Source organism: Emydura macquarii, unplaced genomic scaffold, assembly GCF_026122565.2.
Source record: "Emydura macquarii macquarii isolate MOO-44397 ecotype Brisbane River unplaced genomic scaffold, CSIRO-AGI_Emac_v2 contig_1876, whole genome shotgun sequence".
In the NCBI taxonomy this organism is placed as follows: Eukaryota; Metazoa; Chordata; order Testudines; family Chelidae; genus Emydura; species Emydura macquarii.
Genome location: NW_027132013.1, coordinates 23,056,875 through 23,178,770, shown reverse-complemented (window position 1 = coordinate 23,178,770; position 121,896 = coordinate 23,056,875). Strand labels below are relative to the sequence as shown.

Sequence of the window (121,896 nt, the reverse complement as noted above, 5' to 3'; positions counted from 1 at the left end):
TGGGTCTCACGGGAGGCAGAGTGCAATGAAACATGAAGCAAACACGCAGGGTTGAGGTGGTGCAGCATGACACTCTGGTCAGACTGAGGGAAGTGCGGAATGAAGGCTGCAGGGAGACGGAAGAAACACCGACAGGGTAGAGACAGTTTGCAGGAGGCTGCAGTTGTGAAGGGAATGGGGGACCGGTGATCTGCGGGAAACTACTGTGCACCAAAGGAAGGCTAATGAAGGAAGCAGCGAGGTGTGTGACGGGCGAGAGGGAAGGGAGGAGACAGAAGCAGGGCTAGCGGCTCAGTCCTTGCAGACCTGCATGCCAAGTGAAAGGAGGCAGAGGTGATGGGCGCTAAAATGTGGTGCAGCTGAGTGAAAACCTTCCTACCGCAGACAAATCAGGGCCACGGCTGTGGGGAGAAGAAGGAAGCGAACAAACCCTGATTATTGCAGGGGGCGCGGGTTCGCGATCCCAAAGTCATGCACGGGATCTTTCGTGGCGATTGGTTTTTTTAATCCCGCGGGCTCCAAACAGCACATCCCGGCCCGTGCACCACTGAGCCTCCCGGCCCTCCAGGGCAGGAGGGAAGAAATCCCACCGAGGGAGCCCGGTCCGAAGGCTGGTGCTGCCGTGTGCACAGACCCAGGCGGGGCGGAATGGTCTCGGGTCACGCTGGGCTGATGGCTCGGTGCACGGAGAGACGCTCGCCCTAGCAGGACACGGGGCTGTCTAGGCACGGGGCAGATTCCCGCGCGCTCTGCTCCAGGCAAACCCTAGCCGGGATTTGCATTGCCAGGTGTCCCAGCGGTGGTTTGGCTGTTTGAAAGCGGGGAGCCTGCCCCGGAGCGGCACCGCGCCCCGAGCGAGGAGGAACGGGACTGTCCTCTTCGGCTCCCAGACCGGCCCTTGGCGGTCGTGGCCTTTGATCCCTCCAGGAGCGAGTAGCGGCGGCCGCGGATTGCCAGGCAGACATTTCACGCCGCTCCGCTCGGGGGGAGGCACTTTCTCGAAGTGCGGCGTCTGGCTTTGGCGGATCAGGTCACCCCCTGGCAAGTACACGTGAAGGGAAGTGCCAGTGACTCGTGCGCACAAACACACACACACACACACACACACACACACTCGGATTGTGGCGGGTGCGCGTCTGGGGAATGGATAGGGGAACCGTGTAGATTCTGCAGGATCAAGACACCGCTTCGGAGATGGGGAGAAACCTGCCGTCCCAGGTAAAGTCCGATTGTCCTGGGGCGAGAAGGAACTTGGACACCCCGGCGGCCTCCGGTTTTATTTGATGTGAGCGGGGCTGAGCGACCGGAATGGCAAAGGATGTCTTCGGGGGTGGAAACCGAACCAGCTGCTGAACGCACTGCAAATATCCCGGGGGAAAGCACGACGGCGCCTGCAGATGTTCGAGAGGAGGTGAGCGATCCAGGGCATCGCCGTGCCGGTGTGTGTGTGTGTGTAGCTGGTGTGCCTGTGTGCAGGGTGTGGCTAGAGACGCGTGTGTGTGTGTAACAGACAGCTGTGCGGACGGAGATGCATATGCACCGCATGCAAAGACAAGAGAAAAGTGATCGGTAATTGGTCTTGTTTCCTGAACTCGGCGGGAACGAGGGGCTGTATGCGGGACTTGCCCACTTGCAGAGAAGAAGGGTTGGGCCTCTCGCTCGGTTCCGTGGAGAGAGCCTCGCTTCTCCTGTAAGGAAGTCACAAGAAGGGCTCTGCGGTTGTCTGGCTGACATCACGGTTTCTTTCCTTCCTAACCATTGGCTGCTGCAGATTTACAGACTGTCCCGAACGAAATCAGTCTCCCCATAGAATCATGAAACTGTCTACAGACTTTTCAGTGCCTCTTGCTGTGATCTCCCTGAAACGTGTGTATACCCCGCAGAACCAGCACCGGCTAACTTTAATGCCTACAGACCCTAATCACTGACATTTGCATTTGTAATTGGCCTCTACACAATTACAGTAAATGGCACCTTAGGCAAGTACCAAAAATATGAGTGTTCTAAAAAATTCCTAAAGAACAGACAATCTAAAAAGCCATACTCATACTGCACTCTCACACTATTGTGGTTATAACATTACAGTGATGAACACAATTTACTGGATATGCGGAATGCAAACCAGAAAGTTTCGGTTGGAAACATTTAAGCTTTGTGTTTAAATATCCAACAGTGTAATATATAGAACCAAATCCTGAAGTCCTTACTATGTCAAAACTCAGTAGGAATTTTGCTAAAGTAAGGACTTCAGAATTTGGCCTATAAAAACATACCTTTCCCCACACATTTTTCAACTTCCCAACAATAATCCAATTGGCTGAGGCCCTCAAGTGACTTAAAATAGCTTTGCACTACTGCCCTACAGGATGATCACCTCTAATCAACGTATTTTGTCTGAATGTTGACATAAAAAGTATTGACCCATAACCCATTGGCTGAGATAGAATCACATGAGTCAATGATTGTAAATATAAGTGCCAGAGCATCATCCTCTATTGTAACACATTCAGGACAAAGAGATATTTAAGCTTTTTCCACACTTAGTGCAGCATTTGGTGTGTTGTATACTTCATTTGCTCTTCTGCTGTTTCATAGGCTTGTCATCCCCATTGTGAGACATAAATCAAAGAGAGAAATGAAGCTTTAAAGTAGTATGCAATTAACAAATTTAAATGCTAAGAGGGAAACACTGAAGTCCCCCCTCTCCAAATGAAATTCTTAAAGTGAATGTGAGGGGCATAAACTATCAGCTAAGGAACATTTCCACTTTTATTCAGCATAGCTCCTGCAGGGGCTCTGTCACTGATTCAAAGTGCCACATGATCCTGTATGTTTATACAGAGCAGCCTCAACAAACCCTACATTAAGTTCAGGTATATTAGGAGTAAATCAACAACAAAAACCCAACATTTAAAAAAAAGACTATACCATATAAAACCGACTTTTCAGTTTAGCTTGAAAAAGTTGCTACAAGTGGACAATAATGTCACCAGTCAGTGACTTCAAGTATTTTATCCCCATAGTCAGTCACTTTTTAACTTGTGAGGCAGGGTTCACTACTGTAAACTGCAACTAGTATCATTCTACAATTGCTGATATCACTAGAACTCCCCAATGTAATTACAGCCTTATAAGAGATCTATAGCTGGGTAGAGCTGGAAAGGACTTCTTGATTTAGCCAATCAGTCGAGCCCCCTGAATCACAGAGGGTTTTCACTGTATTCATCCAACCACAAAAATGTCTAGCCTTTTACTGGACATTTCTGAAAATGAGAGTACCTGATTTACACACTTGTATCATGCTTAAATGATCCCCACTCTTACATTTTTCCTCTGGTCCAATACAAACACTTCTGTGTTTAATTTTATACTAAATTCTTGTCTCATTATTTTAGTCTTATGTAATGAGTCCTTTTCTCTCCCTTCTGCAGCACCAAGCACACACAGTTTCTGTGTAATGTTATTAGGTCCCCCACAATCCCTTAAGTGTCAGGTTTTACATGGGTGCTTATCTATTATTCACACCACTTGTGTGTTCCAGTTTCATTATAAATCATGGAAGAAAATCTCAACAGTGACTAGAAAAGCTTTTAAGTGAAAAGACAAAACAAAACTGGTAAGTTCCCAAGCTAGTAATAAATGTTTGAAACAGTTGAGTCTAAACAAATACATTTTAAAACAGACCACCTGAAGATCAATTTGTTTTTCAGTTATCTACTGTGGCCATGATCCTGCATCATTAAAGTAAATGGATTTTCACCATTAACTTCAATGAGTATAGGAGCAAATCTTAGGACTTAAGACCAATGTTCTGTGGTTTGCCTGCATGATATTGACAATTAAAGCAAGACCTGGAGCTGCCACTCTGCATTGTTTTACAGGTTAGTAACATCATCAGCTGTTGCAAAAGAAACACAGACACCTGGACAAAGGTTTTGGTAGGAACAGGAAGGAGACATGATTTTTCAGGTATTTCAGAAGATGTTTCCATATCTACAAGGATTCTCCAGACATATTTACTTTCTTTCTTGACTGCCTTTCCTGCTGTAGCCCACCCTCCTCCGTTGTTACGTTTTAACTGCTGGCTGGCCAGGTTTCCCATATTGGTAATTATTGTGAGATCCAGACCCACACCTGGTGCAAATCAATGTATTTCCATTTATTTCAACGTAGCTGTGACATTTACGCTTATAAAAGTATAACTTTTATAAGTATGACTTATATAAGTATGACTTATATAAAAGTATAATAATTTTAAAAGCTTAATGGAAAGTTTTATTTTAGCCAATTAAATGTCATTAATTAAAAAATCATTTATAAGCTTCCATAGCTAAATAATCACCATGGAGTCAGCAACCAGGATACCATCAGATTACTGGCATTTTGAACTATTTGTCTCACCCATGCCTGTAGATTTAAATGGTGCTTGTCCATCGCTGCTTTTAACTTATCCTTTGCATTAAAAAAACTTTAATTGAGTGTGATACATTGTAATCGGTTGAGCTCTCCAAATGAAAGAGAAAAATACAAGAAGTCATGGGGCAGACATTACTGACATCTACAGACAAGACTGTGTGACAAAATCATAGACATTACAGATAAAAGAGACCTCTTAAGTTATCTCATCCATCTCTCATTGCCAGTGTGGGAACATGGAGAACTTATATCATCAAAGAGTGCCATTTATGGTCATGACAGCACCATGTAGCATTGCAACTTTTAAAAATACTGCTTATTTGTGAGCTTCTGACTCTTTCTAGAGCAGCCAGCATGATGAGTGACCCTTTTCTCTCTGACACACAAAAGGCCATACAACACAATGCATTGTCCACTTTGGGGTTTATTTTAATCACAGCCTCCTGATTTTTCACTAGACCCCTCTTTCTGACATAAATCTAGGCATCTCAAGCTCACTTATATTATTCATTTGCACACCGTCCCTCTTGTATCTTAGCCCCTTGTTTATCACTGTTTGCATGAAGTTCTGAATTCCTAATTTATGCCATTTGCTAAATTTTAGCTTGAATCCCCTAAATTTTCAGTCACATACGGTGCCAATGTTAACAATCCCATTTCACAGCTTTGGAAACACTAAGAATTGAGTCAACTCCCTTTCCCTTTCTTCGTAACTTAGATTTAGACCTAGCATCTTCATGATCTAAATTGTACGCTTTTTACTGACTGAATCATACTCATAGGAAGGTGACAAGTGCCCCAGGAAATTCATGGAGTTTTGATCAAATCTTCCCTTTCAGAGAAAGGTTTATGGGTCCTGTAGAGTAAACAGGGAGTGTAGCCTCCCAATGCTGCAGATCCCCAGAATCTGCAGGCGTGGAGATGGGAATCCCCTTAGTCCCGTAGAGGGACATTTCCTCCATTCTCCCCTCCTGTACTTCTTCTGAAGGCACTGTGCGGGCAATATCTAAGTTCTCTTCCTTCTCTGTTCAGTAGAAACAATGCTGAGGGCAGGAACTAGGAAGGGAGGGAAGGGGGAAGACAAGTCCTGCTCCCAATCAGCTTTTCAAGCAGATATTCTGGGGGTCAGTAGGTGACAATCTTGCAGAGAGCAGCTGGTGTTTTTCTCATCTCTGCCCCACCAAAATTCCATAGAGCACCAGCCCCTCGGAGTTCTGGCTGAGGAACTTATAGGGGTTCCCGATCAGGGGCAGGGGCGACGATGCCAGGGAAACACCATTCCATCCTTGGCCCCTTCTGTACCCTCTGGGCAAGATCCACCAAAGTTACATCCAGCAGGGGCCTAACCAGAGTTTTATACAGCAACAGCATCACCCTTTATTTCATATTTTGTCTGCTAATGCACTCTACTATCTGGTTTCATTTAATATAAACACAGCTAATATGCAGTAGGCTGATATTTCCAAAGACCAGCCACTTCTCCAATTCTTTTACCTGATTGCTTTGCCTGAAGACTGTCCCATTTTAACACATAATCCTTAGACTGGTGCCTTGATCATACACTAATTTTACAGTTTCTTACATTAAACTATATTTGCCACCAGCTGGCCCAATCACCTTGGTCGTCCAAACGATTTTGAATCAGGATAGAAGAGGAAAGATCCTTTCCTCTCTCCCCCTATTTCCCAAGCAAACATAGTCCAAAATCTAAACTTGCTTTATTCATACTGATACTCTCACTGTAAATGCAGTTCAGAGTGCCAATCATAGCAGCAGCACAGGAAAATGGAACACCCCTCTTTACAGATCTGTGTAGTTCAAGGGCATATTTGCGCTGCCTATTTTAATTGTAGTCCATGCTTTGTCATTGTGTCTTTTCACATCCTCACTCAGAGTTTCTGTTCTTTTCTTTTCTTATGTCCTGTATTTTTGCCCTGCTTCATTTTCTAATCATGTGTCTAAGGCTATGTCTACACTGCCGAGGGAAGCAGACTTACTTTAGGTCAACTCTCAGCAGCCTATTTTTTAGAAGTCACAGCAACGTGTATACACTACGCTGTTTGGGCAGGTCTCCTGCGTTTACACTGAGCACTCTTAATTCAAATTGCAAAGCAGTGCAATGTGGGTAGCTATCCCATAGTGCAACTAGCTGTGGTAGCTGTTGGGACGGTGTCATCATCCCACGATGCAACGCTGTTTCCCTCTCTCTTCCTTCCTCTTCTCCCCCCACACAAACAGGAAAAGTATTTTCACGCCGTTTTTTACTCCCCGCGCTCGCCATTGCTGCAGAGACATGGAGCCAGCTCAACTCTGCACTATTATTGTGAGTGTCACAAATACATCGCGGCTTATCATGGAGTATTTTCGAAGGAGAGCAAGAAGCCGAAGCACAGACAACACCGATGCCACCAAGGCTGCCCTGCTACAAGCCATCTAGCAGCACAATTCCCAATTGCTGCAGGCTGTAATGAGTCACCTGCAGTCCGTGGAGCCCTGGTTCTGGTGCAGGGCAACAAGCACAAATTGGTGGAACCGCATCATTATGCAGCTGTGGGATGATGACCAGTGGATGCAAAACTTTTGTATGCGAAAGGCAACTTTCCTGGAACTGTGCTCGGAGCTGACACTGTCCCTGAAGCATGTGAATACTCGCTTGAGACAAGCTCTGACGGTGGAGAAGAGAGTCGCCATCGCTCTCTGGAAGCTGGCAACCCCCGACTGTTACCGCTTAGTTGGGAATCAGTTCGGAGTCAGTAAATCTACAGTGGGCATCGCAGTGATTCATGTATGCAGGGCCATCAATAGACTTCTGCTATGAAGTCTAGTGACTTTGGGAAATGTGCAAGACATAGTGGAGGGGTTTGCCACGATGGGGTTCCCAAACTGCAGGGGGGCCATTGATGGGACGCACATCCCTATCTTAGCGCCTGCCCGCCTAGCAACTGAGTACATAAACCGCAAGGGGTATTTTTCCATGGTCCTGCAAGGGCTTGTGGATCACCGGGGTTGTTTCACCGACATCTATGTGGGGTGATCTGGGAAGGTGTATGACGCTCACGTATTTTGTAATTTGGGGCTGTTCTCTAATATGCAAGTGGACACTTTTTTCCCAGACCAAAATATTCAAATTGGGGGTCTGGAAATACCCATAGTGATCCTGGGGGATCCTGCTTACCCCCTGCTTCCTTGGCTAATGAAACCGTACATCCGTCACCTTGACAGCGACAAGGAGTGTTTTAATAAGAGGTTAAGCAGTTGCAGAATGGTTGTAGAATGTGCCTTTGGGCGTTTAAAGGGCAGATGGAGGAGTCTCCTCACTCGGGTGGACATGAGTGAGAAGTACCTCCCTTCTGTGATATCCGCTTGCTGTGTTCTTCATAATGTCTGTGAAGCGAAGGGTGAGAGGTTTCCCCACGGTTGGGCTGTGGAGGAAGAAAGACTGGCTGCCAATTATGAGCAGCCAGATGCCAGCAGTACACTGAGAGCTAACCGCGGAGCGTTTCGCATTAGGGAAGCTTTGAAAACCGGGTTCTGCAATGAGATGCAGGACTGATTTCTGTTCCTGTATGTTGTTTGCCTTTGGTGAACTCCCCCCTCCCCCTCCATCGATATCTGTATCCACCAAATCCCTCCAGAACAAGATATGATTTAATAAAGAAAAGTGTAGAAGTGATGCTTTACTTTATTTCTGAACATCCAAGTCATGGGGGAAGGGGGAGAGTGTTCATTCACTGTCTCAAGGGGTAGTGTGGTAGCTTGCTGGACAGCTGTCGGTGTGGCCGTCGCTGCTTTCTCCGGTGGAGGCGAGCACATACTGCAGCCTGGACAGTCTCCTCCAAGACCTCTTGGGGGCGGGAGAGGGGGAGGGCAGCAAAGCCCTCAGTTGAGGAGCATTATGGAGGGGCTGCAGCGGGACTCTGTCCTGCCTCTGCTCCTCCTGAAGCTCCACAAGATGCTGGAGCATGTCTGCCTGGTCCCGCATGATTCGCAGCATCTCCTGCATAGCACTGTGATCATGCTCCATCATTTCTCTGCGACTCTCCCTGTCCATGTCCATATTCTGGGACAAGGTCAGCTGCCACGCTCTTTGCTCTGTCTCTGCGGCAGCTGAGGCGTTCATGAGCTTCCCAAACATGTAATCTCTGGGGGGGGGGGGGTTCCTCTTTCTAATCTGTGATAGTCTTTCTGCAGAATTTCTTGAGGGTCCATCCAATGCCGAGGTGTCTACAGAATGAAAGAAAAATAACAAGGTAGCCACTGTTAGCATAGTGAAGAAAATGATACAGCTGTAACAATGTAGACAATAATCCTCTGATACAATACAGAAAATGAACCCCATGATACAATGTAGACAATGATCCCATGCTATAATATAGACAATAATCGCCATGCAGTGCACCGGGCAAACACAGAGCCTCGTTCCATTCCTGACGTCCCAGAAGGGTCTGCTCACTGTGCCCTTACAGAGGGGATCTGAGGACAGCGTGGTGGGTGGGGAGGAAGCCCTGCTGGTATTTTAAGCCCTTACAGAGAGGAACTGCAGAGAGTGTGTGTCTGGGGGGAAGTCTATGCTTAAAACACAGATTTGCTGGACACAGCAAGGTACCAGCAGTGTTCCGCCATGATGCAGGCTCCCTTGATTGCAGCAAAATATCCTACCATGGAGGGAGGAACAAGGCAGCCTCCCCTGAAAAGTTTTGCGAAGGATAACAGATTACATACATGAATGTTTCTGTGAGATATCAACTGATGATAAACGTAGCATTTCTCATCACATAAACATCTTAGGTAGGTCCTTAAATACGTTTGGTCAGATCCTCAGCTGGTGTAAATGGAGTAGCTACATTGATTTCACTGGATCTATGCCAGTTTAAACCAGCTGAAGATCAGGCTCACAATTTTAAATGGAATGGGACTGAATCAAATTGACTGTAACCACTGTGTGACAATGGATAGGAATAACTGCTATTTACTGAACACTCAGAGGAGCAGTGGATTCTCTGACTGGGCCACATCCAATAATGCAGTATCAACACAACCCTTGTGGAAAGCCTGGTTTTCCCAATCATGGGTGATCTTGGAATAATATCGCTGATCCTGAAGGGGAAATGGACCCACAATAAAAAAAAAAAAAAGTGAAAACCATATCATGCCCTGCTAACCCCTCTTCCCTCACCACTTCCCAAGGAGAGGGCACTCCATGCCTGAACACCTCTGCTTCATCAGGGGCCCCTTACTGTGGCTAACGTCTCTCTGGCAGAGAACAGTTGAACCGGTCTCCCTCTGGTGCTCAAGCCAGCAGAAGTTTTTGCTAGCAAGTGATGTAAGGTACATCTTTTCCTGGGAGCAGAGTGTGCTGCCTCTGCTGCGACCCCAGTCTTTGCTTATCTCAGTGCCAGGGACCAAGGTTGGGTCCCCTGAATAGGAGCATATTGATCATTTCCTTATTTGAATCCTTCCAGCCAGTACAATTTGAGAATCAGTATCTGGGCATGATATGGCTCTTCTTGACGTCTTCTTCTGCCTCTTTGCAAAAGACAGTAGCTAAGTTTTTTCTTCTCATCAGGTGCTAGGGAGTGGAGATGTTGCAAAAAATGGAGGCAAAAAATCTGAAGTAACATGTAGTGAGTAGCAGGAGTCTTTAGGTGAGTTACAGTACATTGTAGCACAGTAACACTGACAAATATTAGATGACAAGCAATAACCATTGAAAGGTTCATTGAGTCATTATGGCAACACTGTTGTTATGCCGTAGTTAAAGTTGTGTTCACTTAAAGAAGAAATTCAAGCACTTTGATTTTGTAGAAAAAGCCAGTGCATCTGCCCCAAATTTTCTGTACATAACCTCTGAGGAAAACATGAAATTTCTGAGGAGTTTCAAGAAAATTGGTTAATTAGTTTCAAAGTTCTAATAAATAAAAAATTGGTCCACAAAAGAGTTTGCTTTCTGAGTCTCGTGATTTTTCAGGCCCCTCTAGCTTAAAAACTACAACCTGTAAAAAGTAAATTAAAAAAATTGTACATAGAGTTCAGTAAGGTCTCTGGGCTATGTAATATTTTATTAATTAAAAAAGAAAAAATGGGATTCTGTATGAAAACTGTTGGTTTACATGGCCGTGAGCCCACAGTTTATGATGACCAGCACCTTCTACAAAGCAGCAGCTTTTGGTTCATCTTGGACCAGGAGATCTGTCGCAGTGGTCATTCAATTCTGGAGTAGAGCCCTCAACTCATCTGGGCACTGTGTGAAAGTAGCCATTGCTCAGTTAACTTGAAAAGCTCTGGGAAATTAATTCACAAACACACTTGACTTGTGTGTCAGTGAAAGTGGCTATGTACATAACATACCTAACGTAAAACCACATAAGCAAGGAAATGAAAAGTGAAGGCATCTAACAGTACACACCTTCTCCTCCTCCTCCTCCCAGAGACACAATACCTTACCACCGGAACAATCACCAGACACCATAGAAAACACACATCACAACCTTAACTCCACCCCAGTAGGAATCCCAGAATCCCAGCACTCTCTTCCCCAAATATGAGAGAGTGTGAGATGTTCCAGAAACGTGCAGAACATAGCTAGGGGTGAAGGCTGGGAGATAGCTTGTTGTAGGTTTGGAGAAGGGGGTGCTGGCAGGCTGGCATCCCTACGTGGGGCAGAATTAAGGTTGTGACGTGTTGTCTGTGGCGTATGGCAGTGATTTTGGTGGTGGGTGTGTGGCTGGGAGGAGGAGTAGAGGTGTCTTATTTCTTTGCTTTTGTGGTTTTGGATTAGATATGTTATGTACAGAACAACCTAACACACACAAAGTTGTGGTTCTTTGTACTAATATAATACCCACTGGCTCATTACAGGACACTGTGTTAATACCCAGTTCAACATCCAGCCCTCAGAGGGCTCCAAGAGGAGGTGACATCTGATCTTGAAAAGAAGGGAGCAGAGGCTGTATGGAAACTAGAGCAGTGGGCTGGACGCAGCAGCCTGGGAGCTGGCGGTGGATAGAAGGGGAGCCTGGGAACCGGGACGAGCTGAGAGCTGGGATGAGCCTTGGAAGAGCTGAGAACCAAGATGGGAAGCAGCTAGTTGCTGGCAAGGGGACTAGTGATAGCTGCAGCTGGTGGCCAGCCAGGAGAGGTCTGCAGATTGGGGCAGTTATGTGGAGAGGCCTGAATGAGACCATAGGTGCTGGTCCAGGAGACTGGACTCTGGCTGGAGGATGTGCAGGCCAGTGTGTGTTTGCCTCCAGTGCTTCATTTGTAATGAAAGAGGTGCCGGGGCTCAAGCAATTTTTTTCATTCATAACTGATGCAGCAAGCCCATAGGTGCTGGGGCTTTGAACTGCCAAATCTAGAGGTGCTGGGGCTCAGCCCTGGCAAGCCCTGGCACAAATTAAGCGCTGCTTGTCTCCAGGAAAGGGGAAGGCTGGAGTGAGGAGCCCCAGTTTGGTACTGCTGCACAGGACTGCACCAAGGGGCTGGGTTAGGGCCGTGGAATACCATCTCTTTTGTGTTGTAACTTAAAGCAGTGGTGCCTAGGACAGGGGTGGCCAACCAGTCAGAGACTAAGAGCCAAAAAATAGCTATAGATACCGCAAAGAGCCACATTTACCATTTATGTGTGTGTGTATATATATACAGTACAGTATAAACACACACATACATACTGGACGCACATACATTGAAACAATAATTTACAATAAGAAAAACAATCAAAATGTTTGTTTATTACCTTGTATGTTGCAATTTTTGACTCAGTGGGACTTTTAGCAATCCTTGCTTTCAACTTTCCTTGCTCCAGAAGCATCCTGGCACCCAAAGCATTGAATGCGAGTATTCTGGGGGCAGCCCCGGGGTACTACTACTATTACCACACGCCCCACAGACCCTGCCCAGGAGCTGCACAAACAAACAGAGGCCAGGCCCCAGGCAGCCCCCCATACAAAGGGTGGAAGACACGAACATAGAAACGTGGCTACTACACAAGGATGTATCAGCTTCGCCTGTCCCACACCCTTAGTGCCTCCAGCCATCGCTTGACCCCCTGGGCAGGGAGAGCCAGGACAGTACACAACCCTCCTACTCCTCCTACCTAGGTCAGACGCACCCCATCAGGCTGGGGGTGGGGGGACGCTCTCCCCTGGAATCCCCTTTGCAAAACACAGCTGGGATGGGGGAGGGGAGTGGGAATTTCCCGTTTCCCCAGCGGTGGCCTCACAGATGAAAGTTAAAGTCCCTGTGGGGGGGGAGGGGGGGAGGGGAGACGGACTGATCGCACCATGGAGTGCCAGGTTCCCCTGCCCCAGTGGTGCCCGGGGAGGGGCTGTTCAGTCGCTGCCTGCGCCAGTCCTGCCTGCGCTCACCCGGTCACGTAGGCCAGGATGGCCAGCTGCACCGCCCGGTTCACCAGCCCCACTTTGCGGCTCCAGATCAGCACGATGCATGGGGTGTCGTACTCGAAGAGGAAGCTGCGCGGGGCCCTGGAGGCCATGGCAGCGACTGGGGCTGCAGCAGCAGTGCGGCGGCGGCTGGGCTCAGCTGGGCACAGCGCTGAGCTGGGCAGCTGCCACCCGTGCCACCAGGGATGGGAACTCCCTCTATCTTCCGCATAAGAGCCGCATTTTATGAGCAAAGAGCCACATGCGGCTTGAGAGCCGCGGGTTGGCCACCCCTGGCCTAGGATATCTACATCCTATTCCAGCAGCCCTTGTACAGAAATCCTCTGTTACCAAAGTCACTAGCGTTCTCAAGGGCTAGAGCTGGGAAAACCTAACACTTGGAGCGCCTACAGCACTTGCCCATGACCATGGGGAACCTGCCACTACCCCAGTAAACTGGTGGAAGCAGTGGGATCCCACTGATAGCCCCCAGAAAAGGAGAAGAAGTCCTTCCAATTGGCAAGAGGTTGAATGGCTGGCCAGAAGTGCAAGTACCAAGTGCAGGAAGCAAACTTCCGGAGGACTGCTCTTTGGATGGAAATGAGACAGCTGGGCAAAAGTAGATGTGTCCTAGGAGGGGGGAGAATTACAATCTACCTCCATGCTCAAGGCGCACAATCGAATGGCTCCTACTACCCTACTGAGATGTTCATCACCAAAGAAGGATGGTTTATAACAGTCTTCTGGCCCCACCACAAGGGCCTGTGGCTTTGGGAGCGTGGGTTGGAATCTCACAGCTACCCCAGGTTTGTGACTGTTCCCAAGCTACCTGGCCTCTTCATAGCCAGTTCCCAGGCTGCTGCTTTGCATTTTCAGGTTGCCTTTAATATGCTGATTTTAAATCACTTCACAAACATTAATTCTCACGATGTCCCTTTGAGGCAGATGGTGTGTCAGGGGTAAAGTCAGTCACAGCAAGATTAACTGAGGACACAATAAGTCTGGCAACAAAATCCAAGACTCCTGGCTCCCAGCCCACTGGATACACTGGATAAAGGAGTGTGCCTCCCCTGACATCTTCTAAGTGCTATGCTGTCAGAATTTTTTTTTTTTCGGAACTTGTGTGTGTGACCTTCTTTTGGGAGGCAATATTTATCTTCAATTCTCTTTTCTCCCAGTGAAGCGTTGACTGCTGAGATCCTAGCTGGTATTAACAGGGGCACTGTTACAATTACCACATTGCCAGAGTTCTTGCTACATTTGACAAGGTGTGGATGTAAGGAAACATGCTCCTTAAACCCCACTTGTCTGTGGCAGCATTGCTAATGCTCTAACAATGGCCAGACATTACTGTGAGGATCACACACTGCTAGCACTCTGAGGAAGCTACCACAGCTGGCACCTGGGACCCTGGGAGATTCTTCAGTGATAGAAGTTCCCTTACAGTAGTGTTAGCTGCCACTGACAGATTATTACTGTGAGGAAGGTGATACATGGATTAACAAGGCAGGTGCATGTGGAGTCTAACCAGAGAGGCATCACATATGATAGAAATTGAAAAATGTCTAGTGAAAAAGAATAAAGGAGGAAATAACTGAAGAAGTGCAAATTAAAACTACGTGAAAACAAAACAATTATTCTTATAGGACCAAAGCTCACTGAAATCAATGGACACACTAACACTGACTTCTGTGGGGTTTGGATCTATCCCATATAATACTTCTTCTGAGGATTTCACAGAACTTTATATTCACTAATTAAGTCTCAAAGGATCCCAATGAGGTAGAAAGAGATTATTATTATTATTTATTATTTATTCTACCTGCTTACAAGTGTATAGGTAAATTGAGGCAAGAAAGGTCAAATGACTGGTCTAAAAATAGTGAATTGATGGGAAGATAACGCACAGAGCCTTACAGTTCTATTTTCCACACCCATGTGAAAACCACTAGCAGATTTCACTTCCTATGAAAGCTATAGTGACAATCTTGAACAGATATCTATGACACTGACATGTGAAGAGACCATACATCCTGGTTTTACTGGGACAGTCCTCATTTTTCACATAATGTCCTGGTGCCTCAGGAATTTCTTTCAGGACATCTCACATTTCCTGTTTTTTTTTTTTTTTTTTTTCATTTAATCAGTCAAACCTTTTTTTAATGCAAAATGTTTGTTCAAGACACATTGCTATACTGAGGCCTGGTCTACACTGACCTGGCGATTCGGCGGCAGTCAATGGGAGTTACACAAGCTATTCAGAGTAGCTTGCGTAACTCCCATCGACTGCTGTACTTCCCTTCTGCGCGGCATCTTCACTGCACTGCGCCACTTGAGGGGGTGGTTTTACTGCGTCGACTTCTGGATCGATTGAGCGGGTCTTCACTGACGGCTCAGTCAATCCAGATAGGTCAATCTGACGGCAGCGACTTTGCCGCCGTCAATGTAGATGTACCCTAAGTAAAGCTTGCTCTGTGTTTATCAGAGATAACAATCGGCCAAGTGGAATGAGAGTTCAGTCTGATGAGCAGAATTTGGGGTGAAAAGTTAAATGAGTGTAGTCACTATCAGAGCTACTCTTTTACTCAAGGTAGATGTTAACACTTCTTCAGCATTGCATGATGAACTCATTCAGAACGTAGAATTACTGGAATTAATTGCTGAGTCAGAACCCAGCAGCAGCCATATCAACACGTGTTTTAAAAGTTGGTACTTTTGTGTGCGTTAATGTTTTGTGGCCATGTCACAAGTTGCCACAAAAGTGGGCCTTTTATAAAATTTTGAAAATCATGGTCACCTTATTGATAGAGAGCCTCTGCTGATAGAGACATCTAATTTTTTGGCCCTCATTAAAGTAGAATCTGAAGGCCTCATACTCATGAATGGATTTTGGGCCAAATTCTTCTCTTCATGCCATTGGTGTTAAAGTAGGTGGCATTCCCATCCTGCTCTTAATATACAGGTATTACATACAGTGGCTAAAATCCTGATTTACTTCTCACCTGGGGTTTCCTTTATTTCTAACTTGAAGAACAAATAGACATTTCGCAAGAGCTTGCCCATGAACATGACTGTTTCAGGATTGGAGGCTCTTCTGTCCCTGCCTCTGGTTCTCTCTTCTTCAAAGGGAGGCTCAAATATTTTTATCAACTAGGCTGAAGCCAATAGGACCCATCTTGGATGGTGGCCAGTGTGAGTCAGTAGAACAGCTTTGTGTGTTTATGCGAGGTCCCAGTGCCTGCCAGTCAGCAGAAGAGCTCTGCCTCTCTCTGCAGGGTACTATAACCGGACATCCTGCTAGAGGCCATTACTGAGGAGAGAATTTGCCCCCCTCAGTTTTGCATGGCCTTTTCTTTCTAAATAATCAGCCTGATAATTTGATTTAATGAGAGGAAAACAGAAGCTGCACAGAGCTAAAAACAAAACCCAAAAGAGATTCAGGTTCACAAGAAGCAGGTGGGAGTGATAAAGATTAAATCTTCTGCAGAAATAATGTTTGTGACACTACAAAGGCACAGAATGTGTGAAGATTTTTTTTTAGACCAAAAGAAAGAACATTTCTGATCAGCATTTGACACCACCGCTTTTAAAAGGAGAGATACTGAACAAAGATTTTGCTTTGATTGGAGTTCCATCCCAGAAGAGCAAACAGAGCATTTGTAACATATACCTGATAACAAACAGGTGCTGTGAGGAAATCCTCCCTGATGCTAAATGACTCTTTCCATTAAAATCTCCTCTTATATTTTCCTCTCTATACATTTTGGCAGCCATGCTTTCAGCACTTCCCGTTGGCTGACGCCCATGACATATTAGTCCACATCATGAAATTTAGATGTGGTCAGCTTTCTAATTCAGGGATGTTGGGAGCTGGAATTTTGGTTAGGTCCTTCTCTACTTCTATGTATGTCAAATTAGACTTAATGTTGGGGTTCAGCTGGAACTAGATTGTAAAAGGAGCATGTACACTGATATAAAATGGTGTACAGTCCGTTAACTTTCTCCTCTAGTCCCACACCTCCATGGCATTAGACCATGGTTCTGCCAACACCAAAATGGTCAGAAGGAAAGTGGGTTATAATGCAACTCTCACTGGAAGCTTTACAGGGAGTTTTATGTCTCTGTTTTCCAAAGCCCACTTCAAGCAAGTTGAGAATATTTCCCTACGTGTGGGATACTTTGGAATTCTGCAGCACCCAGGTGCATGTATGGTGCCGCTGTGCTGGATAATATCATTTTATTAACACACTGGACATCTGATTGGTAGCTTTGCATATTGTTTCTTTTCTTAGGTGAAGCATTTCCACAACCCTCTCTAGATCAAGATGAAAAGATTCTCAGAATCATAGCAAAAATCCATCACCAGCCAGGCATGGCACCATCCTGCTGTAGAGTGTAATGTTTGGTAATCTAGTGTTCTCTCCTCATTTCACAGCCCTCATTCTCTGGGCCACATTCATCCCAGGTGGACATCCACTAAAGTCAGTGAAATTACATCTGGGATTACTTTAGCCCATCATATATTTCTTTATGTGCTTGTTCCCTGTCTAGTTCTGTTTCTTTTTCTCTGATTTCCTTCATCCACTTTCTCAATCTTTTACTTATTTGCCCCTTATATGGTGTTTTAAAAAAGCCTCACCCATGTAAGCAGTAATATTGAATCATTGCTCACATGAGTAGTCCTCAGACTTGCTGAGCTGAGCTATTGAGTCATAAAGTCATAAAGTCACTGTAGAGCGATGTCCTGATTTTACATTCGGATCGCACTGGGATGTGGCCACAGTATCAATCCACACTAGTGGAATGCTGTGATGCAAACATCACAGTGGAATGCAGAAGCATCACAGCACGGCTGTTGTCAGGCTCTGTGACTCCATTTGCCACAATCTCTCCCCCCATCATTCAAGTTTGCTAAGATGGGATTTGGAGGAAAGAGTCTCCTTTTTCTCTTTCTTTCAAAGCTCTTAGCCAGCAAATGCCACAGGAGCCACGTGTGGTCCCCGAAAGGGCCACGAGCAGCATTATAGCTACACATTGAGGATCCCTGGGCTACATCATGCTTCAGCGGTGTAATCTTCATTGCCATCCTCCAGTTAATTCTTACCTGGGCCCCATCTCTGTGCTGTATTCCATTCTCTTCCTGTCTGGGTTAGTTGCTCTCTCTCTCAACTGTCTGTCTTCACTATTTCCCTGCCTTTGTTCTATTTACATTCTGCCCACGTCTGAGTTATCCTTTCTCCCTCCCTCTTTTGCTCACTTCCCTCGCCCTCTTTTCTTCTCTGTTTCCATGTCGTTTTTGCTATTTCCATTTGGGCCACATCTGGATTTCCCTCTGTTTTTTCTCACTCTTTCATTTTAGACATGATAGCATTTTGCTTCAGCAAAATTACAGCTCTTGAGGTGAGCCATGAAGGGCAAGCATGGTTTTTAAAGGGACAGAGGTCTGTTTTGGAAATGCTTTTGCAATGGCTTTTGTTCATTAAGTGTGAATTTTAATGCTTTTGAAAGAGGGGAACCAACAGATCTGGCTAGGAGTCTGGTACAGCACAGTCAGCACTGGGCCTCAAACTATCTACAAAAGAAATTTATGGATAATTGTATTTATCTGCAACATATTTTCTGCAAATAGAATGACTGCAAGAGTTTTCAACATTTAAGATGTGGAAAATTTGAATGGGTAGTAAGTAACAAGACATTTTTTAACTAGAAAGAGACAAAGAAATAAACATAGGTCAAAATTTCATATTAGGGTAACATTTTTAATGACCTATAACTCAAAAACAGTTTCTCAGTTTCCTTTGAATTTTGCAGGAAATGCCCCCTCAGCCTTCAGAATAAGTATGGTAATTTCAGGTCAAATTTATTTTGCCATTCAGAGTTACAGCTGGACTAAATATAGGCTTTGTAATGGAACCTTAGCTATCCTTTCTCTATAATCTGCACTTAGATAGCTAGGAAAAGATAGACAGAGGGATTGCTTCAATTACTTCTGGAGTAGAACACTACTACTGTTTAACAGCATACAGCAACATTAAATAATAGTTTAGAACAGAAAGTAAATAATAAGTTATTCAATTAAAGCTATAAGGAGGACTTGTGTAAGACTGTCACTATGCCGAATTGAATGTTGTCACTACACCAGAGCATTGGTGCTGAAACTGCCATGGGCTCTTTAAGGACTTCATGGGGCCCATGGTCTTAATTTTACAATTCAGACATTTAGTTTTATGAAGGCATCTGCCTTGTTTAAGTTTATGGCTAAATTACTAATTAAATTAGTGGGGTTCTGCAAGGATTGGTGCTAGGCCCAACAGTATTCAACATGTTCAGCAATGTTGTGGAAGTAAATGTACAATCACTGCTGATAAAAGTTGTGGATGTCACAAGGACTGGCAGAGTGGTAAACAATAATGAGGACAGGGCAGTCATGGAGAGTGATCTGGTTTGCTTGGTTAGCTGGCCCCATTCACATAAAACTTGTTTCAATACAGCCAAATGTAATGGAACAAGGAGTGCAGGCCATACCTACAGGATGCGGGGGGGACACTGTATCCTGGAAAGTGGTGATTCTGAAAAGGTCTGGTGTCCCCATTTTAAGAGCGATATTGAAGAATTGGAGAGGAGGCAGAGGAGACCCACAAGAATGATTCAAGGACTGGAGAAAATGCCTTACAGAGAGAGACTTAAAGAGCTCAATCTGTGTAGTTTATCAAAAAGAAGATAGAAAGGGCATTTGATTACAGTGTAGAAGTACTTTCACAGGGAGAAAATACCAGGAACTAAAGGGCTCTTTAATCTAGAGCAGTGTTTCTCAATTGGGGTTCCGCAGGAACACTGTTAGGATTCCGCGAGCAGCTGTTCTCCACCGCCGAGAGCAGCTGTTCTCCATGCCGCCGATCAGCTGTTCTCTGCACCACCGAAAAAGGGAAGATGTACCGGATTTTTCGGCGGAGGGTATCGAGTGTAAGTGTCATTTAATTGCTTATTTTGACATTTTATTTGGCCTCATATGTAAAAATACTGTTAAGAGTTTGGGGGGTTCCACAATTATTTATTGAGTTCAAAAGGGTTCCGTGGCCAAATTTAATTGAGAAACACTGATCTAGAGGAGAACTGTGTAACAAGAATGAATGGCTGGAAGATGAAACCAGACACATTCCAGTTAGAAATTCTGCACAATTTTTAACAGTGAGGGTGATTATCTGTTGGAATAAATTACCAAGAAGAGGTGGATTCCCCATTCCTTGATGTCTTTGAATCAAGACTGGCTACCTTTTTGAAAGTTATGTTCTAGTCAAACACAAGTTATTGGGCTCAGTTCAGGAGTAACTGGGTGAAATTAATGGTCTGTGATATATAGGAAATCAGACTACATGACCTAATGATATCTTCTGGCCTTAAACTCTATGAATCTGCTTCTAGTTTTAATGGAGGCTGACGCTCCCTGGTCCATCCCTACAAAGCCAGGAATGTCTATAAATATTTTAGATTCCTAAGAATATCCTTAAATATCCAAGAAGAACTGAGAATATCCTTGATTGTTATTTACATGATAAAAATCATAGACGTGTAGGACTGGAAGGGACCTCGAGAGGTCTTCTAGTCCAGTCCCCTGCACACAAGGCAGGACTAAGTATTATCTAAACCACCCCAGACAGGTTTTTGTTTTACCTTTTCTTTAAAATCTCCAATGACAGAGATTCAACAACGTTCCTAGGCAATTTATTCCAGTGCTTATCTACCCTGACAGGAAGTTTTTCCTAATGTCCAACCTAAACCGCCCTTGCTGCAATTTAAGCCCATTGCTTCTTTTCCTATCCTCAGAGCTTAAAGAGAACAATTTTTATCCCTCCTTCTTGTAACAACCTTTTATGTACTTGAACACAGTTATCATGTTCCCCCACTTATCCCCATGATTAGCTGAGACCAGTCATGTGGTCATTTTGGTCAACATTTTCAATCTGCTAATTTTGGATGACCAACTTGACACACAGTGGACCTTATTTTCAGAGGTTCTGCATGCTTCTACCTCTAAAGTGAAGTTAATGAGAGCTGTGGATGCTCAGCATCGCTGAAAATCAGACCTGAAGTGTTTCAAGCTGGGCACCCAAAAAATGAGGCTCTCAAAATCAGTGAAAACTTTTGAAAATATTGTCCTACATTTCTACTTCTTTCCTCAGAGGTCAATGATTCTGACCATTCAGCTAGTGTATGAAAAGGAGGGCATCCTGTCAGGCTATCTCGGAGCTCTGCTAAATCTTTACCTGTCAGGAGACAGTCAGAAAACAGAGTTAGAGAGACACTTCCTGACTGGAACAACTATTTTTCCTGACCCTCCAACATCCAACTCATCTTTGGAATGTATCTTTTAAAGAGAAAACAGCTGTACTTTTGGAATTCCTGGCCATGCTGGAGACATTTCTGCTGAAGACATTCAGACCGAGTGTAACACAGCTTAACGGGCTCCTCACTATTTGCTCAAAGACAGCAGAAGTCAGTAAAAGAATCTAGGAGCCCTGATACCCAGTCCCTTGCTCTAGCCAACAGCATACACTCCATGCCTGATAGGCAAGGGGAAGAATATGCCAGCTTGTATATTCAGACTCCTCTCTTCCTTCACCCCTCATTTGTTATCTAGAAGTAAAAGCCAAAGTCTTATCCCAAGCTTGTTACTACACAAAATATTTTTTAAAAAGGGGGTGAGGTTGGGTGGGGAGGTACCAAGTTACTGTTGCTGAAACAAAAGCACTAACAAGCTGTAGCTACAGGTCAACAAGGAACATAAGAGTGTTAGGTGTGCCTGGTAAACCAAAACCGTTCCATGTCTGCTCTTTATTTTGGGCACCTGCCACCAAGCAATGTCCTAGCCCCTGCAGGAGACAGAGAAGTACCATCCCTTCCCTGCCTGGCCCGGACTAGCAGGTGGAGCCCAGCACAGAGGCCCCCGGCTGGGGTGCCCCCAGCCAAATGTGCTGGAGGTCAGGGGGCCATACCCCCCACTTTTAAACATGGGCATAATTGGGGGGGGGGGGCAGGAGGCAGCGTTGATCAGCTCCCCCGGCCACAAAGTGCAGTCCCTGCCAACGCTGCTCTGCACCTTCCTGAAGCTTGCAGTTTGGGGGGGCAATGCTGCCTCCTGTCGCCCAAACTATGCCCATGTTAAAAAGTGGGGGGCATGGCCCCCAGTCCGCCCCTGGTTCCAGCACTGGTGGCCCCTCCACTTCTGCAAAGATTCCAGTGCCCTTGTCCCTAGCCCTACCCCTCCCCAGCTGCAAGCATAGTGCTTGGGGGTTAAAGGGACCTTGGCATGAGTGGGGGGGACCACAGCACCCTCCAGCCATGGGGCTCTGAGTAGTCACCCACCCATAAGGCTGGCTCTGTCTACCCCCAAAAAGTGAAAACCCCCCATGCCAGGAGACCCTCACGTCTGCACTGCCCGCTGCTCTCTGGCTGCCCAGCTCTGAAGGCAGCACCTCCATCAGCAGCGGCACAGAAGTAAGCGTGGCAATACCACGACCCCCATACAATAGCCTTGAAACCCCTCTCCCCGCCAGTAACCCTCTTTTGGTTTGGGACCCTACCACTTTTAGGGACTTGGCTGGGACCCAGTGGAGTAGGGTGGACCCAGGTCCCCCTATCCCATGCTGCCAACCCCACCCCTGGGATGACAGCCTATCCACCTTAGGCCAGACGGCCTACGACTGTTTGCTGTCTGCCCCGGCCAGAAAGCTGGGCTACAAACTGCTATTGTTCTGACCTGCCCAGAGGGCGTGAACCTGACTCTGTCTGCCCCAACGCGAAAGCTGGATTGAAGACTGCTGATTGCCTTGCCCTGCCCTAAAGGGCCAGAGTCCTAGATTCTTTATTGCCACTTAACACACTAATCCCCTGTCAATTGGCTCTCAGCTGCTAGGTGGCAAAGTGAGGCAGAGTGGCTTTCCTCCAAAGCTGATAGGGAGGAACCACTCAAAGCCACTACAGTTACAACCAGCACCCAGAACATCTGAATGATAACTGCAAAACAGCAGGAGCCATGTAGGTATATGACTGAGTCCAGGTCCAGACACTGAAGGTATGTCCACATTGTAATGTAAGCCCAGGCTCTGACTCAGGTTCAAACCCTAACCCTGCTTCCGTCTGCACACCACATCAAATTCAAAATGGCGACCAGGAAACACAAACAATGAAACAAGCATGTAAGAGTGGGTTTTTACTGGGAATGTGCACATTTCTGCTAGTACATTCCGGTTTGTTAAAATCAGAACCTTATATTACCTTCTCTGTGTACAAACCCAGCAATGTAACAAGACACTTGAAAAGACTGAACTGTATGAGGTGGGGGAAGAGGTTCAAATGTAGTACATTTTCAAATGAAGTCCATTTCTGTTAAAGGTAGTCAATTCATTCCAGGGGTGATGAAATCATTAGTCCCAAATATGACTGGGGGTTTTGAATTCAGTCTAGAAATTTGCCAGTGGGGAAGAAAGGCAGATGGCTGTGGAGTTCTGTGTTTTTGCATGCAGTTCTAACAGTCCTATACTGGAAGCCATGGGGAAGTACTAAACCTAGTGGAAGCTAACACAGCCAGGGCTGGCCCGAGCCATTCTTGCACCCCGGGCAGATATTATAATTGCCTAGGGTGTGCACCCAGGGAATTTCCATTAGGGTGTGCACCCACAGAATTTTAACTTCAACTTTTCAGGGGTGTCAATTTCAATGTGAATTTCCATGTCAATTGTGTATTGCCCTCCAGGAAAAATCTGGCAGCTCCTTCAATTTCCGTGGCAGCTGTTTACAGGGGTGGCAGTTTCACATTTCGATATCCCGCCCGAGGAATTCTCCCTGTGGCTTACCCTCCGCTGAAAAGACGTGCGGCTCCTTCAGTTTCGGCGGCAGTTTTAGGAAGGTGTCAATTTCACACTGCTGTATCTTGCGGCAGCTCTGCCCGCCAGCATCAGTCATTTTGGTACCCCATACAATCAGGCACCCCAGGCTGTTGCCCGGTCAAACCGTAGCTTGGGCCAGAACTGAACACAGCACTCTGTTAATTCCCTCATGAATTCTGATCCAATTCCAGGTGCTGATAGCTACAAACTTTTTCTGTAGCAGGAACTTCAGATAGGTAGTCAGATGTCAGAGAAGGACCTATTTTTCAGGGCTACCTTGGTAGGTCATAGCCCTCTCCACTTGTAGCGGTGGAGTCACTATATGTTTGAATACTTTGGTGGCATACATCCCTGGTTTCCCACCAGCTACGTGGAATAATGTCTCTCTTTGACAATCAGGCACCATGAAAAGTGTTATGTCCTCCAAAACGTGCAATGCCTGAAATGATAGAGAAGATTTATGTATCACGGTGTGGCCATCAACCGCCCCCCAAACTCAGTTGTTTTTTTTTTTTAAAAAGGTGTGGTTTTTAACTTCCCATTTTCTCAGCACTTATTTCACTGAGATTAACCCATCTGTGTCTATTAAGCTTCTGTGGTGTGAAGCAGCCCTCCAACTTCAATATGTACCATTTTCTGTCCTTGAAATTCCACAATGGTTTTTTCTGGGTTTCTGGGTTCCTGCACTGGGCTATTTGAGAAGGTAACCCTCTGTGTCTCGTCCTATTCCAAGAGGAAAGACACACTGAGAGGCCAGCAGAAAGGCTCAGTCTGGCTGTGCAGCTAGAAGACAGGGTCGTGGTGTGGGAGCAGGCACTTGCTTCACAGCTCCTGGAACAGGAAAGGTGGTGAAGGGAGGACAAAAAAGCGCAACGGAGAAAATCATTTGAGCGGCTGCTGTCTCTAATAGCCACAAAAGTGCAGGGTCCACAGCCTGTGTCCCCCTCCATGGTACCATGGCCTACATTTCCAGAACAGCCTGGACAACTCCATAGCTGGGTGGCCAATGCAATCGGGCCCTGTGAGTGGTTGGACAGGGCAGATGTGCCCCCTGCAGTCCTGAATGCTAAAACCCTCCCCCATGAACATCTCCAACCCCCTGCCACAATGCCACGTGCATGGCAGAAGTAGAAGGAAGGGAAAGGAGAACAGGGGTCAGGGGAACACAATAATGTGTATGTAGGGTGACTTGCACATCATTTCACTGTTTGCACATGTTTATGCACTTTGCTCTTGGTTGCTTTTAAAGCTTTTGGTGTTGCTGGTGTAGTGGTGGGCTAATTGCAGCTGGCCTGCCAGGCAGTGATTTAATATTGTACTTTTCCACAAAATGTGTAAAAATAAAGGTTTTTATTTCATACAGAAGTTTTATTGCCATCGCTGCAACTCCTCATATAATGTGTATTTCAAATAATAAAGGCAAATTTATGAGCAGGGACAACTGGGACAAAACCCATGTCTCAGTACAGCTACATACATCAATCCATACGTCAGCTAGTTACATCAGTCCATACTGGTTTTCCCACTCCACCGCATTACATAAGCAGCTATGTCATTCAAAAGTACAATGAATGGCAATCAACCCTCCGCCCCCACAAGCACATTCACAGAGGTACTATTCTCTCTCTTCAGTTGGCCCATGCAAGTCCCTAACGTGGGAGCACAAAGCATCCCTGATTTCTGTTGCCTGGGTACAACCAGTGCCAGCTGTGGTAATTGCACTTTTTGGCTCAGTGTACAGGTTCAGTGGGCCCACCAGTCATAGGTCCATTCAAGGGCAACTGACTCACCTTTGGCTTCACAACGATTGAGAAGAGCACAGCAAGCCTCAGTAACGCAGACAGTATTGATGACATTGGCATCTAAATGGGTCTGAAATCCTGCTGGTGGTATCTACAATCTGCCAAATGCACATTCAGCCAGCATGCTACACCTGCTAAGAGCGTAATTAAACCTTCTTTTGCCAGGGCATCTGAGATCAGGATACGATTTCATAACCTAGGCAAAAGGGGGTATGCAGCATCCCCCAGAATAACAGTGGAGATGGAACTTCATATATGACAATGTCATGTGATGGGAATAGTGTCCCAGCCTGTCCATAAATATAAACTCAATCACTGAAAAACCCTGGCATCATGAACTTTTCCAGTGCAGCCAATGTGGATGTTCACAAATTTGCCTCTCTGGTCCATGAGGGCTTGCATAACAATATTATAGTAGAACCTTTTTGTGGTGTATGTACTCATGTGTTCCTTGAGGAGGGCAAATTATGGCCACATGGGTCCCATCAATAGCCCTGGTGCATTTTGGAAACCCCATTCTCTTAAAGCCAGCATTTACCTCAGGAATATCTTTTATACCTGCCATCTTGGAGTAAACCACACACGTGCTCAGAAACCTCTACCACCACTTTACACACAGTCGACCTCCCAATACTAAACTGGTTGGCAACAGATCTGTAGCAGCTTAGGGTAGCCATCTTCCAGATGGTTAGAGCAATTTGCTTCTGGACTGACATGGCCAGCCTCACGTCTGACTCTTTACACTGCAAAGTCTGGGCAAGCTGCTCACAAAGCTCCAGAAATGTAATTTTCTTCACGTGAAAGTTCTGGACCCACTGCTGGTCATCCCAGGTCTAAATGGCTATGTGATCCCACCAGTCTATGCTTGTTGCCCTGCTCCAGAAGCACTGGTCTATGGAGGGGCATCGGTGGCTATTCTGAGTGTCATAAGCAGCATCAGCCAGTCCAAGTCTGCCACGTCTGTGTCCTCTTCCTCCTCCTGATCTGTCATTAACTCTGTCAAGTGTCTTCGGTGGGTCAGGAAACGCTACCAAACTGCCCACCAGCATCTCATGGAAGCTCTGCCCGCCTCCTGAAGCAGGAGGAAAGGCCCAAGCAAGAGAAGTTCCTGAAATGGCGACTCCTCCTTGTTGCTGGGAGTGGGAAGACCAAAATGACAGCTCAGCGTAGCAGGATGTGTCAGCAGGTGGCTCAAATTTCCTGTAATGTGCGGCATGGACAGTCAAGTTTTCCCATACTGCACCACGAACAAAGGGCGAGAGCAGTCACATTTCAGGAGGGCTCTAGGAAGTCTGAGATACAGTTGGATGGATTTGTGTCTGCATTCTGCAGTGTGGATGCCAGAGCCCCAGATTTGGGCCCAGATTAAAACATTCTTCACCTAAAATTGGCAATCAGTGTAGATGCTCAAACCCTGGGTTCTGAAATCCAGGGTCTGCTGACTGGAGTCTCACTAACCCAGGGCTTACATTGCAGTGTAGATGTACCCTGAATGGCTGGAATAGTTTAGCATGGTGAAAAGTTCCAGAGGGTTAGCCCTGTTAGTCTGTATACAGCAAAAACAACGAGAGTTGCTACAGGACTCTCGCTGTTTTTTCTCTCTAGCACCTGCCTTTAAACCCTAATCCCATTATCACTCTGGCGTGCATTTCTGCACAACCCAGCCTTTGGGCCCAGCAAAGCACACAGCCCCAGGCTCTCCTGATGTGTGTGAACTATGGTGGGAATGTCATGAAGAATACCAGCTGCCTTTTCTTTATTTTAAAGCAAGTTTCTAGCCCTCTTCTTTGTGAAGAGACAGAAAACGTCTATAAACCAGTCCCCAGGCTTGGACTGAAGCAGCAGTTGGGCTTTCCTTCCTTCCTTTGATGGAACTCCAAATCCACACTTACCAGCACACACGAGCACTTTGTGGATAAAATGAGCCTGATACATGTGAATTCTGGAGGAGATTTTTCAAAGCAGTGCAGGGGATTTAGTCATCAATTGTAATGGAAGATGTGAAGCTACATCCCTTGCGCAGTGGCAGCTTTGAAAATCTCAGCCCTTCTCATTTGTTCCACCACCTCTCCAAATCCTAAGGCTCGGCCTGTACACAATGCAAGGGTGGACTAGGATTATTTAAGGCTGGCTCTGAAACCTGACAGCCTAATACGTTTCCAGTGATCCTGGACATACCAGGCTCACCAAAAAATGGCAGATACTAATGCTGTTTGGCAAACTTCATATTCATTTGGCCCATCCCTACAGGCCTGTCACTGTCTCTGTACCATTGCCCATGTATGCCAGTGGCTGCCCAGCAGCTCAGCAGTAATCCCCAGTCATGCCTCCATCTCTTGCCTTGATGATCTACAACTCTGTTCTCTAGGGCATCCCCACTCTCCAGACTCTAGCAGGTAGAGAATGCTGCTGGTCCCCTTCTCACGGGCACAAAGAAGTGCAACGCTATCACTCCCATTCTCAAACAGCTCCCCTGACTCCTCATTCACTTCAGTATCCAGTTCAAAATGGTCTTTGTGCTCAAAAGCCTCCATGGAACGGCTACAGGAACCTCGTCATTATTTCTCTCCTTTTGTTCACTGTCTTATTCCTTCTTGCTGTCTCTGCACCAGTTCTCATCTCTGCAGCTCCCTTGTATCTTTCTACCTCCTCAGCTGTTCATTTTATCTCAAATCCCAAATATTTCTCCCTCATCTACACACCTTCATTTCTCCCTTCCTTTGATATTATATTAAACGTTGTAATTCCATTATCTAACAGCATACTAACAAAGCATTTTGGCTCAGAGTTTGTATGAAAGATGCCAGATAGAATAAAGAATAAAAATCACAATAATAGTAATAAAGTATCACCCTCTCTCAAAAGCTAATAAAGAAACACAACCACATCCTTCTGCATACAAGTTCATTATATATTAAACAGCAGTCTAGGAGCTTCACATACTGTCATGTCTTGTTTACTATCTGTTGGTGCGAATCCTTTGGCCCACTGCTTTATGTGGTAGATGTTATTTCATTTGTTACTGTGGTTGTTAGAAAACAATCTGGAAAGTCATCATCTACAGATTAAGAACTGGAATTTCTGGTATATGTACCACACAAGTGTATCCAGGTTGGCACTTGAAGAGACTATCAGAAGTGGGGCAGGTGTGTGAATCTACAATTAGGTTAATTTTCCCCTTCAGGACACACCAAAAGAATCCTGTGTGCAACGGAATTTGCAAATCATAAAAATATCAAAGGCCCGACTTGATGGGCAATTGCCTCTTCTCCTGCAGGGGCTGCTGCTGGGGCCAGGTCAGACCCAACTCTGGGAATCTCCCCTGGCTGCAAGGAGTTCTGTGCCTGCTCCCTGTACAGCGACTCCTACTCCTGCAGCTGGGGAGTGATGAGGGCAGAAAGCAGGGCGGGGATGTGGAGCTTCCTGCAGCCAAGGGAGGTTCCCAGAAGTGGACCTGATGAGATAAAATTCATATACCAGAATCTATGAAATTAGAGTCTAGCCCCCTGAGTCTAGCTGTGCAGGGCTCAGAGGAAGCCATAAAGACCTCTGAAAATGACCTAAAATAGCTTTTCTGTGCCTAAAACGGAATTACTTTAAAATCAAACCTGAACCTTGCAAAGTTAGAAGCAAATGCTGCTGTCCCACTGGGAAAAGGGCAAACTCTTCTTTCAAATGGCACAAAGCTCCCATTTCTAGCTCTGCAGGGAATCACTGGACCTTAAACTCATCCCTGGTACAGAACTGAATCTTGCCTGTTGTGGGCCTCAGGGAACCAATATTAGGCGGAAACACCGCATTTGCGGGGAGAAGGAAGACATTTTTCTTTGGTAGGTTGCTTTAAAAACATGGCATCTGTGGGAAGCTGTTAAGAGGTTTGGAATGTTATAGGGAGCCCCTTGGGAGACGGATTAGTTCTGTTTTTGCATCGGAGGTGGAAAAGCAGAGAGATGGTGTGTGTGTCTTGGTGTGTTTCTTCCTTTTTATTGCTGCAACACTCTTACTACAAGGTGGGGGCAAAGGGCATCAGTAGCAAGAGGGAGGCCAATACAGAGATACCGCTCACCAGTACACAACAATACAAGGCTGTTGCTGAGCGTGCTCCCAGCCTGTATACTGGAGCCAGCCCATACTGGAACTCACACTGCTGCTGCTCTTTATAAAGAGACGGCTCAGTTGCTACAGTTTCTGGCTGCTTGGCTTGATTTGTTTTTTATTACAACCCAGCCTAGCATGACATGTGCCGTCATTGCAACATCATCAGGGTGAGGATGGTAATCCCATCCTCTCAGGGAACAAGGGTGGGAGAGAAAGAATGTAAAGTCTTTTATTTTTTAACTGTGTGACCTGTCTTTTCAGCCCCAGAGGCTGGGGGATAATGCTGGATTCTAGCTACTCACATATAAACCATTAACTACATAGCTTAAACCCTTTTTCTGTTTTTAGCCAATATTGTTTTCAGCCTGTTACCATGCCACCTGGAACTGTGATTCTGTCAGAACTGAAAGTAAACGCTTGAATCTAGGCAGTTTCTGGATGGGAGACCTCCAAGAAAATGCTGCAGCACACATGGTGTTGATAATTTGGTAGGTGTCACTTTTACCTCTGAGTCAGCACTGTGCTGCCGGATGCACAGGCCCTGGTTCTGGTTTACATTCCTCCGGCTTCATGCTGCTCTGGCAGTCCTCTGCCGACTCTGGGGCATGGCCAGAATGAGTGGGCGCCAAACCACTAAATGAGCGTGCTCCCAAGTCTTCTCAGCAGCAGAGCACGGATTCAGAAATTCAGCAGTTGCAGAACATAGGGCCAAGACAGAAGCCAAATTGTCTTCTTGTTCATACACTGGGCAACCCTATCGATTTCAGTGGGGATACACAGGATAAATGAAGGCAGAGTCTGGACTATGTGTCCTTACAGGGGCATAATGGAGCATCAGAACTCTGTGTGGGCTATCGGATCTTGGGTCCAGGCACATAGGAGTGAGCAGCTCCTGTGCTCCTCTTTATCTTCACTCCTGAGCAAGCAGGCGAAGGGAGGAGAATGGACAAAGCATTGGCTCTGCCTCCCCCCCAATGCAAGGGGGGAAATAACTACAAGGAAACATTGAGACAACATTGGTCAGCATGATTGACACTGGCCTCAGAACACCAGTAGCCTAACTGTTGTCAGGTCTTTTGTAGGACTCACGGCAAAATAGAGTTTTAAGGACGCTTTTGGAGGAGGATAACGAATTAGATTTGCAGATGGTTACAGGGAGCGCCTCCCAGGCATGAGGGCAACGTGGGACAGCACCCAAAGGTGCTTGTTTAAAATTTAACAAATGGAGGTTGGCATGATAGGAGCCTGATTGACACTGAGTAAGAAATGATAGGTAGGGCAGGGATATGCCGTAAAGGGCCTGAAAGTGAAGTCAAGCAGCTTGTGTCTGATGTAACAGAGACGAGGGAACCCGTGAAGGGATACAAAGAGGGGGGTGACATGGTAAAAGAGACAGGGTAGGAAATGAGCTTTGCATTCTGAATAGATATCAACAGGGCAAGATTGCATTTGTGAAGGCCAGAGAAAAGAAAGTGGCAGTAATTGAGATGCGAGATGATGAGAGACTGGATGAGAGTTTTAGCTGTGTGTGTGGATAGGAACAGCCGTATCTTAGAGATGTTATGCAGAAAGAATCTACAAACTTGGATGTGAGGATCTAGAAAAAAATCTGAATCGAAGATGACACCCAGGCTATGGGCCTGAGTGACAGGCAGAATGGTGGCAGTGTCCACAGTGGCTGTGAAAGGCAGGAGTAAGGTGACCAGATAACAAATATAAAAAATCAAAACGGGGGAAGGGGGTAATAAGCGCCTATATAAGAAAAACCCCTGAATATTGGGACTGTCCCTATAAAATCAGGACATCTGGTCACCGTAGGCAGGTGTGGGGAGAATTGTGGGAGAAAGATTCAGCGCTTTGTTTTAGCCATTTTCAGCTCGAGCTGACAGCTAGACACCCACGAGGGGATGTCAGAGACACGGGCTGCGATTTCGGTTTGGGCAGAAGGAGAGAGGTCTGGAGTAGATTCGCTGTTGGTATAGGCCAGCAACACATTATTCCCATTGTGGAGGAAGGAAAGAAAAGGGAAGGAGTTGTGCCTTGGAGAGAAGTCTCTGAAGCACCATGCCTTCTGGGGCTACTCCTCTGACTGCAGTTTACACACCGCACCTTGCTGAGAGCTGTGCCTACAGGCCCAATCTAGCCCTAAGGTATTGAGGGGCTAAACCCAATACAATCTGGAAAGTAAGAGTCATGTATTATGCAAAATGACGAGTCTGACATAAATTACTCTTTCTCTTGCTTCTCAGCAACGCCCTGTCAAGCAGTCCCTGAGTGCCTCCATGTGCAGAGAATCCCACTGGAAATGCCTCCTCCTTTCTGTCCTTATGTATGGCTGCTTGGGTGCCGTGGCCTGGTGTCAGCTAGCCCGAGTCACCAAGCTCAGCTTTGATAGCTCCTTCAAAGGCAAGTCCGTGATCTACCATGATAGCCCTTGCTCTGATGGCTATGTCTACATCCCCCTAGCCTTCCTCACCACGCTGTACGTGGTCTACCTGGTGGAGTGTTGGCACTGCCATGCCAAAAGCGAACTCCAGTGCAAGGCGGATGTGCACAGTGTCTACGACCGCATCAACCGCATGCAGCAGGCCACACCCTGTATCTGGTGGAAGGCCATCAGCTACCACTTTGTGCGACGCACCCGCCAGGTGACCCGGTACCGCAATGGTGACGCCTATACCACCACGCAGGTCTACCGTGAGCGGGTCAACACGCATGTGGCTGAAGCGGAGTTCGACTATTCTCACTGTGGATTCAAGGACGTCTCCAAGGAGCTGCTGGGCCTGGAATGTTACACAGCCACGAAGCTGAAGTTCACCAAGTGCTTCAGCTTTGCCAACACAGAGTCAGAGAACTCCTACCTGACCCAGAGGGCTCACTTTTTCACAGAGATTGACGGGCTTGATGACTACATGGAGGTCAGGGAAGGCATGCACCTCAAAAACACAGACTTCAAAGAGCTTATGATGGCCTATGGAGACCCAGAGCATCTCCCATGGTATGCGTCCCACTATACTTTCTGGATGGCAGCTGTTTTGATGATCTCCTGGCCACTGCGGGTGCTCATAGAGTATCAGACTGCATACGTGCACTACCACGTGGAGAAGCTCCTTGGCCTAGAGTACACAGTGCCCGGCATTGCAGAGGAGCCCCTGTACAGGTATTGCATGCCCCGGGATAACACTCTGGATAGCACTGCACTGGAATGGCACATCTGTACCAACCGACAGCTGATCCCCAGCTACTCGGAGGCCATGCTTCTGGACTTGACAGACTCCCCCGGGTACAACAGCTACTCCATGTGTGGGTACAGTGAAATAGCTCATGGCTGTGAGCACTGCAACCATGCCTCCAGCACCTCCTCCATCTTCTCCCGCTATGCCTTCCACAGTGGCAGTGGAAACTCACGACTCTCCCTCAACACCAGCCACTTCTCTGTATGCCGGGTTCACGGCTCCCACAGGACAGGCCTCTGGAGAAGCTGCAGCAGCAGCATTGCGGACCGTGGCTGCCAGGATGAGCAGTGTTGCTCTTATTCTAGCCAGCTAGCAATCAATGAAAACCCACCCACCTACCAGGATGCCCACTTTTTCCCAGTGCTAATTGTGCACAGGCCTGAAGGGCACGAGGGGAGGCGCTTCTGCGTCCGGCGCTCCTCCTGTCTGGAGACCGCTCTGTGATCAGGCCTTACGGCTCCTCCCTCCCCAGGACAGCTCCGCTGCACTACTGCTGGGTGACAGAGATGCTATCGGCAGGGAAACCAGAAACTTCAAGATTGTGCCACCACATGGTCATTCCACAGCGCAAACTCTCTGATTCTAATTCCCCTCCCCGCCAATGCCAGAAAATATATCCACTCTGACAAGCAGCTGCTCATTTCCAGCGGCTACTCTTTCTCCCACTTTCCTTTATTTCTCCATCACTTGGTGTCCCCTCTCTTTTTTCTGTTTCCTCCCCTGCTCCGCTGACCAGTCATCCTTTTCCTTTCTTCCCCTGTGTCTGTCTCTCATTCCCATCTCCATCCTTCCCTCACATTTCAGTCATTATACTTGCACCACTAAAGCAATTTCCACCTGAGAAGCTCAAAGCACTTTGCAAACATTGATGTATTTAGCCTCCCAACTCTCTTGTAAGGCAGGAAACTGAGGCCCAAAGAGGTTATGCTATTTGCCCAAGATCACACAGCAAGTCAGTGGCAGAGCCAGAAGCAGAATTCAAATCTGCAGACTTCCAGTCACCTGCTGTGACCAAGCTTAGCTTCCCAAATTTCTCCCTTTCTCTCCTCTTTCTCATTTACGCCCTCCCTCTTTCACTTCCTCCTGTTCTTCTCTTTCCACCCCATCTTCCGTTTTGGCTGTCTCAGTTCTGCTCCCTAAGTTCTTCTCATTCCTTCCCAGGGTCTTAGCGTGCTGGATCTTGCCTAATCAAAACATCTTCCTCGCTTTCCAGGTACGGCCAGCTAGTATTGGTAAAAAATTATATCTACACAGCACAAGTTTAATTGGCCACTTGTATAAACAAAGGGCCTGATACTGAAAGCTGCTGCATGCCAAGAATTTTCACTGAAGGATCAAGCCTCAAAATACTGAAGTTTCCCAGGAAAAGGAAAGAATATGCTTCTTCCCACCTTCCCTCCTACCTATCAAACACTCAGGCTTTGTCTACAAACATTTCCCCCTGTTGCTAACCCCAGTTCCGCTCTTCAGACTTGAGGGCACTAATGTAGACTGTGCTGGTTGGCACCACCATTTTTAGCACTGTGACCCTGATTCCTGGTTACTCCATTCCCGCACCTGGCACAGGAATGGGGTGGCCAAAGGGCAAAGATGGCCTTTTGTCACCTTTGTGCACCCCATATTCTGAGGTTTTTGGGGGATTGCCACAGCCCTCAGTGTAAGTTAGAGCAACCTCAGAGCTACTCTATCTTATACTTTGCTTCCCAGGCCTTCTGTGGGTCATGGGAAACAAAGAATAGCTGTAGCACTGTGTACTAGGCTAAATCCCCTGCCTCATTCTTACCCTCCCACTCCCAGTCCATGGCCCCAACATCAGGGTCTGGAGGCATAGTTGGCACAGGGCCCGTATGCTAGTTCTGTGGTGGCCAGACGGACCTTCATTTCAGGGAATCCTTGGGATGCTGTTTCTACTCCTCATAAGGCCCTTCTATGCTACCAGACCATGGTAAAGGTGCCTTAGTGTAATGCTAGATTGGCCCCCGTGTCATCTAATCCTGCTCAGTGCAGGTCTAAATGACACACTGGTTAAAACACCGGTAGCAGCCAGTGACCCATGTACAGCAGGGAGATCTACCACCAGTGGAGCTGAACTGCTGTTAGCAACAGTAGACAAGGCTCTAGGCTCTGTCAGTGGCACTCCTGCTTTCCCATGTTGGGAGCTAGTTTTTTTTTAAACATTTCCTAGCTCCAAGATCTGAAGGAACCAAAGGCGGCTGGCCATTCTCAGGAACTGTGAAGGGACCATCTCAGAATGCACTCCTGCAGCCAATGAGTGATCGTCTCCCCTTGAACAAGAACTAGAGACGTTGCTGGGTGGATTGCAGACCTCATGATTATCACTGGCTTGCAGTGGATATCAGAATGCAATACAGCATTTTTCATTTTAACACCACAGGGTAAATAAATAAGAAGCATTGTTCACTAAGGGATTGTCAACAAACGCTTACTCCCAAACCAGTGTCATACATATCAACTTGTAATTTGAAATTTGTGCTGTCTGTTTGGTATGTGTAGATCATATCTGGATCTATATGTATATAGTGATTTCTTGTAGCACTGACTGTTGCATCACGTACAAATCATTTTAGTTTAATTATTCTGTTTTGTAATGCTGCATTTATTTCAACACAAGAGATATAGGAATTGCTTTCAAATACAGTATAGTTGACTCGTAAATAATGGTGATTGCCATTAGAAAGGTTGTCTCAGTCTACAGGAATTTATTTATTTATGTAAATGGTTTATGTAAGTGTCTACACTTTGGCAGCAAGGCACGAATTACAAAAGTTAGGAAACATACAAGATGCTGTCAGTCTATTACCTTGACAAAAGTGCATAGAGTTACCTGCCCAGATGCTGAGAGAAGCCGGGTCTGGGTTTGGGGGAAGTTTTAGAGATGGGCTCAAGCCAAAAACTCAATTGTGGCAAACCTCAAACTTGGGAAGAATTCAGACCTAGCTTCACACTATATTGAGCCAACCCAAACCCCAGAGCTGAACAATGCTGCACCCCACCACCACTCAGAACTTGGGGAGATTTTAAATCCAGATCCAGAGTCAGATCTGAGCTCTATAGCTTGAGTGCATCTCTAATTAGTTTTTAGATGAAGTAGTTGAGACAGTTTCATGTGATTCCTTTCTCCTTTACATACACACATATACACTCACACACAGACTTAAACTATGGGCATATGGAAGACTTAAGAACCGGAGGAGGCTGTAACTTCCAGAAATACAGGAACTGGACACATTTCAACATTATTTCCTCCTAGAAGAGGTGATGGAGAGGGAGAAGGAAACATGAAAGGAGCGAGAAAAGGGATGTTAGAGACACACACATTAGGATAAAGAAAGGGGTTCGGATGTGGATAAAGATCGCGCTCAGCCTGCGATCACAACCATGTCAGATAACATGGTTTCAATGCAAGTATCCCCGACACAGTTAAAATGTGGCTACAAGACTGTGAACATAGCTGGAGCCTGTGTTTCTGAACTGTGCTAAAGCCCCAGACATGTCCAACGCTCTAGCACTGCCTGTTTGGGGACCTGGTTAAAAGGATATTTAAGTGCAAGACGGAGACTGACCCGTGTTCCAACTATGTCAGGGGACAGCTGTACTGTAAGTGGGTCCCCAGACATGGTTACTACTGTGCAATGTTATTATATGATGTAAACAAGCCGTAACAAGTCCATTATTATGATGGGCTGGGCAGACCGTGGGAGACAGTTGTTGCCAAACCAGTTAGTTTAATCTTTTCAGTGAAGCGTTCACTAGGTATATGCACTACGTCCATAAGGATGCCCACCAAGTTCCCTCCTTCCCCCCTGGCCCCTTGAACATGCCTTGGGGCATATAATGAGGAAGCTACACCTTAGCTTAGCAGACCCACCACACAGCTGGGATAGCTTCAGTGCTCGCTCATGCTATCTAAGAGGACAAAAAGCCCGCTGCAGCTCTCATTCTGACCTGGGCCTGAACACGCTGGTTCTGAAGCACAGCAAGCCCTAGCCATCTCAGGAAGCATCTGAACAGTCATCCTGGATCCCCTTTACAGCAGAGCAGAGCTACTCCTGCTACTTGAATGTCACTTCACTGCCACTCTTGCCAGCACTTCAATTCATTAATGCAGGATGTCAGGCCTATCTTCTAACAACTAAGGGAACAACTTGTTCCCTTTGAAGCTAAAGTCAAAGAATGGAGAGGACTGGATGTGTCACATCTGAGTGTAAACTACATCAGCTGTTTGCAGACCACCTCATTTAAAACACGGGGAATTTTGTGTACAATTGCAGGGGGAACGTTGCAGCAGCGACAAAGATGGATGCAAGCTAGTAACCTTTGCAGAACTTGATCCCTTTTGACACAGAATAGGGACACTGTGGGATGCTATAGTGAGACCTTTATTTGTACCCATCAGAGTAAGCCTGAAATGGTGATGAAGACAAAGCTGCTTTCTCTTTTGATGGCCAGTTCTTCTTCTGTAGGTTCATTTTTCAGCAACCCTCGTAATTAGAACTGGTTGAAAAACAGGGCAACGAATCTGGTGAACATTTAAAATAAAAAAGGTCTCCTTGCCTTTAGAAATTTGTCAACACTTTGACTAGCTCTATAGTTGGACAGAAAAAAATAAAGGGGGGGGAGGGAATCATGAAAATTTAATCACTAAATTTTTCATTACATTTTTTACATTCAAAAAATTTCTCCACGCTCTACTGGTACTTGATCCTTTGTAGCGCTGAGCTCTTTCTGTCTTTGCCAAAATGCATATAAAGCATCCAAAGGTCAGGTGAAACATAAGACCACAATATCAAAATAGAGGAAGGAAGGAAATGATTAATTATGAGTCATTGTTGTGTGTCCTTTATTAAGCTATGTGTAGTGAACATTGCCATTGGTAGACTAGAGTCAATAGTAGAAGAGCACTAGTACCCAAAACCGTTAACGCTGAAAAGCAAGGGGAGTTTGTCCATGATCTTTTGGGTCTTAAAAGCATTCAAAAATCACAAGTTCTTTTTGATTTCTTCATGGTAATATAGCACTCCTCCGTAAGTTTCCCCACAGCAGTCTGCAGTCCAACTGGCAAAGCAGCCAGGAATTCAATCCAATTTTCACACAGTTCTTTCTTCTTATCATTGCAGCTATAACCCACTTCTGAAAAGATAGGAGGCCAGATCCTCAGCTGGTGTAAATCAGAGTAGTTCTATCGAAGTCAATAGAACTATGCTGAGTTATTCCAGCTGAGAGTCAGGCCAACGGCCCTTAACAAAAAGTCCATATCACACACTCCCATTTGCAGATAAAGCTGCTCCTGTGGGCTCATTTTTAGGAAAGCTGGTAATTAGAGCTGGTTGAGAAACAGGGAAAAAAATCTGGTGAACATTTAAACAATTTTTTTCTGTACTTGATCAAAAACTTTTAAAAATAATAACTATAAAAGAATAAATAATAATTTCAGATTTTCCAGCAGTTCTTAGGTGTATTCTCTAAATGTTTCCTTACCTTTATTTAAACTCACTGCCAAGATGAAGAGACAGGGCTCTGTGTAAGATAGCACATCAAATAAAAATCTTTACATACAATTGTTTATATCTCATAGAAATCTTTTGGGAGTCAGATCTCTTTCTCGGTGTGTCAGGTTTTCTATTATTCTATTGTTCTCTGTCTATCTGTAGTTTGTTTCAATGATCTTGGCCCTGAGCACACTAGTATGTGAAACATTGGCTAATAGTTACAGCATGGCACTGGGAGTCAGGAAATATGGTTTAGTCTTCAGCGATGCCACTGACTCTCTGTCTGACCGTGATCAACTCATTTCACCTATCTGTATATGAACTTCCTATTTATCGGTGCCTCAGTTCCCACATCTCTAAATTGGGAATATTGATACCACACCTGAGGGATATTGTGACATTTATAAACCTCAACAATTGAGATTCTTAGATGAAAGGTGCTGTAGAAATGCAAAGGGTTAGTATCATGACCTTTACTCTTCACAAGCTTTTAAACCCTGAGAATATAGCTACTTTCTATAAGTAATGGCCCACGTAAATGTATGCATCAATATACAGCATGTATAGCTAGATCTGTACATATGGACTTAAGGGAGAGATAGAGATTACCTCCAGTGATTTTACTGGCAATGTTTTATGCTTTTAGCAATCATATACACTGAGCATCATAGCCCAAGAATTGACAAGAGCATCATAGTGCCCGCATAGGATCTGTCATGGATTCCTCGCCCCCAGAGTACCATGGCTTCCTGCTAGCTGTTTGATATAAATGATTTGTCACTTGTCAGTGTCTCCTCCTTACCTCTTCATTTCAGATTGCAGAAACTGAGGAGGGAGAGACAAACACATTTTCATTCCAGTCATGGACCCCCACTTCGCATTGTTCCAATTTAGGGATTCCTAATAGAAATGCAAATGAGTGAGGATAAGTATGAGTGCAGAGAGCAGAACCTGGGACTTGGGAAAGACTGGGGTAAGTTATAGAACCTTGCCATACCTCAGTTTCCTCATCTGTAGAATGGGGACAGTAACACTTCCCTTCCTCACAGGGGACTTAATTCACAAATGTTTGCTGGGGGAGCCCGAGATGGAAGGCACCATATAAGTGCCAGACATTATATTAACTATTATTATTACAAATCTGAAAATTGCATTGTGCTTTAAGGATACGTTGGTGCCTCTCAGCTACAGTTCTCAGGGTGATTACGATGACGTTGTCAGGATATTTGTTATAACCTTTGCACAGTTCTTTCCCCCCTCACAATAATAGCTCCATGGAAACTTGAAGCTAAAATCTGTTCCCTTTTCAAAGGCTACATTGTCCCTTACGTTTCAACAAGCAGAGGGGGCCCAGATCAAGTCTGGGGGACACAGAATATCCCCCAACTCTGCCAAAACTCCTCTGCCCATGCGCTGCAGGGCGTGGGCTTCACATACTAGGATTGCCTTGGCATCATTTCCCCACCATAAGTCTTATGGGGAAATAGCTCTTCAGCATAATGCCTCACCAGTCAGCATTACCTTCAATATCTCACTGCTGCAGGCACTCCTGGAGGGGAGAGTTGAAGGCTTTGATATGAGGAGATGTGGGTCCTGAAAGCAGTGCAGAAGCACAAGTGCAAAGTGTGGATGACCCAGGTCTCTTTAGTGTTTGGGAGATATTCTGGGTTTGGGTCTGAACAGCCAAGTTGTTGTGCTTGTATCAGACCAATGCTTTGCTCCCTCCCTCCCCTACAGTGCAAATCAGAGGAAACTCTGCAGAAGGAAACTCAGGCCAAAATTTTCAGACAAAGTCACCTAGAAAAATTAGCCTCCTAAATCCATATTTAGACACCAAAATAAATGGCCTAATTTTCATATGCACTAACCAAGCAGCTAGCGACGCCCACTGATTTCATTAAGAGTTATGAGTGCTCAGCACCTCTGAAACTCAGGCCACTTATCTGAGCAGAAATATGGGTTTAGGACCCTAATGAGCACTCCAAATTTGATTTTTCCCCCCTCACTTTTCTGCTCTTAAATGGATTTTCCCTGTATAATGGACAAGCGAACCCAATGGTTTTCCTCCACCCCACAAGCATGCCCCCTTATTTGTTGTGAGATTGCTCACCAGAGAGCTGGCCTGCTGGCATTTATTTAAAATAATAAATAGCACCAAAGCCTTTCTTTGGGGGAGTAAACGCCTATAAAGACCCACCTAGACCTAGCAAATAAGCTCTTGACCGGGAAGGTAGGTCACATTTTAACAGCTTCAACCTCAACTATCCCTTCCCATCAGAACATTCCTGGGGGGGGGGAGCCACGGACCCCGCAGATCTGTTATTTTCCACTTTATTGAAAGTTCAGCAAGCTGGGATAATAAATAGATTCTATAAATATTCATGAGGAGTGATGTCATGGGGAGGTGTGTGTGCGGGGCGGGGGGGGGGGGGGTGCTGCACACCAGTTATGTGACTGCCTGACAGCGCCATTTCCTGGAGGAAGAGCAGGAATAAGAAGAGCCGAAGGAATCGGCAGGAGCAGCAGGGGGTGCCCAGAGCCAGAGCAGCAGCCGTGCGTGGCTGCGTTGACTCCCTGCAGCCCGAGGCCAGCAGAGGGAGACCGCCCTGCCTCTGCTGTAGAGTTGGTGGTTCCCGGCTCGGGGAGGATCGGGACGGTCGCGGAGGGAGGCAAAAGCGATCAGCATTTGGGGGTGGGGGGGCGCTCCCTGAAACTTCCCCTGCCTGCACGCTCAGCCCCGAGCTGGCGCCGGACAGCCGGGCCGGCTCCCGCGAAGCGAGCCTAGGGGCTGCAGCAGCGGCGTGAGAAGTTTGCCGAGCTGCCCCTCCTGGGAGCTGCCCGGGAGCGGGCGTCGCTTTGGGGCTTTCCCTCCCTCCTGCTCCTCCGCTCGGAGCTGGCCGCCGCCGCCAGCGTGGAGCGGAGGGGGATGCTGCTGCCGCCGATGAAGATGCGGGAGAGATGGAGATGAAGCAGAGCATGGGGATCCCGGGGCGCCTGTTGCTGCTGGGACTATGGGCTCTGGCACTCCGGGACGTGGCTGCGGAAGCAGGTAAGGCTGCCCGGGATGCAGGCTCCCTGCCGGGGGGGAAGGACGCAGAATTGCAGCAGCGACCCAGGCGGGCTCTGTGGGGCGGGGGCTGATCGCCGGAGGGGTAACGTGAAAACGCGCCCGAGCTTGCTCCAGCAGGTCTCGGCCGTTGCCTTATTCATGACCCTTACGCCCGGCCCAGCCCGCGGCTCTCGACTTTGGCCCTGATCATCAGTTTCATGCTGATTCGGATTCCGGGAGCGCTGGGCTCGTCCCTCCCGTGCGGACACCGCACTTACTCCACTTCCTGTGCCCGGGCTGCCCGCGGGGGCGGAGGCTCCCTTTCAAGACCCCTACACAACACTTTATGGGGTCCTTCCAGTCGTGAGTGTGTGTTGCTGGGATCGTCACCGGCTTCCTCATGAGCTGGAGCTGAGACACCTTACACTGAGTCTGTTTTTATTGGGGGCGGTGGCTGTTAGTTTGTTGGAGGGCTGTGGCTGCCTTGAGCCCTCTTAGAGCTGCATGAATTGTCTGCAGCAAACTCATTATTTGAAAAACTAGCCTCTTTTTAATTGTGGCCTAATTGCCTGTAAACAGGGTTTGATTCTGAGGAAGTTGGTTGCTATTTTCAACTGCATGACAGTTTTTGGGAATAATTTTTAGCATATGGGTTCTCGAAATGGTTGTGATGCATGTTTGCCCTTTGCACTACCATGATTCTGTCCCCTGAATGGATGACTTGGGCCAATATTTTAAATAATGAGGACTTTAAGCCCTCAATCCATATTAGGGCACCTAAATAAGTGGCCTAATTTTCAAAAGTGGTGCTCAACATCTCCGACAATCAGACGATTTATGGATCAGGCCAACTGTGCCTCAGTGTGGGTTGAGGAACTGCATGGTAGGCACCTGCATTTGAAAATGTTGGCCTCAAGTTTTTGATCTCCCAAACACAGACAGTTTCCTTTGTAGAGAATGTTGACTTCAATGGGTCCTGCTGATGACTCAGTCCTTTTGAAATTCAAGTTGCTTATTTATGTGCATATACACGGGGAGGGTGTAGGTACATTTAATCTTGCCTCAGTGTGGGGGGATGGACAAGATCACCTCTTGAGGTCACTTCCAGCCCAACATTTGTATGGATTTAGGAGAACTAATTTTAGGCACCCATGTTTGAAAATCTTGCCCATAAGTTTTAAAAACATAAAGACACCCCCTTTTCTGTTTGTGAATTATCCACCAACGTTTGACTGTTGTGTGAATAATAAAAAGAGCTTTTCAAAATGGTGAGGAGAGCACTGCTAATGCAAATGCTCTTGGCAATACTGATTCAATACTAGTATTTATGAACCTTATGCTTGCTGTGAATGCTCTTGTGAATGAGACCTGGATGATTGCAAAGAAATAGAGTCCCAAATGCTAGTCAAGTGAGTCAGTGGAAGTGTTTGCAAATGTATTGTTCTTGTATTTGCGGAGCTCAAGGTGCTATATAGGAAGGCCAGGTCATAATCCATTCCTACATGGCTTTGTTTGTTTTCTTTCAGCCTACATTTTCCAAGTTTCACCTACAAGTAGACATAGAAGGATGTGATTTTATAGCCTAAAATCCTTCCACATACACGTTTCCTATGGACTTCATTAGGAATTTATGCCTCAGTCCTGCATTTGGATCCACATGGGTGGAGCACCATTGGTTTCAATGGTTTGCCTTTGTTTTGATTGCTAGGTTGGGGCCCTCAGTTATCAAAGGAATGGAAGGTTTTTGCCTTAGTAGGTAAATGTCTGCAGTTATCTGTTTCTCCCTCCACTCTAAAAACAACTTCAAAAAACTTCTGTCATTAGTAATCAAAAGGTACAGAGATGATAAATTAAGAAATAAGTTACACTGTGCACAAAGACAACTGGTGCACTCGTTTGTTGTTAGTTCTGTCTGAGAAGCAGTACAAAGGTGATATGATTTCATTTCCTAATCAGTTAAGAATCTTTACTTCTACAGTCATCACGTTTTGAAAAAAAAAAAGTATCTCAGTTTTTATTTCCTGCCCAAGTAAAAATGTAATGAGGTAAAAATTGAGAGTAGGAGGGGGAATACTTGTAAATAAACATTCATCTTGACCTCTGAAATGTACAAAAAATCCACAGTTGATCCTTCTAAGCCAACCTATTCACACCATTCCCTTCTCTTCAGAAAAAGGTGCTGCAACTAAACTGCATCTTATGGATGACAGAAATGTGTATCTGTTAAAAATTCTCATGTTGTTATTTTCCCTTTACCTTGAATTCAGATCTACCTGTGGATTACATAGAAGTGCTATTGAAAATAGCCAAATAGAGTATACATCAGCACTCCTTTCATTTCTTGCATAATCAGTTTGGGTGGGAAGCGAAACTTTTAAAGGCCTTTCAGATATCTTATTGTGTACATTGTGATTAACCCTTTCAGCAAAGCAGACTGTAGCAAGCTAAGTAATTTGCTGTTACAGTAAGGCACCTATTATGAAAGAGCGTCTGGCAATTTGTGTGTGCATTTGGATACCTGGCTACATTAGGTTTATATAAAACAGATAGATGTATTGTGAAATTTTAATGCTCTGTTTCAGTAGTCTACGTGGTGAGAGGGAGGATGCTCTCAGGGATGCAGTGGGACATGTAATTTATGCCACTTTCAAGTTAAGTAATCTGAGGTTAGATCATCTTCGCTCAGTGATTAATTCCTTTGCCAAAACAAAGAGTTGCTGCATCTAAAATTAAATGACTAGTTTCAGTGCTCTTAGCAAATTTGCTAAGTTGACAGCTCCTCATCCTTATTTACAGTTGCTAAAACACAGCTGAAAATAAACAAAATATTTTCCTGATATTACTGTACCATGGAAGTATTTGCCATAGTTATCAGGGGGATGCAGTGTAATAGCAAAGGAGAAGTGAGACATGAGACCATCTCTGTATTCAAATACAGTTCATGCTATGAGAAAGTTTGAGAACGGCAGGACTGCATGCTAAATTAAGGGCAATCTTGGTAATTAAGTGCTGTATGCTGGAATGTCATAGTATGAGAGAGCTGAATGCCTGTGAGCAGAGCTAGGGTCATAATTCTGCTTGGCTGGTCAAGGGCAATATAGTGATGGAGGGGTCCACCTTTCTCAGAAGGATCCAGTAGAGGCCACTGCCAGAGGCAGGATACCAGAATGGACTCAACCATTGGTCTGTTCTAGTCTGCCAGTCTCTGTACAAACGGACAGGAAATGGCTACTTTCCCTGAACAAGATTGGATACCCTTGTCTTCCACCTTTCTGCTTTACCAAAGTCTCCTTTACTCCCCTCATTCTCCATATACATGCCCGTAATGGTTATATGTTTTTACCCAGTTGGCTTCTGTGTTTTTACATGGTGACATATTCCACACATTTACTTCTCCTTGGAGGCGGTGCTCCACATCCACACATACGCAACTGCGCTTTGGGCCCAGTGCTGAGTGCTTTTACAGCAGTGTCGGCCAGAGTAACTCCACTGACTTCAGCTGAGTTAGTCCAGATTTACCCCAGGGCAACAGATCAAAATTAGGCCCTTTTTCTGTGGCCTCGAGGTACATAGTGGCTGGCTGAAGTATTCCCCCACCACACACTATGGAAAAATTGTGTTTTGGACATAAGAATGGCCATACTGGGTCAGACCAATGGTCCATCTAGCCCAGTATCCTCTCTTCTGATAGTTGCCAATGCCAGATGCGTCAGAGGGAATGAACAGAACAGGTAATCCTCAAGTAAACCATTCCATCGGCCATTCCCAGCTTCTGGCAAACAACAATCCCTGCCCATCCTGGCTAAAACAGTTTTTTTTCCTCTAATGGGAATACGTTAAAGTAGGCTTTACTTTCACTGGGTTTATAAATTGCATTGGAGCTTTTGTAATGCAGTGGAACAGTGTACACTGAGTAACCTGCTGTGAGTGAGTCTAAATCCCGGTTCTTTACAAATGCATACAGTGGAACAGTGATGATTTATTAGTAGTATAGGAACATAGCAGAGCAGCTGAAAGTATGGTACTGTTCTGAGGGAACACACACATCAACATTGTCAGAGCGCTGCTGTGAAGAAGCTCACGGCATTTCTATCTAGCTGTGGCTGGGTGCTGCTTTGTGGAAGCTCATTCTGCTGCTATCCAAATTGGCACTGGCTTTGAAGAAGACCTCTATAGATTGTTTCCGCCATTTTCAAGTAATTGGAATTTCAGTATTTTCATCTTATAATCATGAAACAAATATAATAAGGCTCTGGCAAGGCAGTTAGGAGACTGTGCAGTGTGTTCTTGTACTGTATGTTTTTACAGACCACCAACCTCAATTAATTTGCTGTACTCCAACCCCCCTTTTTTGGCGGTGGGGAGGAGGAGTTGTTTTTTTTTTTTAGGTGTAAAATTGACAGGATCTCCAATCAAATTAAAGGTGTCCCAGGGTCAGCCGGTGAAACTAAATTGCAGTCTCGAGGGAGTGGAAGACCCAGAGATGTTGTGGATCAAAGATGGAGCGGTGGTGCAGAGTATAGATCAAGTGTACATTCCAGTAGATGATGAACACTGGATCGGTTTCCTCAGGTACAACAGCTGTGAAGGAGATAGAATATCATGCAAGCTACGGGGCCAAATTCTGCTGTCAGCTACATCAGTACAACTGCATTGACCACAATGCGATGTATACCTTGCTTGAGCACAACTGAGAGCGGAATTTGATCCACTGTGTTTAAGTCACTAAGAAAGGGTTGGCTTATCGCTGGTGGAATCTGACAAGGCTCTTAGATACTGTGGTGATGGATGCTTTGCAAATGCTTGTGATAGGCAGGTGACCAAGAAGTGAAAAGTATTGCTTATCCTCTCAGCAGTTCTTTAAGCCATTCAGTCCTGTAGAAAATGTGCTGAAATTGTAAAGATATATTTAGCCATATTTCTTTCCTCTCCCACAAAAAAACAAAACAAAAAACTTTTCTCCCCTTCTGTGTTGTATGGACATCACTCAGGTGTTCAGACATGGGTACAGGATGGCCCAAAGCATTATTACAGGAGAGCAGAGTCTCAGTTTAAATCTCTAGTTCAAATCCTACCTCAGTCAGTTGTCTTAAAAGTCATTGCCACCTGAAGTCTTTTCAGTGGTTACAGAGATGGGTTTGTGGTGTCAGCCCAGTTGCTAGTAAATAGTTCTTCACCACCACAGTTCATAGCCTGGCTGCTAGTCTCAGCACAGGATTGAATGGACCTGGACACTGAATTATCTCCTCATAATCCTACTGCGGTCCTACTAGCCCAGAGGTAAGGATTGTTGCTAAGCTGGTTAGGGGAAGCTTTCGCTGGTTCTGTCCATGCCGTCTCCATCCTTTGGATAATCAGTAGAGGGGTCTCAGTCCAGCTCCTTTACGAGCACTGGAGAATGAACAAAACAAAACAAAAAAGCAGCAACATGGTAGGCTGCTTTCACCTTGTTTATTCTAATAAACCCTGCAGTGCAGCTGGAAGCTTAAATTCTGACATGTATAAATAAGTTCTCTCTCTTACACTCATTAATTCTCTTCTTCTCCCTCTCTCTGACTAATAGGGTTAGGTGTCCTAATTAAAATTAGACTCCTGGGACCAGATTTCAGACCTGTTTGGAGAGGAGGATTTGTCATGCACACCATCCCTTAGTCATTCCTCCAGAACCTTTCCAGCATTTGTATCAGGCCTGCTCTTGTCGGCGGCCCAAAAAGCTGCCTCTGGAGCCAGCCTTTTATACTACTTCTTCAGCAGGAGGAAGCCTCTTGTGTGTTCTGGGGGAGTAGTACTAGGTTAAGCCCACGCTCCACCTCAGACTCTTTTCTCCATTCATAAAGGGAGCCTGGTGCAAACAGCATGCTCTGAGAGGGGGTGGACTCGGAACCGTCAGACTCAGTCTAGGATCACCCATTTGCAAGTATAGACCTCCACCCCTCCTTGGGATTAGCATGTCTTGGAGTTTAATTCCTGTCACCAAGAGTCCCTGTGATTTCATAGATTCATAGCGGTTAAGGCCAAAAGGGATCAGTCGATCATTTAGTCTGACCTCTTGTGTAACACAGGCCATTATATTTCACTCAGTTACCCCTAATGTTGAGTGAGTGGGGCTAAAGCATTTCAGTCCTCAGGAGACTAAACTGCTGTGTGCCACAGGCAGAGAACAGGAGAGACCAAGATGCCACCAATGCCTGTGCAGTGGCAGGGAAGGGATTAGGTGGGATATGCCCAGATGACCCACAAGTGAACCAGGCCCCATGCTGCAGAGGAAGACAACTCCTCTATCCCCTTCCAAATCCCAGCTAATCTGACCTAGTGGAAAATTCCTTCCCGACTCCAAACCTGACAATCAGTATGACCCTGAGCAAGACCCACCAGCCAGGCGTCTAGACCCAGGATTCTCTGCACCACCTCATCCCCGTCCAGTGTCCCATCTCCAGCTATGGCCAATCTCTGATGCTTCAGAGGAAAACATAAAAAAAAAAAAAACGAAAACAGAATATATCTAGCCAGTTGTGCATCGGGGGGGGGGGGGACTTCTTCCTGATGCCTGAGTGGACCATCTGAATCCTTGAAGCGTGAGACTTGATTATAGGTGGACTTGGGCTGCAGTAAACATTCCTTTGATAGGAAAAATCTGGGTGTAGCAATCCACCCTGCAGCGCTGTATCATATACTATCTCCATCATATACCCTGCCCCCGAGATTAAGGATTTTTTTTTTTTTTGGTCTGCCCACACTCCCTTGTTCTCATGCTCTGAGCTCCAGAGCCCTTTCTCACCCCTCACACTCCTCTAATCACAGTAGCTTCAGAGCACCAGGGCTGACTGGATGCTGGATCTAGATATGGCCATTTTCTTCTTCTGTTTCCTTCCTCCTCCTGAAGTGAAGTGATCATTTCAACCACCCACTGTTTTATGACTTTCTCCTACAGTCACTGTGTTTCAGAACATGCGGCTGGATGGGCAGGACAGCTGGTTTCATCTGAAGGTACAGCTCTGAAAATCAGACTGTAGTGGGAGCATTTTGTGCATTTCAGCAAGCACGCTCCCCTTCCTCTCTTCCATCCTGCACATTCACCTTTACCACCTAGACCAACTGTTGGCATCAATAAAGGGAGCATCGGATCTGCTCGGGGTCCCTGCATGGCAGCAACTGCATGGCTGCAACATCACAATGGTGCATTTTGCATTAGTATAATCAAAGAGCACGCTCACTTCCTCTGAGGTCTTTGGTACCCGAGACCCTGAAGCCCCAATTCTTAAACCAAATTTTACCCTGTAACTGAGGGCAGAATTGCCACCTTGGATTTGAGGTCTAAAACTCTGATACCATTCAGTCCCCAATTCTGCCCTCACTTGCTTGGCTCAACTCTCTTGGAAGCTAATGGGAGCTGCATCTGAGTGAGTGAGAACAGACATAGGCCCTATGGATCAGATCTTCAGTTGATGTAAATCAGTATGGCTCCATTGAAACCACTAGTCGAGGATCTGGCCCTAGAATTTTGTAGTCTGAACAGATCAGTTAGCTGGAAGTGTTCCTGGGATGAGAATAATGCTGAGTAGGGGCAGAGTGAAGGAGTACCAATGCTGACCCATCAGTTGTTTGTATGAGGGTTTGTGCATTCCATCCTGCTCCTAATGAAAGCACGGCGTTGGCGTTCTTGGCAGACGTGTGAATCGGAGCTGCTGGCTAGGGGTGATTTAGTAGTCCAAGCTTCCATTCTTGGAATAGCTAGACTCTCTGCAATCACAAGTCAGAATCCTGTGGGGTAACTAGCCTCTTTATATTTTCAAGATGGGTGAATTCAGTACCATGCTGTTTCCTGTTGGTAGATATTTCAGATGAAGCCTGTCTGCTCTGCGTGGGTATTAAAAAGCCCCCAACATCTTTCACAGAAGTAGGGCTTGACCCAAAGTATCTCTGTTCTCTATCCACTGTTGTGCCGCATGCTTTGTGCCGGTTGGCGACTGCCCGCCTTCCCAGAGGTGGCTACGTATCAGTGGTGTTGTGCGTGTATCTAGTTTGCATAGTGCTTTAGGATTCTGTGGGCTGAAAGTTGTTTTATAAATGTAAAATGTCAAATGATTTTTTCACTTTTTTCAGTTTGAAATCCGTTGAGCGGACTGATTCTGGGAAGTACTGGTGCCAGATTGAGAACAAGGGGAAAAAGGAAGAATCGCAACAAGTGTGGCTCATAGTGGAAGGTAAGGAGTAGTGCTAGCTTCTGTTCAGGGCTCTCTCAGGTTGGCATTACTAGCAGAAGTGGTCAGAGGAGACTGCTCCAGACTGTCCAGGACTTCTCAGCTGGGGGCAGTGGCAGGGACTGTAAGCTACTGCAATGAAGTAATTCAGGAGCAGGAGTTGGAAGTGATAGTGGGGGCAACTGCATTGGAAGATTGTGTGTTCGTTCACAGTTCTCAGTTTTTAATTCTGCAGACCAGGAAGTAAGTGAAGGATCCTCTCCTGGACAAACCCCACTCCAACCGCCTAATCCCTCATTGCGTGGATCTCCAAATGGCTCATGCTGCAGATCACTAGGAAGAGCTTCATGGGCCATTGCTTATCCATAGACCATAGTTTCAGTACCATTCTCTTAGTTCCAGGAGAAGCCCTTTCCTTTAGAATTTCCATAACCAGTATTGCTTCAGATGGCAACTTTTGGGACTATAGCAGAGTTTATTCAAGTTAAGTATATAATCTTTGATGCATGTTGCATAGCAATCTGGCCTGGTAACTATGAAACTTCTACACATTTGTCCAACAGTCACCCAAACCAGAGTGGATCGGTGGCTTCTTATAGCCTGCTGCCGTGCCTTCTTAGGTTATGATCAGATTAGGTCTCAAGCATTAGGGTATTTGGACTGTAGATCTGCAGGAACAACCCGTTTCCACCAGGAAGTTGCATTGTTGATGTAGCAGGTGGTACTTGTCTTTCTGAATCAGTGCCCCAGCACTGTGCTGCTGGAGGTGGTGTGTTTTGGATCCACACACCAGGGTCCTAAATCATGCATAGTCATTAAAGCTTTCACAGCAGTTTTCCCAAGAATAGGGGTATGCACCCTGCTCTCTGTCCTGACTCAGTCCCAGCTTTTTGTCCATGTAACACTTCCGCTGCAGCTTCAACTGGAGAAAAATGTTTATAGTTAAAAATATCCCCAACTGTGTAGTGTTGCTGGTTCACAGCAGCTATCATGCGCTGATTCACAGCGGCTATCATGTTTCACTCCAGAGGTGCTGCATTAGAGTGATGAGTGTGTGATCCCGGTATATGCAGTTTTCAGTGGGCTTTGGTATCCTTCAGGAGAAAACATTACACAAACACAGGTTATTAGAATTATCTAGCCAAGGTGAGCTTGAATGAATTCATGAGCATTTATCTATCTAAAATCTAAGGCCAAAATCTTGTAGGCTGTACTCAGGCAGAAATCTTATTGCCTGTAGTAGGGATTTTGCCTAAATTAGGACTGCAGGATTTGGCCTTTTGAGAAATTCTTTATCCAAGAATTTAGGAAAGCAAAATGACTTTGAAACTGGTTCCAATTTAGAAAGCAGAGTCTGTCTTAAGTAAAATACGACGATACCTGGGGAGGTAACGCACAATATCTGTGGGAAAACGTGACTTCTTTAAAAAGAAAAGCTACGGTTCTCTAGCACTTCATAACTTTGAAATGACTCAGTGACCCCTTCTGTCACTGTTGTAAGTGTCTACACTACAGTGGCGTAGCTCAGTGGTTCCCAACCTTTTTGGTTCGAGGGCCACAGATATCATTTTTACATCCCTGAAGGGTCACCAGTCTCCGCCAGGAGCTCCTCCCCCCCACTGCAGTCAAACGGAAGGAGTACTGCACGCACGCGTCCTGTAGCCCCGTGTGCTCCATCTGGGTCCTTAGGCAGTAGCTCCCTTCTGCAGCCAGGGAGACGGAAGATCAGTGCTCCTCTTACTATGGTTCCAGCAGGGACCTCAGCACCTAGGGACCCAGGGGGAGCACTTTGCCATGCTCCCTGCTACCGCCAGGGGTAGGGGAGCTCTGATCTCCCATCACCTTGGCTGCAGCAAGGAGCCTGCACCAGTCTTTTAGCCCCGCAGAAATGCGGTCCGCCTGGATCCTTAGGCAGCTGCTCCCTTCTGCAGCCAGCAGGAGAGGAGCTGCGGGCTACTCTGAAAGCCCCCCGTGGCCCACTTTTGGCCCCCAGACCACAGGTTGCGAACCGCTGGAGTAGCTGTAGCGCTTGGAGGGTAGACATGCCGTTAGAGTCAAAAGACTTCAATCCAAAATTTTTCAAACTTGAGTGGGTCTAAGTTAGGCATCCAAATCTGTATTGAAGCAGCTAGATAAAAATGAATGGTTTGCTTTTCTGAGGTGCTGAACACCTGCAGCTCCTACTGAAGCCATTTACTTAGGTCAGATTTCAGTGCTTTCATTTAAGCATCTGAGTTCTGACTGTGGCTCTCACTGCTTCCTAGCTGCTGTTAGATGATTATACCGTAGCAGTTTCCAGAGAAGCCTTTTTCCAGCTTTGTCCAGCCAGGAGAGTGTGACCTTTCCTTTTGGACACAGATTTTGCTATCACCATCAGCCTCAAGATTTGACTACTGAAATGTGCTCTCCATTGGGCTGCCCCGTAAATCAACCTGGAAACTGATCCAAAATGTGGCAGCCCTCTTTTTAAAGCAGTGTTTCTCACCAGAAGCACGTGTCACCAGTGCTCCAGGATCTGCGCTTATTGGTACCCGGGCAAAGTTTGAGTTGTTGTTTTGGATCTATAAAGCTGAATGGTTTAGGACCTTTGTATGTGAGCCTTTCTCCTTGCACTTAAATACTGTAGCGATGGACAGCAGTATAAAATCCAAAGGCAGCTGCAGTCAGCTGAGATGCTGGTGTGGGCCTGCTCCAAAGCCCTTTAAAACCAATGGGAATCTTTCCACTGCCTTTAATGGGCATAGGATCAGACTGTGTGAGAGAGAGCTGCCAACAGAGCGGGTCTGCGTGAGGGCCCTCAGCTGTGGAACAGACTCTCCCCATTGGTCTGAGAGAGCCTGACTCTTTTGGCCCATCTGTTCAGCCAGGCTTGCGGAGAGGAGGACAGTAAGGGCTGCTTTTGATTTCATTTCTGGGGCAGATATGACAAGTCCCTGCAGTTTCTTTGGGAGATCTTATTGAGTTAAGTTCAAGTGTCTTTGGAGTCCACTGTATTAAAAGCAAAGGTTATGTATTATTGTGGGCCTGGTTGATCAGAGAAGAGGACTTTATTGAACCAAGTGGCAGCCAAGAATGAACTTTTGGGACAATATCTGTGAAGTGGAATTCCTGGGAGATATCTGGGGGAAGGTGAATGCAAATTCCCCTGCTCCCCGCTGCCTCCGGTTATGCAAAAACTCAGCCCTTTGAAGCTCTACCCTGAGGAGAGGTCAGATTGTCTGCTGATTACATGTTACCAGGATCAAAGGCTCAATCCGTATAGAGGAGGGACTCATAGATTCATGGTTGCTTGTTCTGAGCTAATAGCTGTTATGAACTTGTAGCTACAGAAACATCCTCCCACCTCACCCTCCCCTCTGCCCCTCGCGTGACGGGTTTGAAGGACTGGTCACCTTTCAGAGCCAAGGTTGGAGCTGGGGTTTCTGATCAAGCTTATTGTCCTGTGTGGAGGTTCTTTTATTGTTTTAATGTTTCCCTGGAATGCTTTCACTTTAAGAATAAGTGGGCTTGCTTAGAAAGGGCTGTGTGGTAACTTCACTGCAGAGAATTACAACTGTTTATAGCCTCCAAGAAGGCAAAGCAGGCCTGCCAAGGCAGCTGGACTTGCTGGGGAACTCCGGTAGGCAGGGAGCTGTGCAGCCTGGAAAAGCCCTGGTTGGGAGGAGAGAGATGTGGATCTCTGCCCAGGAGAGATAACAGCTGGGGAAGCAGAAGCTCACATATGAGTGCCCTTGGTGGACCATGGAGGGGGAATTCAGGTGCAGTTGCTGAGACAAAAATTTCATCTTTCGCTAGTTCTTTTCTGGTTTGTGGTTGAATGCAGCTGCTGTTTCAATGTGATTATCGACTGAATTTTTAATCTATGGCAAAGGAACCTAGAGCCTAGGCCAGGAACCTTTTCTATGTGTAAAACATTGTAATGGATGCCTCCAGAAATGTTGGCCATAGGATCTCTGGGTCTCAGTTTCTCCATCTGTAAAATGGGGCTAACATTGTCATTAAAAAGCCACCCCAGAGTGGTTTTTTGAGGTTTGCTCATTTAGGGTGGGTCTGACATTCTGGGGCTCAATCCAGACCAGTGAGGGGCGGTGTCAGCCCTGCTCTGCAACCTGGGGTGCCTCTCAATGCATTGCTGCTCTAGCTACCAATCTGGGCTCCTCACAGACAGCACACAGGTCACACCCTGAGTGAACTGTGTATAGCTGCAGCCCTGGCCCAGCAGCTCTGACCCCAGCAGCCTGTCAACAAACACCAGACACACTCTGGTTTCCAGCAGCCTTGGTTACCACTTGCAGGGTGATGCCAACACACTCTCAGTCCTGGATCTTCCCTCATAAATCTGTGTTCTGCACTGACAACCCTCTCCTGGACAGTCCAGATATATCAGGTCCACTGTCCCTCTAAGGGGATCATCATACAACAGTCTGCTGCCTTAAATGGAGTTCTCTAGTGTTGCGAATTGTTTGGGTTAGTTTTAATTACAGAATAAAACAAATGTAGTTAATTATGAAGAGAGAGATTTTAAGTGAGTACAAGTAATGTGGCATTAAACTCAGAAATGGTTACAATAAAAATAAAAAGCTTTCTAAGCTTCAACTAGACTTGGTTCAAGGTGAAGCTCTTCCCACATGTTTTCAGTGCACTGCTAACCAAACTCTCAGGCCAGGATCTGCTCTCCATGTCCAGGGGCTGTTTCTCTTGCCGTCTTGGTGAAAAGAGAGAGATGGGTAGGGAGAGAGAACTCGGGGTGTTCTTGCACCTTATTTTTATAGCTCAGTTACTCTTTGAAAAACATTTTCCTGAGCATGACCCCTACTTAAAGTTCTTTCCAGCTGAGAGCAAGGAGACATGGAGTCTGGTGGAGTCTTTTCACCTGTATATGCTGAAATGCAGATTTTCTTTGTCTTCTTTCTTCCCCCCTCTTCCTGTCTGAGGAGTCTGTTTTCAGCTTATATGCAAGTTGAGGTAAACACATACCCTTTGCTTAGGACAGGCCTGCTTGACCAGTTCTACAGAATGGGGGAGGAAGGAGGCTTCGTGAGTTTGAACATGTACCTTTAGCATCACGCAGGGGATTTCTTAAATTTACACATAATGTTGCTACACACATTTTGCCATGATATTATTGACCAGTGAGTAATTTAGTTTTCAAATGATACCTCACAAGGCATATATTGGACAAAGATTATTACAGCGGTGCATGGGGTGTGAATACAGGGGTGCGTTCCATCGCGGGGGGGGTGTCCAAAATCACCTCCGGGAGCAGGCGCTCAGGTCCTATTGACTTTCAGTGAGAACTGGAGGCTTTAATGCTCTGAGATGCTTTTGAAAATGTAACCCTTGCTGTTTGTGGAGTGTGCTGAGATCTCCAGGGGGCCACTGCCCTGTAAGCTTTAGATATTTAGTGTGAATGGAAGGAAGTGGGAATGTCCTGGTGGAGGCAGAGGGAAACTCTCCTGCTGCTACACCTTCGTGTTTGCCTTTCTAGGTGTGCCCTACTTTACTGTGGAGCCGGAAGATTTGTCTGTGTCCCCTAACGCCCCCTTCCACATGGCCTGTGCTGCTGTTGGCCCTCCTGAGCCAGTGACAATTGTCTGGTGGATGGGAGACTCCACAGTGGGGCTTCCTGACATCTCCCCCTCCATCCTAAATGTGTCAGGTAAGGCGGTCTCCAAGATCAATGTCACTTGCCGTGCAAGGAGGGGGGAGGGTTGGAAGAGGAGAAGAGAGCTTGCTCGCTGCCACGTGACAAGGCAGACAAGACAGATACCCGTGTAATGTGAGACTTGGCCTTGGCCGCGCTGTGATGCTGAAAGCTGGAGATTAGGACAAACACGTTTCCAGTGTATGGCGCAGGTCACCTAAAGGGGTAATTGTTCCCCAGGAACTCTTCCATGGGAATACCAGGGACAGGCCATGCAGCGGCTGCACGGGAAACCTGCTGCTGGAAGATGACATCTTGGGGGGGCCTCTACTGTGACTGCACCTAATGGGACGTGTTCTTGGTTTAATTAGATTATTCTGTTTTGTAACGTTTGGTTTATGGGTCCAGATGCCTGCAGCCAATGCCCACCCCCCTACAGCCCTGCTGGACATATTGTCATCTTCTTTTCTCCCCCCTCTCCCCCCCAGCCATGCCAGATGCTGCTCTTCCTGCACCCTGTCCTCCCCCCCGAGCCATGTTGGACACTGGCCCGCTCCCGCTTATCCCTGCAACCATGCTGCACAGTCTCCTCTCCCCCAGCCATGCTGGACACTGATCCCGTTAACCTTTGTCACCCCGTTGAATTGTTCGAAAAATGTGGAGTGAATTGATTGCTGCTGAAGGTGGCAGACTGACAGCCCTGGAGACCAGAGCCCTCTGTCTGCCCCAGGACAGATCCAGTGGGAACAGCAGGCCTCCCCAGCAGTAGTCATGAGCTCTGAGCTGGAGGGAAAAACTCTAGAGATGAAAAAGTGATTTGGCTTCTCTGCCCACAAGGGGCGCCCATGGAGAAAAGAACATCTGTCCACTAGGAACTGGACTGCAGCTATCCACTCTTCACACTAAGCACCAGGCAGTCATCCGAAAGCAACACTGGGATCAGTGTCATAGTTGAACGAGTGCCTTATAGATAATAGGTTCTGTGTGCCCCATTCATCCCTGGTGAAATCCATTCCCATCGGTGCAGTTGCACTAGGGATTAATTTGGTTTTGTATGTCTTGGACCAGGCTTTGGGCTCTCCAGTCTGCCATTCATATTAACCCTTCCAGAGTGCCTCATTTATATGTAAATCAAAACAAGGGCTGCAGTTCATGATGATTTTCTCATCCGCACCATCTCTTGAGTTGCTGTTTTTGGGCTGCCCTGAGAAGGAAAAGTAAATTCTCCTTGACGATATAATCTGCCAGTCGAAATGGAAACAGGAGTGACAGACCATCAGGAAGGGAGAAAGGCCAAGGAAACAGTCTTTGCCCACTATCCCGATCTCATGCTGCCTCACAGAACTTTAATCTTAGTGTAAGCGACTTGGTGCCATAGCAGAGGGTTGTCTAGTCCCCAGAATACCAAGGGTGGCCTGATGTGCCCCTTCTCCTCCCAGACGCTCTCAAACCAAGAGGCCACCAGCTTTTCCTGGTTTAGGGCAGCATTGTTCTGATGAGAGTTCAGCTGGAACAAGATGGTTGTGACTGGAGATCCCACGCCTTCTGTCCTTGTGGAGAGAGCCAGTGGTGGTAGCAAGCTGGGGTCTGCTCTCACCCTTGGGACACAGCTTCCCCTGCCAGGCAGAGCCGTGCTCAGCTCTAAAGTACTGAGCAGTCTGTGACTTACTCAATAGCTGTGGAGGGGGGGGGGGTTCAACCAGGAGGAGGCTTAAAAAAATAATCCTCTTGATTTGAAACCCAGCGAGTGGTTACTTAGAAAATTTAACTCTCCCGCGTCCTCTGGGCTTTGCCTGTTGGATCTTGCCTTTGGAATAGAAAACAGGTTTCCCTGTGTGAAGCTGTGTATGCTGACACCAGCTAGTCGAAGTTCCCACGCATATCAGAACTGCAGGTCTGCGGGGGCACAGGGCACGCTTGCTGGGCAGAAGAAAGTATCAAATCGCTAAGGAAAATAATAATAAAGCAGTAACTAAAAAGTGAACGTCTTGAGGCCTAAGTTAACGATCGGCCCCTGACTAAACAGGGAAAGGACTGTTGGATTGGGAAAGCACAGCTGCCAAACAAGGCTGTGATGAGAGCTTGGTTCACAGTCTTCTTCTGGGCAGGGACTGTTTTTCCCTCTATGTTGGGAAATTGTCTACCATGTTTTGGGTACTGATGCTGCGAACCAAATTATAACAATAATAATATTGCCTGCTGTGTTGCCAGCTGGAATGTCTCTTTTGCTGTGGTTTTATGGGATCAGTGGCAGGTATTAAAATGTGTCATTCTCTCCATCATTCATGGTAGTCTCTCCTTTCCTCCTCTGCCTCTCTCCCACCCCTCCTTCTTTTCAGCCCCTGTCAGTTTCAATCCCCATGAAGATGAGTCAAGCACAGCAAGGGCAGGCACTGTGCAAGCTACTCCACACGGCTTAGAGACCGCATCTCCATCCTAACTTGCAAGCACAGCTGCTTCAGCAGTCATTGACCTCCCTTGAACAGAACCCATAAAGCAGAATCAGGCCAAGTGTAGAAAGGGCAAGTGCTGGACACTTCTCCAGGCGGCTTTGCCAATGCCTCTCAATCCTGATTAATCTGCAAGCATAAATCCCAGGCTTCCCCTGAGAAGCTTGCCAATAGTACTGCATTATATTTTGGCTTTGAGATGTGGAGAAATGGTTGTTGGAAACTAGGGACCTAATCCTCCCTTGCCTTGTGTAGTCATTTACCCCAGTACAAAGTGCTGTAAAATGCCTCCTTCCTGATTTAGCAGCATTTTACATGCACTTGGCTCTCATTTTGCACTGGGGCTAACGGCTACCTAAGGCATGGGACAATCAGGTCCTGGAATGACAGAACAAAACCCTGTTTACCCATGGCCCAGCCTGGCTCCCTACCCCAGTTTGAAGCTGATGATTATTTGGATTGCGATAGTGTCCCAGGGTTCTGATGAGGATCAGGGCCCGATTGTTCCAGGCACGGTCCTTGCTCCAAAGAGCTCCGACCAGTGAGTGCCGCAAACAGTAGAAGGGACGTGGGGGCGGGAGGCCAGGGTTAACAATAATGAGATGGCAATGATGATGAGACAGCCTAGCGTTTTGATTTCCTCCTTCCCAATGTCCCTCTCTCCCCTTTGTTGTGCTGACATGGGCTCGCCTACGGTGCCACATTTCTCTCCTTTTTACAATGAGCGATTGACACATTAATTACACTAAAATCCACCTGCTTTTGGCTGGCTCACAGCTTTGCCCCCAGGTGCACGTATAGTGTGAGCTGGATGTCAAATGTCACTGCGATTCTGCTTGCGGTTGAAGCTGGACTCTACAGCAGTTTGTGTTGCTTTCTTTGTCTTGTCTTGGCTGCTATCCAGGTATTAATGAAAGCACGGTTTTCTCCTGCGAAGCACACAACGTAAAGGGACTGTCTTCATCTCGGACAGCCACTGTTCGGATTAAAGGTGAGAGAGCCTCAGCGGAGAAGAATGGAGGGGGGGAGAGGGAGGAGAAGCTGTCACTGAGCTGCCTTAGAAGTGTGTGCTGAGAGGAGCTCTCAGCAGATGGAACAACACACTGTGCTGTGATGGCTGCTCGCTGCTTGGTATGCAAGCCTATATGCCTGCAGTGAAATTGGCAATTGAAAGCAAACCACAACTGGGTCAGGAATGGAAACATGATGTAAGAGAACAGATTTTCCTCGTGAAGGTGAGAGTCAGGGCAGCGGAATTTTTTGCAAGAGATGTGGCCCAACATAATCTAAAGTGTAAATGGGGAAATCTTCTCTTTCTGGAGGTAGATGGATCTCTTTGGAGCTGAAGAGGCCTTTTTCTCTTGTGCCAATGCACTGGCATTTTATTAGATGCTGAAGGGGGGGGAAGGAGATCACCAGTGGCCATTAATATCCACAGATTGACACTGGTTTTATGGATTTCTATGTTCTATGCCCTTTAAAATCTAATTTAAAATAAATGATTTCTAGCCCTTCCGTCAAAATCTGTCATTCTGTGAAGCCCTGAACCCTTGACATGTTTTCTTTTTGGACAGACTGAAACAATAGAGAACCAGGAGTGGCCAGCTTTCCCCTTCATGTTAGGACCCCTCAGCACTTGAGTTTTTGGTAGTGTTTTAACGTGTTAACTGCACGATTGTAAATTCGAGTATAGACATGTCATGACCATTTATTCCAGGCTGCAGCCTAGAGCTGAATGCAGTTAAGAACAAATGTTTGTGTCTATACTAGAATTTACGATTGAAGTAGTTAATGTGTTTAAAATAACCCTTTAAGTCCAATTGTAGACCATACCCTTCGTGGGGTGTTTTCTCCTTTATGTTGACACTTGGGTCTACTGCCCCCCAGCCTAAGAATGCAACACCATATTCTGTTGTGATTTATGACTTACTTAGAAAGCATTTGGTGTTGTCAACCTAAGGGCTTCTCTACATGGGGAAATTAACGGGAATACCTAATGCAGAATAGGTATTCCACAATAACTCTTCTGGAACAGCTCCCCCTGTGGACACTTTTATTCCGGAATAACAGTGTGTGTAGCTTATTCCACGAAGCTGTTGTGCTTTAAATTCGCCTCCTAGCTTCATCCAAAATAACTTTCAGGTCAGAGACAATCCATACATTTTAAAAAATGTACTTTTAAAAAAAAGGTTGACATACATCTTTAACAGTAAATTACCATGTAAATAATTACGCTGGGTCTAGTTTGGCAAATATCCTTAATGGATCTAGAGTTCTCATATATTTCATAATAATACTTTGCCTCAATATAGCACCTCCTAGCCCAGGTTATCAAAATGCTTCACAATCGGACATCAATGAATGAATCCCCACAGCACACCTTTGAGGAAGGCATTGTCCCTAATTCATTGATGGGGAAACTGAGGCACCGAGACGTTAAATGATTCACCAAATGTCACAAAAATCAGGGAGACACCCAGGAAAAGAATCCTGTTTTTGGGGGGGGTTTTTTGACTCCCAGTCCTATACTCTAGCCACAGGTGTTCTATCTGGTATTCTTCACAAATATACCTAAGAAAGTTGCAGTAAAGTGAAGGAAATGGGGAGGCTTTAAAAAAACCCAGCACTTGCAGATCTGATTCTGCTCCCATTGAGACACTGGCAAAACTCCTAATGGCTTCAATGGGAGCAAGAGCAGGCCTGAGGGGGTGCTCATTTAGGTCCCGATCCTGCAAACACACACAATGTGAGTAGTCCCATTAACTTCAATGGGATTACTCATGTGAATAAATGAAAGTGCATGTGTGAGTATAGGAGTGAGGGCCTTCCTGTTTCACAGATGTGGAAGCTGGTGGGGACTCTGGTGTCTGTCCTCAGTTTATTACTCTTCTGAGTCTCAGGGAAAAACATTTTTTATAGGTCGTTTACAAACAAACCATTTCCTCCTATTATTGTCGTTATGTGTTCCCCATAGTGCCCCAATGTGCTAGGTACATTCCAAACAGAAAATTACAGTTATTGTAACATCCACAGGTCCCACGCAAGTTCAAGGACCCATTGTTCATCTAGGCAATCTACAAACACAGTAAAAAGCTATGTCTTTGCTACAGAGTTAAGTTCCATTATCTACCCTCAGGTTATTCCTCTCTGGTAAACTTAGCTCACATGAGAGCAGCTGCACTGCAAAGTAACACTCCAGCTGCTGTGTCCACACTGTTGCTGGGTTCTCTCGGGTATGGACTTCTTGGGACATAGCCCATGGTTTTTAGCACTGCAGTAAACTGAACCATTCTATGAATTCTGGCCCAGTGAATTGTGGAGAACCTACTTGTCCTTTCTGAGCACACAGGGGAATTGTGGAAAGGCCTTGGAGGACTAGCGGCACTTGAGTGGTGCTAGCCTGGATCCACATTACCTCGTGGTCATGGTAGCAGTCGAGGAGTTGCTCTCCTTAGAGTTTCGGTCTATGCTCCCTAACGTAACAACCAACTTGAGTGAAAAGCACCCCCACACTGGAGTTAAGGATGTGTGTGTGTGTGTGGGCAGGACTTGAGTTAGGGGCAACACTTGACTTATAATTTGAGTTAGGTTTGCAGTGATAAGTCTAGGACAGTTCTTTCCCCAAAGAGGTTACAACCTAAATAACCAAGTCAGACAAAGACTGGGAGAAACTAGAATTTGTCACCTTTATTACAGGAAAACCAAACCACAGATGTGAGCAGTTTACTCAAGCTCACACAGGAAGTCTGTAGAAAGGCTGAGAACTGAATGGAGATCTCCTGATTTCCCCATTCAGTGCCTTAACAACCAGAAAGTCCTTTCTTTCCAGGAGCCACAATCTCAGTCCTGGAACCTTTGTAACTAGTTGTAGAATGATGAAGGCTTGTTCATTATTGGAATGAAGCAGACATTCCGCTCCAGTGCATGCCCTCCATGGCCCTCAGTGTAAGAAGCATGGTGAGAGGGCTGGGCTGGGCAGGACTAGATGTGCTGCACTTCAGCTGTGGGATGGCTTCTTGGGGGCTGTTGCAGTCAAGCATAAATGAGAGTAGATTGGAAGCTCCTCCAACTGATGGAAGTGGTAGAGTGGGGCTCTGGCAGAGCAAAGCATGGGGCAGGTGGAAAGGTGATTTTAAATCTCCTCCTCTCACCACTGGGCAGAGCCTGGGAGAAATGGAGACTCTGACCCATAGACTGAGACATGTCCCCTGCCCTAAGGACTTTAAAGCCTTTGAAACAGGACACATGAAATCACCCGTAGTAGAGGGTGATATGGAGATTGTGTGGGAGAACAAGGTAGATGTAGAGTTTAAGGAAGGATCTGAAGGCGGGGGAGGACTCTTGTCAGGCATCAAACTGGTGATTGTTTCAAGCATAAGATGCTGTATGAATGGAGAGACAAAGCCATAAGTGGGAGCAGAGGACCCTGGGAATGGTAAAGGGAGTGGTTTGGGAACCACAAATGGAATTCAAGGGAGATTAGGATTAAATGAGAGGAAAGATAAGTGTAGGGGACTGAAAGTGAGCACAAGGAACTTGCATTAAAAGACTGGAATCCAATGAAGAGACTTGGCAGAGGGGGGAGAGTGACATTGTGGGAACTAGGTAGCAAAGCTCCATTCGGGCCTTATTATGGGGGGGAAGGATAGTCATGTTAAATTACTCCTCTGGGGTTCTTGGTTCTGTTCCCAGTTGCACCACTGATTTGGAGTCTGACTTTGGGTAAATCATTTAACCTTGCCAGGCCTCAGTTTCCCTGTCATAAAATAGAGGTTCTTTGTGGGCTAATAACTATAAGCCTGGGCCTACCAACTCAAGTTCCATTTGAAAATGTTTGAGGAAAATTCTGTAACAAATCCCATGTGTTTGTATATATTTTTGATGACCAAACAGTGACTAAGTGCAGTGTTGAGCAGGAATTAGAATAGCATGAGCTAACCCCACTAGCAGTTCTCAGAGACCTCTCCAAAGGCCTGACTTCAGTAGACTCGAGATCAGAGGCGGTGGGGTGGCTAGGAGTAGAGGGGCTCAGCTTCCCCAAATCTATTTTCTGAGCCATCCTGCACAACTGCCCAGTTGGGCAGACAAAGCCCCAGGGCTGGCAGTGCCAGGGCTAGGAAGAAGGCGGAGCAGGGCATCACGGGGGGAGGGTCCCACTTTCATACTGAATTCCTGGCAGGTGAAGCTAGATTCCTGTCTTGGCAAGGGGCACTGGTTCCTGGCTCCTGAGCGCTGCTTCTCAGGAAGATTTGCTGGGATGAGGTGAGAATACCAGGAGGGGAGATCCTGAAGAGATTGCAGGGGGAGAGAAGAGGAGTCCGAGGGGAAGGGAGAGATCCTGAGGCCCCATGTCTGGTGGGAAGGGGGTGGGGCAGCGCAGGAAGGGCCCCACTTGTGTGCAGATGCATGCCTCAAACGATGCTGTGGTGGGCTCCTCTGGATCTGTGAGCAGTGAGAGTCAATGGGCCAGGGCAGGGAGCTGGGCTAAGCCCCAGGGGAAAGCAGCTGCTGCTGCAGAGTTGAGTGCGGGACAGGCTCAACACCCCTAGAGAACATGTTCAACAGCCGCCTGTGCTCGAGATCAAGCCCCAAATCCCCAGACTGCATCCTCCGTCTATGTCCCTGTGACTCTCTGCTCAGTTCTGTGTGTACTAAAGAGTTTCCTTGTTTTTTTATCGTAGCCATGCCTCTCCCTCCTTTCAATGTGACCGTAACCCGAGTCTCCAGTCACAATGCCAGCGTGACGTGGGTTCCGGGATTTGATGGCCGCTCTCCCCTTCATTCTTGCACGGTTCAGGTATGGTCCTCAGGACTCTCTGCTGGCCTACACACACACACACACTTTTTGTGGGAGCGTTAGGATTTGTAGGCCAACACTTTCAAACTTGGGAGCCTACGTCTGTATTTAGGCATCTAAAAAGGTGGCCTGATTTTTCAGAGGTGCTGAACTCCTGTTGCTCCAGTTGAAGGCCCTGGAAATTTTGGGTGTATAGCACCTCTTAAAGTCAGACCATTTAGGTAGGTGCCTAACTTCAGGCATCCCGGTTTGCAAACTTTGGCCTCATTCTTACTTGGAAGCTGAGCCACACGTTTGGTGACAGCGTGCCAAGTAGAGAGAGACAGCCCATGCCAGTCAAACCAGGCACATTCCCTAAGCTTGTGTATCTGTCAGGTATGAATATTGGGCAGCGTTCAGACAGCCCCCTTTGGCTCCCCTCCCTGGTTCCAGCTTTGATGTGAGATTCAGGGGAATCACTATGTGATGCTGATACACTTTCATTGGAAGGCAGGGATTAGAAGCACAAAGGTAAACTAGGAGCACAAATGCAGCATAGGCTGACCTGCTTTCTCTCCTCTCCCGTTTGGGGAGGGGGCAAGGAAGTAGGAGAGTCCATGCTCTGATGCTGATTTCCTTTCATAAATAAAATAAACCATAATTGTGGAGACATTTCTTTTAACACCCTCAGCAGAAATGATGCCTGGATAGAATCATAGAAGATTAGGGTTGGAAGGGAACTCAGGAGTCATCTAGTCCAACCCCTGCTGAAAGCAGGACCAACCCCAACTAAATCATCCCAGCCAGAGCTTTGTTAAGCCAGGCCTTAAAAACCTCTAAAGATGAAGATTCCACCACCTCCCTAGGTAACCCATTCCAGTGCTTCACCACCTTCCTGGTGAAAAAGCTTTTCCTAATATCCAACCTAGACCTCCCCAACTGCAACTTGAGACCATTGTTCCTTGTTCTGCCATCTGCCACCACTGAGAACAGCCTAGCTCCATCCTTCCTGGAACCCCCCTTCGTGTAATTGAAGGCTGCTATCAAATCCCCCCTCATTCTTCTCTTCTGTAGGCTAAACAAGCTCAGTTCCTTCAGCCTGTCCTCGTTAAGTCATGTGCTCCAGCCCCCTAATAATTTTCGTTGCCCTCCACTGGGCTTTCTCCAATTTGTCCACCTCCTTTCTGTAGTGGGGGGCCCAAAACTGGACACAGTACTCCAAATGTGGCCTCATCAATGCCGAATAGAGGGGAATAATCACTTTCTTCGGTCTGCTGGCAATGCTTCTACTAATGCAGCCCAATATGCTGTTAGCCTTCTTGACAACCAGGGCACACTGCTGCCTCATATCCAGCTTCTTGTCCACTGTAACCCCCAGGTCCTTTTCTGCAGGACTGCTGCCTAGCCCATTGGTCCCCAGTCTATAGCAGTGCATGGGAGTCTTCTGTCCTAAGTGCAGGACTCTGCACTTCTCCTTGTTGAACCTCATCAGGTTTCTTTTGGCCCAATCCTCTAATTTGTCTAGGTCACTCTGTATCCTATTCCTACCCTCCAGGGTATCTTCCACTCCCCCCACAGCTTAGCGTCATGCGTGAACATGCTGAGGGTGCAATTGACCCCATCATCCAGATCATTAATGAAGATGCTGAACAAAACCGACCCCAGGACTGACGCCTGGGGCACTCCACTTGCTACTGACTGCCAACTAGATATCGAGCCATTGATCACTACCTGTTGAGTCCAATGATCTAGCCAGCTTTCTATCCACCTTATAGTCCATTCATCCAACCCAAACTTCTGTAACTTGCAGGCAAGAATACTGTGGGAGACCATATAAAAAACTTCGCTAAAGTCAAGGTATATCACATCCACTGCTTTTCCCACATCCACAGAGCCAGTCATCTCATCATAGAAAGAAATCAGGTTGATCAGGCACAACTTGCCTTTGGTGAATCCATGCTGACTGTTCTTGATTACCTTTTTCTCCTCCAAGTGCTTCAAAATGGATTCTTTGAGGACCTGCTCCATGATTTTTCTAGGGCCTGAGATCTGTAGTTCCCCAGATCCTCCTCCTTCCCTTTTTTAAAGACGAGCACTATGTTTGCCTTTTTCCAGTCATCTGGGACCTCCCTCAATAGCCACGAGTTTTCAGAGATAATGGCCAATGGCTCTGTAATCACGTCAGCCAATTCCTTCAGCACCGTTGGATATAATGCATCCAGCCTCATGGACTTGTACACATCCAGCTTTTGTAAATAGTCCTGAACTTGTTCTGTCACCACTGAGGGCTGCTCACCTCCTCCCCATTCCGTGCTGCCCAGTGCAGTAATCTGGGAGCTGAACTTGTCTTTGAAGACAGAGGCAAAAAAGCATTTTTCCACATCATCTGTCACTAGGTTGCCTCCCCCGTTCAGTAAGGGGCCCACACGTTCCCTGACCACCTTCTTGTTGCTAACATAGCTGTAGAAAACCTTCTTGTTACCCTTCACATCCCTTGCTAGCTGCAACTCTAATTGTGCTTTGGCCTGCCTGATTTCACCCCTGCATGCTTGAGCAATATTTTTATACTCCTCCTCAGTCATCTGTCCAAGCTTCCACTTCTTGTAAACTTCCTTTTTGTGTTTCAGCTCACCAAAGATTTCTCTGTTAAGACAAGCCTGCCATGTTTGCTATTCTTTCTGTACATCAGGATGGTTTGTTCCTGTGCCCTCAATAAGGTTTCTTTAAAATACAGTCAGGTCTCCTGGACTCCTTTCCCTCTCATATTAGCTTCCCAGGGGATCCTGCCCATCAGTTCCCTGAAGGAGTAAAAATCTGTTTTTCTGAAGTCCGGGATCCATGTTCTGCTGTTCTCCTTTCTTCCTTTTGTCAGAATCCTGAACTCAACTATCTCATGGTCACTGCTGCCCAGGTTACCACCCACTTCTACTCCCCCTACCAATTCTTCCCTGTTTGTGAGCAGCAGGTCAAGAGGAGCATGGCTCCTAGTTGGTTCCTCCTTACTAGCCTTCTGTGTCTCTGATAGTATTGCTGCTGCTGCTGTTTGCAGCTCAAAATGAATTTCTTCCTATGTTTTGCAAGGCATTAGCCCTCATTGGCACAGCCTATTATTCCTGGTGTGCATGCTCATCAGCCTCAACTATGCTAATCTTTCTAGGGTCTGAGCTCCTCTTCTCTGCTTTGGGGCGGGAGGAGAGGGGAGAGGTAGAAAGAGAGCAGAATCAAAACAGCTTGGATTTCCTCCAGGCATGGGGCTTTAGCATTTCTTTAGCCTCATGGCCTTTTCTAGCTCCTTTCTATCCCCATGTGTGTATCTCCGATCAGGTAAACTGGACAATAATATTAGCCCAGAGGAGCTGGAGTTCCTGCAGTGTTTTTGGCATTGGAAAGCTCATGTTTCATTTTCCTTCTCTCCCCACCCCACAGCTCTGATTCTGTGAGAGCCGTTGACCCACATTTCCCTGTGAAAATGCATGCCTCTGGCTCCCAGTGAATGAGTGATTTGTCCTCCTGTTTAGGAGGATGTGGAAAGGAAGACGTGTTGGCTCTGGTTTTGGGGCACCTTGGGTGTACTCTGAGTCAGTTCACCACCGGCTCCGGTGGGCTGGGAGCTTCTCCTAGAGAAGGCTAAAATAGTGCCCCTTCTCCTCACTTCGATGCAAGGGGTGTTTCAGCAGGTAGGGGTGGGAAATGAATGCAGCTGCTTTGACTCTCCTCACACAGCTGAACAGAGGCATAACCAGAATTAGAGAATTTAACTGTAAAAGTCTGATTGCTCCCACCCAGCTCGGGATGACATTGTCAGGAACAATGACTTTGCCTATTATAGACCGTGCACAGCCTGAGCTTCTTTTTTATTATTCTTAGCAAAATAAATGAATAGATTAAAATGAGGGGGGCTGTTATATTCAGAGTGGAAATAAAGTTAGCAAAGATGTTTCACCTTTGTCAAGATTCCTGCGTTCTGTCCCCAGCCTTGCTACTGACTCATGGCGTGTGTCTTTGAGTAAAATGCGCTAAGCTGGAGCTCCCCAGTGGATTCCTCCTATTCTCAGGCCATCCGGGAGTGCTAGTGTTGAAGCTGTCTGCTTATAAAAGGGATCCAGTGAGAGCAAAGGTGATCCAGAATTCAGGTTGGGTACAACTTCAATTTTTGAGAAACTAAGGCCTGGAGAAATAACACCAAGATTCTTTTGAGTTCCAGGGGAAAGCATTTTGATTTGGAAAGAAAAACACTTTCCTCTGCAGTGTTTGCAACCCAAACACTGTAGCATTGTGCTAATGCAAGAGATCCTGAAAGTGACATTGATTAGAAACTGACAATGAACAAGGATGAAGCTGACTGTCTCTTTTCATTGTCCTAAGCTTAGAGAAATGCAAAAAGTCAACAAGCAGTGTCCATAGCATCAAGGACATTTAGATTTTAAAAATGTCTTTGCCTTTTAATAATCCATTGTGTTATTTATAATGCAGGTGAGGAAACATTTTTAAATGTGGGGCCAGGTCATCGGCTGGTATAAATCTTTGTACTTGAATTGAAGTCGGAGGGGTAGCCCATGATTTTCAATGTGACAGTGTCCCTTTAAATGTATCATTATACTGCCAATTCAGCATTTGCTGCTACTTGGGCCCGAACCGGTTCAGAAATTAGCCATTTGTGCGAAACAAATGCCCTTTTGTACAGCACGGTCTTGTTGTTCACTCTGCTTATCCTAATATATCTGCTTGCTTTTCTTCTCGAAACAGATTGCTGAGTCACATGAAGATCACAAGGGCTCTACAGAAATTGTCCATGTGCCTCCTTTTACCTATGGTTTACCGGGATTAAAACACTCCACCAATTATAGTGTGCGGGTTCAGTGCACTAATGAGATGGGCACCTCTCCTTTCACAGACTGGGCTTATTTTCAGACCCTGGAGTTAGGTAAGCAAATGACAGACAGAGGCTGGAAAAGTTAAAAGAAGTGTTGCTATGTAATAAGTCAGTTTTGATCGGGGCGGGAGGGGGGAAGCTTGGGATGAACATTGATAAATTTAATTGAACTCCTCACTGAGTCAGAAATGCAAGGAACCTATAGGTCATGAGTTTGCACATCCACTCTGAAGTCTCCTAAAGTCCTCCTATTCAGTATTGGTGAGGCCGCATTTGGAGTATTGTGTCCAGTTTTGGGCCCCCCACTACAAAAAGGATGTGGACAAGTTGGAGAGAGTCCAGCGGAGGGCAACAAAAATGATTAGGGGGCTGGAGCACAAGACTTATGAGGAGAGGCTGAGGGAACTAGGCTTGTTTAGTCTGCAAAAGAGAGAACAAGGGGGGATTTGATAGAAGCCTTTAATTACCTGAACGAGGGTCCAGAAAGGATGCAGCTAGGCTATTCTCAGTGGTGGCAGATGACAGAACAAGGAGCAACGGTCTCAAGTTGCAGTGGGGGAGGTCTAGGTTGGATATTAGGAAAAAGTTTTTCACTAGGAGGGTAGTGAAGCACTGGAATGGGTTACCTAGGGAGGTGGTGGAATCTCCATCTTTAGAGGTTTTTAAGCTGCGGCTTGACAAAGCCCTGGCTGGGATGATTTAGCTGAGGTTAGTCCTGCTTTGAGCAGGAGCTTGGACTAGATGACCTCCTGAGATCCCTTCCAACTCTAATCTTCTATGATTCTATTATTTGTCTTAAAGTGAGTGATGCTATTGTGAGAAAAGTGATTGTAAACATGGTTTTATTTTTGGGTGGTGGTTCCATATTTATTCTCACTCACATAGCTGCCAAATCCTATTTGCAGGTTTACAAGTCAAATATGAAAGCTACCAATCCCTCTTGGAATCTTAAAGTAAAATCAATATAGCGGGCCAAACATATCCCTGGTGACTCATGGCTGGTGTAACTTAATTGAGTCACACTAGGGATGAAGTTGGCCCATTCATTCTGCTTCTTACATCATCTCTAGTAATAAAAATTCTGCAGCTGGAATATGACTGGCAACACTGATGCACAAGGTAGAATGGAAACTAACTTACTCTCCCATAGCTGTATTAGCTGGGCAGGCCTAACGGGCTTAACAGCTTTCTTGTGGAGCTCCCTTTGTGCTGGTGGAAGGTACGTTGGTGGTCCGAAGACAATTTGTGGGCACTGGACTTCTGTGTGCATATGCCAGTGCCCTGGGGATCGCTGAGATCCATGTGGCTCTTGAGAATAGGTGGGTAGAGATCTGCAAGGGGCGGAGGGCTAACCCCCTGCTTCTTCTGTAGGAGTGATGGGGTGGAGGCAAACCCAAGACTGCCCAAGGGAAGAATTGAAAGCAAATGTAGAGAGAGGAACCTTGCAGGGATTTTTATTTTTCTCCTCAGATTCTATCCTTTGGGTTTTCCCCTGAGAGCGGGGGCTCTGAGCCTCACATTGTGGGGGACAGAAGTTCTTGTTCTGTAGTGCAACTGACTGGGTATCTATCATCCTTTGTCTCCAGCTCCAGGCAGTTCTCCACAAAACATCCACATCATCCAAAGAGACACTAGCCTGGTTTTGGGGTGGGAAGGAGTGGCTCCGGACATGCTGAAAGAAAATCTACTGGGATACAGGCTTGAGTGGAGTCAGGATAATGTCACTCAGGTAACATATCCAGAAATCAACCGTGGGGAGATTGACGGCTCATCCTTCAGGACAGAGTTATGGAATGTTAAAACTGAGTCTCCAAGACCATTCTGCCTCTCCTGTGTGCTGTTCTCTCTGGGCTAGGTCCTCAGCTGATGCAAATAGACATTGCTCCCTTGGTTTCAGTGGAGCTACTCTGATTTACATCAGCTGAGAATCTGGCCCAATTCTGCATTCTTTGCACCTCCAAAACTCCCATTCATATCAATTAAATACCATCAGGGAATCCATGAACACAGTCACTTGAAATTAAGGAGAATTCTGAGTATGCAAAATTTACAACAGGGGGTGGGTGGGTGTGTGTAAGTGTAAGTGTAAACCACACACAGTGGCTGCATCTCAAAGCAAGCAGTCCTTTGGACTGATCATTTATGACATGTAAGTTTGGTTGTGCTCAGATACCACAGTGATGGGTTCAGGGCACTGTAGAATCAGGCACCACAGCAGTTGAAAATGGAAAGTGCAAAGCATTAGTACAGTGTAAATATTTCCACATTTCCTTGTCCCCTTCCCCCCCATGTCCACTCTGCATCCCAGAGCTTTTCTACCAGGACAGCTGGGGATACTTCTCACCCCTTACACGCTCCTGCCAACACAGAGGGTGCATCAGTGCATGGCTGAGTGCACTATGCACTACTAATCCCCAGCTGCACAACTCCCTTTAGGAGAAGGTAACCAGCCAGAATAAATTAGCACAGCCCTGAGCTCTGATGCACTCTGAGACCCAAACCAGTTCCCAGCTGCTCCTTGCATCAGAGATTCACAAAAACCACTGCCAAGGGGGTGGGCCCAATGTCTGAACATCAGTACTTACTTTTCCCTGATACCTGCTTTTGAAGTTCATGTGATTCTTTATGGTGTTTTCCCACTTCTATACAAATGCTTTTCTCAAAAATACATGCTCTGCCAGTGACCCCCTAAAGATGAGCAAGCCTGCCATAGCAGACAAAGGGAGGAAAATGTGGCTTATTTAAGTTATTTCCCCTCACACGTGTGCCAGTTTCACACCAGTGCAGGTCCACCGACTTTGGTGGAATACCTGCTGAATTATATCAGTGGGAGAAGAAAATCAGACCTAATATTGGTTGCCAAAAAGTTTCAATGTTCTACTGTAAGTGATGAGTGTAAAAAGGATCTTAAAAATTATGGCAAATACTTTGGCCATGCACTCTTGAGTGAAACTTGGCCACGAATGCTGGAGGGTGTTTGGAATTTGGCAACACGTTAAAACAAACAGAAATTATTGTTCTGATTAAGCTGGCAGTGGCTTTGCAGCAAGTTGCAGCAGCTTTATGTCTTTGAAGCAGAAAGAATTGTGTATTTTAAAAGAGCAAAAGAATACATTTCTGTAGCTCCTTTCATTCAAAGACCTCAAAGCATTCATTAATTAAGCCTCACAATGTTCTTATATGCTAGAAAGATATTACTATTAGCCATTTTAGAGACAGGAAAGCTAAAACACAGAATAAATTACACTTAAGATAACACAGCCAGTCAGTGACAGAAACAGGAGTCCTGACTCCACGCCTTGCTCTAGCCTCTGGACACAGTGATCCATTTGAACAATTAATAATAATAAAAAGCACAGTTTTCTCCTCATTCCTTTGAATGCAGGTTACTACTTCTTGTTGTCTGCTTTCAGGGGGAAATGACAGTATATGACACAACAGCCAATCTTACAACATGGAATCCCCAAAAAGACGTTGTAATCAGAGTGTGTGTACTAAACTCAGCTGGCTGTGGACCCTGGAGTGACACCTTACTGGTTGCAGCCCAGGAGGTCATGGGTGAGTTGCAGGATGATTTTAGTTTGCTTTCACCCTGGCGAAAATGCTCTCTCATAAGCTGGGAAACTGTGACTGCTGCTGGTACCATTGTATCGTGCTGGCCGTGTGCCTGTCAGTGCACACAGCCGACCAAGCAGCATGGCTGTCTACACAGTACATTTCATTGAACAAAACAGAAATGAAATATTCTTTAAAGATCTGGCAGGAGCAAAACAATTCCCACCTGCTGCTGTCATCTTTAATGGTACCACAGCGGTAGTACATGGAAGGGGGGAAGGGAGATACAATTCAAGAGCAGAAGGCAAGGGACTGAGTCTCCTCTCGCTTAGGCTGTGTCCACACACATTCGCACTGATAAAGTGAAACTGGTGCAGTCCCTCATGTGGATTCTCTTCTCTGGGTTTAGTTTACAGCTGCTCCTAAGTGATTTAAGATAAACCAAAATCATCCATGTTTAAACTGAGTCTCCACACAGCCTTTTGCTCTGGCTTAACTAAATTGGTTTAAAATCACATCTTATCTATTAAACTGGAGCAACAATGCATGTAGACAAGTCCTTCTACTGGAGTAAATCTGGGGTCATTTCACCAGAGTCAGTGGGCCAGATCTGCAGCTAGTGTACATCAGCATGCCCTTGGACCAGAGCAATGCCAATTTATACCAGCTCAGGGAATGGCACTGTGGAGTTACAGTGGTGCGAGTGAGAGGAGTCCCGGACACAGTGAACCTCACATAAGAATGGCCATACTGGGGCAGGCCAATGGTCCATGTAGCTCAGTATCCTGTCACCTGACAGTGGCCATTGCCAGACACTTCAGAGGGAATGAACAGAATGGCAATTTTGAATGATCCATCCCTTGTTGCCCAGTCCCAGTTTCTTGCAGCTGGTGGTTAGGGACACCCCGAGCATGGGGTTGTGTCCCTGACCATCTTGGCCAGGAGTTCCCAAATTATGGCCCGCGGGCCGCCGCACGTGACCTGCAGACACATTTTTACCAGCCTGCTGAGTCCAGTGGCATTACAATTATGTGCGGCCCTTCATAACAGGGGTCGACAGCCTTTCACAAGTGGTGTGGCAAGTCTTCATTCCCCCCTCCCGGCCCCACCCCTTCCCACTGCCCCTATCCCGCGTGACATGGGCCCACAGCCCTGGCCAGAAGCCGTTCAGCCCCAAGCAGCACCACAAGGCGGCCGCTCCCCCCTCCCAGCCACACCTCTTCCCCCCCCACCCCTCTTCCATGTGATGTTGGCCCAGCCCCTCCGACCCGCCATAAGACCAAGACTGAGGCCTGGTCTACACTGGTGGCTTAATTTGAATTAAAGTCCCTTAATTCGAATTAATTACTCCTGCGTCTACACTTGCGCATTGTTAATTCGAATTAAAGAGCCTTTAAAATCGAATTAATAAAACCACCTCTGCAAGAGGATTAGCACCTGAAGCGCATCAGTTAATTCGCATTAGTGTGAGTGTGGATGCAATGGGACTTAATTCAAATTAATTGGCCTCCAGAGTGTATCACATGATGCCCCATTTCAGTACCCTCCCCCAAAGCAGCCCCAGGAAGATTTAAATCTTAATTTCCTGCGGTGAATGGGTTTAAAATCCAAGCTGCGCTCACCGGCCCCCCCCCCCCCTGCCACACACACACACACAACAAGCCCTTTGCAGTTTGTCTCTTTAAGGTTTTGAAAGATTTCACCACCCACCCCTCTCCCCGCATGGTGAATGCGTTTTAACTGCCCAGCAAGCCCTTTGCAGTTTGTCCCTTTAAGATTTGTCCCTTTTAAAGTTTAGCCCTTTAAAGTTTGTCCCTTTGAAAGATTTCACCACCGACCCCCCCCTCCCCGCGTGGTGAATGCATTTGAAATGCCAGCAGTGAAAGGAAATTCTTTGCTACATTGTTTCAGTGGCCAATCATGGAAATTGATACTTAAAGAGTTTATTCACAGTGCTACATGTGGATACATTATATCATGCTTTCCATCAGTGAAATAGAAACATTTGTATCACTGTATTAATATACTAACTGACTCCCTTGTTATTTATCTTAGGTTCTACAGACACCTGTAGAATCAAAATCAAAGGCAAGCAATATACAGGGAGTGGTGGGGGGAGCATAAAAGGCAAACAGCATACAGTTCTAAAGTAATCCAGGATAAGCTGCGATGTATTTGTCATGGTCAAAATGAGAGCATAGTTCAGCTGACTCCATGTGCCTGCAGCAATGATCGGGGGAGTAAAAAAACAGCATGAAAATCCTTTTCCTGTTTGTTTGGGGGTGGGGGAAGAGGGTGGGGGAAGCAGTGCTGCATACTGGGATGGTGACACTTGTCACAACAGCCTCTATGGTTAGTTGCACTGTGGGATAGTTTCCCACATTGCACTGCTTTCTAATTCGAATTAAGGCTGGCCAGTGTGGACGCAAGAAACCAGCACAAACACTGTAGTGTGGACAGTCTGCAGCGCTTTCTATAAATTGCTTTCTGTAATTCGAATTAAGCTAATTCGAATTAGTGCTGCAGTGTAGACATAGCCTGAATGATGTGGCCCTGGCAGCTGGAAGTTTGATCTTGACCCCTGATCTTGGCTAATAGCCATTCATGGACCTATCCTTTCCATTTCCTTTCATCTTGTGCGATCCCAGTTTACTCTTAGGCAAAGGGCCCTGATCTGAATGCAGGAGAAAATCTAGCCCAATGAGTGCAAAAGGGCTGCAAACCCCTGAAGTTCTGCTGTGGAAGCACTTTTCCCTTGCGTTGCACTGATGTAAATGGCTATTGGAGGTGCAGGGCAGTGGGCAATAAGGCTCTTTCTCACCTTTGTGGATTTTTTGTTTTTACTGCATGTGCTTTGACTGTTTAGTTTTTACTGACCCCCCTAGCTCCCATTTGCTATTTCAGTATCACTTTTTATCGTTCATTTCCTGCATTAAAAATAAACTCTTGGCTGGTTCTTAAAAAAACTCTTGGCTGGTATTTAAAAAATAATGAATTGTGTGGCTCTGGCGATCATGAAAGAGACAAACTAACAACATTAGGACAAATCCTGAATTCCAAGGGAAGTCCTATCTCTCCCATCCCTTGTGCAGCCCTTCCATACTGATTCTGATGGTAGATAGCCCTCCATGCCCTATGATATTATTATTATTAGCAAATCAGAATTGGGGCTCCACTGACTTTCAGTGAGGCTCAGGCTCTTAAATGCCTTCAGTTTCAAAAGTGAGACTTCGCTGTCTAAATCACTGAGGCCTTCCAGTGCTGACTGAGCAAAGCCTCCCTTTTAAAATCTGGGCCTTACAGTCTAAATAGACAAGAAAGACAAAGGTCAGGAGGAAAGGATGTGGCATATATACAGGGTGATCAGGATTTCTATTCTATTTTATATAAATTCTTAGGCTACATTCATGACCAGAGTATCTGAGCTCCTTCCAGTCATGCATTAAGCAACATGACTAACAGCTGTCATGAGTTGTTTGTCTCTCATCCTCTCCACCGGGGGGAGAAGTGTGTGCAGTAGAGCATCTTGTCTTGGTAGGATTTGGGGTGTTGTTTTGTTTTTTAAATATACATGTTCCAATGTATTTATGATCGAGAAGACATGGTCAAAGAAATGCAACTTGCACTTAGTTCTTAGGGGAGTTCATTCCACAGTCCCAAGATGGCCCCCAAGTAAGGTCTGTCTCATACACAGATGAGCTTTACCCTTATTGTTGAGAGGTCCACTGGGCCAGAGAAGCAACCACAGTTGACCACAGAAGTTGACCACAGTTTTCATCCCAGAACTTCAGGTGGTCTTTCAGATATCTGGGCCCAAGCCATGGAGCTCCTTGAAATTCTGTGGGAAGCCAGTATGGAGAATGGAGGACGTGTCTGATGTGCTTGCAGAAGCCTGTGTTGTTGTGGAGGTGTTCTGCACTAGTTGGAGTTTCCTACATGCTGAAGTCTTTGTGCCCAGGTTTATCAGATAGCTGTAATCTAACTGAGAAGTGATGAAGATGTGAACAACTGAGGCCATCCACCACCCTCACTGTTACTGCTAATGTTGCTTTTGATGACTTAGTCATCTGCACATAGCCCTCTAAAGCCCCATGCTTGCAGTAAGGTCAGCAGTGGTGGTCATCTGTGCCCCACAGTGCTCCTTGCAGGATCAGTGCATAGGCCTTCAACGCAGGACTTGAGTGGGTCTGAAGTGCTGGTTCCTTACACAGGCTGAATGTTACCTCCAGTTAGTCAGTGTCCCCTGTATGTATTTCCCATGACAACCACAATGAGAAAATTACCTTAAAGAACTAAAATGTGACTGGAGAATCACTGAAATTGGCAGGGGCCTCTGGGGCAGGTGTTGTGCCTGAAGCAATGTTTAGCCCATTCTCGTTAACTGACTAGATTTCCAGGGGATGATGTGCCTTTAAATTGGAATAAGATAACCAGAAAAGAACAGAACACTTTTTGTTGGTTTTTGTCTAAAAAAAAAAACAAACAATTTTTTAAAGTCACTCTGGACTGATGCTTATTGTGGCCAAGAGTTGGCCCTCAGCAAGTACACATGACCAAGGGTGATAAAGCAAGCAAATAGGGTTAATTACAGGAATGCTGACAGGCCTTAAACCATAGAGCTACAGAAATAATGTAGCTTTGTTTCTGACCTGTGCCTGATGGAAAATAAAAGTAGCGACTTTCCGAAAATAGCTAACAGGCACTTTGTATAGGTGCTCAGTGTGCAAAATGCCAAGAGAGGGGCCGTTAACATCTCCCACTGCCGCGGTAGGGGTGGCTAAATTTATAACAGCTTTAAATAATGTCATTGCAGAGAACCAGTTAACGCTCTGCTTTCTGCACAAGGGAATGTTTTGCTCTGAGAGAAGAACCTGGCACAAATACTGCAGGGACATGAGCAGAATGATCTAATAGGTTTTCTCAGTCTTTAATGTTTATGAGCATGTACTTAGGGGGACCCTTAGGATGTACTCTTTGTACATCGTTAGGGTGAAACAACTGCACAGTTAATAAAAACCAGTGGTCTGATAACACCAGAACGCTCCCAAATGCTTATATAAGCAAATATATAATTCTACTGTATTTTTTGTCTCGTGCAACACTGTCAGTAAGACATCTTCCACAGAGAGAGACTCAGGGTGGAGGGTGAGGAGGCAATTATTGCCATCTTTACTCAGGCTGCAACGCTTCTCTCTAGTTCAGCAGGAAGAAGGGATGTAACTGGGGCACATCTGGGTTGGGGGCCAATAGCTCTAGGACATACGCTTCCCTTTCCTCCAGCCCTGTGGATAAATTGTGCAGTTGACACTTCTTTGTGCCAGAGGGGTCAGAGGTAAGGGGATGATCACTCTACGGCACTGGCCCCTTCCGTCGTACACAGAGGTCAGACCGGGCTGGTATGTGGTGGTTCACCATTCCAGCACGCCTCTGTTGGTCCTAGCAGTTTCTGTAGAATTTAACTTTCCTTTTTTAAAAAAAGAAAAGTTTCTAGTCTTTCAGGTTTTGAAGGAGACCTTCTGAATCTGACCCAAAGTGGTGCCTGTAAACAGACTGAAAGAGAGGTGTGAACTGCCCTCCTATGTCTCACTGGGGCATTATCATTTGGTTCCAGAGATGGCCTGAAGGTGATTAAGAAGAGATGAGTGCTGATAAATGGGCACTGAAGCTCGTTTACAGCAGTGCAACTAAAACTCTGATAGCTTTTTCACAAGCAAGCATAGGGGTACTAGCCCCCATTCCCTGGATTCATTCCAACTCCGGAGTTTACACTGTCTCCCTAAATTTCTCTGCTTTATTACATTAATTGTTCTTCACTCCGTTAAAAATTCCACAGAAGGGATATACAATTCAACAGATACAGAAGGCCCAGAAATGCTCTCACCAGACAAGACTTCATCAGCTATAAGAATGTCTGACTTCCTTCCCCCTAGCACCCATCTGAGCAGATGGGACCCATGGAGAGAGGTTCCTCCAGTTCTCAGCCCATTGGACTGCCATTTTTTCCAACCAGTAGTGACAGGAATAGTCAGCAAGGGACATACAATAGATCATTACAGATCATTCCCCTCAGCCCCCAGTCTCCCAGAACCTGGTAAAGCCACAGTCAGCTGATGGAGTCTATCAAGCTAGTGCCAAGGCTGGAGAGATGCCCAAGGACTTGTCCACATTCTTCTCCCATTCCCAAATAATTGGGAAACGTTAAGGTTATCCTGGATTTGAAGAACTGGAATAAATTAATAAAAATATCACAATTCCAGTTGAGAAACCAATGGTGCTTTAGAGACCATATATGAGCACTCATATCTTACTGCTCCATTTCTCAGGACAGTTTCCTACACTTCCTAATCAGGCAGGTTCTAAGGTTCTCCTAATGCATAAGCACATTTGCAAGATAGGGCCCTAACCTTTGGCCTCACCCCTTCCCCAACAATATTCACAAAGATATTTGTTCTGGAGGCAGCTCTCAATCAGAAAGGGGGTCATATCTATCCTTTTCTGTATGCCACACAGCAAAGAGCACTGTCAAAACAGAGACTGAAAACAGTGTTATGGTTAATTTCCACCAAGCCAATGGACTCATGGTGGACTTTCAAAAAGTCAGTGTATCCAGTTTGTCTTACACGGAACATCAGAGTCACAATCAATGCCAAGATCCTCTACCGTTTTTCAGAAGGCTCCCAAGCCTGTGAGATATGCTTGGCATCATGTATAGATCTCCTGGCCTGGACAAGACACCTCACTTCAGAGTGAAACTGTACATAAGACTACCCTTGTTAAGCGACCTCTTGTTTTAAGAATCCACCCCAAAACATACTGAATTAAATTCTGATCTGATCTACAATGGTGTAATCTGGAATAACTCCCTTTACTTAATTGTCATGGGTGTAACTAAAAATAAGACCCACCCATATGATGCCGGTCTGCTTTACCTTTGCTAGAAGATCATCTCAGTTAACAGCCAGGTTTTTGATGAACAGCTGAGTAGTTGCTCAAGCCGAATCTCACTGTTGATAGATCCCCAAGGGATTGTTCTATTAAGCAAGATTAAGTTCTATTGTTCTATACAGTAAGATTGTTCTATTAACTTGTACGGAAAAAAGTATCTTGGTGAGGTGGATTAATTCAGCTGCTGTTTGTCAAGCATAGATGATCACCTGCTTCCTAACCATTGTCTTATCTTCCACCTAGATGGCCAGAGACAACCACCCTATGGGACATCCTGGGTTCCTGTGGCTTTGGGCATTCTCACTGCTCTGGTTACAGCTGTGGCCCTGGCACTTATTCTCCTTCGAAAAAGAAGAAAAGAAACTCGGTTAGGGTAAGATAGATTCTTTTCATGGTTATGGAAGCTGGAGATGGTGGTCTTCAGCTCCCTCTCCACTGTGGTTTTTCATTCATTGTTTTTTATAATGAAGACTTGTGGCAGACTGAACATTTCTGCTCCTTGTTTGGAGCCATTGCATTGTCTGATCGATTTGTGGGGGACACCTCTCTAGCAATGAATGGCCTTGTGCATTGTGCTTTTGTGCTTCTTTTTGCCTCCCAGACAAGCCTTCGGCAGTGTGATTGGCAGGGGAGAACCAGTGGTCCATTTCAGAGCAGCCAGGTCTTTCAACAGGGAATGCCCAGAGCGGATTGAGGCAACATGTAGGTAAAATGGTCTGAATGACTCTTTCCAGCAAGTCTTATTCACATGTATATCTTGGTCTCCCTCACCTTTCCCTAAAACTCACTCTTTAGGATGAAAAACTGGGATTAACTCAAATGAGGCTCCAGACATAGTGTGGGCAGGTGCTGAGCATGTTTCTCTACACAGGTCTCGTAGCTATTAAATCCTAAATCTTTGTCTAATCCAGCTCTGGGAATAGGCTGTCAATAGGGCTAGACTGTCCTGTGGACAAATGTCCACAAGAGTCTGGGTTGAGGCCACCCTGGTGGATTTGAAACAAAGTCTACAGAGGTGAAAGGCTGGTGTGTTAGCCTACTTAGTTACATAGCTTCTAGCCCCTCTGCGTTTGATTTTACTCTAAGAGAACATCTTCTGGCTGCTATCATTTCATACTACAGTGCAAAGTTCAATGGGTCTGATTCACCACTCCATTACACCAGTGTTACGCTGGTGTGACTCCACTGACAGTAATGTCCATGGCCTAACCGAGATTAATCTGGGCTAATGTAATAATAGAACAGCCTTCGCATTAAAAATAGCCCTTCAAAATGTGGTACAAACATGAACTAATTAATCAGTCCTCTGAGCACCAGTATGAGGCAAGGAAGAAATATTATGCTGCCGTTTACAGATGAGAAGCTGAGTCATATTTAAGTGATGTGTGCAAGAGTCAGAGCCAGAATTAGAAATTCCATCTTCCAGTTCTGTGTTGAACTCTGCAAAGGGGTGATTCCTTGGAGCTGTGCTGCATCCCTGGACTGGGATGATTGCAAACACATGCCTTTGACTCTGCTCCTCTGGAGCCAGAAACAGGGCCCAAGCATAATTTTTCAGGCCCAGTACAAACTTGTAACACGGGCCCCCTCCCACACACATACCACAATCCCTCATCCCACACATACAATCTCATGAGCCATGAAAAAAGTTTGAATTCTGAAATTACTGTTACATATTCTACATTTCGGAAAAATCCCCCCCCCCCCCCCCCCCCCCCCCCCCCCCGGCCTTTGCTATTTTTGTTTAACATAACATCCATCCTGAGAGTCCTACAAGTTTACTGACTATTTTGCAACTTTTTGGTCATGATAAAGGTATTATATCCTGTCAATGTCTTGATTTTTTTATTCTAATGGACCAATGTGACTGCAAACATTTTATAATTAGGCCAATTAACTTTAAAGCTTTATTTTTCTGGCTTTTTTCATTGCAAAATCATGAATTAGGCCCCCCCTCCCCCCAAGTCAATTTCTCTGGGGCTGGTAGTTCTTGATCTTGATGTGATAGACCAGGTCACAGAGAGGAGCACAAATCTCTCAGTCTCAAACTACAAGTCCTAGTTTAACTGTACAAGCACACACTCTATTCTAGAGAAGGGCCTGGGCTGGGCCAGCAGGCCCAGTAACTCACTGTTCAGAAAGTTGCTTGAGACGGCGCTAACACTGCTTCTCATTGGCTCCAGCAAATCTCACAAGATCTGGACAACAGATATATAGATACAGGGAAATAAGTTTCTATAAATATCCTCAGGCATGATCTACAATTTAGCCTCAATATTTTCCTCATGGTAATGGGAGTTGCAGTCTGGGCCGGGCCTCCGGGCCTCGGTAAAGTGTACCCTTCCCTCCTCCTCCTCCTCCTCCCCCCCCCTCCCCCCCCGCATGTGGGGGTCCTGTTCTGAAATTGTTCTATTGTCCTAATGCCCATCATGTATTGTGTATTATCTTATCCCTCCTCATCAGGCACAGTGAGACTTGTACTGTGTGTATTAACAGTTAAATTAAGGGCCAGTTAAGTTAAGTTAAGGACCAGATCCTCAACCATTGTAAACTGGTGCTGCTCCATAGATGTCAGTGGAGATATGCTGATTTATACCTGCTGAAGTCCCAAACATTCCTCTGGGGAACTGATACAAGTCTGGCTGCTCAGTGTTATTTACGGTGCTCTTATATCCTGCTTGCTTTTGGGGTTACCAAGAGCAGTGTTATCCTAGCATTTCCATCTCTGCCCCTTTGTCACTGAACGAGTAGTTTTCATGTGCCTGAAAGTTATTGGCATCTTGTCTTGCAGGAGGCTCAAGGATGTGGGAGGAGCCATCCCTTTTCCAAATTCACCAACCTATAATATGGGAATAGGAGTGAAGGGCTGGATTATGGGAGAGTGCTAATGAACTGGACTCACTGAATGTTCTTCTAGAACCTTTGGTCTTGCATCCCTCTTTCAATCCCTCTTCCTTTCATTTTACCAGTGGACAGCATAGGGATCAGCGATGACCTAAAGACCAAACTCAAGGATGTTCTGATCCAGGAGCAGCAGTTCACTCTGGGAAGGATGCTAGGCAAGGGTGAGTCTGTACCAAGACCCCAGTGTGACCTAATACACTCTGATTAAGGCCCCATCTATATTACAACTATCATGAGGTCAGGGGAAGCAGTTACAACCTAGTCAACCCTTGATTCTGTTAAACATGGATAAAGTTGTAGTTTAGACTGGCCCTCGTCATCTCCTGGGTTAAAACAATTCAAGGCTTTAGTTTGGTTATGGGAAAATGGTTAGGCCTCATCTACACTATAGCTGTGAAGAGACTTGTAAACTGATCACGAGACTCAGTTATAGATGTAGCATAGACAGGGCTTCACACGGTACTCTTGGTCCACCGGTATGCCAACTTCCCTGGTGTACTTAAATTTCAGCCATCCCTTCAATTTACAAATATATGCAATGCAGTTAAATAGTATGGAAGGAGTTCTATAGAAATTGTATCCCAATATGCTTTAGAGTCTTAAACATAATAAGATGGCCCATTACAAAAAACAAACAAACAACCCAAGACCAAAAAAAATTATATGGATCCAGATTTAAATGTTCTCAGTCTGGGGATGTTTGAATCCAGGATTTGGGTTTAGATCGTTATTGAGATAAGTCTGCAGATGGATCTGAATTATTCCAGATATTGCGGGTGTTTCTCTCTAGCATTTTAGTTCAGGTTAATCAGTAGAAAAACGTAAATCATTTAAACACAAGGCCAGCAATTAATCAAAAGGGAAACAGAAATTGGGGACATAGGCAATGAAAAAGAGAGCTGGTTTTCGTTTTGACATAAACAATAGATTTCTAAGATTAGCTTTAATGTAATTCTCTTCAATCCTGCTCTGAGACTATTCCCGGCCCCTCACCCCCACACACACCACCCCCCAAAAATGTGCTTTTGAAAGTCACTTTCATGATAGGAGGACAATTTTTCTGAAGAAGAAAAAGGCTCAGATCTTGATGCCGCTAGGCAATAGAATTTGGGTAGAACTGGTGTGGAGGCAACATGTGCCTACCCATTGTGTCTGGATTTCATTGACAGGTACAGAGGAACATCCCATTGTAGACCCTTATGGCCAGATCCTCAGCTCGCGCACTCTGACCCTTCTGGGCTTCTCCCATGGTACAAATGAGCTGGAAAGCTGCCTTAACAAGACACTTAGGCATTCCCTTAGTGAGAGAATCCCCAGCTGGCATAGGCCTGGTTTGGCCAGTTCTGCACCATCTGCTCCAGGCCCCCAACCCTAATTCTCAGCATAGGGATGTTTTGGGGGTGGGAGAGGGCACAGGTGGAATGCCTTGCACTCTGGTGATCCCCAGCTGTGTAACAGCCCTTGGTCGCCTCAGGATTGGGGGAGTATAAAGGTGACTTTCAACTGCTTTTCTCCCCCCTCCCCCAGCCCCTTTAGGGTCCTGTGACCTGATCAATTGTGCATTGTGATTGTGGGAATGATCACACACAGCACTGGGCATGGCACTAGAGAAAAGCTAGCAGAAAGAAGCTAACTTCTCTAAAGTCCTTTTGCTCGTGGTGAGATGCCAGAACTTCCTCACTTTCGCTCCTGTCCTGCTTACCTTGCAGCATTCTGATCTGAAACAATATACCTCAAACCAAATGCATTCGTCTACAAGATAAGCCATTATGAAACCATGTAGATTTAGCAGCTGGAATTTATCCCATCAGGCAGATCAAAGCTAGACCAAAACGAACGCATATCAATACATTATGCTTGTTTTAGATCTGTATTATGGTTTAAAACCACTTCAGGCCGAAACAACTTTAACAAGGTGTAGCCAGCCATGCTTTGTCTACACTGGGGCCTTACTTCCACTGGATAAATTGACTGGGGCAAACACCCCCTCAATTAATTGACATGTGCCTTGTGTCCACATACAAGTATTTGAATAGATTGTCAGGCCAGCTATAATCAGTGGAAGTTAATCCCTGACTCTGCAGAGATAAGGCCTGATTGTGTCTTCGATTGATGAATCCCACTGGCACAATCAATGGGCAGTCATCTCTGACAGCTGTCACCTTGGAAAGCTGCCAAAACCAAGAGCTTCCTCACATGAAAACTTCCTTAGTTCTCCAGCTGAGAGACCCCTCTCTGCCCCCAGCCCCAGTTGGCAGTTTCAGTTTCAGTTGGCAATCTTTTGCTGATTGGGGACATGCAGAGCTGAAGGGAGAGTCATTTGCAGAAGGGATAGATGAACGTCCCCAATCAGCAAAGGATTGCCAATTGAAATTGAAACTGCCAACTGAAACTGCTCTGTCTGTCCCCTACCTAACATACCTCCATCATTGTATTTCCCTTCCCTTGGCCTCCCACAGACGCATATGCTCACGGGCTGCTGAATGGGGCTGCCGTTGGAGAAATGGCACTTGTAGCTATACTTCTTATAGCTCTTCAGCTCCTCCCTCCATGATCCCTGGAGTAAACTTGGTGTGAATCATCTGTGCTAGCCCTATTTCCTTACTGCCTCCTCTGGTTACTCCACAGGCGAGTTTGGGTCTGTTAGAGAGGCGCTATTGAGGCTGGATGATGACTCTTTCCAGAAAGTAGCAGTAAAGATGCTGAAAGGTGGGTGAAAGAGGGGCCACTTGAAGCACTTCAAATAAAATAACTTTGAAAGATTAAATTTAGACTGGGAAGGATTAGATTTTGATCGGTAGATGTCTGGGTGTGTCTGATGAAATCAATGTTGACAAACTGATGAAAAGATATTTCTATCTATAATCATTGAAATGTACAGATAGGCAAAGTAAGAAAATGCTGCTTGAGAACTTAGTAGAGCTTGATGTAAGTCTATTTACTTTGTGTATTTTGACATGTGACGTGACAATTTGGTTATAAAGCTTTAACTTGTTGAATCTCAGTGTCTGCTTGTCATTAAATAATTATTAGAGAGACAAGGTGGGCGAGGTAATGTCTTTTATTGGACCAACTTCAGTTGGTGAGAAAGAAGCTTTCGAGCCACAAAGAGCTTGAAAGCTTGTCTATCTCACCAACAGAAGCTGATTCAATAAAAGATATTATCTCACCCACTTTTTAATATCCTGGGACTCACCTGGCTACAACAACAGTGCGTACGTTAAATAATTATTGTCTGACCTCACCCCTGCCATAATTGCCCACAATTGAACATTTAAATCGATAAAAATAAATGCTTTAAAATAAACATCAATATTAACTGTTGAAATCGTAAAACAATAAAAGTCAAATTCTGTCATGCCTAATTAAATTGAATACTGCCTTGTTCCCCCATCCACTCTGCTCTGCCAGCAGTGTCAACCTGGAGACTGTCTGGCCGTTTCTCCAGCAAATGTCTCCATGCCTTCTTCCACATTACTTCCAATATCTGGGTGTGGCCAGCTACCCCCGAGCCACCTCACTTGTTTGTTGATCTCTTTTCCTTCCCCTTCATCTCTGTTCATTTCATCTTTTAAAAATATAAACTCTTCAGGGCAGGAACCACGCCTCCTTATGGTTTATACAGCATTTAGCACATTCTGGGCACCATCAGGAGCAAACAGTAAATACTACTACTGCTAAGTACAGAGAATTCCACTCAGTTCCTTGATTCTGCACCGTACTAAATCCTATGGCATGGGCAATTCAGTCAAATCTTCTTTGCCCTACATAGGTAGTAATGAAGGGCCAAATCTATCCAAATATATCTTGCAGTAAATGGATGAAAGTCTTTGGGCCAAATTCAGTGGTGAAGTAAATAGTAATATACGTTAAGTGTCGGGAGTAAGTGACAAAATAGCAGAACTCTCATTGGTTTGATATTCAGCAGATGTACAAAACAAGCACGACTTCCATGTTGGGGCTTATAGCAGGAAAAGCAACTATCAGATAAAGCAAATAAAATAAAGCTGAATCCTTTCCCATGTACACACACTCACCCATTAACCTGTGCCACTCCATGCCTCTTGCTCCTGGAGCCAAAGTCAGCCGTGGTGTAAGTGGGTGCAGCTTCCATTGACTTAAATAGACATTATGCTTGCTTATGCCCAGAGCTGAATTTGGTCCCCATTGACTACAAGACTGTAAACTACACTCACTTTACTTATATTTAATGGCAGATTAGTGCAAGTTCCACTACTTTGCCATTTCCAAGCATTTTTCTGACCAGTTTGTCAACCTCTGGGTCTGAATCTGATCTCCCATCAGGTCCTAAGAACTCTCACTAAATTCAGCAGTAATATAAAGGATGGGGAAACTGGCATGCTGTGCTGAACACTGATCTCCCTTACACCTGTGTAAATCTTGAATAACAGCAGCAAAATCTAAGAAGCTACTCCAAATCTATACTGGTGTGATCAGATCAGAAACTGGCTCAATGAATAACTTTCACACCCATTAATGTCACTGCTGAATTTGATCCAAGATCTCCAGGGCTGCTGGTGCCAAAGAAGTCAGCACTCCTGCAAATTAAAAGAAGCAATACTGTTAAGAGATATAAAAGCATTGATCTTTTATGCCACCAAGATCATGGATTATATGGTCTCCTCTATTTGGGACTGGGATTCCAGACTATCTTGGTTGGCAACCATCTTTAATCTCTTCTGTCAGGCTATCATCTCATTTCCTCCCCCTCATTATAATTCAGTTCCTTTTAGCTAATTAATTCCCACGTCCTTAAGCCCCACTCATGATTTCTGTGGCTTCCAAGGAAAGCTGTTGCTGAGAAAAGAGCTGCTAATCGACAGGCCTTCGCTCTGCCAAGAATGAAGTCACCAGATGTCCCTGATGTATGCTTGAGGCGATCTCCCTGTTCCAACTTCTGTTCTCCCCCCATATCCCAGGAGAATGTGGCAGGATAGGCTTTGTTGTGAAATGTTGTCTAGCTGTGCGTCTGAGACAATGTGTGTTGCCTCACAGAGTAAGCTTCTGATAATCATGTCTCTTAATGCTCCTCTGAGTCACTGAGGAAAAATATGCTTCTGCCTTTCAGCGGACATCTTCACCTCAAGTGACATTGAAGAATTCCTGAGAGAGGCTGCCTGCATGAAGGAGTTTGACCACCCACATGTTACTAAACTGATCGGTGAGCCAGCAGCACAGTTCTATGGCACAATATAGTTCCTTCTACCCTGCCCGACCCCAAACTGCTGCATAAACTGTACCCATACTGTATGCAGACTATATAACAGCACTGAGAGGCAGCTACCTTCGAGAGTGGTGAGCAGCAGCACTCAACTGGCCCTCCACATTCTGCGTCATGTGGATGTTGCTCCTTTCCAGGCCTACAGGGAGTTGATGTGTGTGTAATTATAGATACCTGTGAATGTGCACACACATTTTTAATGCAGCATTAATTGACTTCTCTCACTTAAACCATTTCACCATTCTTCCGTGGCTTTTGGAAATGCATTAGACAACTTTGGCCACTGATGGCCTGTCTGAAAAATGACTGAATTGTGGTAAAAGGGATAAATTGGATGGGTCCGTGGAAAAATAGGGAAAAAATAAACCTGCATCTTCCATCAGATTAGACAGTCCTAAGCACTGAGGAAGAAGACAGCAGGACATTTCCTGCCTTGCTCTAAGGCGTTGTGGAACACGGGGCAATGTAACCAAAACTCAGATTGCTCTGGTTACTGTGGGGCAGGTCGCCACCCTGTTTGGAGGGATCCTAGGAACTTTATGGCCTAGTATTGTAAGGAGTTGACTGCCTCCTGAGTGGTGTTGAGTACCTGCAATCCCTCCTGAGGGAAGAATAGGTGTCTCTACACCTCATAGAGCAGGCCTTGCGAGGGAGTTTGACATATGGAATTCAACCCTCCAGAAAGGTGAATGACTGTGTTTTCCCCCAGACTGTTAAGAGGAGGGATGCAGCAAATGTAAGACTCTGCTCAGGATGGATCTGTTTGCAAACTGCTCTTTGCTGTGTGCTCTCTCATCCCAGGAGTCAGCCTGCGGAGTCGCCCCAAGGGTCGGCTCCCAATTCCCATGGTGATCCTGCCTTTTATGAAGCACGGAGACCTCCATGCTTTTCTGCTGATGTCCCGGATTGGAGAAAACCCCTTTGTAAGTCTTTCTCTTTGTTAACCTGGGAGGGTGTGGGCTTTGGCAGATCCCATTCAGACTGGTTCAGGTTTTTATCTCTCAAAGGTACTTGCAAGTGGCTAGAAGGTTTTGATCTCGCTGAAGACACAAGGCTGACAAGGTTCTGAAATGACTTTACTTAGTCCAGCTTGCACTGGGGACAAGCTGCATGTTCCACTGCCCCCAGTGCGGACCAGCGGGTAAATGCCCCTGTTTGGCCCTGAGTGACTGGAATGTTCCACGAACCAATCTAGAACTGTGCTTTCTTGCAGAATTTGCCTCTTCAGACACAACTTAAGTTCATGATTGATATTGCCAGCGGGATGGAATACCTGAGCTCGAGAAACTTTATACACAGGGACCTTGCTACTCGGAATTGCATGTAAGTGAGCCAGGCACTTTCAGACCAAACAAAGGCTAGGGAGGGAAGCAAGCAAAACCTTCGTAAGAGAGGGATGAGAGAGAGAGAAAGGGGTCAGAATCCCCATGAAGTCACAGGAGTGGGAGGTAGGGATGACTTCTAGCAGGATATTAGTCCTTCCACCCATGAAAGTGGCAGCATATATGAGGAAGCTAGGACCTATTCGCTGTGGAGGGAGCCATAGATTTCAAGGCCAGAGGGGACCACTTTGATCATCTAGTCTGACCTTCTGTATCACACAGGCATAGAACTTCCCCCAAAATAATTCCAAGAGCAGATCGTTTAGAAAAACATCCAATCTTGATTTAAAAATCGTCCTTGATGGGAACTCTACCACAATCCTTGGTAAATTATTGCAATGGTTAATTACTCTCACCATTAAAAATGTACACCTTATTTCCAGTCGGAAGAGTGGTATATCCTCACGGGTGATTCCCAAGATTCAGCTAAGCAGCCAAACTGAACCCTGTCCCCAGAACTCCCATGGCTGGGTTCTAAGTGTACTTTTGCAGGGTTGCCACTTGGTGGAGTGCATGTTATGTTTCTGCAGCGTTGCATCATGCTGATGAGACATCATGGGTGAGGTGTTGATGTGACGTCACAACACAACATACAGAGCAGAGAGTGGACTTGGGCTATAGTAAGAGAAAGGAGCTTTCAGAATAGCCTGAAAACTATATCAATTCTGAGGGCTTGATAATGAAGTTGTAGAAACTAATTTCAGATTCCCCAGAATGCACATGGAGCCTCTGGGGTCCCGCAGATCATGGCCCACTTGGAGAATTTTCTCTTGAAATAACTAAATGTTGGCAACTGTGCATGATGCAGCATTGCGGCTTCCCTCTCCCAACCACCTGCTGCTGTGAGGAAGGAGAGGGCATTGTTTCTCATCTCTCCTCCTCTCCTGGCTACTTGGGGTGGAGCAAGGGAAGGAACCAAAGTATGTTCTAATTAGTGGAACTTGGTGTACATCTAAATAAACCCACGTCCAGCCCACGAGGCTCTTGTCTGCACCTTTAAGCACCTAAATATCTTTGAAAATTAGGCCTAGGCAGTGGAAGCTTAAGTGCCCCATTTTTGCACAAACTCTTTGGGGAGAGGAGGCAATTCTCTCTGAAACCCCTTTAGGTTGAAGTCACTCTGCTCCTTCACTTCCCCAGGTCATAGTGATTCCCCTGTTGGTCCCTAGGAACTGGACTGAGACCACCAACTTATTTCACATCGGTCACCAAACGGGAATGACTTGGGGACACTACCAATTCTGGGCCATGTTTGAGCTGGCCAGTCCTGGACATATTTCCAGCTGCCTCAGGTAGCCAGTAGATGCCTTGTTACTCATTCGCATTTCCCCTTAGGTTGGATGAGAATATGAATGTGTGCGTTGCAGACTTTGGGCTTTCTAAGAAAATCTACAGTGGAGACTATTACCGTCAGGGCTGCGCCTCAAAGCTGCCAGTGAAGTGGCTTGCTCTGGAAAGCCTTGCGGACAATCTTTACACAACACACAGTGACGTGGTGAGTTTTGCTCTTGTGTTCAGAGCCAGGTCCAACTCCCATAGGAGCTACCGGGGATCATTCCGTTGACTTCAACGGATAGTGAATCAGGCCCTTGGTGACGGAAGAGGACCATGTGAATGTCTGATACCTTGTGTGTAGGGACAGTCGCTTCTCTGCCTCCTGGTTTGGGTGATGATGTCAGAACTGGGGAATCTTGAAAAATATTTTGAAGCTGGAAAGAGAAATTTGTGGTGCAAATGTGAAAGTGATAAATCCCTCTCTCCTGGCCCTCTTCTTCTTTCCCCCTCTTCATTTCTCATCCCTTGCCTCCTTCCTCCACCTCTCTGTCTCTTTTGTTTCCCCACCCCGTCCTTTCTATTCCTTCAGTTTCATCTTTCCTTTCTCACCCTTGTTCTTCTCCCTTTTTCTCTGTCATCTTTCCTTACCACCAGAAGATAACACAATCTCACACACAGAGTGGTATAGGCCAGCAGAGGGCTATGTGGAGGATGACACCACACATCCCTACCATATTGTTATGTGGATTAAAAGTCCATTCACTCCTTAGATACTCCACCTCCTCAGTGAAATGTAATAAGAATAAGACATGCACGTTAACCTTACTCTTGAGGGAATTCTGCACCAAAAAACTAAAAATTCTGCACACAATATTTTAAAATGCTGCACAATTCTGCAAGTTATATTTGTCAAAATAACATTCTATAACAGTGGTTCCCAACCTGTGGCCCGGGGGCCAAAAGTGGCCCGTGGGGACTTTCAAAATGGCCCACTGGCTGCAGAAGGGAGCCACTGCCTAGGGACCCAGGTGCAGCGCGTTTCCGCAGCGCTAAAAGATCAGAGCAGGCTCCTTGCTGCAGCCAAGGAGATGGGAGATCAGCGCTCCCGTGCCCCTCGCTGTAGCAGGGAGCATGGCAAAGTGCTCTGTCTGGGTCCATAGGCCCTGGGGTCCCTGCTGGAGCCAGAGGGAGGGGAGCACTGATCTCCCATCCACCTGGCTGCAGAACGGAGCCACTGCCTAGGGACCCAGATGGAGCGCATGAGGCTACAGGCATGTGCGGTTTCCCTGCTGCAGCCAGGGAGACGAGAGATCAGCGAGGAGGCAGCCTCCTCATTGAACTCCTTCCATCTGGCTGCAGAGAGGTGGGGGGAGCTGCTGGTGGAGACTGGTGGCTCTTCAGGGTTGTAAAAATGATACCTGTGGCTCTGGAGCCAAAAAGGTTGGGAGCCACTGTTCTATAATCCTGCCGGGTTCAATTATTTTGGTAATTTATTTCAAAGTACCTGTCAGCAAGCTTGTCTCTAACAAGACAGTCAAAACCAAAAAAGATTTAGGAAATGTTTTTTGACAGATAGATTCCTTACTAGGCATATTAGCACATCTATATGGCTCCACAGAGCAGATGGCAATACTAATAATTCCATGTATGTCAAGCAGAGAAGACTGTAAGGGTATGTCGACACAACAAAGAAAAATGCCTGGCTGGCCCATGCTAGCTGACTTGGACTCATGGGTCTCCAGGCTGTGGGGCTGTTTCACGGCTCTGCAGACTTCTAGGAGTGGATGAGAGCCAGAGCTCTGGGACCCTGCCACCCTGCAGGGTCCTAGAGCCCCAGATCCAGCAATGAAACAGAAAGATGAGAGGGACAGAGTCTCGCATGCCCAGTCCTGCCCCCCTGATCCAGGTGTGGAGCAAGTAGGCTCAGCCCAGTAGGATCCAAGTGTGGGGGTGTCCAGATGTGGGCAGATCAGTGTGGGGTATAGATGCAGGGGGGATCTGGATGCACAGGGACTTGTTGGAGAGTTCTGGGTGCAGGAGGAATGGGACTCTGTGGAGGGGTTGGGGTTCAGCACAGTGGGTCTAGATGTGGCAAGGAGGGGCTCGGTGCGGGGCCTTGAGTGCAGGGGGCTCAGCAGGATGGGGGATTCTGGGTGCTGAGGGAGTGGGGCTTGGTGGGGTGGGGGTCCAGGTATGGAGGGCTCAGGGGAGGTGGTCTGGGTCCAGGGAATCTGGATGTAAGGGGGTGGGGCTCATGGGGGGAATCCGGATGCAGGAGGGTTGGACTCAGTGGAGGGGGAGCCTGGGTATCGAGGGAGTCCCGGATGCACAAGGGTTGGACAGATGGAGGGCAGCTCCCCATTCTGTGACCCCTCCCCCATGGCTGGGGAGTGATGGGGGCAGGAAGCGAAGAGGGTGCAAAGCTTCCTGTCACTAGGGGAGGTTCCTGGGGGTGGGTCTGACCTTGCCCTGGGAGCACCCCGTGCAGAGGAAGAGGAAGTTCCCTCAGCCCTGCACGGTAGGCACACTGCGATAGTGAGCAAGAGGGACAGAGTCTCTTGCTTGCTCGCATCCATGTCTATCCAACCCCACCCTCTCCCCCCTGCAGTGATTTACATCTCCGCCAGCTGCTCCAGATGCCCAAACTGCTCTTGCGGCTTCCCCTGTCAGAAGTCATTTTTCTGCGGGGAAGCAAATAAATCTGTGGGGGACATGACTTCTGCGCAATAAGCTAAACAGCTCACAGCAACCAATTGAAAATAAAAATGCCCCTTGCCCTGGCAAACAGGGCACTTCTGATTTGCCAGCTCTGTTTGCTGTTCTGTTTCAGTGGGCATTTGGTGTGACGATGTGGGAGATTGTGACCCGAGGCCAAACCCCTTACGCAGGCATCGAAAATGCAGAAATATACAACTACCTCATCAGCGGGAACAGGTTGAAGCAGCCCCCAGAGTGCCTGGAAGATATGTGAGTAACCTGTCCCTTGCTTTGTTTTGACACCCCCCGTCCCTCCCCGGAGAATCCTGTCTTAATTGAGACAGACAGCTGGCATAGCTTCTGTTCAGAGTCTATTTCTTTTTCAATATTTGAAGGCACCTGTTAGAGACGGTCATTGGGGTTGCCTCGAAATATAAAAGCAAGAGGCCAGTTTCCCTGCTGGCATCACTCCACTGAAGTCAGGGTAGTTACACTGGCAGCTAACTTGGTCCGAGAGCTTGGACAACATCAGCACTAGAGACTCTTGTCCCCCTGACGAAACTATACCTGTGTTCCTTGAAACTCACTGCTCCCCACCTCCTCCAGGCCAAAGCCTAAGCAAAGAGATGGGCTTCATGCCACGCCTTGAAGGTCAGAAGAGCAATCATCTGCCAGAACAAAGGGGGAAGCAACTCTTAAAGCAGAGGACCCTTTATTGCAGTGGTTCCCAGCCTTTTTGGCTCCAGGGCCACAGGTATCATTTTTACAACCCTGAAGGGCCACCAGTCTCTGCCAGCAACTCTCCCACCCCCACTGCAGCCAGATGGAAGGAGTTCAATGAGGAGGCTGCCTCCTCACTGATCTTTCGTCTCCCTGGCTGCATCAGGGAAACCGCACGCATCCTGTAGCCCCATGTGCTCCATCTGGGTCCCTAGGCAGTGGCTCTGTTCTGCAGCCAGGTGGATGGGAGATCAGTGCTCCCCTCCCTCTGGCTCCAGCAGGGACCCCAGCGCCTAGGGACCCAGGCAGAGCGCTTTGCTATGCTCCCTGCTACAGCCAGGGGGAGGGGAGCACTGATCTCCTGTCCCCTTGGCTGCAGCAAGGAGCCTGCACTGGTCTTTTAGCCCCGCGAAAACGTGCTCTGCCTGGGTCCTTAGGCAGCGGCTCCCTTCTGCAGCCAGTGGGAGGGGAGCCGCGGGCCACTTTGAAAGCCCCCCTGGGCCACAGGTTGGGAACCACTGCTTTATTGCATTTTCCCTTCAAAGCTAGGCACTGCCATCAAAAGCATCTCCACTGATCTTGACTGCAGTGGCAGAATATATAGGAAGAGATGGGGGCCTCTCAGGTAGCCAGAACCCGAGCCACGTATGGCTTTATAGATCAGTGTCCACCCCTTTCATTGCAGCTGGAATAGACCAGGAAGCCAGGTCAGTGTTTGGAATATTGGTGTAATATATTCTCAGACCTTGCAGCTAATGCCTCCAGGCAGCCATGTTCTGCACCAGCTGTAGCTTCCAAATGGCCACTCCACACTGGGTGGGATGGGATTTCTGACATGGAACAGATTTCTGCTTAGACTGAGCTATCAAGCTGGAGTGAATCCCTTGGGGCTGAAGCCATCTTCATAGGTCCTTAGCTCCACCCCTACTACAGGCTGCCCAGTCAGTGCCCTCCACCTAACTCAAAAAGGAGTTCCAAAGCTGGTAGCAAACACCGCCATCTTTCTCAGTTCCAGGAGGATCACACCAGTGCATTTCCTAAGGTAAAAGCTTTTTCATTTGGGACAAATGAGAAGCCGCATCCATGCTGAGCAGTTCAGCCACTTGTTTCTACTTGCCCATTTTCCCTTGAGCATCTTAGTACAAATAACATGTTCTCCATTTAACCCTTTCACTAGTCACCCAATAAGGTCTCCATGTTCTCTGTGGCAGACCACAACATCACACACCCCAGCTCAGGGGACACTTCTGAAAATGTAGCTTTCCCCCTCTGTAATATAATGCTTATAGAATGATCTGGTGGAATCCCTATTTCAAGGAGTTTCCTGTCCCTCACATTGGATTTTCCCCATAAGGGAATGATCTGGGCTCTTATTAGTAAGTCATTCACCTTAGTCTTCTTGAAAGATCACTTTTAAACTGATTCCTAGCATTTGTATACCTTTTTTGTCAACCAAATTCCCATTGGTTGACTCTGGCAATGAAGCCAAAATATACGATTAATGTGGTGCTACAGAGAAGCAAGCAATTCAGAGTAACCAGGATTTGATCAACTATTTTGTATGGAGTGTTTGTGTAGCATTTGGGTCTGCTTCTGATTGGTGTAAATCAGGAGTACTGCCAACTGCTCCACTGCAAAATTAGTAACAAGCTCATTAAAGTGCTCTCTAGCTAGTCAGAAGAGTAAAAAATGCCATTGTGCGATTCTGTATTCTTTGTTTCTCAATAAGCCCTATATCAGATTTGCTCGCTTTACAATTTTACAGGTCTCTTTGTTTGTTTTGGGGTGGCTTTCACTGCCAGTACCGTAAGATCATGCTTGCCCGGCAGAATCAGCAATAATAAAGACTCTGGAATAGAAATTTAGCTGCCAGCTTGGTGGGTGACACACAAAAGAAGAATACAATAGATCTGGCTTTTTGCCAGCTAAATGAGTTCTGCTGTGCTGATGACATTAAGAACTTGTTTTGTTCCCAGGCTGAGCAGAGCTGAGTTAAGTATAAAACACATAAGACCTGATTCTGCACTGCTTACCTGAGTATAATTTTCACTGAAGTCAGTGAGAACTGTGGGTTCTGATCCACATGAAGCAGATATGTGACTAAGATCCCACTTTTCAGACTATATTGTCACACTGGCCACCCAACAGAATCTAACCACTGCAGTATCTGTTGGTAACCCAAAGGTGCCTCCCCAGTAAAATCCCCACAAGATGGGGCAATACCACTAATGCCTGCCCTCTGGAGGGTGAATCCTGGCTCTAGGAGGTTTGATTTATGCCTCTCTGCACTAATTTCTGAGAGTCTGGTCCTCATTCTCTTGTGCTGCATTGTGAGAGGGGAAAGCTCCTTCCAGGCTGTCTCCCTTTATCAGTTGTGCAATAAGTTTGACTGGAGATCTCTGTCTCTGAGCACTGCAGCAGATGTTTCCCAGCCATGTCTTGTGCTAAGTGAGAAGATGCTCTCTGGAGAGTAGGGAAGCATGTGTATGCCATATATTCAGCACGTCCCAGTTGTAGGAGGTTATTTACTAGCCCTGTAGTGGATGGTCACTGTTGGGATCTATTTGATTGCTTGGTCAGTTTGACTAGGACCAGGTTTTTCTAAAAGGTCACAAACTCAGAATAGTAGGTCATGGTTTTATTTAAATAAAGAGGAGCCAAGCATGTGATCCCTATCCTCCAACTCTGTTGGCTCCCAGTCTATTTCAGGATCCTGTTCAAAAGCTATGCTTATATTTAAGAACCTCCATGGCCTTTCTTTTCCCGGTTCATGGATCTCATCTTCCCTCCTCACTTTTCTGTCCTTCTAATGCGACCTAGCATTCCTGATGCAAGATCTATAGTGCCTGCACAGCGGTGTGACTGGATGGAGGGGAACAGAGTGGGGACTCGATGGGGGCGGGGACAGAGCCAATGAAGTGTAAGAGGCACTCCTGCTGAGCCACAAACAGGAGCAAAGCTGATAGCTCCACTTCTGATTCCCCACCATTTGTGCCAGTGACCTTCATCCACACTTGCACTCATACAACTTTGCCTTTAATGACTGAAGCTAACTTGATATTTGACCTCAGCAGTCTACGTAACAGGACTGGTACCATGGCAGATAAATGACTAATAGAGTTTTGTATGTAGAGGCAGAGTGTGTCACAGCCATTCTAGGGGGAACACACAGTAATCTTGGTAAACTTCTCTAGAGCAGACAAGGCCATTTTTAATTCAGTTAGTCAAACAATGAAGACTTTGTCTGTTTCTTTACAGGCCTCTCAACCAGAATAATAGTGCCCATGTTATCTAGGGATGGTGCCCTTTACCAATCAAGTTGGCATTCTGTCAGTTAGTAATAGTGGACAGGTTCCATTATGCCCAAGGAGCAGAGATAACAAGCTTAGATAGAACCTTTTAAAATTCTGATTAGAAATTGTTGCTCCTAAAAATCAGGCTTCTGTTTGGTTTTTTTGGTTTTTCCGCCTCATGGTTTTATTTATCATTTGATTAGGATCTGGAACAGTAAAATCTCTGATCCCTTGTTTAGAGTAAAAAACCACAGACTTTTGAGCAAAGAGATTATAAATCTATTACTAACCATTGTGTTTATTTGTGGCTTAATTCATGGCATCCGGCATCAGTACTGAATCAGCTTTGTCTGACTGGCCTTTTGATTTATTTATTTATTGTGTGTGCCCCCCTGAAAAACCTGCTTCTTTTCAACAGTCCTTCTGATCAAAGTGAAAACACTCTGGAAAATGTGAGAAGACTAGGAATTTGATTTTATTGAACATATTGAAGGCAAATCCTCTCACCCTGTGCCACGCCTGAGCAAATGGCCTTTGTGTCACTGAGTTCTGGAAAGGGGATGTGTGCTTTTCATTTTTTTGTATTGTAGCTTTGTTAATTTGCTCCCCAAAAAAGCATCTACCTGTTTCTAAAATGTTCTAGTGACACATCTAGCTCAACTTAAAAAAAAAACAAAAACAGAATTCAGATTTGACAAATACCGTGTTAACACGCTTCAGTACACCAAAACTAGAACCCTCCCCTCCCCGTCCCCTGCTTTCTCCCCACTCAATCCACCCCAGAGAAATCCTAGGAATATTCACTTATGTCTGTGGGTAACTCCTCTGCTGATCTGGCTGCTTGGAGATTCCCTCTGTGTACAAAGATTTTTGGGTGGTATAGCAGAATTCCTCCCAGAACTTTCACTGGGGTAGGGTGGAATTGCATCACCCCCATCATGGCTTGCAAGCACAATTGAGCCATAAAGTGAGGGTTGTACAATGTCGCTGAGTGAAGAATTGAGTCCTCACTGTTTTGTTGTTAGTGTCACTAGCCACATGACTAACGGGCAGAGTTTTTTCAGCTCTCTTTACTCTGTTTGCATTGCAGCTATGATCTCATGTGCAGATGCTGGCATTCTGAGCCCAAGTTGCGCCCTAGCTTTGGAATGCTGAAATTACAGCTGGAAATGGTTCGGGGGAGAATGTCCATGCTCTCTTCCAGTCAGGATCCTCTATATGTCAACATCGGGGAGGACAAAGAGACTTCTGGGCGCGACCCTGTGCCGTACACTTCATTTGGAAACTTGGACAGCGGAGAGAACATGGCTGGAGCAGCTGCTGCTATCACTAGTGACTATCGCTACATCATGAGCCCCTTGTGCCTTGGAAATTATTTTGGAAGTGATAGGCATCCCAGTGCAGCTGAAGGGGAGGTCAGGAGCCTTCTGCAGGAGCTGGAGACAGAAGGCGAGAGAAGGTGTTAGCCTGTAAGGAAAGGACGCTCCAGTCCCCTAGGATGGAGAGTGTGCAGCTATATTGCCATGTTGCACTGCTTTTTAAGCCGCACGGGTAGCTGTCATTAGGGCTACTTCTGTGGCTAGCCCCAGCTGCATGGGCTGCTGTTGCAGACAGCTCAGAAAGATCACAAATCATAATCCCCCCTTGGACTTTTCAGGGGTAGGATTAAAGGTCGATCGCATCCACTGGGAGTGGGTTCAAAGCTGTAGGAACCAATGAATGTTTCTTTGCTCTGCTAATTCTCATTGGCTGCCACCATAGAGTTGACTGCACATACTGTTCACGCAGTGCTTGCTAATTTGTGGATGCTTTTTCAATGCTGGCTGGGTGAGTTTTGGACCAGTCAATCTGGAAACACTGGTGAGTATTTACAGTCATTTAGGACATAGGGGAAGAAAAGCCCTCTTGTGTTCACTCACCAGTACTGCCTAGACCTGTTGCCTACCTTAGTGGTTCTCAATCTGTGATCTACGGAGTTGCTTCCATGCAGGGATAAAACATCCAGAGCTTTTCAGGCAATGAGACTTGTTGCTAGAAGTAGCCCAGCCCAGGGCTCTCTTAGAATTTCCAGATGCTTTGTTGAGCAACTAAACGGAAACCAACAAAAACCCAACACCTTTTTCCACCCAGTGTGCCTGTTTTGTGACTTTCTTTGTCTTCTCTTTGATATGAACGCAGCCCTGATCAAAGTTGCAGCTGGTGTAAAAATAGAAAGGGGGGGGGAGGGCAACCATGCAAGAGGATAGAACCATACTTCACAGGGATGTAAATAGAGCACTGCAGTGGGGCCTGGCAGCAATGTGGGGAACCCATCCTAATTAATGTGAAGTGGAGAGGAAAGAAATAGCACAGATACAAAATGAAAGCCTGTAACCATGCACTGACTTCAGCAGAAGCAGGATCCAGGGGCGCTGAGAGCCGTTGAATCAAATTGTAAACCCGCCTATATATAATGGAAACCACTTCAAGCCAGGAGGTACAGCAGCACCCCTCACATCTCTACTTCCAGCACCTATGGCAGGATCCAGCATTTGCTTTAAAACAAGTTTATTTTAATCTTCTCCCTTAACTCTTCCAGTATTCCCTTTTTCATAAAGCAAGCGCTCTAGGTGCCGCAGGAGGTGTGTGGACTCAGTTTTGGGAACAAAAGGATCAACAAGGGGATCTCTGTCTAACCAAGCAGTCCTCATTATGAAAAAGTTTGAGAACCAGGGGCCTTCTTGATTAGGAGGTCTTCTGGCATCTGCAAAAGATAAGCTACACTGGAGCATGTTCTGGTTATCACAGCAGCCTTCCAGTGAGGGAGAGATTCATATTTTAGCTCTCTCCTTCTCCCTTCCCCGAAATCAGCATGTTCGACACAATATAACTGCAAACGGTCATATGTCTTGGTTTTTTTAAATAATTTAATATTTTAACATAAATGGGCAAGTGTTTTGTATAGCAGTTCCCTTCCCAGAGATGTGCAGTACACCTTACCCTGATTGTCTGAATGTTTACAAGGCCTGGATCTATCTCATTTGATTTCCTGTGCCCTGACGAACTTTGCAGTATCATGCGACTTGGGATTCTACATGGCATTCCCCTCATAACGAATACTGTAAAACCCAACATTTATACTTTTAAATGAAGTGGTAAAGATGGGAGCAAGCTGCAGAATTCAAATCCAGACTGGAACATGAACACTCAAACTTTGGTGACTATGATTTTCATGTGCCCATTGTAAAGACAGGTGCTGATAGCAAAATTCAGAGCCACATTTGAGTCCTGATTTAGAACACCCCCAAAGACTGGCATAGTTTGGAGCTGGGCTTTTGAAACCCAAAACAACAATGTCCTCTAGCTGACTTCCAGAAGTCCCACACAATTGACTGCACCATTGATTTAACTGGCATATGGAAAATACAGGTTCTAAATTAGAAAATAACACATAACAAAGATATTGTTTTACCACAGTACCTGTACAGGTGTGCACATGTGTTGATTGTGAGAACAGAAGGCCACGTTCCCTGCCACCAGCCGGGAAGTGGAGATGTACATATAGAATCTAACTTCTGGAAGCATCTTGTTGGTTTTTATTCTTTTTTTAATAATAAAATACATACCGTTTGTCTGAATCCCAGCCTTGTATCCACTCCATGTCACAGCTGGTGAGGATGCTCTTCAAGGGCCTTCTCATTCAAAAGAGGCATTGATAAAATTGGTTGGCCTCATACATGATCCCTCTCCCCATCACGTAAAAACACTATGAGCCAAATCTTTCTCCCCGCACCAAGCCTATGCAGCTGAGCTAAAGGCAGGGGGTACGGATAGAGGAAACTTCCAGCCTTCCTAGACTACAGAACCTCTTTGTGTCACTACTGCAGGCTCGACACTGCTGATACCCTGCTACTGTGCCACAAGTCTGTGATGCCAATGGCTGGTGGTTCCATGGAGGAGCAGATGCTCCAACCCAGCCAGCCGAGCCTTCCAAATCCACTGGGAATGAGTGCAGAGGGAGCTCATCATGGACTCCCCAAGAGCTGCCTGCTCCTGTTCTGTTACAAACAGGGCCCCCTGCACCTGCAGAAGAGGGGCCAGGTTTTGCCCCACAATCAGCCCTCCTTGAAATCACAGCTGTTGAAGTAGGGGACCCAAATGTAACACAATAGGGAGTCTCGATTTCCTGCGCACCAAGCACAAGGGTGTATCGTGTTCCTTTTCCTTCATCGGCACTGAGTGCTAGCATGTTGCATACCCTCCCACTGCTGGCCCACCCGGCAAGGAGGTGGGCAATATGAGCTCATTGTGAAAGAGACATCTCCAGCACAGGAAAGCTCCATTCCCAGACGCATGCTGTGGGGGTGTCTTGTTTGGGTTTGTTTTGGTTTTTAAGACACCATCTCCCAGTAGGGTATCTTGGCCATGGTTCAACTTATGGGTTAGTTAGTTTGCTCACAAACTGGTCCAGCCCAGATACAAACAGCCACTGAGACTGGGCTGGTGAAAAAATGATCCACAAAGAATGTCAGTGACTGGGATGTGGCCAGTCATTCCTAGTGGGCAGAACAGGAGTCAGGGCTGGTGGTTAGCACTGGAGTTGGTGGCCAAGCATTAGTGTGAAGGGTGAAAGTCAGAGGTCAGGAGCCAGAGCTAAGGGTCAGACCTGATGTCAGAGGTCAGGAATCAGAGCCAAAGGACAGGACTGGGTTATCTAGTGAGGCAAGGCAGAAGCAGGGCTAGGAACAAGCAGGCACAGGAAGAGCCATTAGCAAATGGTTTGAGCAGCCTGGCCCACTGAACTGCTGCTGTTGGGCTTAAGATCCTGCCTGCTGAATCTTCCAACCTCTGGCATCCCATCTTGCTCCTCAGCACAGACTATAAAATCATAGCCAAGGCCATCTCGCTGAGGCTGGGGTCCGTGCTGAAGGATGTGGTCCATCCTGACCAGACCTACACCATCCCAGGCCGTACCATCTTTGATAATTTCTATTTGGTCCGGGACCTCTTGGAGCTTGGGTGTAGGGATGGTCTGTCGTTCGCCCTCCTGGCCCTGGACCAGGACCAGGAGAAGGTGTTCGATAGGATGGATCATGGGTATCTCAGGTGTTCGGCTTTGGGCCCAGTCTCATGGGTTTTCTCCAGCTGCTGTACGCCTCCGCAGAGTGCCTGATCAGGCTCAACTGGACCCTGACCAAACCGATCAGCTTTGGGCAAGGAGTGCGTCAAGGCTGTCCGCTGTCAGGCCAGCTGTACGCTCTGACCATCGAGCTCTTCCTCTGTCTCCTCCGCCGGAGGCTGACGGTTGGTGCTCCATGAGCAAGAGCTGAGGCTGGTCCTGTCAGCGTATGACGACGACATATTCCTCGTGGTCTGGGACCCAGGTGCCTGAAGCAGTTGGAGGCCTGCCTGGCTGTTTACCGGGTCAATTGGGTCAAGAGCTCTGGACTGATGGTAGGGGCCGGGTAGTGGGCGAGCTCCCTCCCACCCACACTTCAAGCCATCCAGTGGAGTGCAGGTCTGCTGCTCTAGCTGGGCGTTTACCTTTCTGCCACCCATCTCTCCCTGGCGGAGAACTGACAAGATTTGGAGGGCAGGTGTCTGAGAGGCTGCGGAGATGGACAGGACTGCTCTGGTGCCTTTCCCTTTGTGCGAGGGCACTGGTGCTCAAACACCTAGTCCTGTCCATGCTCTGGCACCGGCTCAACACCGCAGTCGTGACCCTGAGGTTCCTGGCCTACCTCCAGAAGACAATTCTGGAGTTCTTTTGGCCAGGACTGCATTGGATCCTGAGTCTCCCCCTGGAGGAAGGAGGGCAGGGCCTATGCTGCCTCTACAGCCAGGTCCATACCTTCCGCCCCCCCAGGCCCTGCAGAGAGTCCTTTACAGTGCAGGTAATCTGCGTGGAGCCACTTGGCGCGCACCTTCCTCTGCCACCTCCGAGGACTCCAATACGACCGGCAGCACTTTTATCTCCATCCGAGAGGTCTTCTGCGAGACTTCTCTGAGCTGCCGGTCTTCTACCAGGGCCTCCACCAGACCTGGAGGCTGATCTCAGCCTCAAGGTCCTGGGCAGCCGCCGAGTGGGAGGACCTCCTCACAGAGCCTTTGCTACACAACCTCCAACTCCGTGTGCAGGTGGTGGAGACCCCCTCACCATGACAGAGGTTGGTCCTGGCAGTTGTCACCAGGATCGGAGACCTCTTGGACTATGTCTGGGGAGACAAGGCGGCTCCCCAGGCACTGGCTTGACACATGGAGCTCTCCACCCTTCGAACCCCCTGGCGTGTACTCCAGGAGGTGAGGGCAACCTTGCCCCCCGCTGCCTGGGTTTACCTTGAGTGGGTCCTGTGAGAGGGTGCTCCCCGCCCCTCCCTCAGTCCTAGCCCTCCGGAGCTTTTCATTGGGCCCTGGTTCCGTGACCCCCAGGCCGCCCACTCCCCATGCACTGAGCCAGTTGCAAGACTTGCAGTTAGTCTGTTTCCGAACCGTGCCGAGGGACCATCTGTACACACTCCTGTTCCACACTCTCCATTTCCTCATCCTCGTCTCCAGCTCAGACACCAAGTGGCAGGACCCAATACCACCTGTGGAGGGCGAGGCTCCCCGGTGGGCCAGTCTCTATTCCATCCTGACCCCGCAGCCCACCAGGGACATCAGTTGGCGGCTCCTTCATGGAGCTGTGAGCATGGGCGTGTACTTGGGGTGGTTCACCCCTCATCCTAACACCTGCCCCTTCTGCAGTGTGAGGGACACCCTGGCGCATGTCTACCTCGAATGCACCCGGCTGGAGCCCCTGTTCTGGCTCCTCCAGAACATCCTGATGAGGATCTGGCTGCACTTTTCCTTGTACCTGTTCCTCTATACATACCTCATCCATGGCCCCACAAAGTCACAGGAACTCCTTGTCAACCTCCTAGCACTGGCCAAAGTGGCCATCTATAACACCAGGGAGAGGAGGATGGCTGAGGGGGTGCTGTGCGACTGTGGGGCCTATTTCAGTTCCTCTGTCCATTCACGCATCCGGGCAGAGTTCCTCTGGTCAGTGTCCACTGGCTCCTAGACACCTTCTGGGAGCAGTGGGCACTGTCTGGGGTTCTCTGCTCGGTGTCCCCTTCTGGTTCCCTCCGTTTGGCCCTTTGACCCCCACGCCCGTTCCTGTTTTTTCATTAGTTGTCCCCCAAAATCAGTTGAGTCCCAGGTCCAGTGACTTCTCCTATTAGATTGGGAAAGGGATCTTTAGCAGTGGGTGGGCTCACACTAGATGTGCACCGTGATCAAACCTCCTGTACAAAACTCTGGTGGGGCTCCTGCCTCCTCTCCCCCCAAATGGTGCCCCTGAATAGGCAGCCCCACCTTCCAACTGTTCTGCTCTGCTACCAGAGGGAATGCAACAGTGAAGCTACAGCCCAAGCAAAAACCACAGTTATGGGGAGAGTCTGTGCTATTCTACAGGCTCATGCCCACCCACTTCCTGGAACACAAATCGGACTGTTCCAACCAGGCAGCCAATTAGGCAGCCTACTAGGTTGCCTGTGGACAGACTCTAGTTCTGCTGCAGGCCCTGATTCCTGACAAAGAAAAGCTGGTGCCAAGAGAGGGTGGGTAAAAATGGTCACAGATGTATTAAGACAGGCTTACAGCATGCTCTGAAGACAGCAGCTGGGGGATTCAAGAGGGCCGACTCAGGGAGGGCCTTTCATACACTGAGTACCTGATCAGAGAAGAGTGTGCCCCAAATGGAGCCCTGTGGATCTTTGAGATTGGAAGCAGAGATATCCCAGCCAATCTCAATTGCTTTGCAGGTTGCTCAAATAGTCTAGTCTTAGATTATTAGGGGCTTTATATATTTGGCTTGTTCCTGCTCTTATTGACTTCAGTGACAGTGGGATCCAGGCCACCCTCAGCAAGACCCTGTGTGTAATGCGTTAGCCTAATATTTCTGATTTTTGCCATTTATGCCATCTTTTTGGAAGGCTGACTGTCTTCAAAACTGAACCAACTGTTCCCCCTTGTTGGCTGGAGCCAGAAGAATAGCACAGGCTCTCCCCGTAACTGTGTTTTTGGCTTGGCTGTAGCTTCACTGTAGCATTCCCCCTGGTGGCAGAGCAGAACAGTTGGAAGATTGGGCTGCCTATTCAGGGTCACCATTTGGGGGCAGGAGTTCCACCAGAGTTTTGTACAGGAGGTTTTAATCACAGTGCACGTCTAGCCCCAGATAACCTGAATGGGGAATGTGAGTTCTGCAAGGAGAGGGGGCAGGGAGTCAGTATTTTGTTCACAAACAGAGGTAGGTGATTAAGATAAGAAAGGATTGGTGATTGAATAAGGAGCTGGAAGTCCTTAGATGAGCTTGTAGAAAAGACAGGAATCCTTCTGTGGGTGGAGGAAGGGTGTTGAAGAGAGAATGCAGGGGACTCAGAAGACATACAGCCAATCTGAGCCAAGGTTACATTGAGAAAAGCAGGAGATGTGAGATCTATGAGTGGAGATGCTGGTGGCAATAGAAGTATTACCTGATTAAGGACTGGAAGATTTGACCCTTCAACTCTTTTTTTTCAAGAGGAAGAGCTGCCCAGAGCTTCTGTGTCTATTTTCCTTGCCTGCCTGCAGTGGTCCTGATACCCCAGAAGACTCAATATTTTTCTCAACTTTAAAATGTGGAATTATCTTGGTGCTTGGTGTTAAATATTCTCCTGTGAGAACTGCAATTCAGTCACTGTAGTGTTGTGTTTAAGAGCCTTCTGGAAGGTAACTAACCTTTAAACAGAAGTGAAAGCAGTTTTGTCAACTCTCATGATTTTGTTATGAGTCTCATGATAATTATTTTCTTTAAAGCCCCAGCTCCTAGAGTCAAGTGGATATGTGATGATTTCAGCCTTCATTCTTAAAGGAAAAGTAAGTTTCTAGCCCTCATGGCTGTGGAGAAAGCTTCAAAATGTGACCCCCAGAGCACCTTAAAGGCTCAAAAAGCAGAAGGCAAATATATAGAACGCCAAATCTATTATTTTTGCATCATCTCATGATTTTAAGCCAATCTTACGATTTTTGGTGAGCCTGACTCATGATTTTTGATTATTTGGGGTTGGCAATATTGGGAAAGTAACTTAAAAGTGTCAGTTTCATTCCTGTTTAAAGTCTGTTTCTAATCTATTATTTGTAGTATGGTAAAACCCTCTATAATCCCAGGCAGGTGCAGTACAAACTCACAGGGCCTTGCCCTAGAACAGGGGTGGGGAACCTTTTTGCTGTCAAGGGCCTGATGGTGGTCCTGGCGGCGGGGGGGGGATTCGGCGGCAGGGGATGAATTCGGCGGCGGCACAGTTCTGTGTGGGGCGGTGTCCGCCACCGAAATGCCGCCGCCGTTTCCGCCTTTTCGGCGGCGCAGTTTCACGGCAGTCGCGGGGTTCCGTGGGCCAGTAACCGCCTCCGAACTACCCCCGCCGCCGAAAATGGGCAGACGGCGGCAGGGTTTCAGCGGCGTGCACTTCCCGCCCACACGGAACGCCACCGCAAACGCCAGAGCGAATGTTTTCGCGGGCCTTACGAAGCCCGACGCGGGCCGGATCAAATTCTTTCGCGGGCCGGATCCGGCCCACAGGCCGGAGGTTCCCCACCCCTGCCCTAGAAGGATGCTTCCAAAAGTTAAATGATCTATTCCAAGCATGGTGAATGGCAAAAAGCAAGTAGCCTGCATGATAGAAAGTAATCTAGATTTTTCTACTATTGTTTCAATTGTTGTACTGAGGAGTTTTTAACCAAGTAAGAATATACATTACAATTTTAAACCTAATCAGTATCCCTTAAGTGACTTGACATAAGATGTCAAAACATGTTCGTATTAGAGGTGAGTGGGTTTAATGTTTAATTTTTTTATATATATAGGAATTAGATACAGTGCTCCTGTCAGCTAATTTCTAAATTATCTGCAGAAAAAACCCTAGAATTTTGAGGTGCCTAAGTAACCGCTGGCATCACGGTTAAAGTTGCCCCCTGCCCCCTAAATCTGAAATGGCACCCTTGTGCCTATTCTTACAGAAATGGGAGTGCCACAGGAATCCAGTCTACAAATTTAAACCTGATCATGCTCCCTCTTACCTCCAAACCTCCCACAGTAATGAGAACATGACTCTTTTCTCCCCTTCTAAGGCCTGCTCAAGCCATGCAGAGGCAGTGGCTGCTGCACTTATGATGCCTTTTGCAATGTCAATTCTGCCACCTGGAGGTGGGAAGCATGCAGTGTTGCATGGTTCTCCCCTGAGGTGTGTCTGTGGAACTACTGTATACTGGCAGTGGAGAGGGGAGAAGCAATTATGTCGTGAGGATACTGCTGCTGCATAAATTACTTTCTCCTCGGTGTATGCCTTTGTTCCTCAGTGTTCCTATATGCGGCATAGAGGGGGAAGCATGTGCCCTTTTATTATAAGGAGGAAAGAGAAAATGTACTATGGGGATGGTCAGATTAGGGGCCTGTCTACCTGGACACTTTCCCCTTTGGGAAATAATTAAAACCCAGTTGTTTAAAACGTTGATTTATTTCTAAATCTCATCAGAATTGTTTAGGCCTGGGTCATTCCCACCAATGGGGAATAACCTCAACCCTTCACTTAGCATTCATGATCTTTTTCTTCTTTTTATGGCTGCACCTACAGTTTTAGGCAAGCTGGGGTAATTCTTTCGCCCTCTTCCTGCTGAACCTTTATGTAGTACTTGGGTCAGAGTAGGCCCCTTTTTGGAAACAGTACTTTGCCATTGTGTCTAGTGAGGGTGCCTATGCAGCACAGCCATGGTCTCATATACATCTTTGTATATACATTGGCACTGATCCTGTGCTCATTGCAACCCCACTGATGTCAGTCCTGTTGACTTGGATAGAATTGGGCTAGTGTAACTAAGGTTAGAATTTGGGCCACAGGTTTGATGGGATAGACTAGACTGTTTTATTGATGTGGATAGACATCTGCAGAATAAACCATTAACCTTATGTAAATCAACCATTCACTGCCGCCACCCTCTTTTTTTGTTGGTGTACTCTTAGAGGCAAGTGTTGCAGTTCTTACTCGATAAAAGCTCCTACTGAAGTCCACCACAGTTTTGCCTGGGTAAACTCTTGAGCTGGTCAAATAAAGAAAAAAAAATGCTTGCAAATATATTCCTGAATAAATTACTTAAATTCCATTTTTCTGTTAGTCACACTAGTCATTTAGTTTGAATTTTCAGCCAACTGTTAGCATTCGCCATTCCCCAGTGTTACAAAAATCCATTGCTGAAGTTTTTTTTTAATAGGCTTTTCTGTTACACTCATTGTCACAGTATCTGAGACCCACATGTACATTCATGGATTGATCATTATTTGCTAGTGAACATTCATTATGGTCCTGTTTAAAAAAAAAAAAATCGGTTATCCAATCAAAGAGCAGAAAAGACTAATGGAGCTGATTCTCAGTTACAGTTGCTCTGTCAGTGCAAAAGGGCCTTTGGTGTCAATGAGCATTAAGACTATAATGACTCTAGGTTTTGAGATTTATAGTGGTAAAACATAAAAAATGGGTGTGATTCTGCTTTGGCACAGATTCCTCCTATTTCATCGATCCTCAGTCTTCAGATACACATTGATTCATAAGCTGTTCTATTTCCCCAGCCCACGTAGATTTAGGAATGGGATATTCTTTGTCTCTGTCCACAGTGCCATTGAAATTGCAGAGAGGCTGTGTATTCAAACACCATTGCTGCTCACCTGGGTGGAGCATGGGAGCTTCTCTGACTACTGTTCTGAGAACTTTCCAAACATTGTTATAACTAGCATGTTTCCACCTGTAACATGAAAACGATGTAAATGTGTTTGGGGTTTGTTTTTGTGAGCTTCTGTTGTCTAACTGAGAAGTAACTGTAAGAAATATTTGACCTTTGGAAATTTGTTGCACCTGCTAATTTAAGCATGCATGGCTAGGATAGGGATTAAAAAGGGATTGGTCTAGTGTTTTACAATCTTTGGCAACAGTCAGTCCCTCTAATCTGCCATATGAATGAACAGGAATTAGGTGCAGGGAGGGGGATTGGTCTGTAGATGGAAAATCCTGTTGGAAATACAAAACAAGATGCTAAATGATGATCAAAGCACTTCACCAAAGACAACAAAACTGATAGCGCTGAAAGCCTTGAGTGAACTTGTAAAGCATTCAAGAAAACAAAATTCTTTAAGTCTGATATGACTAACACACTGAATACAGCATGTTACTGCCCACTTAGCTGATGTAGAAGATGTGGTTTCTGATTGCTATCTTGTTGTTAAATGAACTGGACAGTAGACTGCTGTGATGTGTCTCTTGTGTTCAGATGATTAATGCATTTCCAACAGTAGTTCTGCCTTGTGAGTGTTGGTGGTTCATTGAGCACTTGCTGGAGGTTTTCAGAAAGCTGGCCAGTCACATGGGGGTGTCTCTCCTTGTCTCTAATTGTTAAAAGAAGCTAAAAATAGTTTGGGCCAAATTCTCAGCTGGTGTAAATAGGCAGCACTCCATTGACATCAGCTGAGGAGCTGGCCTATTAAATAAATATTTTCCTAGTATTATTTCTCCATGTAAGCAATTGCTGTAGTTTCCACAAGGATATTATATAAACATGAATGGGAGGGGAGGTAATCTGCACATTTGTGCATGGGAGGGAGGTGTACATGGGAGAAATGCCCTATTAAGATGTAGACTACACTGTGAAAAGGTTTGAGAACCTCTGATTTTAGAGTATTGAGATTAGAATATAGTGTGCAATAGTCTTTCCAAATATATTTCTTCATTGTGGATACCTGTTCTTTATTCTTCACATTCTAGTAAAATAAAGTGACAATGAGGAGCACATTTCACAACTGGACCTAATTCTACTCAGTTATACTAGTGTAAATCTAGAATAAAACAACAATGAACTTCACCAATTTTATACGAGTTACTCTGGATCAACAGCAGTGTAAATGAAAGCAGAATTTGGCCAGTTATGGGCAATATGCCCAGAACAATAAAAAAAAAAAGATTAATGCCCTGATTACTGACTAATATGAGCTGTGAAGGCGTTGTAACAGCTCTTCAGTGATCATGTAGCGTATGCCTGAGATGTAATATGTTACTGAGATTAAAAAATGCAAATTTTGATGAGGGAGACACAAATATATGAAGGATCTGAACTGAACTCCCAGAAAAACATCTGTTCCTCTGTGCCATTTAAATACCTACAAATATAATGGGTCAGATGCTGGCTTCAGCTGTGGTCAGAAGTTCGTTGCGTGGTTTTAAAGGTAGCGTGCCAAATTCTGATCTTAGTTCTGCCAGTGCAGCTCCATTGAAACTATAAATTGGGTTGCACAATGTGTACCTGAGAGAAGTATTTGATACATTAAATATTTTCCAGCCTCAGATACACCTATTGATGAAGTCTATGTGGGACATCATTAAAGTTTCCTGGGACTGTTGTACTGCCAGTGGGCCAAATTTTCTGTTGGCACAAATGGGCCAAACTCCATTGAAGTTAGAGAGCTGCACCCATTTTTGCAAGCAGAGAATTTGGCTCAGAGTTTTCTCCTTTTTCTAACTAAATCTACTTGTGCAAATATTCATAGTCTGTTGAATTATGCAATTTTGAAGTTAGTGAGGCTTCACTACTGCAATTGAGGAAAACAATTTGGCCCACAGAGACATCTTCTTGAGGCCTGTAGTACTTGCATTAGAGAATCATTATATTACTGAAGCATGAGTTATAATAGCATTTCTTACAGCCTGTGATTCTCCTGTCACACTGGTATAAATAAGGAGTATCTCCACTGAAGTCACAGGAGATACAATGGTATAAAACCAACATACGTAAGAGAGGAATTCAAGCCCATAATCTACAATTCAAATAGACTTCCCTGCCTGAAATCACATTCTGACTTCTCTTGTATGAAGATGACCTGTAAGGATCGAATCAGCCTCACACTTTTTCACATCATCAAACATCATTTAATATCACTGAGGCCTGGTATTGCTATTACCTCCGTGTCAATCAGTAGTAATTCCATTCTTATGCGTGCAGATGACGTCTACAGAGAAACATTCTATAGATGCAGTTGTAGGTCCATAAGTCATTTCAAGGCCACCTCTGTGACACTGAGGATGAAGCCAACACTGACAACTAACAACTGAGAACAGTGCAATCGATGTCGGAGGCATTTTGAGCAGCAAGAGGCGTGATGGCCCTGCCCTTGCCTCCTACGCTTTTGCCCTGGATGGAGTATGTGAAAAAGGCACTGATGTCAAACGGGAAGCCCCCAGTGGGATTCCCCCCACTGGCTGCACCGCTCTCCAAAACCCTGTCATGCCTCTCCATGGGTCAGGTCACCACAGAAGCCTCCTCCCCCAAGACATCGATCCCTGAGGGCACTTACCTCAGAGCCACCTTACATGGTTTTTTATAGGGATAAGGACCAGATGAGGCCCCACCTGGCCTTTTTGCCCAAAGTGGTGTCCTGACTGGCATGGAATTGGGACATCTTCCTGCCTATGTTCTTCCCGAAGCTGCATGTGTCAAAGGAAGAACAGAGGTGGCACACGCTAGAAGTGCACAGAGCCCTGGCTTTTTACATTGAGGACAAAACCATTCTGTAAGCCCATGCAGCTGTTCGTGGCAGTGGCCAACAGGATGAAGGGCTTACCTGTCTCTTTGCAGCAGATCTCCTTTTGGATAACCTCCTGCATTAGGTTCTGCTATGAGCAGGCGAAGATTCCCCTTCCGGGAACCGTTACAGCTCACTCAACTACTGTGTAGGCCTCTTCTGCAGTGTTCCTGGTGCAAGTGCCTATTCAGGACATATGCAAAGCCGCTACATGGTCGTTGGTGCACACCTTTATGTCCCACTATGCCATCATTCAGCAGGCAAGGGATGATGCCAGTTTCAGCAGGGTAGTGCTACAGTTAGCTTGTCTGTGAACTCTGAACCCACTCCGAGGTATTTCTTGTGAGTCACCTACAATGGAATCGACATAAGGAAGCACTCGAAGAAGAAAGGACGGTTACTCACCTTGTAACTGTTGTTCTTCGAGATGTGTTGCTCATGTCCATTCCATGACCTGCCACCCTCCGTCCCCGCTGTCGGAGTTGACAGCAAGAAGGAACTGCGGGGGTGTAGGGCCGGCGGCGCCTAATGTACCATGGCATGTGCGTGAGACTCCAAGGGGTGCTGAGGCCGGCCCTGTGGGTACTGCTAAGGGGGAAAAAATTCGGGTAACCGTGCTTGGGGGCGCACACGCATCTACAATGGAATGGACATGAGCAACACATCTCGAAGACCAACAGTTACAAGGTGAGTAACCGTCTTTGCCACTCCCTGGTGAGATCCAGAGACATGAGGTGGTCGTATGCAGTCTATAATGGTTTTCGCAATTTCAGGCGTTGTTGGGGTATGTTGTCCATAATCTGCAGGATGGGGAGTTCCGGGTTGTCTTCAGCACATTTAAGTTCTCATGCTGTGGCTATAGTTTGACAGGTAGCTGGAGGTTCAGTGTTTGCTAATAGAGACAACTACAGCAGAGGCGTTGATTTGAAAGTTCCCACGATGATTTACATGGTCTGATTCTGCTATATGGCAGCTTCTTGTCCACACTGGTGCCCAGTACTATGCAACTGAGTACAACAGGACCAGGGCCGATGTTCGTAGCACTGGGGCAGTTCCTGCTAACTTTTGGATACTGTTGATGCGAGTCTTTGCTTTGGAGGCTGCTTCCTTGAGGTGGTCATGAAAGGTTAGTTGTGGTCAGGAATGACACTGAGATATGTTGGCTTTGGGTCATAATGCACAGGTTCAGCACAAAACACGAGCATTTTGTGTGATTCTGTTGTCAAGGTGGAAAGCAGAGATTACCAATTTGCTCAGATTTGGTTTCAACCGCCACTTTTGGAAATACTCCTCCATGATCTTAAGGCCAGATGTCAGGGTCACTTCCCGCTCTTTAAAGCTACGGGCCTGAGATGCGAGTGCCAAATCATCAGCATACACAAACTTCTGTGCTATGGTTTCAGGCATATTGCTCAGATAGGCATTGAAAAGTACAGAGCCTGTTGTAACCCATTATTCAAAGAGCGCAACTTGCTGCTTTGATCACACATCATTCCGCCACTAAGCATGCTGTTTAGCAGCCAGAGAATGTGCACGCATGGAGATCACTTTCACCAGTCTCAGTAGCAATCCATCCTTCCAGACCATGGGTGGTGGGTATAAGGCCTGGGGAGGCTAAGCTTCGCCGGTGCAGCCGCCACCAACCCACTGCTGGACACCTGGGCCTTGGTGACCCTGCCTCTTCCCCTCCCTGCTAGGAGTGGGCTTCCGCTGGAAGATTTTGCTAATTTATTATGTGCCATGCAGGTTCCCAAGTGGCTAAGGAGGCAGTATCTGCTACTCAGCTTTCTGGGTCCTTGGATTCCACAGGGAGATTATTGATGAACCTGGGAAGCTGAGTGGCAGATACCACTGCCTCCGCCACCTGGGAACCTACATGGTGCATAATAAATAAGCTCATCTCGGGGGAGGGGCAGAGTGTGTGACTGGCGGTGGCCTCGGGAGAAGGGAGAATGTGGAGGAGAGCTGGGGGTGGGGAGTGAGCCGTGGGGGGAAGGAGACGTAACATCACTGTAAAACTGTGGGAGTTCAAAATCAGACTTTGGATGGGCTCCATGAAGGGACTTAGAGCTGCAGTGCTGAGCATCACAGCACCTAGCTTTCAGGCACCTAGCAAAGCACAGGAGCAACACTGTGGTCCACAATGTCTGAGTTAGGCATGCAGGCTCCTGATACAATGAATGGGGAGAGGGAGGCATCTCAAAATGTGATTCACAAAACCATCACCCTAGGTGGACAGCTGCCTAAGCTAGCCAATGGGAGATGCCGCCCAGAGGACTGTGAGCTAAGCCCCGCCTCTCTCTTGGAGGTAGCCTAAGCCTGAGCTGCACAGAGGCACTGAGCTCTGCTAGTGATCCATGAGCTGGGGAAGGATAGGCACTTGACTATTGCGTGCAGGACTTGAAACAAAAGAAGGAGCAGCAGCACTCCTTTATCATTTTAACTTAGGGGCTAGCCACGAGGCTAAAGAGTCATTCTAACTTTTTTCTGGCCCAGGTAATATTTCAATATTCCAGTGTTTAATTGGAGTGGAACACCTTCAATCAGAGAGATTGAGGGGGCTCCCACATCAGACTATTCCATAGCCTAATGATGAGGGCACTCACCTGAGAGGTGGGAAAGCCCTGTTCAAATCCCTTCTCCCGCTCAGAAGGAGAGGAGACTTGAAGCACAGGTCTGCCACATCCTGCAGGAGTATCTTATTCCCTAGGCTAAAGGTTAAAAAGGAGATCTTCCCACCCGTAGCTGTTTTGTGTGAACATGCCTGAGGGGCCCAATTTGATAGGCATACTCAGAGGCTGCCTACTTGATAGGGCAGCCAAACACCTATCTTTCCTGGTGTGTGACTTGCTTAGGCGGGAGATAGGTGTCTGGGAGCCGAGAGGAAGGCTGCAGTGTGCATGTAGAGAGGAAAATACCAAGGGTATGTCTATGCTACAGTGGCATAGCTACGGCACTGTAGATGTGGCACTGTAGTGTTGACGCTTCCTACATCAATGGAAAGGTTGTTTTTTTTTTTTTAAGGTAGATCATTCAACTCTCTGAGAAAAGCTAGGTCGATGGAAGAATTCTTGTGTTGTCCTGGCTGTGTCTACACTGCATCTACGGTGTGGGTTCATCACCCTAACTACAGGCCTGGTCTACACCTAAAACTTAGCCTACCTAGCTACATTGCTCAGGGCTATGAAAAACTTCAAGCCCTGTGTGACATAGTTAAGTTGACTTAACCCCCCTGTAGACACAGCTAGGTCAATGAAAGAATTCTTCTCTCAACTGAGCTACCACCTCTCAATGAGACAGATTACCTGTGGCAATGGAAATACCCCTTCTGTCAATGTCGGAGGGGTCTATGCTACAGCATTATGGCTGCAGCACTCTAACTGTGCCGCTGTAGCTGCTGTGGTGCAGACATGCCCTTGGGCGTCTACAGGATCCGGCAGCAGCCAAACAAGAGTTTTGTGAATCACAGTGGTGCCTATAAATGGGATGTGGATGCCTAAGAACCCACCCCTTACGTCTAGCCTGTTGCTAGATTCATTTTTATTTACATCAGAAAATCTGCACATCTGAGTGTTCTCACTGACTCTGAGCTTCCATTTAAAAAATACATTAATGGTTTTTACTCAGTAAACGTCTTGCAAATGGTCACAGCAACAAAGCATCAGCAAACATGTGACTTCACTCTGAAAAAAGGTGTATTCTCCTTCGAGTGATTGCTCATGTCCATTCCAATATAGGTGAGTGCACACCACTGTGCACGGGTTCCCGGAACTTTCTTCCCCTTAGCAGACCCCGTAGGATCAGTTCTGGTGCCCCCTGGAGTCCCACGCACATGCCGCAGTATATGAGGCACTGCCGACCCTACGGCCCCTCAGTTTCTTCTTTCCACCCATGACGGTTACTGGAAGGACTCTTGCTCTTCGCAAGTACCATTCCCCTTTGTTGAACTATGTTGTTATTACCTTAGATAGTTAAGTAGTTGTTAAGTAGTGTTAGTTTAGAGAGATAGATTAGAAGGCCCGAGGGGCTTAGGGTGGCCGGGCCATGCCCGGGTCATCTGGCTTTAAGCTGTGCGTCTCCTGCGGGAAGGCTTTCCTGCTCAGCGACCCCCACAACCGCTGCCTTAGGTGTTTGAGGGAAGAACATAGAAAGGAGAAGTGCAAAATCTGCAGGGCTTTCAAACCTAGGACTCAAAAGGACAGAGATATCAGGTTGAAAGCCTTGCATATGGAGGCAGCGCTCCAATTGGCCTCCGAGTCGACCGGCTCCACCTCGGCACCGAGTGTATCTTCGGTGCAGAGTGCACCTCTGGCACCGACTTCGACCCGGCACCGAGGAACGTCTCCAGCGCAGAACAAAAAGAAGAAACAGCGCATGGTGCATGGACACTCTCCTGCGTTGCCGGAAAGGGCAGGGTCAAGTGGGGAGATGCACCAGCCGTGGCCCCTCGAGTCCTCTCTGGTGCTTGCATCTCCGGGCAGAGAGCCTACCCCGACTCAAGGGAGTGGGGTACTGCCTCTGCCGATGCCGTCGACACCAGAGGCGTTCCAGGTGGCAAGAGCCTTGATGGCCTTGCCCATGCCTGCCCCGCTCCCCTTCTCTGCAGAGGGAGAGAGGGCCAGCATCCCGGGGCAAGCCTGCGATGGGTCCTCCCAGAGGGCGGTGGAGACCCCCGGCTGGGGTGGAAGAGTCTCCCACCGGATGGCCATCAAGGGTAGAGTGAGAACACTCCCCTAGTAGCGGCTCCGAGGTTACCTCGTCGAGCAGATCTTCCCCTCGGCACCGAGGCTGGTCCCCAATGCTGGAGGTGGCACGCAGAAGGCGACACCGTTCAAGGTCTGCCGCGCAATGAGGGGACAGCTCCATCTCCCAGTCCCCTGCGACGAAGAGGTCGCGCGCAAAGAGATGGCGCAGTACCCGGTCACTGTCACGGAGCCCAGAATAGCAGAGCTCACAGCACAGGAACAGGTCGCCCTCAAAGAGCCGGTCACCGGAGTCAGATCCGGTACCGAGAAGCTCCCGGTGGCACCGCTCCCGTTCCCCGAACAAGCGGCACTGAAAGTTGTCGGTGCCAAGATGCCAGTCGTCAGCATCGAGCTCTTCAGAGCGTGCATCGACTCGCCGGCACCAGTTGAAGAGACGAAGGCGATCCTCGGCATCGTCCTCATCGGTGGCGTCGAGAGGGTAGACTCCGGCACGGAGTGGCACCAAGGACCGGAAAAGGGCTCGGTACCACCGCTCTAGCGGCTCGGGGCCCCGGAGAAGCCAGGATTCCCGGAGGGACAGCCGACGCCCTCACGACACACCTCTGCCGGTACCGCAACCAGCCCCCTGCTGGCCACAGGGGCAGTGGCAGCAGCAATGGCCTTGTTGGGGCCATGGGGCGTCCAGATGGGGCCGGGGCCACAGTCAGTACTGTTGGCAGGGGTTCTGTCCATGCCCCCTGCACCGGAAAAGGGGTGTCGGGACCATTCCTCGGATGAGGAGTCTGATCCAGGGCAGGGACCCTCTATAGGGCCCTGTCGTCGGGGGGGGGACCAGCCGCAGGCTACACTTTGGCAGTTCTCCTCCTCCTCCCCAGATGAGGCACGCTCCAGGGACCACATGGCATCGCTGAGAGACTTCAGGGCGCACCAGGAGCTGCTCAAAAGGGTGGCCTCTAACCTAAACCTGGAGATTAAGGAACTAGAGGAGGAAGAGGATACCCTCTTCAATGTGCTGGGAGCGGATGCCCCAGCAAGGGTGGCCCTTCCCGTACACGACAGGGTCCTTAAAATTGCCAAGGCCCTGTGGCAAACCCTTGCTTCGGTCACCCCTACATCTAAGGGGCCCGAGAAAAAGTACTATGTTCTGGCCGAAGAGTTCGAGTTCCTATTCACCCACCTGGCCCCGGGAACCCTGGTGGTGGATGTGGCCAACCAAAGGGACAGATAAGGCCCTCAGGGGTCAACTCCCAGAAACAAAGACAATAAGAAACTGGACTTGTTTGGGAGGAAGGTGTATTCAACGGCAGTCTTACAGTTTAGGATTGCCAACCACCAGGCCCTGCTGGGCAGGTACAATTTCAATTTATGGGACTCCCTCAGGCGGTTCGCTGAGGCCCTGCCCCAAGAGCAGGCCGTGGACTTCGCCACGGTCCTGGATGAAAGGATCACAATGGCTAGGGCGGTCCTGCGAACGTCCAGCGATGCTGCAGATTCAGCAAGCAGGGCAATGGCTTCTGCCATTGCCATGAGCCACTGCTCGTGGCTGCAGTCTTCGGGGCTGTCGCAGGAGGTGCAGCAGTCCATCCAGGACCTCCCCTTGGACAGGATGGGCCTGTTTTCCGACTGCACAGATGCTAAGCTGCATGGCATTAAAAACTCCAAGGCCACACTCTGCTCCCCGGGCCTGTACACACCCCAGGCTTCCAGGAGGCAGTCGCGGCCCCAAGTGCAGCAGCAATGGAGGCCCCTGCGTAGGCCCTTCCAGCACCACAGGGGCAGGGACAGAAACAGAGGGTTTAGAAGGCGTAATCAGCCCCCTATCTCGTCCTCGGCCTCCCAGCAAGGGCTCCCCAAAGGGTCGGGTAATCGAAAGGGCCAATTTTGATGGTGTGCCCGAGGGTGGCACCTCTACCGTCTCCCTGGATCCACCCCGCCCCTTCCTGGACAGATTAAGGCCCTTCTATGCCGAATGGGCAAGCATCACATCGGACCATTGAGGTCCTTGGGATAGTCCTTTGGGGCTACGCCCTGCAATTTACATCACCCTTCCCAACAACCCCCCCTCCGTCCCTCTTCAGGGACCCCTCTCATGAGCAATTCCTCCTGCAGGAGGTGGTCAACCCTCCTCAACCAGGGAATGGTGGAAATGGTTCCCCAAGACAAAATGGGGAAGGGGTTCTATTCGAGGTACTTCCTCATCCCCAAGGCAAAAGGGGGTCTGAGACCCATATTAGACCTGCGTCACCTAAACAAATACATCAAGCGACTCAGGTTTTGCATGGTCTCCCTAGGCTCCATTATCCCTTCTCTGGATCCAGGAGACTGGTATGCCGCCCTCGACTTGAAGGATGCATACTTCCATGTGTCTAACCTCCGCAGCCAGAGGCGTTTCCTTCGTTTCACGGTGGCTGGTTCCCGCTACCAGTTTACAGGCCTGACCTTTGGCCTCTCGTCGGCCCCCAGGGTTTTCACCAAATGCATGGCGGTAGTGGCTGCCCACCCGAGATGCAGAGGTGTGCAGATCTTCCCTTACCTGGACGACTGGTTAATCAAGGGCAGGTCCAGGTCCCACGTGCAGGACAGTGTCACCCTCACTTGCTCTACGTGCAGCAGGCTGGGACTGCTCATAAACAAGCAGAAGTCCATTCTAACCCCGGTTCAGCAAATAGAATTCTTCAGGGCCACCTTGGATGCTTCCCAAGTCAGAGCCTTCCTCCCTCAGCCATGGTTCGAGGCCATGGCCTTGATCATCGCCCAGCTGCACCGGTGTCCCACGACAACAGCCAGGAAGTGCCTCCAGCTGTTAGGCCACATGGCAGTCTGCACGTACGTAGTGAGGCTAGCTCACCTGAGGCTCAGGCCGCTTCAGGCGTGGTTGGCCTCAGCATACGTGCCGAGCAGACACCCCTTGGACCGGGTGGTCATGGTTTCCCCGCCAGTCCTAGCCTCCCTAAACTGGTGGCGAATTCCCAGGGCAGTGATGAGGGGCGCCCCTTTCAGAGACATGGCCCCATCGGTCACCCTGATCTCTGATGCCTCGGATGTGGGATGGGGAGCCCACTTCAGCGCCAACCTGGGCACTCAGGGGCTCTGGACGGGGGAGGAAAGGAACCTGCACATCAATGTAAAAGAGCTCAGGGCCATTCGACTAGCGTGCAAGATGTTCCTCTGATTCCTGACGGGCAGGGTGGTGCAGGTGCTGATGGACAATACCGCAGCCATGTTTTATATAAACAGGCAGGGGGAGCGTGCTCCTCGGCCCTCTGCCAGGAGGCCACCCACCTGTGGGACTTTGCAGTGAGACACGACTTCCACTTGTCTGCTTCTCACCTCCCGGGGATGAGAAACAACGAGGCGGATCACCTCAGCAGGTTGTTTCTACCCCGCCACGACTGGTCATTGCACCCGGAGATCGTGACTTTGATCTTCCACAAGTGAGATGTTCCTCAACTGGACTTGTTTGCGTCGTCCTGGAACAAGAAGTGCCTGAGGTTTTGCTTGCTCCAGGGACACGAGCCGGGTTCAATATCCGACGCGTTCCTCATCAAATGGACGAGGACCCTCATGTACGTGTTTCCACCCATTCCGCTCCTGCCCAAAGTTCTCTTGAAAATCAAGAGGGACAGGACGGATATGATATTCATTGCCTCGGCCTGGCCAAGACAGCATTGTTTCAGTATGCTGATGGACCTGTCGATCACCCCGCCCGTGGATTTCCCGAGACGGCACGACCTTCTTTTCCAGGACCATGGTTGCCTGCTATACCCAGACCTGGGATCCCTGCACCTCATGGCTTGGAGGCTCTCTGGCTGACGGAGGGAGAAAAAGCCTGCTCGGTGCAGATCCAACAAGTGCTGCTTGGCAGCAGGAAACCTTCAACACGGCCGTGTATCAGGCTAAGTGGAAGCGGTTTACCTGCTGGGCGGAGTCCCGGGGTATTCCACCTCTCTCCTATACAGGCGATCCTAGAGTATCTGCTCCAACTAAAGCTTCAGGGTCTGGCGCTGGCCTCCCTGAGGGTCCACCTGGCGGCCATTTTGGCCTTCCATCAGCCGCTAGAGGGGAGATCCCTGTTCTCCCACCCATGTCGGTCAGGTTCCTCAAGGGGGTGGAAAGGCTTTATCTGCAGGTCCGTGACCCGGTGCCTCCCTGGGATCTCAACCTGGTCCTCTCTAGTCTCACGGGGCCCCCTTTGAGCCCATGGCTTCATGCCCCCTTCTCATCCTTTCATGGAAGGTAGCCTTCCTGGTGGCCATTACGTCGGCTAGGAGGGTCTCCAAGATTAGGGCCTTGACTTCAGAGCCCCCTTATACTGTACTCTATAAGGATAAGGTGCAGTTGAGGCCGCATCCAGCTTTCCTGCCCAAGGTGGTTTCCCAATTTCATTATAACCAAGATATATTTCTCTCCGTGTTTTTTCCCAAACCACATGGTTCGGAGGAGGAGCGGAGATGGCATTTGCTGGATGTAAGACAAGCCCTGGCCTGCTACATCAAGAGGACAAAGACGTTCCGGAAATCGACGCAGCTCTTCGTCGCAGTGGCGGACCGGATGAAAGGATCACCTGTCTCCACCCAGCGCATCTCCACATGGATCACATCCTGCATCAAGTGCTGCTATGAGCAGGCGAGGGTGCCACTTCCGGGTGTCATCACAGCGCACTCAGCCAGGGCTCAGGCCTCATCTACAGCCTTCCTGGAGAGAGTGCCCCTGCAGGACATCTGCAAAGCCGCCACCTGGTCGTCGGTGCATACCTTCACATCCCATTACACCATCTATCAGCAGACGAGAGAGGACATGGGATTCGGCAGAGCCGTGTTGAGGGCAGCTCACCGGTAACTCCTACCCACCTCCAGGGTATGGCTTATTAATCATCTATATTGGAATGGACATGAGCAATCACTCAAAGGAGAAAACAAGGTTATTACCAGTAACTGTCGTTCTTCAAGATGTGTTGCTCATGTCCATTCCACAACCCACCCTCCGTCCCCGCTGTCGGAGATGGCAGAAAGAAGCGACTGAGGGGCTTTAGGTCGGCAGTGCCTCATATACCGTGGCATGTGCGCGGGACTCCAGGGAGCACCAGAGCCGATCCTACGGGGTCTGCTAAGGGGAAAAAAGTTACGGGAACCCGTGCATGGTGGTGTGCACTCATCTATATTGGAATGGACATGAGCAACACATCTCGAAGAACATCAGTTACTGGTAAGTAACATTGTTTTCTTACTTTGCAGTAGTTGACATGTGGTAACCAACATGAGACAATCTTGGTGAAGAGAAGGCAGTTTATTCCTTTCACATGAATTAGCAGATAAAGGTAAATCCTTCGCTCTCCCCAGAGTCTTTACCTTAACTGGCAAAATTGTGAAAGCGACAAACTGCCTTGTCTTCACTAGCAGTTTATTTCCTGTGAGCTACCACAAGGTAAGAATACATCTTTTTTGATAGTGAAGATGCACCCCTAGAGTATACAGCATGATACCAGTTTTCTTCCTGAGATAGTTAAGGGCAGAGCCAATGCCGCTGGGATTCTGAACCCAGGTTACAGAGATTACAGGAGGTTCAAAACTGAGAGTTGAACCTGTTGTGTCATAAACTCTGGGATAACTTGAAAGTATTTATCCACAAAGAACACATACTTAAAGTAGCTGAAATTTAATTTTAAAACATTGTGGGCCAAATTCTATCCTTGGTTAGGAACATAGGACTTGCCATTGACAGATGCTTCAGAGAAGGGTGCAAGAAACCTCGTAATGGACAATTGTGGCATAACATGCCCATGGGGGAATTTTCTTCCTAACCCCTGGCTGTTAGTGGTTGATTTATGCCCTGAAGCATAAAAGTTGATTTCCTTTATAAATATTTATCCCTCTCATATAACAGAAGTCAGTGGTATGGCACTTGATTTCACTAAGAGCAGAATTTGGCCTCCGGTTTTCAAAACTTTCACATTTCATTATTTATGTTTCTCACAAATATGCCTGTAAAAGCATTTAAATTGGGGCCTTTTAAATAACAGAAGATGTTAATTTAATGCTCCTTAGATATAGAGGCAAAATCCGTCACAAAATTTGCCAAAGGTGGTTTTTATTTTGAACCTGCCTTCAGGTTTGTTTTTATCCTTCCAAGCTTTCTCTCCCTAAAATCCTATTTAACAATTTCTGTGTAATCTGAACACCTTCCCCTGGGCCATGCTTTCCTCTGTTACGTGACTGCAACCCTGCTACTTCAGTGAGGAAGC

General features: G+C 46.9%; 2 protein-coding genes and 1 pseudogene across 2 annotated transcripts; all 3 read left to right on the top strand.

Moving 5' to 3' along the window:
• Nucleotides 1-1,095: 1,095 nt before the first annotated feature.
• Nucleotides 1,096-33,260, top strand: LOC137159685 (transmembrane protein 151B-like). Its single transcript, XM_067558150.1, has 2 exons — nt 1,096-1,411; nt 31,830-33,260. Exons 1-2 carry the CDS (start codon nt 1,319-1,321, stop codon nt 33,258-33,260), a joined length of 1,524 nt encoding a protein of 507 aa, XP_067414251.1. The 5' UTR covers nt 1,096-1,318.
• Nucleotides 6,710-8,067, top strand: LOC137159684 (uncharacterized; annotated as a pseudogene).
• Nucleotides 33,261-40,731: 7,471 nt separating the features above from the next.
• TYRO3 (TYRO3 protein tyrosine kinase) lies at nt 40,732-99,949 on the top strand. The gene is made up of 19 exons (XM_067557945.1): nt 40,732-41,375; nt 45,764-45,947; nt 49,479-49,579; nt 55,065-55,235; nt 58,575-58,661; nt 63,352-63,467; nt 68,193-68,370; nt 69,906-70,048; nt 71,733-71,877; nt 79,063-79,192; nt 79,421-79,521; nt 81,789-81,884; nt 84,352-84,432; nt 86,813-86,905; nt 87,767-87,888; nt 88,179-88,288; nt 89,683-89,842; nt 92,453-92,589; nt 97,423-99,949. The coding sequence occupies exons 1-19, from the start codon at nt 41,285-41,287 to the stop codon at nt 97,796-97,798; spliced, it is 2,622 nt and encodes an 873-aa protein (XP_067414046.1). The 5' UTR covers nt 40,732-41,284; the 3' UTR covers nt 97,799-99,949.
• The last annotated feature ends 21,947 nt before the right edge of the window (nt 99,950-121,896 follow it).

Coding starts and splice junctions, on each gene's coding strand:
- LOC137159685 (XM_067558150.1), top strand. CDS start 1,319: ATGTCTTCGGGGGTGGAAACCGAACCAGCTGCTGAACGCACTGCAAAT. Junction 1,412..31,829: donor CTGCAGATGTTCGAGAGGAG/GTGAGCGATCCA, acceptor CTTGCTTCTCAG/CAACGCCCTGTCAAGCAGTC.
- TYRO3 (XM_067557945.1), top strand. CDS start 41,285: ATGGAGATGAAGCAGAGCATGGGGATCCCGGGGCGCCTGTTGCTGCTG. Junction 79,522..81,788: donor AGAGCGGATTGAGGCAACAT/GTAGGTAAAATG, acceptor TCATTTTACCAG/TGGACAGCATAGGGATCAGC. Junction 81,885..84,351: donor GGGAAGGATGCTAGGCAAGG/GTGAGTCTGTAC, acceptor GTTACTCCACAG/GCGAGTTTGGGTCTGTTAGA.